The 121,896-nt window shown below is 47.5% G+C and overlaps 1 protein-coding gene across 1 annotated transcript; it reads right to left on the reverse strand.

Annotated features, from left to right (window-relative positions):
* Positions 1-44,909: 44,909 nt before the first annotated feature.
* LOC140065282 (V-set and immunoglobulin domain-containing protein 10-like) lies at positions 44,910-120,805 on the reverse strand. Its single transcript, XM_072112879.1, has 9 exons — positions 120,685-120,805; positions 120,287-120,607; positions 55,766-56,071; positions 54,801-55,034; positions 53,596-53,928; positions 52,736-52,846; positions 51,242-51,321; positions 47,236-47,277; positions 44,910-45,046 (listed from the first exon to the last, which is right to left on the reverse strand). Exons 1-9 carry the CDS (start codon positions 120,725-120,727, stop codon positions 44,918-44,920), a joined length of 1,599 nt encoding a protein of 532 aa, XP_071968980.1. The 5' UTR covers positions 120,728-120,805; the 3' UTR covers positions 44,910-44,917.
* Positions 120,806-121,896: the final 1,091 nt, after the last annotated feature.

The raw sequence follows: 121,896 nt of genomic DNA on the forward strand, positions 1-121,896 counted from the left end.
AAATGTGTTGCAGTCAGTAATAAATGTGGAGCAGTCAGTAATAAATGTGGAGCAGTCAGGAATAAATGTGGAGCAGTCAGTAATAATTGTAATACAGTCAGTAATAAATGTGGAGCAGTCAGTAATAAATGTGAAGCAGTCAGTAATAATTGTGGAGCAGTCAGTGTTAAATGTAATACAGTCAGTAATAAATGTGGAGCAGTCAGTAATAAATGTGGAGTAGTCAGTAATAAATGTGGAGCAGTCAGTAATAAATGTGAAGCAGTCAGTAATAAATGTGATACAGTCAGTAATAAATGTGAAGCAGTCAGTAATAAATGTGGAGTAGTCAGTAATAAATGTGAAGCAGTCAGTAATAAATGTGATACAGTCAGTAATAAATGTGATACAGTCAGTAATAAATGTGGAGCAGTCAGCAATAAATGTGTTGCAGTCAGTAATAAATGTGGAGCAGTCAGTAATAAATGTGAAGCAGTCAGTAATAAATGTGGAGCAGTCAGTAATAAATGTGATACAGTCAGTAATAAATGTGATACAGTCAGTAATAAATGTGAAGCAGTCAGTAATAAATGTGATACAGTCAGTAATAAATGTGGAGCAGTCAGTAATAAATGTGAAGCAGTCAGTAATAAATGTGATACAGTCAGTAATAAATGTGGAGCAGTCAGTAATAAAAGTGATGAAGTCAGTAATAAATGTGGAGCAATCAGTAATAAATGTGATACAGTCAGTAATAAATGTGGAGCAGTCAGTAATAAATGTGATACAGTGAGTAATAAATGTGATACAGTCAGTAATAAATGTGGAGCAATCAGTAATAAATGTGATACAGTCAGTAATAAATGTGATACAGTCAGTAATAAATGTGGAGCAGTCAGTAATAAATGTGAAGCAGTCAGTAATAAATGTGATACAGTCAGTAATAAATGTGGAGCAGTCAGTAATAAATGTGGAGCAGTCAGTAATAAATGTAATACAGTCAGTAATAAATGTGGAGCAGTCAGTAATAAATGTGAAGCAGTCAGTAATAAATGTGGAGCAGTCAGTAATAAATGTGAAGCAGTCAGTAATAAATGTGGAGCAGTCAGTAATAAATGTGGAGCAGTCAGTAATAAATGTGGAGCAGTCAAAAATAAATGTGAAGCAGTCAGTAATAAATGTGGAGCAGTCAGTAATAAATGTGGAGCAGTCAGTAATAAATGTGGAGCAGTCAGTAATAAATGTGATGTAGTCAGTAATAAATGTGATACAGTCAGTGATAAATGTGGAGCAGTCAGTAATAAATGTGAAGCAGTCAGTAATAAATGTGGAGCAGTCAGTAATAAATGTGATACAGTCGTAATAAATGTGAAGCAGTCAGTAATAAATGTGGAGCAGTCAGTAATAAATGTGATACAGTCAGTAATAAATGTGAAGCAGTCAGTAATAAATGATATACAGTCAGTAATAAATGTGAAGCAGTCAGTAATAAATGTGATACAGTCAGTAATAAATGTGGAGCTGTCAGTAATAAATGTGGAGCAGTCAGGAATAAATGTGGAGCAGTCAGTAATAAATGTGATACAGTCAGTAATAAATGTGGAGCAGTCAGTAATAAATGTGATACAGTCAGTAATAAATGTGGAGCTGTCAGTAATAAATGTGGAGCAGTCAGGAATAAATGTGGAGCAGTCAGTAATAAATGTGATACAGTCAGTAATAAATGTGGAGCAGTCAGTAATAAATGTGATACAGTCAGTAATAAATGTGGAGCAGTCAGTAATAAATGTGGAGCAGTCAGGAATAAATGTGGAGCAGTCAGTAATAAATGTAATACAGTCAGTAATAAATGTGGAGCAGTCAGTAAAAAATGTGAAGCAGTCAGTAATAAATGTGGAGCAGTCCGTAATAATTGTGATGCAGTCAGTAATAAATGTAATACAGTCAGTAATAAATGTGGAGCAGTCAGTAATAAATGTGAAGCAGTCAGTAATAAATGTGATGCAGTCAGTAATAAATGTGTTGCAGTCAGTAATAAATGTGATGCAGTCAGTAATAAATGTGAAGCAGTCAGTAATAAATGTGATACAGTCAGTAATAAATGTGGAGCAGTCAGTAATAAATGTGAAGCAGTCAGTAATAAATGTGGAGCAGTCAGTAATAAATGTGGAGCAGTCAGCAATAAATGTGGAGCAGTCAGTAATAAATGTGATACAGTCAGTAATAAATGTGGAGCAGTCAGTAATAAATGTGGAGCAGTCAGTAATAAATGTAATACAGTCAGTAATAAATGTATTGCAGTCAGTAATAAATGTGATGCAGTCAGTAATAAATGTGATACAGTCAGTAATAAATGTGAAGCAGTCAGTAATAAATGTGATGCAGTCAGTAATAAATGTGTTGCAGTCAGTAATAAATGTGATGCAGTCAGTAATAAATGTGGAGCAGTCAGTAATAAATGTGATGTAGTCAGTAATAAATGTGGAGCAGTCAGTAATAAATGTGGAGCAGTCAGTAATAAATGTGATGCAGTCAGTAATAAATGTGGAGCAGTCAGTAATAAATGGGGAGCAGTCAGTAATATAATTGATACAGTTAGTAATAAAGGTTGAGCAGTCAGTAATAAATGTAATGCAGTCAGTAATAAATATGATGCAGTCAGTAATAAATGTGGAGCAGTCAGTAATAAATGTGATGCAAAATAAATGTAATGCAGTCAGTAATAAATGTGGAGCAGTCAGTAATATAATTGATACAGTTAGTAATAAATGTGGAGCAGTCAGTAATAAAAGTGATGAAGTCAGTAATAAATGTGGAGCAATCAGTAATAAATGTGATACAGTCAGTAATAAATGTGGAGCAGTCAGTAATAAATGTGATACAGTGAGTAATAAATGTGATACAGTCAGTAATAAATGTGAAGCAGTCAGTAATAAATGTGATACAGTCAGTAATAAATGTGGAGCAGTCAGTAATAAATGTGAAGCAGTCAGTAATAAATGTGATACAGTCAGTAATAAATGTGGAGCAGTCAGTAATAAAAGTGATGAAGTCAGTAATAAATGTGGAGCAATCAGTAATAAATGTGATACAGTCAGTAATAAATGTGGAGCAGTCAGTAATAAATGTGATACAGTGAGTAATAAATGTGATACAGTCAGTAATAAATGTGGAGCAATCAGTAATAAATGTGATACAGTCAGTAATAAATGTGGAGCAGTCAGTAATAAATGTGATACAGTCAGTAATAAATGTGGAGCAGTCAGTAATAAATTTGAAGCAGTCAGTAATAAATGTGATACAGTCAGTAATAAATGTGGAGCAGTCAGTAATAAATGTGGAGCAGTCAGTAATAAATGTAATACAGTCAGTAATAAATGTGGAGCAGTCAGTAATAAATGTGAAGCAGTCAGTAATAAATGTGGAGCAGTCAGTAATAAATGTGAAGCAGTCAGTAATAAATGTGGAGCAGTCAGTAATAAATGTGGAGCAGTCAGTAATAAATGTGGAGCAGTCAAAAATAAATGTGAAGCAGTCAGTAATAAATGTGGAGCAGTCAGTAATAAATGTGATACAGTCAGTAATAAATGTGGAGCAGTCAGTAATAAATGTGAAGCAGTCAGTAATAAATGTGGAGCAGTCAGTAATAAATGTGATACAGTCGTAATAAATGTGAAGCAGTCAGTAATAAATGTGGAGCAGTCAGTAATAAATGTGATACAGTCAGTAATAAATGTGAAGCAGTCAGTAATAAATGTGATGCAGTCAGTAATAAATGTGAAGCAGTCAGTAATAAATGATATACAGTCAGTAATAAATGTGAAGCAGTCAGTAATAAATGTGATACAGTCAGTAATAAATGTGGAGCTGTCAGTAATAAATGTGGAGCAGTCAGGAATAAATGTGGAGCAGTCAGTAATAAATGTGATACAGTCAGTAATAAATGTGGAGCAGTCAGTAATAAATGTGATACAGTCAGTAATAAATGTGGAGCTGTCAGTAATAAATGTGGAGCAGTCAGGAATAAATGTGGAGCAGTCAGTAATAAATGTGATACAGTCAGTAATAAATGTGGAGCAGTCAGTAATAAATGTGATACAGTCAGTAATAAATGTGGAGCAGTCAGTAATAAATGTGGAGCAGTCAGGAATAAATGTGGAGCAGTCAGTAATAAATGTAATACAGTCAGTAATAAATGTAATGCAGTCAGTAATAAATGTGGAGCAGTCAGTAAAAAATGTGAAGCAGTCAGTAATAAATGTGGAGCAGTCCGTAATAATTGTGATGCAGTCAGTAATAAATGTAATACAGTCAGTAATAAATGTGGAGCAGTCAGTAATAAATGTGAAGCAGTCAGTAATAAATGTGATGCAGTCAGTAATAAATGTGTTGCAGTCAGTAATAAATGTGATGCAGTCAGTAATAAATGTGAAGCAGTCAGTAATAAATGTGATACAGTCAGTAATAAATGTGGAGCAGTCAGTAATAAATGTGGAGCAGTCAGTAATAAATGTGGAGCAGTCAGTAATAAATGTGGAGCAGTCAGCAATAAATGTGGAGCAGTCAGTAATAAATGTGATACAGTCAGTAATAAATGTGGAGCAGTCAGTAATAAATGTGGAGCAGTCAGTAATAAATGTAATACAGTCAGTAATAAATGTATTGCAGTCAGTAATAAATGTGATGCAGTCAGTAATAAATGTGATACAGTCAGTAATAAATGTGAAGCAGTCAGTAATAAATGTGATGCAGTCAGTAATAAATGTGTTGCAGTCAGTAATAAATGTGATGCAGTCAGTAATAAATGTGGAGCAGTCAGTAATAAATGTGATGTAGTCAGTAATAAATGTGGAGCAGTCAGTAATAAATGTGGAGCAGTCAGTAATAAATGTGATGCAGTCAGTAATAAATGTGGAGCAGTCAGTAATAAATGGGGAGCAGTCAGTAATATAATTGATACAGTTAGTAATAAAGGTTGAGCAGTCAGTAATAAATGTAATGCAGTCAGTAATAAATATGATGCAGTCAGTAATAAATGTGGAGCAGTCAGTAATATAATTGATACAGTCAGTAATAAATGTGATGCAAAATAAATGTAATGCAGTCAGTAATAAATGTGGAGCAGTCAGTAATATAATTGATACAGTTAGTAATAAATGTGGAGCAGTCAGTAATAAAAGTGATGAAGTCAGTAATAAATGTGGAGCAATCAGTAATAAATGTGATACAGTCAGTAATAAATGTGGAGCAGTCAGTAATAAATGTGATACAGTGAGTAATAAATGTGATACAGTCAGTAATAAATGTGGAGCAGTCAGTAATAAATGTGATACAGTCAGTAATAAATGTGGAGCAGTCAGTAATAAATGGGAAGCAGTCAGTAATAAATGTGGAGCAGTCAGTAATAAATGTGATACAGTCAGTAATAAATGTGGAGCAGTCAGTAATAAATGTGATACAGTCAGTAATAAATGTGGAGCAGTCAGTAATAAATGTGATACAGTCAGTAATAAATGTGATAGAGTCAGTAATAAATGTGGAGCAGTCAGTAATAAATGTGAAGCAGTCAGTAAAAAATGTGATACAGTCAGTAATAAATGTGGAGCAGTCAGTAATAAATGTGGAGCAGTCAGTAATAAATGTAATGCAGTCAGTAATAAATGTGGAGCAGTCAGTAATAAATGTGATACAGTCTGTAATAAATGTGGAGTAGTCAGTAATAAATGTGATACAGTCAGTAATAAATGTGAAGCAGTCAGTAATAAATATGGAGCAGTCAGTAATAAATGTGGAGCAGTCAGTAATAAATGTGAAGCAGTCAGTAATAAATGTGATGCAGTCAGTAATAAATGTGAAGCAGTCAGTAATAAATGTGATACAGTCAGTAATAAATGTGAAGCAGTCAGTAATAAATGTGGATCAGTCAGTAGTAAATGTGATACAGTCAGTAATAAATGTGGTGCAGTCAGTAATAAATGTGGAGCAGTCAGTAATAAATGTGGAGCAGTCAGGAATAAATGTGGAGCAGTCAGGAATAAATGTGGAGCAGTCAGTAATAAATGTAATACAGTCAGTAATAAATGTAATGCAGTCAGTAATAAATGTGGAGCAGTCAGTAATAAATGTGAAGCAGTCAGTAGTAAATGTGGAGCAGTCAGTAACAAATGTGAAGCAGTCAGTAATAAATGTGATACAGTCAGTAATAAATGTGGAGCAGTCAGTAATAAATGTGGAGCAGTCAGTAATAAATGTAATACAGTCAGTAATAAATGTAATGCAGTCAGTAATAAATGTGGAGCAGTCAGTAATAAATGTGAAGCAGTCAGTAATAAATGTGGAGCAGTCAGTAATAAATGTGATAGTCAGTAATAAATGTGGAGCAGTCAGTAATAAATGTGGAGCAGTCAGTAATAAATGTGATACAGTCAGTAATAAATGTGATGCAAAAAAAATGTAATGCAGTCAGTAATAAATGTGGAGAAGTCAGTAATATAATTGATACAGTTAGTAATAAATGTGGAGCAGTCAGTAATAAATGTGGAGCAGTCAGTAATAAATGTGGAGCAGTCAGTAATAAATGTGGAGCAGTCAGTAATAAATGTGATACAGTCAGTAATAAATGTGTTACGAAATAAATGTAATGCAGTCAGTAATAAATGTGATACAGCCAGTAATAAATGTGGAGCAGTCAGTAATAAATGTGAAGCAGTCAGTAATAAATGTGGAGCAGTCAGTAATAAATGTGATACAGTCAGTAATAAATGTGATACAGTCAGTAATAAATGTGAAGCAGTCAGTAATAAATGTGGAGCAGTCAGTAATAAATGTGATGCAGTCAGTAATAAATGTGAAGCAGTCAGTAATAAATGTGATGCAGTCAGTATTAAATGTGAAGCAGTCAGTAATAAATGTGGAGCAGTCAGTAATAAATGTGATGCAGTCAGTAATAAATGTGATGCAGTCAGTAATAAATGTGGAGCAGTCAGTAATAAATGTGGAGCAGTCAGTAATAAATGTGATGCGAAATAAATGTAATGCAGTCAGTAATAAATGTGGAGCAGTCAGTAATAAATGTGGAGCAGTCAGTAATAAATGTGATGTAGTCAGTAATAAATGTGATGCAGTCAGTAATAAATGTGGAGCAGTCAGTAATAAATGTGATGCAGTCAGAAAATAAATGTGATGCAGTCAGTAATAAATGTGGAGCAGTCAGTAATAAATGTGGAGCAGTCATTAATAAATGTGGAGCAGTCAGTAATAAATGTGATGTAGTCAGTAATAAATGTGGAGAAGTCAGTGATAAATGTGTTGCAATCAGTAATAAATGTGGAGAAGTCAGTAATAAATGTGTTGCAATCAGTAATAAATGTGGAGAAGTCAGTGATAAATGTGATGCAGTCAGTAATAAATGTGTTACAGTCAGTAATAAATGTGGAGCAGTCAGTAATAAATGTGTTGCAATCAGTAATAAATGTGGAGCAGTCAGTAATAAATGTGGAGCAGTCAGTAATAAATGTGTTGCAATCAGTAATAAATGTGGAGCAGTCAGTAATAAATGTGGGGCAGTCAGTAATAAATGTGGAGCAGTCAGTAATAAATGTGTTACAGTCAGTAATAAATGTGGAGCAGTCAGTAATAAATGTGTTGCGAAATAAATGTAATGCAGTCAGTAATAAATGTGATACAGCCAGAAATAAATGTGGAGCAGTCAGTAATAAATGTGAAGCAGTCAGTAATAAATGTGAAGCAGTCAGTAATAAATGTGATGCAGTCAGTAATAAATGTGGAGCAGTCAGTAATAAATGTGATGCAGTAAGTAATAAATGTGATGCAGTCAGTAATATATGTGGAGCAGTCAGTAATAAATGTGATGCAGTCAGTAATAAAGGTGGAGCAGTCAGTAATAAATGTGGAGCAGTCAGTAATAAATGTGGAGCAGTCAGTAATAAATGTGATGCGAAATAAATGTAATGCAGTCAGTAATAAATGTGGAGCAGTCAGTAATAAATGTGCAGCAGTCAGTAATAAATGTGATGCAGTCAGTAATAAATGTGGAGCAGTCAATAATAAATGTGGAGCAGTCAGTAATAAATGTGATGCGAAATAAATGTGATACAGTCAGTAATAAATGTGGAGCAGTCAGTAATAAATGTGGAGCAGTCATTAATAAATGTGGAGCAGTCAGTAATAAATGTAATGCAGTCAGTAATAAATGTGGAGCAGTCAGTAATAAATGTGGAGCAGTCATTAATAAATGTGGAGCAGTCAGTAATAAATGTGATGCAGTCAGTAATAAATGTGGAGCAGTCAGTAATAAATGTGATGTAGTCAGTTATAAATGTGGAGCAGTCAGTAATAAATGTGTTGCAATCAGTAATAAATGTGGAGAAGTCAGTTATAAATGTGGAGCAGTCAGTAATAAATGTGTTGCAATCAGTAATAAATGTGGAGCAGTCAGTAATAAATGTGGAGCAGTCATTAATAAATGTGGAGCAGTCAGTAATAAATGTGATACAGTCAGTAATAAATGTGGAGCAGTCAGTAATAAATGTGGAGCAGTCATTAATAAATGTGGAGCAGTCAGTAATAAATGTGATGCAGTCAGTAATAAATGTGGAGCAGTCAGTAATAAATGTGATGTAGTCAGTTATAAATGTGGAGCAGTCAGTAATAAATGTGTTGCAATCAGTAATAAATGTGGAGAAGTCAGTGATAAATGTGATGCAGTCAGTAATAAATGTGTTGCAATCAGTTATAAATGTGGAGCAGTCAGTAATAAATGTGATACAGTCAGAATAAATGTGGAGCAGTCAGTAATAAATGTGTTGCAATCAGTAATAAATGTGGAGCAATCAGTAATAAATGTGGAGCAGTCAGTAATAAATGTGGAGCAGTCAGTAATAAATGTGGTACAGTAAGTAATAAATGTAGAGCAGTCAGTAATAAATGTGGAGCAGTCAGTAATAAATGTGGAGCAGTCAGTAATAAATGTGGTACAGTAAGTAATCAATGTGGAGCAGTCAGTAATAAATGTGGAGCAGTCAGTAATAAATGTGGAGCAGTCAGTAATAAATGTGGTACAGTAAGTAATCAATGTGGAGCAGTCAGTAATAAATGTGGAGCAGTCAGTAATAAATGTGATACAGTCAGTAATAAATGTGATACAGTCAGTAATAAATGTGATGCAGTCAGTAAAAATGTAATAAATGTGGTTCAGTCAGTAATAAATGTGATGCAGTCAGTAATAAATGTGGAGCAGTCAGTAATAAATGTGATGCGAAATAAATGTAATGCAGTCAGTAATAAATGTGGAGCAGTCAGTAATAAATGTGGAGCAGTCAGTAATAAATGTGATGCAGTCAGTAATAAATGTGATGCGAAATAAATGTGATACAGTCAGTAATAAATGTGATGCGAAATAAATGTGATACAGTCAGTAATAAATGTGATGCGAAATAAATGTGATACAGTCAGTAATAAATGTGGAGCAGTCAGTAATAAATGTGGAGCAGTCAGTAATAAATGTGATGCAGTCAGTAATAAATGTGGAGCAGTCGGTAATAAATGTGATGTAGTCAGTAATAAATGTGGAGCAGTCAGTAATAAATGTGATGCAGTCAGTAATAAATGTGGTACAGTAAGTAATAAATGTAGAGCAGTCAGTAATAAATGTGGAGCAGTCAGTAATAAATGTGGAGCAGTCAGTAATAAATGTGGTACAGTAAGTAATCAATGTGGAGCAGTCAGTAATAAATGTGGAGCAGTCAGTAATAAATGTGGAGCAGTCAGTAATAAATGTGGTACAGTAAGTAATCAATGTGGAGCAGTCAGTAATAAATGTGATACAGTCAGTAATAAATGTGATACAGTCAGTAATAAATGTGATGCAGTCAGTAAAAATGTAATAAATGTGGTTCAGTCAGTAATAAATGTGGAGCAGTCAGTAATAAATGTGATGCGAAATAAATGTAATGCAGCCAGTAATAAATGTGGAGCAGTCAGTAATAAATGTGATGCAGTCAGTAATAAATGTGGAGCAGTCGGTAATAAATGTGATGTAGTCAGTAATAAATGTGGAGCAGTCAGTAATAAATGTGATGCAGTCAGTAATAAATGTGGAGCAGTCAGTAATAAATGTGATGCAGTCAGTAATAAATGTGGAGCAGTCAGTAATAAATGTGATGCAGTCAGTAATAAATGTGATGCAGTCAGTAATAAATGTGGAGCAGTCAGTAATAAATGTGATGCAGTCAGTAATAAATGTGAAGCAGTCAGTAATAAATGTGGAGCAGTCAGTAATAAATGTGGAGCAGTCAGTAATAAATGTGATGCAGTCAGTAATAAATGTGATGCAGTCAGTAATAAATGTGGAGCAGTCAGTAATAAATGTGAAGCAGTCAGTAATAAATGTGGAGCAGTCAGTAATAAATGTGATGCAGTCAGTAATAAATGTGATGTAGTCAGTAATAAATGTGGAGCAGTCAGTAATAAATGTGATGCAGTCAGTAATAAATGTGGAGCAGTCAGTAATAAATGTGATGCAGTCAGTAATAAATGTGGAGCAGTCAGTAATAAATGTGGAGCAGTCAGTAATAAATGTGATTCAGTCAGTAATAAATGTGATGCAGTCAGTAATAAATGTGGAGCAGTCAGTAATAAATGTGATACAGTGAGTAATAAATGTGATACAGTCAGTAATAAATGTGGAGCAATCAGTAATAAATGTGATACAGTCAGTAATAAATGTGGAGCAGTCAGTAATAAATGTGATACAGTCAGTAATAAATGTGGAGCAGTCAGTAATAAATTTGAAGCAGTCAGTAATAAATGTGATACAGTCAGTAATAAATGTGGAGCAGTCAGTAATAAATGTGGAGCAGTCAGTAATAAATGTAATACAGTCAGTAATAAATGTGGAGCAGTCAGTAATAAATGTGAAGCAGTCAGTAATAAATGTGGAGCAGTCAGTAATAAATGTGAAGCAGTCAGTAATAAATGTGGAGCAGTCAGTAATAAATGTGGAGCAGTCAGTAATAAATGTGGAGCAGTCAAAAATAAATGTGAAGCAGTCAGTAATAAATGTGGAGCAGTCAGTAATAAATGTGATACAGTCAGTAATAAATGTGGAGCAGTCAGTAATAAATGTGAAGCAGTCAGTAATAAATGTGGAGCAGTCAGTAATAAATGTGATACAGTCGTAATAAATGTGAAGCAGTCAGTAATAAATGTGGAGCAGTCAGTAATAAATGTGATACAGTCAGTAATAAATGTGAAGCAGTCAGTAATAAATGTGATGCAGTCAGTAATAAATGTGAAGCAGTCAGTAATAAATGATATACAGTCAGTAATAAATGTGAAGCAGTCAGTAATAAATGTGATACAGTCAGTAATAAATGTGGAGCTGTCAGTAATAAATGTGGAGCAGTCAGGAATAAATGTGGAGCAGTCAGTAATAAATGTGATACAGTCAGTAATAAATGTGGAGCAGTCAGTAATAAATGTGATACAGTCAGTAATAAATGTGGAGCTGTCAGTAATAAATGTGGAGCAGTCAGGAATAAATGTGGAGCAGTCAGTAATAAATGTGATACAGTCAGTAATAAATGTGGAGCAGTCAGTAATAAATGTGATACAGTCAGTAATAAATGTGGAGCAGTCAGTAATAAATGTGGAGCAGTCAGGAATAAATGTGGAGCAGTCAGTAATAAATGTAATACAGTCAGTAATAAATGTAATGCAGTCAGTAATAAATGTGGAGCAGTCAGTAAAAAATGTGAAGCAGTCAGTAATAAATGTGGAGCAGTCCGTAATAATTGTGATGCAGTCAGTAATAAATGTAATACAGTCAGTAATAAATGTGGAGCAGTCAGTAATAAATGTGAAGCAGTCAGTAATAAATGTGATGCAGTCAGTAATAAATGTGTTGCAGTCAGTAATAAATGTGATGCAGTCAGTAATAAATGTGAAGCAGTCAGTAATAAATGTGATACAGTCAGTAATAAATGTGGAGCAGTCAGTAATAAATGTGGAGCAGTCAGTAATAAATGTGGAGCAGTCAGTAATAAATGTGGAGCAGTCAGCAATAAATGTGGAGCAGTCAGTAATAAATGTGATACAGTCAGTAATAAATGTGGAGCAGTCAGTAATAAATGTGGAGCAGTCAGTAATAAATGTAATACAGTCAGTAATAAATGTATTGCAGTCAGTAATAAATGTGATGCAGTCAGTAATAAATGTGATACAGTCAGTAATAAATGTGAAGCAGTCAGTAATAAATGTGATGCAGTCAGTAATAAATGTGTTGCAGTCAGTAATAAATGTGATGCAGTCAGTAATAAATGTGGAGCAGTCAGTAATAAATGTGATGTAGTCAGTAATAAATGTGGAGCAGTCAGTAATAAATGTGGAGCAGTCAGTAATAAATGTGATGCAGTCAGTAATAAATGTGGAGCAGTCAGTAATAAATGGGGAGCAGTCAGTAATATAATTGATACAGTTAGTAATAAAGGTTGAGCAGTCAGTAATAAATGTAATGCAGTCAGTAATAAATATGATGCAGTCAGTAATAAATGTGGAGCAGTCAGTAATATAATTGATACAGTCAGTAATAAATGTGATGCAAAATAAATGTAATGCAGTCAGTAATAAATGTGGAGCAGTCAGTAATATAATTGATACAGTTAGTAATAAATGTGGAGCAGTCAGTAATAAAAGTGATGAAGTCAGTAATAAATGTGGAGCAATCAGTAATAAATGTGATACAGTCAGTAATAAATGTGGAGCAGTCAGTAATAAATGTGATACAGTGAGTAATAAATGTGATACAGTCAGTAATAAATGTGGAGCAGTCAGTAATAAATGTGATACAGTCAGTAATAAATGTGGAGCAGTCAGTAATAAATGGGAAGCAGTCAGTAATAAATGTGGAGCAGTCAGTAATAAATGTGATACAGTCAGTAATAAATGTGGAGCAGTCAGTAATAAATGTGATACAGTCAGTAATAAATGTGGAGCAGTCAGTAATAAATGTGATACAGTCAGTAATAAATGTGATAGAGTCAGTAATAAATGTGGAGCAGTCAGTAATAAATGTGAAGCAGTCAGTAAAAAATGTGATACAGTCAGTAATAAATGTGGAGCAGTCAGTAATAAATGTGGAGCAGTCAGTAATAAATGTAATGCAGTCAGTAATAAATGTGGAGCAGTCAGTAATAAATGTGATACAGTCTGTAATAAATGTGGAGTAGTCAGTAATAAATGTGATACAGTCAGTAATAAATGTGAAGCAGTCAGTAATAAATATGGAGCAGTCAGTAATAAATGTGGAGCAGTCAGTAATAAATGTGAAGCAGTCAGTAATAAATGTGATGCAGTCAGTAATAAATGTGAAGCAGTCAGTAATAAATGTGATACAGTCAGTAATAAATGTGAAGCAGTCAGTAATAAATGTGGATCAGTCAGTAGTAAATGTGATACAGTCAGTATTAAATGTGGTGCAGTCAGTAATAAATGTGGAGCAGTCAGTAATAAATGTGGAGCAGTCAGGAATAAATGTGGAGCAGTCAGGAATAAATGTGGAGCAGTCAGTAATAAATGTAATACAGTCAGTAATAAATGTAATGCAGTCAGTAATAAATGTGGAGCAGTCAGTAATAAATGTGAAGCAGTCAGTAGTAAATGTGGAGCAGTCAGTAATAAATGTGAAGCAGTCAGTAATAAATGTGATACAGTCAGTAATAAATGTGGAGCAGTCAGTAATAAATGTGGAGCAGTCAGTAATAAATGTAATACAGTCAGTAATAAATGTAATGCAGTCAGTAATAAATGTGGAGCAGTCAGTAATAAATGTGAAGCAGTCAGTAATAAATGTGGAGCAGTCAGTAATAAATGTGATAGTCAGTAATAAATGTGGAGCAGTCCGTAATAAATGTGGAGCAGTCAGTAATAAATGTGATACAGTCAGTAATAAATGTGATGCAAAAAAAATGTAATGCAGTCAGTAATAAATGTGGAGAAGTCAGTAATATAATTGATACAGTTAGTAATAAATGTGGAGCAGTCAGTAATAAATGTGGAGCAGTCAGTAATAAATGTGTTGCGAAATAAATGTAATGCAGTCAGTAATAAATGTGATACAGCCAGTAATAAATGTGGAGCAGTCAGTAATAAATGTGAAGCAGTCAGTAATAAATGTGGAGCAGTCAGTAATAAATGTGATACAGTCAGTAATAAATGTGATACAGTCAGTAATAAATGTGAAGCAGTCAGTAATAAATGTGGAGCAGTCAGTAATAAATGTGATGCAGTCAGTAATAAATGTGAAGCAGTCAGTAATAAATGTGATGCAGTCAGTATTAAATGTGAAGCAGTCAGTAATAAATGTGGAGCAGTCAGTAATAAATGTGATGCAGTCAGTAATAAATGTGATGCAGTCAGTAATAAATGTGGAGCAGTCAGTAATAAATGTGGAGCAGTCAGTAATAAATGTGATGCGAAATAAATGTAATGCAGTCAGTAATAAATGTGGAGCAGTCAGTAATAAATGTGATGTAGTCAGTAATAAATGTGATGCAGTCAGTAATAAATGTGGAGCAGTCAGTAATAAATGTGATGCAGTCAGAAAATAAATGTGATGCAGTCAGTAATAAATGTGGAGCAGTCAGTAATAAATGTGGAGCAGTCATTAATAAATGTGGAGCAGTCAGTAATAAATGTGATGTAGTCAGTAATAAATGTGGAGAAGTCAGTGATAAATGTGTTGCAATCAGTAATAAATGTGGAGAAGTCAGTAATAAATGTGTTGCAATCAGTAATAAATGTGGAGAAGTCAGTGATAAATGTGATGCAGTCAGTAATAAATGTGTTACAGTCAGTAATAAATGTGGAGCAGTCAGTAATAAATGTGTTGCAATCAGTAATAAATGTGGAGCAGTCAGTAATAAATGTGGAGCAGTCAGTAATAAATGTGTTGCAATCAGTAATAAATGTGGAGCAGTCAGTAATAAATGTGGGGCAGTCAGTAATAAATGTGGAGCAGTCAGTAATAAATGTGTTACAGTCAGTAATAAATGTGGAGCAGTCAGTAATAAATGTGTTGCGAAATAAATGTAATGCAGTCAGTAATAAATGTGATACAGCCAGAAATAAATGTGGAGCAGTCAGTAATAAATGTGAAGCAGTCAGTAATAAATGTGAAGCAGTCAGTAATAAATGTGATGCAGTCAGTAATAAATGTGGAGCAGTCAGTAATAAATGTGATGCAGTAAGTAATAAATGTGATGCAGTCAGTAATATATGTGGAGCAGTCAGTAATAAATGTGATGCAGTCAGTAATAAAGGTGGAGCAGTCAGTAATAAATGTGTTGCGAAATAAATGTAATGCAGTCAGTAATAAATGTGATACAGCCAGAAATAAATGTGGAGCAGTCAGTAATAAATGTGAAGCAGTCAGTAATAAATGTGAAGCAGTCAGTAATAAATGTGATGCAGTCAGTAATAAATGTGGAGCAGTCAGTAATAAATGTGATGCAGTAAGTAATAAATGTGATGCAGTCAGTAATATATGTGGAGCAGTCAGTAATAAATGTGATGCAGTCAGTAATAAAGGTGGAGCAGTCAGTAATAAATGTGGAGCAGTCAGTAATAAATGTGGAGCAGTCAGTAATAAATGTGATGCGAAATAAATGTAATGCAGTCAGTAATAAATGTGGAGCAGTCAGTAATAAATGTGCAGCAGTCAGTAATAAATGTGATGCAGTCAGTAATAAATGTGGAGCAGTCAGTAATAAATGTGATGCGAAATAAATGTGATACAGTCAGTAATAAATGTGGAGCAGTCAGTAATAAATGTGGAGCAGTCATTAATAAATGTGGAGCAGTCAGTAATAAATGTAATGCAGTCAGTAATAAATGTGGAGCAGTCAGTAATAAATGTGGAGCAGTCATTAATAAATGTGGAGCAGTCAGTAATAAATGTGATGCAGTCAGTAATAAATGTGGAGCAGTCAGTAATAAATGTGATGTAGTCAGTTATAAATGTGGAGCAGTCAGTAATAAATGTGTTGCAATCAGTAATAAATGTGGAGAAGTCAGTTATAAATGTGGAGCAGTCAGTAATAAATGTGTTGCAATCAGTAATAAATGTGGAGCAGTCAGTAATAAATGTGGAGCAGTCATTAATAAATGTGGAGCAGTCAGTAATAAATGTGATACAGTCAGTAATAAATGTGGAGCAGTCAGTAATAAATGTGGAGCAGTCAGTAATAAATGTGATGCGAAATAAATGTGATACAGTCAGTAATAAATGTGGAGCAGTCAGTAATAAATGTGGAGCAGTCAGTAATAAATGTGATACAGTCAGAATAAATGTGGAGCAGTCAGTAATAAATGTGTTGCAATCAGTAATAAATGTGGAGCAGTCAGTAATAAATGTGTTGCAATCAGTAATAAATGTGGAGAAGTCAGTGATAAATGTGATGCAGTCAGTAATAAATGTGTTGCAATCAGTTATAAATGTGGAGCAGTCAGTAATAAATGTGATACAGTCAGAATAAATGTGGAGCAGTCAGTAATAAATGTGTTGCAATCAGTAATAAATGTGGAGCAATCAGTAATAAATGTGGAGCAGTCAGTAATAAATGTGGAGCAGTCAGTAATAAATGTGGTACAGTAAGTAATAAATGTAGAGCAGTCAGTAATAAATGTGGAGCAGTCAGTAATAAATGTGGAGCAGTCAGTAATAAATGTGGTACAGTAAGTAATCAATGTGGAGCAGTCAGTAATAAATGTGGAGCAGTCAGTAATAAATGTGGAGCAGTCAGTAATAAATGTGGTACAGTAAGTAATCAATGTGGAGCAGTCAGTAATAAATGTGGAGCAGTCAGTAATAAATGTGATACAGTCAGTAATAAATGTGATACAGTCAGTAATAAATGTGATGCAGTCAGTAAAAATGTAATAAATGTGGTTCAGTCAGTAATAAATGTGATGCAGTCAGTAATAAATGTGGAGCAGTCAGTAATAAATGTGATGCGAAATAAATGTAATGCAGTCAGTAATAAATGTGGAGCAGTCAGTAATAAATGTGGAGCAGTCAGTAATAAATGTGATGCAGTCAGTAATAAATGTGATGCGAAATAAATGTGATACAGTCAGTAATAAATGTGATGCGAAATAAATGTGATACAGTCAGTAATAAATGTGATGCGAAATAAATGTGATACAGTCAGTAATAAATGTGGAGCAGTCAGTAATAAATGTGGAGCAGTCAGTAATAAATGTGATGCAGTCAGTAATAAATGTGGAGCAGTCGGTAATAAATGTGATGTAGTCAGTAATAAATGTGGAGCAGTCAGTAATAAATGTGATGCAGTCAGTAATAAATGTGGTACAGTAAGTAATAAATGTAGAGCAGTCAGTAATAAATGTGGAGCAGTCAGTAATAAATGTGGTACAGTAAGTAATCAATGTGGAGCAGTCAGTAATAAATGTGGAGCAGTCAGTAATAAATGTGGAGCAGTCAGTAATAAATGTGGTACAGTAAGTAATCAATGTGGAGCAGTCAGTAATAAATGTGGAGCAGTCAGTAATAAATGTGATACAGTCAGTAATAAATGTGATACAGTCAGTAATAAATGTGATGCAGTCAGTAAAAATGTAATAAATGTGGTTCAGTCAGTAATAAATGTGGAGCAGTCAGTAATAAATGTGATGCGAAATAAATGTAATGCAGCCAGTAATAAATGTGGAGCAGTCAGTAATAAATGTGATGCAGTCAGTAATAAATGTGGAGCAGTCGGTAATAAATGTGATGTAGTCAGTAATAAATGTGGAGCAGTCAGTAATAAATGTGATGCAGTCAGTAATAAATGTGGAGCAGTCAGTAATAAATGTGATGCAGTCAGTAATAAATGTGGAGCAGTCAGTAATAAATGTGATGCAGTCAGTAATAAATGTGATGCAGTCAGTAATAAATGTGGAGCAGTCAGTAATAAATGTGATGCAGTCAGTAATAAATGTGAAGCAGTCAGTAATAAATGTGGAGCAGTCAGTAATAAATGTGGAGCAGTCAGTAATAAATGTGATGCAGTCAGTAATAAATGTGATGCAGTCAGTAATAAATGTGGAGCAGTCAGTAATAAATGTGAAGCAGTCAGTAATAAATGTGGAGCAGTCAGTAATAAATGTGATGCAGTCAGTAATAAATGTGATGTAGTCAGTAATAAATGTGGAGCAGTCAGTAATAAATGTGATGCAGTCAGTAATAAATGTGGAGCAGTCAGTAATAAATGTGATGCAGTCAGTAATAAATGTGGAGCAGTCAGTAATAAATGTGGAGCAGTCAGTAATAAATGTGATTCAGTCAGTAATAAATGTGATGCAGTCAGTAATAAATGTGATGCAGTCAGTAATAAATGTTGAGCAGTCAGTAATAAATGTGGAGTAGTCAGTAATAAATGTGATGTAATCAGTAGTAAATGTGGAGCAGTCAGTAATAAATGTGGTGCAGTCAGTAATAAATGTGATCTAGTCAGTAATAAATGTGATGCAGTCAGTAATAAATGTGGTGCAGTCAGTAATAAATGTGGTGCAGTCAATAATAAATGTGATGCAGTCAGTAATAAATGTGGAGCAGTCAGTAATAAATGTGGTGCAGTCAGTAATAAATGTGATGCAGTCAGTAATAAATGTGGTGCAGTCAGTAATAAATGTGGAGCAGTCAGTAATAAATGTGGAGCAGTCAGTAATAAATGTAATGCAGTCAGTAATAAATGTGGAGCAGTCAGTAATAAATGTAATGCAGTCAGTAATTAATGTGGAGCAGTCAGTAATAAATGTAATGCAGTCAGTAATAAATGTGGAACAGTCAGTAATAATTGGGGAGCAGTCAGTAATAAATGTGATGCAGTCAGTAATAAATGTGAAGCAGTCAGTAATAAATGTGGAGTAGTCAGTAATAAATGTGATACAGTCAGTAATAAATGTGATACAGTCAGTAATAAATGTGGAGCAGTCAGTAATAAATGTAATGCAGTCAGTAATTAATGTGGAGCAGTCAGTAATAAATGTAAGCAGTCAGTAATAAATGTGGAGCAGTCAGTAATAAATGTGGAGCAGTCAGTAATAAATGTAATGCAGTCAGTAATAAATGTGGAGCTTTCAGTAATAATTGGGGAGCAGTCAGTAATAAATGTGGAGCAGTCAGTAATAAATGTGATGCAGTCAGTAATAAATGTGGAGCAGTCGGTAATAAATGTGATGTAGTCAGTAATAAATGTGGAGCAGTCAGTAATAAATGTGATGCAGTCAGTAATAAATGTGGAGCAGTCAGTAATAAATGTGATGCAGTCAGTAATAAATGTGGAGCAGTCAGTAATAAATGTGATGCAGTCAGTAATAAATGTGATGCAGTCAGTAATAAATGTGGAGCAGTCAGTAATAAATGTGATGCAGTCAGTAATAAATGTGAAGCAGTCAGTAATAAATGTGGAGCAGTCAGTAATAAATGTGGAGCAGTCAGTAATAAATGTGATGCAGTCAGTAATAAATGTGATGCAGTCAGTAATAAATGTGGAGCAGTCAGTAATAAATGTGAAGCAGTCAGTAATAAATGTGGAGCAGTCAGTAATAAATGTGGAGCAGTCAGTAATAAATGTGGTACAGTAAGTAATCAATGTGGAGCAGTCAGTAATAAATGTGGAGCAGTCAGTAATAAATGTGATACAGTCAGTAATAAATGTGATACAGTCAGTAATAAATGTGATGCAGTCAGTAAAAATGTAATAAATGTGGTTCAGTCAGTAATAAATGTGATGCAGTCAGTAAAAATGTAATAAATGTGGAGCAGTCAGTAATAAATGTGATACAGTCAGTAATAAATGTGGAGCAGTCAGTAATAAATGTGATGCAGTCAGTAATAAATGTGATGCAGTCAGTAATAAATGTGATACAGTCAGTAATAAATGTGATGCGAAATAAATGTAATGCAGTCAGTAATAAATGTGGAGCAGTCAGTAATAAATGTGATGCAGTCAGTAATAAATGTGGAGCAGTCGGTAATAAATGTGATGTAGTCAGTAATAAATGTGGAGCAGTCAGTAATAAATGTGATGCAGTCAGTAATAAATGTGGAGCAGTCAGTAATAAATGTGATGCAGTCAGTAATAAATGTGGAGCAGTCAGTAATAAATGTGATGCAGTCAGTAATAAATGTGATGCAGTCAGTAATAAATGTGGAGCAGTCAGTAATAAATGTGATGCAGTCAGTAATAAATGTGAAGCAGTCAGTAATAAATGTGGAGCAGTCAGTAATAAATGTGGAGCAGTCAGTAATAAATGTGATGCAGTCAGTAATAAATGTGATGCAGTCAGTAATAAATGTGGAGCAGTCAGTAATAAATGTGAAGCAGTCAGTAATAAATGTGGAGCAGTCAGTAATAAATGTGATGCAGTCAGTAATAAATGTGATGTAGTCAGTAATAAATGTGGAGCAGTCAGTAATAAATGTGATGCAGTCAGTAATAAATGTGGAGCAGTCAGTAATAAATGTGATGCAGTCAGTAATAAATGTGGAGCAGTCAGTAATAAATGTGGAGCAGTCAGTAATAAATGTGATTCAGTCAGTAATAAATGTGATGCAGTCAGTAATAAATGTGATGTAGTCAGTAATAAATGTGATTCAGTCAGTAATAAATGTGATGCAGTCAGTAATAAATGTTGAGCAGTCAGTAATAAATGTGGAGTAGTCAGTAATAAATGTGATGTAATCAGTAGTAAATGTGGAGCAGTCAGTAATAAATGTGGTGCAGTCAGTAATAAATGTGATGTAGTCAGTAATAAATGTGATGCAGTCAGTAATAAATGTGGTGCAGTCAGTAATAAATGTAATGCAGTCAATAATAAATGTGATGCAGTCAGTAATAAATGTGGAGCAGTCAGTAATAAATGTGGAGCAGTCAGTAATAAATGTGGAGCAGTCAGTAATAAATGTGATGCAGTCAGTAATAAATGTGATGCAGTCAGTAATAAATGTGGTGCAGTCAGTAATAAATGTGGAGCAGTCAGTAATAAATGTGGAGCAGTCAGTAATAAATGTAATGCAGTCAGTAATAAATGTGGAGCAGTCAGTAATAAATGTAATGCAGTCAGTAATAAATGTGGAGCAGTCAGTAATAAATGTGGAGCAGTCAGTAATAAATGTGGAGCAGTCAGTAATAAATGTAATGCAGTCAGTAATAAATGTGGAACAGTCAGTAATAATTGGGGAGCAGTCAGTAATAAATGTGATGCAGTCAGTAATAAATGTGAAGCAGTCAGTAATAAATGTGGAGTAGTCAGTAATAAATGTGATACAGTCAGTAATAAATGTGATACAGTCAGTAATAAAAGTGGAGCAGTAAGTAAAAAATGTGATGCAGTCAGTAATAAATGTGGAGCAGTAAGTAATAAATGTGATACAGTCAGTAATAAATGTGGAGCATTCAGTAATAAATGTGAAGCAGTCAGTAATAAATGTGATGCAGTCAGTAATAAATGTGGAGCAGTCAGTAATAAATTTGGAGCAGTCAGTAATAAATGTGATGCAGTCAGTAACAAAAGTAATGCCGTCAGTAATAAATATGATGCAGTCAGTAATAAATGTGGAGCAGTCCGTAATAAATGTGATACAGTCAGTAATAAATGTGAAGCAGTCAGTAATAAATGTGGAGCAGTCAGTAATAAATGTGGAGCAGTCAGTAATAAATGTGGAGCAGTCAGTAATAAATGTGGAGCAGTCAGTAATAAATGTGATGCAGTCAGTCATAAATGTGGAGCAGTCAGTAATAAATGTGGAGCAGTCAGTAATAAATGTGATGCAGTCAGTAATAAATGTGAAGCAGTCAGTAATAAATGTGAAACAGTCAGTAATAAATGTAATGCAGTCAGTTATAAATGTGGAGCAGTCAGTAATAAAAGTGGAGCAGTAAGTAAAAAATGTGATGCAGTCAGTAATAAATGTGAAGCAGTCAGTAATAAATGTGATGCAGTCAGTAATAAATGTGATACAGTCAGTAATAAATGTGGAGCATTCAGTAATAAATGTGAAGCAGTCAGTAATAAATGTGATGCAGTCAGTAATAAATGTGGAGCAGTCAGTAATAAATGTGGAGCAGTCAGTAATAAATGTGATGCAGTCAGTAACAAAAGTAATGCCGTCAGTAATAAATATGATGCAGTCAGTAATAAATGTGGAGCAGTCAGGAATAAATGTGGAGCAGTCAGGAATAAATGTGGAGCAGTCAGTAATAAATGTAATGTAGTAAGTAATAAATGTAATACAGTCAGTAATAAATGTGTTGCAGTCAGTAATAAATGTGGAGCAGTCAGTAATAAATGTGATGCAGTCAGTAATAAGTGTGATACAGTCAGTAATAAATGTGTTGCAGTCAGTAATAAATGTGGAGCAGTCAGTAATAAATGTGGAGCAGTCAGTAATAAATGTGGAGCAGTCAGTAATAAATGTGGAGCAGTCAGTAATAAATGTGATACAGTCAGTAATAAATGTGGAGCAGTCAGTAATAAATGTTATGCAGTCAGTAATAAATGTGAAGCAGTCAGTAATAAATGTGATACAGTCAGTAATAAATGTGGAGCAGTCAGTAATAAATGTGGAGCAGTCAGTAATAAATGTGGAGCAGTCAGTAATAAATGTGATGTAGTCAGTAATAAATGTGGTACTGTCAGAAATAAATGTGGAGCAGTCAGTAATAAATGTGGAGCAGTCAGTAATAAATGTGGAGCAGTCAGTAATAAATGTGGAGTAGTCAGTAATAAAAATGATACAGTCAGTAATAAATGTGATACAGTCAGTAATAAATGTGGAGCAGTCAGTAATTAAAATGATACAGTCAGTAATAAATGTGGAGCAGTCAGTAATAAATGTGATACAGTCAGTAATAAATGTGGAGCAGTCAGTAATTAAAATGATACAGTCAGTAATAAATGTGAAGCAGTCAGTAATAAATGTGGAGCAGTCAGGAATAAATGTGGAGCAGTCAGGAATAAATGTGGAGCAGTCAGTAATAAATGTAATGTAGTAAGTAATAAATGTAATACAGTCAGTAATAAATGTGTTGCAGTCAGTAATAAATGTGGAGCAGTCAGTAATAAATGTGATGCAGTCAGTAATAAGTGTGATACAGTCAGTAATAAATGTGTTGCAGTCAGTAATAAATGTGGAGCAGTCAGTAATAAATGTGGAGCAGTCAGTAATAAATGTGGAGCAGTCAGTAATAAATGTGATACAGTCAGTAATAAATGTGGAGCAGTCAGTAATAAATGTTATGCAGTCAGTAATAAATGTGAAGCAGTCAGTAATAAATGTGATACAGTCAGTAATAAATGTGGAGCAGTCAGTAATAAATGTGGAGCAGTCAGTAATAAATGTGGAGCAGTCAGTAATAAATGTGATGTAGTCAGTAATAAATGTGGTACTGTCAGAAATAAATGTGGAGCAGTCAGTAATAAATGTGGAGCAGTCAGTAATAAATGTGGAGCAGTCAGTAATAAATGTGGAGTAGTCAGTAATAAAAATGATACAGTCAGTAATAAATGTGATACAGTCAGTAATAAATGTGGAGCAGTCAGTAATTAAAATGATACAGTCAGTAATAAATGTGGAGCAGTCAGTAATAAATGTGATACAGTCAGTAATAAATGTGGAGCAGTCAGTAATTAAAATGATACAGTCAGTAATAAATGTGAAGCAGTCAGTAATAAATGTGGAGCAGTCAGTAATAAATGTGATACAGTCAGTAATAAATGTGAAGCAGTCAGTAATAAATGTGATACAGTCAGTAATAAATGTGAAGCAGTCAGTAATAAATGTGATACAGTCAGTAATAAATGTGGAGCAGTCAGTAATAAATGTGGAGCAGTCAGTAATAAATGTGATACAGTCAGTAATAAATGTGATGCAGTCAGTAATAAATGTGATGCAGTCAGTAATAAATGTGGAGCAGTCAGTAATAAATGTGATGCCGTCAGTAGTAAATGTGAAGCAGTCAGTAATAAATGTGGAGCAGTCAGTAATAAATGTGGAGCAGTCAGTAATAAATGTGATACAGTCAGTAATAAATGTGGAGCAGTCAGTAATAAATGTTATGCAGTCAGTAATAAATGTGAAGCAGTCAGTAATAAATGTGATACAGTCAGTAATAAATGTGGAGCAGTCAGTAATAAATGTGGAGCAGTCAGTAATAAATGTGGAGCAGTCAGTAATAAATGTGATGTAGTCAGTAATAAATGTGGTACTGTCAGAAATAAATGTGGAGCAGTCAGTAATAAATGTGGAGCAGTCAGTAATAAATGTGGAGCAGTCAGTAATAAATGTGGAGTAGTCAGTAATAAAAATGATACAGTCAGTAATAAATGTGATACAGTCAGTAATAAATGTGGAGCAGTCAGTAATTAAAATGATACAGTCAGTAATAAATGTGGAGCAGTCAGTAATAAATGTGATACAGTCAGTAATAAATGTGGAGCAGTCAGTAATTAAAATGATACAGTCAGTAATAAATGTGAAGCAGTCAGTAATAAATGTGGAGCAGTCAGTAATAAATGTGATACAGTCAGTAATAAATGTGAAGCAGTCAGTAATAAATGTGATACAGTCAGTAATAAATGTGAAGCAGTCAGTAATAAATGTGATACAGTCAGTAATAAATGTGGAGCAGTCAGTAATAAATGTGGAGCAGTCAGTAATAAATGTGATACAGTCAGTAATAAATGTGATGCAGTCAGTAATAAATGTGATGCAGTCAGTAATAAATGTGGAGCAGTCAGTAATAAATGTGATGCCGTCAGTAGTAAATGTGAAGCAGTCAGTAATAAATGTGGAGCAGTCAGTAATAAATGTGGAGCAGTCAGTAATAAATGTGATACAGTCAGTAATAAATGTGGAGCAGTCAGTAATAAATGTGTTGCAGTCAGTAATAAATGTGGAGCAGTCAGTAATAAATGTGGAGCAGTCAGGAATAAATGTGGAGCAGTCAGTAATAAATGTAATACAGTCAGTAATAAATGTGGAGCAGTCAGTAATAAATGTGAAGCAGTCAGTAATAATTGTGGAGCAGTCAGTGTTAAATGTAATACAGTCAGTAATAAATGTGGAGCAGTCAGTAATAAATGTGGAGTAGTCAGTAATAAATGTGGAGCAGTCAGTAATAAATGTGAAGCAGTCAGTAATAAATGTGGAGCAGTCAGTAATAAATGTGATACAGTCAGTAATAAATGTGAAGCAGTCAGTAATAAATGTGGAGTAGTCAGTAATAAATGTGAAGCAGTCAGTAATAAATGTGATACAGTCAGTAATAAATGTGATACAGTCAGTAATAAATGTGGAGCAGTCAGCAATAAATGTGTTGCAGTCAGTAATAAATGTGGAGCAGTCAGTAATAAATGTGAAGCAGTCAGTAATAAATGTGGAGCAGTCAGTAATAAATGTGATACAGTCAGTAATAAATGTGATACAGTCAGTAATAAATGTGAAGCAGTCAGTAATAAATGTGATACAGTCAGTAATAAATGTGGAGCAGTCAGTAATAAATGTGAAGCAGTCAGTAATAAATGTGATACAGACAGTAATAAATGTGGAGCAGTCAGTAATAAAAGTGATGAAGTCAGTAATAAATGTGGAGCAATCAGTAATAAATGTGATACAGTCCGTAATAAATGTGGAGCAGTCAGTAATAAATGTGATACAGTGAGTAATAAATGTGATACAGTCAGTAATAAATGTGGAGCAATCAGTAATAAATGTGATACAGTCAGTAATAAATGTGGAGCAGTCAGTAATAAATGTGATACAGTCAGTAATAAATGTGGAGCAGTCAGTAATAAATGTGAAGCAGTCAGTAATAAATGTGATACAGTCAGTAATAAATGTGATACAGTCAGTAATAAATGTGGAGCAGTCAGTAATAAATGTGGAGCAGTCAGTAATAAATGTAATACAGTCAGTAATAAATGTGGAGCAGTCAGTAATAAATGTAATACAGTCAGTAATAAATGTGGAGTAGTCAGTAATAAATGTGATGCAGTCAGTAATAAATGTGAAGCAGTCAGTAATAAATGTGAAGCAGTCAGTAATAAATGTGGAGCAGTCAGTAATAAATGTGAAGCAGTCAGTAATAAATGTGGAGCAGTCAGTAATAAATGTGGAGCAGTCAGTAATAAATGTGGAGCAGTCAAAAATAAATGTGAAGCAGTCAGTAATAAATGTGGAGCAGTCAGTAATAAATGTGATACAGTCAGTAATAAATGTGGAGCAGTCAGTAATAAATGTGAAGCAGTCAGTAATAAATGTGGAGCAGTCAGTAATAAATGTGATACAGTCGTAATAAATGTGAAGCAGTCAGTAATAAATGTGGAGCAGTCAGTAATAAATGTGATACAGTCAGTAATAAATGTGAAGCAGTCAGTAATAAATGTGATGCAGTCAGTAATAAATGTGAAGCAGTCAGTAATAAATGATATACAGTCAGTAATAAATGTGAAGCAGTCAGTAATAAATGTGATACAGTCAGTAATAAATGTGGAGCAGTCAGTAATAAATGTGATACAGTCAGTAATAAATGTGGAGCTGTCAGTAATAAATGTGGAGCAGTCAGGAATAAATGTGGAGCAGTCAGTAATAAATGTGATACAGTCAGTAATAAATGTGGAGCAGTCAGTAATAAATGTGATACAGTCAGTAATAAATGTGGAGCAGTCAGTAATAAATGTGGAGCAGTCAGGAATAAATGTGGAGCAGTCAGTAATAAATGTAATACAGTCAGTAATAAATGTAATGCAGTCAGTAATAAATGTGGAGCAGTCAGTTAAAAATGTGAAGCAGTCAGTAATAAATGTGGAGCAGTCCGTAATAATTGTGATGCAGTCAGTAATAAATGTAATACAGTCAGTTATAAATGTGGAGCAGTCAGTAATAAATGTGAAGCAGTCAGTAATAAATGTGATGCAGTCAGTAATAAATGTGTTGCAGTCAGTAATAAATGTGATGCAGTCAGTAATAAATGTGAAGCAGTCAGTAATAAATGTGATACAGTCAGTAATAAATGTGGAGCAGTCAGTAATAAATGTGGAGCAGTCAGTAATAAATGTGGAGCAGTCAGTAATAAATGTGGAGCAGTCAGCAATAAATGTGGAGCAGTCAGTAATAAATGTGATACAGTCAGTAATAAATGTGGAGCAGTCAGTAATAAATGTGGAGCAGTCAGTAATAAATGTAATACAGTCAGTAATAAATGTATTGCAGTCAGTAATAAATGTGATGCAGTCAGTAATAAATGTGATACAGTCAGTAATAAATGTGAAGCAGTCAGTAATAAATGTGATGCAGTCAGTAATAAATGTGTTGCAGTCAGTAATAAATGTGATGCAGTCAGTAATAAATGTGGAGCAGTCAGTAATAAATGTGATGTAGTCAGTAATAAATGTGGAGCAGTCAGTAATAAATGTGGAGCAGTCAGTAATAAATGTGATGCAGTCAGTAATAAATGTGGAGCAGTCAGTAATAAATGGGGAGCAGTCAGTAATATAATTGATACAGTTAGTAATAAAGGTTGAGCAGTCAGTAATAAATGTAATGCAGTCAGTAATAAATATGATGCAGTCAGTAATAAATGTGGAGCAGTCAGTAATAAATGTGATGCAAAATAAATGTAATGCAGTCAGTAATAAATGTGGAGCAGTCAGTAATATAATTGATACAGTTAGTAATAAATGTGGAGCAGTCAGTAATAAAAGTGATGAAGTCAGTAATAAATGTGGAGCAATCAGTAATAAATGTGATACAGTCAGTAATAAATGTGGAGCAGTCAGTAATAAATGTGATACAGTGAGTAATAAATGTGATACAGTCAGTAATAAATGTGGAGCAGTCAGTAATAAATGTGATACAGTCAGTAATAAATGTGGAGCAGTCAGTAATAAATGGGAAGCAGTCAGTAATAAATGTGGAGCAGTCAGTAATAAATGTGATACAGTCAGTAATAAATGTGAAACAGTCAGTAATAAATGTGATACAGTCAGTAATAAATGTGGAGCAGTCAGTAATAAATGTGATACAGTCAGTAATAAATGTGATAGAGTCAGTAATAAATGTGGAGCAGTCAGTAATAAATGTGAAGCAGTCAGTAAAAAATGTGATACAGTCAGTAATAAATGTGGAGCAGTCAGTAATAAATGTGGAGCAGTCAGTAATAAATGTGGAGCAGTCAGTAATAAATGTAATGCAGTCAGTAATAAATGTGGAGCAGTCAGTAATAAATGTGATACAGTCTGTAATAAATGTGGAGTAGTCAGTAATAAATGTGATACAGTCAGTAATAAATGTGAAGCAGTCAGTAATAAATATGGAGCAGTCAGTAATAAATGTGGAGCAGTCAGTAATAAATGTGGAGCAGTCAGTAATAAATGTGATGCAGTCAGTAATAAATGTGAAGCAGTCAGTAATAAATGTGATACAGTCAGTAATAAATGTGAAGCAGTCAGTAATAAATGTGATACAGTCAGTAATAAATGTGGTGCAGTCAGTAATAAATGTGAAGCAGTCAGTAATAAATGTGGAGCAGTCAGTAATAAATGTGATACAGTCAGTAATAAATGTGATACAGTCAGTAATAAATGTGGAGCAGTCAGTAATAAATGTGTTGCGAAATAAATGTAATGCAGTCAGTAATAAATGTGATACAGCCAGTAATAAATGTGGAGCAGTCAGTAATAAATGTGAAGCAGTCAGTAATAAATGTGGAGCAGTCAGTAATAAATGTGATACAGTCAGTAATAAATGTGATACAGTCAGTAATAAATGTGAAGCAGTCAGTAATAAATGTGGAGCAGTCAGTAATAAATGTGATGCAGTCAGTAATAAATGTGAAGCAGTCAGTAATAAATGTGATGCAGTCAGTATTAAATGTGAAGCAGTCAGTAATAAATGTGGAGCAGTCAGTAATAAATGTGATGCAGTCAGTAATAAATGTGATGCAGTCAGTAATAAATGTGGAGCAGTCAGTAATAAATGTGGAGCAGTCAGTAATAAATGTGATGCGAAATAAATGTAATGCAGTCAGTAATAAATGTGGAGCAGTCAGTAATAAATGTGGAGCAGTCAGTAATAAATGTGATGTAGTCAGTAATAAATGTGATGCAGTCAGTAATAAATGTGGAGCAGTCAGTAATAAATGTGATGCAGTCAGAAAATAAATGTGATGCAGTCAGTAATAAATGTGGAGCAGTCAGTAATAAATGTGATGCGAAATAAATGTGATACAGTCAGTAATAAATGTGGAGCAGTCAGTAATAAATGTGGAGCAGTCATTAATAAATGTGGAGCAGTCAGTAATAAATGTGATGTAGTCAGTAATAAATGTGGAGAAGTCAGTGATAAATGTGTTGCAATCAGTAATAAATGTGGAGAAGTCAGTAATAAATGTGTTGCAATCAGTAATAAATGTGGAGAAGTCAGTGATAAATGTGATGCAGTCAGTAATAAATGTGTTACAGTCAGTAATAAATGTGGAGCAGTCAGTAATAAATGTGTTACAGTCAGTAATAAATGTGATACAGTCAGTAATAAATGTGGAGCAGTCAGTAATAAATGTGTTGCAATCAGTAATAAATGTGGAGCAGTCAGTAATAAATGTGGAGCAGTCAGTAATAAATGTGTTGCAATCAGTAATAAATGTGGAGCAGTCAGTAATAAATGTGGGGCAGTCAGTAATAAATGTGGAGCAGTCAGTAATAAATGTGTTACAGTCAGTAATAAATGTGGAGCAGTCAGTAATAAATGTGTTGCGAAATAAATGTAATGCAGTCAGTAATAAATGTGATACAGCCAGAAATAAATGTGGAGCAGTCAGTAATAAATGTGAAGCAGTCAGTAATAAATGTGAAGCAGTCAGTAATAAATGTGATGCAGTCAGTAATAAATGTGAAGCAGTCAGTAATAAATGTGGAGCAGTCAGTAATAAATGTGATGCAGTCAGTAATAAATGTGATGCAGTCAGTAATATATGTGGAGAAGTCAGTAATAAATGTGATGCAGTCAGTAATAAAGGTGGAGCAGTCAGTAATAAATGTGGAGCAGTCAGTAATAAATGTGGAGCAGTCAGTAATAAATGTGATGCGAAATAAATGTAATGCAGTCAGTAATAAATGTGGAGCAGTCAGTAATAAATGTGCAGCAGTCAGTAATAAATGTGATGCAGTCAGTAATAAATGTGGAGCAGTCAATAATAAATGTGGAGCAGTCAGTAATAAATGTGATGCGAAATAAATGTGATACAGTCAGTAATAAATGTGGAGCAGTCAGTAATAAATGTGGAGCAGTCATTAATAAATGTGGAGCAGTCAGTAATAAATGTAATGCAGTCAGTAATAAATGTGGAGCAGTCAGTAATAAATGTGGAGCAGTCATTAATAAATGTGGAGCAGTCAGTAATAAATGTGATGCAGTCAGTAATAAATGTGGAGCAGTCAGTAATAAATGTGATGTAGTCAGTTATAAATGTGGAGCAGTCAGTAATAAATGTGTTGCAATCAGTAATAAATGTGGAGAAGTCAGTTATAAATGTGGAGCAGTCAGTAATAAATGTGTTGCAATCAGTAATAAATGTGGAGCAGTCAGTAATAAATGTGGAGCAGTCATTAATAAATGTGGAGCAGTCAGTAATAAATGTGATACAGTCAGTAATAAATGTGGAGCAGTCAGTAATAAATGTGGAGCAGTCATTAATAAATGTGGAGCAGTCAGTAATGTGATGTAGTCAGTAATAAATGTGTTGCAATCAGTTATAAATGTGGAGCAGTCAGTAATAAATGTCATACAGTCAGAATAAATGTGGAGCAGTCAGTAATAAATGTGTTGCAATCAGTAATAAATGTGGAGCAATCAGTAATAAATGTGGAGCAGTCAGTAATAAATGTGGAGCAGTCAGTAATAAATGTGGTACAGTAAGTAATAAATGTAGAGCAGTCAGTAATAAATGTGGAGCAGTCAGTAATAAATGTGGAGCAGTCAGTAATAAATGTGGTACAGTAAGTAATCAATGTGGAGCAGTCAGTAATAAATGTGGAGCAGTCAGTAATAAATGTGGAGCAGTCAGTAATAAATGTGGTACAGTAAGTAATCAATGTGGAGCAGTCAGTAATAAATGTGGAGCAGTCAGTAATAAATGTGGATTAGTCAGTAATAAATGTGGTACAGTAAGTAATCAATGTGGAGCAGTCAGTAATAAATGTGGAGCAGTCAGTAATAAATGTGATACAGTCAGTAATAAATGTGATACAGTCAGTAATAAATGTGGAGCAGTCAGTAATAAATGTGGAGCAGTCAGTAATAAATGTGATGCGAAATAAATGTAATGCAGTCAGTAATAAATGTGGAGCAGTCAGTAATAAATGTGATGCAGTCAGTAATAAATGTGGAGCAGTCGGTAATAAATGTGATGTAGTCAGTAATAAATGTGGAGCAGTCAGTAATAAATGTGATGCAGTCAGTAATAAATGTGGAGCAGTCAGTAATAAATGTGATGCAGTCAGTAATAAATGTGGAGCAGTCAGTAATAAATGTGATGCAGTCAGTAATAAATGTGATGCAGTCAGTAATAAATGTGGAGCAGTCAGTAATAAATGTGATGCAGTCAGTAATAAATGTGAAGCAGTCAGTAATAAATGTGGAGCAGTCAGTAATAAATGTGGAGCAGTCAGTAATAAATGTGATGCAGTCAGTAATAAATGTGATGCAGTCAGTAATAAATGTGATGTAGTCAGTAATAAATGTGAAGCAGTCAGTAATAAATGTGGAGCAGTCAGTAATAAATGTGATGCAGTCAGTAATAAATGTGATGTAGTCAGTAATAAATGTGGAGCAGTCAGTAATAAATGTGATGCAGTCAGTAATAAATGTGGAGCAGTCAGTAATAAATGTGATGCAGTCAGTAATAAATGTGGAGCAGTCAGTAATAAATGTGGAGCAGTCAGTAATAAATGTGATTCAGTCAGTAATAAATGTGATGCAGTCAGTAATAAATGTGATGTAGTCAGTAATAAATGTGATTCAGTCAGTAATAAATGTGATGCAGTCAGTAATAAATGTTGAGCAGTCAGTAATAAATGTGGAGTAGTCAGTAATAAATGTGATGTAATCAGTAGTAAATGTGGAGCAGTCAGTAATAAATGTGGTGCAGTCAGTAATAAATGTGATGTAGTCAGTAATAAATGTGATGCAGTCAGTAATAAATGTGGTGCAGTCAGTAATAAATGTGGTGCAGTCAATAATAAATGTGATGCAGTCAGTAATAAATGTGGAGCAGTCAGTAATAAATGTGGTGCAGTCAGTAATAAATGTGATGCAGTCAGTAATAAATGTGGTGCAGTCAGTAATAAATGTGGAGCAGTCAGTAATAAATGTGGAGCAGTCAGTAATAAATGTAATGCAGTCAGTAATAAATGTGGAGCAGTCAGTAATAAATGTAATGCAGTCAGTAATTAATGTGGAGCAGTCAGTAATAAATGTAATGCAGTCAGTAATAAATGTGGAACAGTCAGTAATAATTGGGGAGCAGTCAGTAATAAATGTGATGCAGTCAGTAATAAATGTGAAGCAGTCAGTAATAAATGTGGAGTAGTCAGTAATAAATGTGATACAGTCAGTAATAAATGTGGAGCAGTCAGTAATAAATGTAATGCAGTCAGTAATTAATGTGGAGCAGTCAGTAATAAATGTAAGCAGTCAGTAATAAATGTGGAGCAGTCAGTAATAAATGTGGAGCAGTCAGTAATAAATGTAATGCAGTCAGTAATAAATGTGGAGCTTTCAGTAATAATTGGGGAGCAGTCAGTAATAAATGTGGAGCAGTCAGTAATAAATGTGATGCAGTCAGTAATAAATGTGGAGCAGTCGGTAATAAATGTGATGTAGTCAGTAATAAATGTGGAGCAGTCAGTAATAAATGTGATGCAGTCAGTAATAAATGTGGAGCAGTCAGTAATAAATGTGATGCAGTCAGTAATAAATGTGGAGCAGTCAGTAATAAATGTGATGCAGTCAGTAATAAATGTGATGCAGTCAGTAATAAATGTGGAGCAGTCAGTAATAAATGTGATGCAGTCAGTAATAAATGTGAAGCAGTCAGTAATAAATGTGGAGCAGTCAGTAATAAATGTGGAGCAGTCAGTAATAAATGTGATGCAGTCAGTAATAAATGTGGAGCAGTCAGTAATAAATGTGAAGCAGTCAGTAATAAATGTGGAGCAGTCAGTAATAAATGTGGAGCAGTCAGTAATAAATGTGGTACAGTAAGTAATCAATGTGGAGCAGTCAGTAATAAATGTGGAGCAGTCAGTAATAAATGTGATACAGTCAGTAATAAATGTGATACAGTCAGTAATAAATGTGATGCAGTCAGTAAAAATGTAATAAATGTGGTTCAGTCAGTAATAAATGTGATGCAGTCAGTAATAAATGTGGAGCAGTCAGTAATAAATGTGATGCGAAATAAATGTAATGCAGTCAGTAATAAATGTGGAGCAGTCAGTAATAAATGTGATGCAGTCAGTAATAAATGTGGAGCAGTCGGTAATAAATGTGATGTAGTCAGTAATAAATGTGGAGCAGTCAGTAATAAATGTGATGCAGTCAGTAATAAATGTGGAGCAGTCAGTAATAAATGTGATGCAGTCAGTAATAAATGTGGAGCAGTCAGTAATAAATGTGATGCAGTCAGTAATAAATGTGATGCAGTCAGTAATAAATGTGGAGCAGTCAGTAATAAATGTGATGCAGTCAGTAATAAATGTGAAGCAGTCAGTAATAAATGTGGAGCAGTCAGTAATAAATGTGGAGCAGTCAGTAATAAATGTGATGCAGTCAGTAATAAATGTGGAGCAGTCAGTAATAAATGTGAAGCAGTCAGTAATAAATGTGGAGCAGTCAGTAATAAATGTGATGCAGTCAGTAATAAATGTGATGTAGTCAGTAATAAATGTGGAGCAGTCAGTAATAAATGTGATGTAGTCAGTAATAAATGTGGAGCAGTCAGTAATAAATGTGAAGCAGTCAGTAATAAATGTGGAGCAGTCAGTAATAAATGTGATGCAGTCAGTAATAAATGTGATGTAGTCAGTAATAAATGTGATGCAGTCAGTAATAAATGTGGAGCAGTCAGTAATAAATGTGATGCAGTCAGTAATAAATGTGGAGCAGTCAGTAATAAATGTGATGCAGTCAGTAATAAATGTGGAGCAGTCAGTAATAAATGTGGAGCAGTCAGTAATAAATGTGATTCAGTCAGTAATAAATGTGATGCAGTCAGTAATAAATGTGATGTAGTCAGTAATAAATGTGATTCAGTCAGTAATAAATGTGATGCAGTCAGTAATAAATGTTGAGCAGTCAGTAATAAATGTGGAGTAGTCAGTAATAAATGTGATGTAATCAGTAGTAAATGTGGAGCAGTCAGTAATAAATGTGGTGCAGTCAGTAATAAATGTGATACAGTCAGTAATAAATGTGATGCAGTCAGTAATAAATGTGGAGCAGTCAGTAATAAATGTGGTGCAGTCAGTAATAAATGTGGTGCAGTCAGTAATAAATGTGGAGCAGTCAGTAATAAATGTGGAGCAGTCAGTAATAAATGTAATGCAGTCAGTAATAAATGTGGAGCAGTCAGTAATAAATGTAATGCAGTCAGTAATTAATGTGGAGCAGTCAGTAATAAATGTAATGCAGTCAGTAATAAATGTGGAACAGTCAGTAATAATTGGGGAGCAGTCAGTAATAAATGTGATGCAGTCAGTAATAAATGTGAAGCAGTCAGTAATAAATGTGGAGTAGTCAGTAATAAATGTGATACAGTCAGTAATAAATGTGATACAGTCAGTAATAAATGTGGAGCAGTCAGTAATAAATGTAATGCAGTCAGTAATTAATGTGGAGCAGTCAGTAATAAATGTAAGCAGTCAGTAATAAATGTGGAGCAGTCAGTAATAAATGTAATGCAGTCAGTAATAAATGTGGAGCAGTCAGTAATAATTGGGGAGCAGTCAGTAATAAATGTGATGCAGTCAGTAATAAATGTGGTACAGTCAGTAATAAATGTGAAGTATTCAGTAATAAATTCTGCCTTCACCATAGACAGGGAGCATCCTCTACACCTAGAGGAGAGGAGGTTCTACCATCACCACAGACAGGGGGCATCCTCTACACCTAGAGGAGAGGAGGTTCTACCATCACCATAGACAGGGGGTATCCTCTACACCTAGAGTAGAGGAGGTTCTACCATCACCATAGACAGGGGCATCCTCTACACGTAGAGGAGAGGAGGTTCTACCATCACCATAGACAGGGGGCATCCACTACACCTAGAGGAGAGGAGGTTCTACCATCACCATAGACAGGGGCATCCTCTACACCTAGAGGAGAGGAGGTTCTACCATCACCATAGACAGCGGGCATCCCCTACACCTAGAGAAGAGGAGGTTCTACCTTCACCATAGACAGGGGGCATCCTCTACACCTAGAGGAGAGGAGGTTCTACCATCACCATAGACAGGGGACATCCTCTACACCTAGAGGAAAGGAGGTTCTACCATCACCATAGACAGGGTACATCCTCTACACCTATAGGAGAGGAGGTTCTACCATCACCATAGACAGGGGGCATCCTCTACACCTAGAGGAGAGGAGGTTCTACCATCACCATAGACAGGAGGCATCCTCTACATCTAGAGGAGAGGAGGTTCTACCATCACCATAGACAGGAGGCATCCTCTACACCTAGAGGAGAGGAGGTTCTACCATCACCATAGACAGGAGGCATCCTCTACATCTAGAGGAGAGGAGGTTCTACCATCACCATAGACAGGAGGCATCCTCTACACCTAGAGGAGAGGTGGTTCTACCATCACCATAGATATGGGACATCCTCTACATCTAGAGAAGAGGTGGTTCCACCATCACCATATACAGGGTGAATACCATACACCTAGAGGAGGGGAGGTTCTTCTATTCCCTTAAAATTCCCTGCATTGATGTTTGGGCCAAGTCTGACCTGGTGGAGTTTTCTGCTCAAGTCTCCGCCAGTTATAGACTGATGTATCACTACATCCTTGTCATACATTTGTGTGGCATTACATGTGGCATAGGACTCACAAGGCCTTGCTTTTTTGTCCTCCAGCCTAGCGCTGGGTATGATATATAAAACATTATTACTGTTGGTGAATTTCCCTTTACGAAGGTGTTAAGGAGGCAGCTGCAGTATTTTTAGACTCTAGAGGATCAGCTCTGTGATATTTACTCTTTAGTATAAATCTTGATCCTGGAACTGAAGACGTCTTATCTCTGAAGCCAGAAATGTCACAGAAATTGAGCTTCCACATTCCAGTACGCTTTGTGTACTCCTCTCTGTGTCGCCAGAGGATGCAATCAGTAAAGACTGACACTGGGACAGGAGGAGACAGGAATAGGATGAACTTACCTTATTTCTTCTGTATGGTAAAGAAGACAAGACGCGCAATGAGGATGACCCTGACCACCAAGGTCACTGCTCCAGTCACAAGGCCAGTGCGACCCTGAGGCCAGTGCGACCCTGAGGCCAGTGCGACCCTGAGGCCAGCAAGACCCCAAGGCCAGCAAGACCCCAAGGCCAGCACGACACCGAGGCTAGCACGACCCCGAGGCCAGCAAGACCCCGAGGCCAGCAAGACCCCGAGGCCAGCAAGACCCCGAGGCCAGCAAGACCCCGAGGCCAGCACGACCCCGAGGCTAGCACGACCCCGAGGCCAGCAAGACTCCGAGGCCAGCAAGACTCCGAGGCCAGCAAGACCCCAAGGCCCGCGAGATCCCGAGGCCCGCAAGACTCTGAGGCCAGCGAGCCCCTGAGGCCAGCCATACACAGAGGCCAGCAAGACCCCAAGGCCAGCGAGATCCCAAGGCGAGCTAGACGATGAGGCCAGCATGCCCCCGAGGCCAGCAAGAACCTGAGGCCTGCAAGTCCAAACTGAAGAGAATCTGGATCTTATCCACAAAAAGTAAAAGCATTAGATATATCACAGAAAAGAGAGACATTAATTATACACATGATCTGACAGATTTATCAGAAATTTTACATGAAAAAACTGTCACACAATAGTCACAATTCTTCTTCTTCGGCCAGGAACTGAAACTATTTATCTGCATAAACCAAGAGGTTTTGGATGCCACTTGTTCACCATTTCTAAAGTTGTAGGATATAACGGTGCCCTCTAGTAATAGCTGCAGGCAGTGAGCTCCCCTTAGTAATAGCTGTAGGCAGTGAGCTCCCCCTAGTTATGGCTGCAGGCAGTTAGCTCCCCCTAGATATAGCTGTAGGCAGTGAGCTCCCCCTAGCTATAGTTGTAGGCAGTGACCTCCCCCTAATTATAGCTGCAGGCAGTGAGCTCCCCCTAGTTATAGCTGTAGGCAGTGAGCTCCCCCTAGTTATAGCTGCAGGCAGTGAGCTCCCCCTAGTAATGGCTGCAGGCAGTGACCTCCACCTAGTAATAGCTGCAGGCAGTGAGATCCCCCTAGTTATGGCTGCAGGCAGTGCCCTTCCCCCAGTTATAGCTGTAGGCAGTGAGCTCCCCCTAGTTATGACTGCAGGCAGTGAGCTCCCCCTAGTTATAGCTGCAGGCAGTAAACTTCCCCCTAGTAATAGCTGTAGGCAGTGAGCTCCCCCTAGTTATAGCTGCAGGCAGTGAGCTCCACCTAGTTATAGCAGTAAGGAGTGAGCTCCCCCTAGTTATAGTTGTAGGCAGTGATCTCCCCCTAGTTATAGGTGCAGGCAGTGAGCTCCCCCTAGATATAGCTGTAGGCATTGAGCTCCCCCTAGTTATGGCAGCAGGCAGTGAGCTCCCCCTAGAAATACCTGTAGACAGTGAGCTCCCCCTAGATATAGCTGTAGGCAGTGAGCTCCCCCTAGTTATAGCTGAAGGCAGTGATCTCCCCATAGTTATAGCCATAGGCAGTGACCTCCCCCTAGTTATAGCTGCAGGTGGTGAGCTACCCCTAGTTATATCTGCAGGCAGTGAGCTACTCCTAGTTATAGCTGTAGGCAGTGAACACCCTCTAATTATAGCTGCAGGCAGTGATCTTCCCATATTTATAGCTGCAGGCGGTGAGCCACCACTATTTATAGCTGTAGGCAGGGAGCTCCCCATAGTTATAGCTGCAGGCAGTGATCATCAAATATCTATAGCTGCAGGCGGTGAGCTACCACTATTTATAGCTGTAGGCAGTGAGCCCCCCATAGTTATAGCTGTAGGCAGTGAGCCCCCCATAGTTATAGCTGCAGGCAGTGATCTTCAAATATCTATAGCTGCAGGCGGTGAGCTACCACTATTTATAGCTGTAGGCAGTGAGCCCCCCATAGTTATAGCTGCAGGCAGTGATCTTCCCCTAGTTATAGCTGCAGGCAGTGACCTCCCCCTAGTTATAGCTGAAGGCAGTTACCACCTTCTAGTTATAGCTGCAGGCGGTGAGCTACCCCTAGTTATAGCTGTAGGCAGTGAGCACCCCCTAGTTATAGCTGCAGGCGGTGAGCTATCACTAGTTATAGCTGCAGGCGGTAAGCTACCCCTAGTTATAGCTGCAGGCAGTGAGCTCCCCCTAGTTATAGCTGTAGGCAGTGAGCACCCCCTAGTTATAGCTGCAGGCAGTGATCTTCCCATATTTATAGCTGCAGGCAGTGAGCTACCACTATTTATTGCTGTAGGCAGTGAGCTTCCCCTAGTTATAGCTGCAGGCAGTGATCTTCCCATATTTATAGCTGTAGGCAGTGACCATCCCCATGTTATAGTCCTATACTGTGACCATCTCCTAGTTAGAACTACAGGCAGTGACCTCTCCTTAGTTATAGCTGAAGGCAGTGACCACCCCGTAGTTATAGCTGCAGGCAGTGAGCTCCCCCTAATTATAGCTGCAGGCAGTGACCTCCCCATAGTTAGAGCTACTTGCAATGACCTCTCCTTAGTTATAGCTGAAGGCAGTGACCACCCCTTAGTTATAGCTGCAAGCAGCGAGCACCCCCTAGTTATAGCTGCAGGCGGTGAGCTACCACTATTTATAGCTGTAGGCAGTGAGCTCCCCCTAGATATAGCTGCAGGTAGTGATTTTCCCATATTTATAGCTTTAGGCAGTGACCTCCCCCTTGTTATAGTCGTATACTGTGACCATCCCCTAGTTATAGATGCAGGCAGTGAGCTTCCCCTAGTTATAGCTGCAGGCAGTGAGCTTCCCCTAGTTATAGCTGCAGGCAGTGACATCCCCATAGCTGCAGGCAGTGAGCTCCCCCTTGTTATAGCTGTAGGCAGTGAGCTCCCTCTAGATATAGCTGCAGGTAGTGATTTTCCCATATTTATAGCTGCAGGCAGTGACCTCCCCCTTGTTATAGTCGTATACTGTGACCATCCCCTAGTTAAAGCTGCAGGTAGAGAGCTCCCCCTAGTTATAGCTGCAGGTAGTGCGCTCCCCCTAGTTATAGCTGTAGACAGAGAGCTCCCCCTAGTTATAGCTGCAGGCAATGAGCTCCCCCTAGTTATAGCCATAGGCAGTGACCTCCCCCTAGTTATAGCTGCAGGCGGTGAGCTATCACTAGCTATAGCTGCAGGCAGTTAGCTCCCCCTTGTTATAGCTGCAGGCGGTGAGCTACCCCTAGTTATAGCTGCAGGCAGTGAGCTCCCTCTAGTTATAGCCGTAGGCAGTGACCTCCCCCTAGTTATAGCTGCAGACAGTGAGCTCCCCCTTGTTATAGCTGCAGGCAGTGAGCTCCCCCTAGTTATAGCCGTAGGCAGTGACCTCCCCCTAGTTATAGCTGCAGGCGGTGAGCTATCACTAGTTATAGCTGCAGGCGGTAAGCTACCCCTAGTTATAGCTGCAGGCAGTGACCTCCCCCTAGTTATAGCTGTAGGCAGTGAGCACCCCCTAGTTATAGCTGCAGGCAGTGATCTTCCCATATTTATAGCTGCAGGCGGTGAGCTACCACTATTTATTGCTGTAGGCAGTGAGCTTCCCCTAGTTATAGCTGCAGGCAGTGATCTTCCCATATTTATAGCTGTAGGCAGTGACCATCCCCATGTTATAGTCCTATACTGTGACCATCCCCTAGTTAGAACTACAGGCAGTGACCTCTCCTTAGTTATAGCTGAAGGCAGTGACCACCCCGTAGTTATAGCTGCAGGCAGTGAGCTCCCCCTAATTATAGCTGCAGGCAGTGACCACCCCGTAGTTATAGCTGCAGGCAGTGAGCTCCCCCTAATTATAGCTGCAGGCAGTGACCACCCCATACATATAGCTGCAGGCAGTGAGCTCCCCCTAATTATAGCTGCAGGCAGTGACCTCCCCATAGTTGGAGTTACTGGCAATGACCTCTCCTTAGTTATAGCTGAAGGCAGTGACCACCCCTTAGTTATAGCTGCAAGCAGCGAGCACCCCCTAGTTATAGCTGCAGGCGCTGAGCTTCCACTATTTATAGCTGTAGGCAGTGAGCTCCCCCTAGATATAGCTGCAGGTAGTGATTTTCCCATATTTATAGCTGTAGGCAGTGACCTCCCCCTTGTTATAGTCGTATACTGTGACCATCCCCTAGTTATAGCTGCAGGCAGCGAGCTTCCCCTAGTTATAGCTGCAGGCAGTGACATCCCCATAGTTATACCTGCAGACAGTGGGGGTCATTTACTAAGGGCCCGATTCGCGTTTTCCCGACGTGTTACCCGAATATTTCTGATTTGCGCCGATTGTACCTGAATTGGCCGGGGTTTTTGGCGCACGCGATCGAATTGTGGCGCATCGGCGCCGGCATGCGCGCGACAGAAATGGGGGTGGGCGTGGCCGAACGAAAACCCGACGTATTCGGAAAAACCGCCGCATTTAAAAAAAAAATTGTGTCGCGAAAATTTCACTCACCTTCATCCTGGATAGGCCGGTGTATTTCGAGGCATTCCAGCTGACTTCAGCGCAGCAGCGCCACCTGGTGGACGGCGGAGGAACTGCTTTGATGAATCCCGGCCGGACCCGAATCCAGTGCAGAGAACGCGCCGCTGGATCGCGAACGGACCGGGTAAGTAAATCTGCCCCAGTGTGCTCCCCCTAGTTATAGCTGCAGGCAGTGAGCTCCCCCTAGTTATAGCTGCAGGTAGAGAGCTCCCCCTAGTTATAGCTGCAGGTAGTGAGCTCCCCCTAGTTATAGCTGCAGGTAGTGAGCTCCCCCTAGTTATAGCTGTAGGCAGTGAGCTCCCCCTAGTTATGGCTGCAGGCAGTGATTTCCCCCTATTTATAGCTGCAGGCAGGGACCTTTCCGTAGTCATAGCTGCAGGCAGTGAGCTCCCCCTAGTTATAGCTGCAGGTAGTGAGCTCCCCCTAGTTATAGCTTTAGGCAGTGAGCTCCCCCTAGTTATAGCTGCAGGCAGTGATTTCCCCCTAGTTATAGCTAGAGAAAGTGAGCTCCCCCTAGTTAGAGCTGCAGGCAGTGAGCTCCCCCTAGTTATAGCTTTAGGCAGTGAGCTCCACCTAGTTATAGCTTTAGGCAGTGAGCTCCCCCTAGTTATAGCTGCAGGCAGTGATTTCCCCCTAGTTATAGCTAGAGAAAGTGAGCTCCCCCTAGTTAGAGCTGCAGGCAGTGAGCTCCCCCTAGTTATAGCTAGAGAAAGTGAGCTCCCCCTAGTTATAGCTAGAGAAAGTGAGCTCCCCCTAGTTAGAGCTGCAGGCAGTGAGCTCCCCCTAGTTATAGCTGCAGGCAGTGAGCTCCCCCTAGTTATAGCTAGAGAAAGTGAGCTCCCCCTAGTTAGAGCTGCAGGCAGTGAGCTCCCCCTAGTTATAGCTGCAGGCAGTGAGCTCCCCCTAGTTATGGCTGCAGGCAGTGATTTCCCCCTATTTATAGCTGCAGGCAGTGACCTCTCCGTAGTCATAGCTGCAGGCAGTGAGCTCCCCCTAGTTATAGCTAGAGAAAGTGAGCTCCCCCTAGTTAGAGCTGCAGGCAGTGAGCTCCCCCTAGTTATAGCTGTAGGAAGTGATCTCCCCCTAGTTTTATCTGTAGGCAGTCACCTCCCCCTAGTAATACCTCTAGGCAGTGAGCTCCCCCTAGTAATACCTGTAAGCAGTGAGCTCCCCCTACTTATAGCTGCAGGCAGTGCTCTCCCCTTAGTTATAGTTGTAGGCAGTGACCTCCCTCTAGTTATAGCTGTAGGCAGTGACCTCTCCCTAGTTATAGATAGAGGCAGTAGTCTCCCCTTAGTTATAGTTGTAGGCAGTGACCTTCCCATTGTTATAGCTGCAGGCATTGAGCTCCACCTAGTTGTAGCTGCAGACAGTGACCTCCCCTTCGTTATAGCTGCAAAGGGATCACTATGGAGAGAAAACGGGAATCCAAATACCTGAAGCCACCACTAGAGGGAATCACTGCATACAGACAACATCTGTGTATATACTGTGTACTGCAGGGGGATCACTATGCAGAGAGTGTGGGGATCCAGATACCTGCAACCACCACTAGGGGGAGTCACTGCATACAGACAACTATATATATATATATATATATATATATATATATATATACATATATATATATATATATATATATATATATGTATACATATATATATATATATATATATATATATATATATATGTATACATATATATATATATATATACTAAATGCTGCAGAGTGAACACTATATAGCAAGGGTGGGAATCCAGATACCTCCAGCCACCACTAGGGGGAGTCACTGCATACAGACAACATTTGTATACATGCTATTTACTCCAGAGAATGTGGGAATCCAGATACCTGCAGCCTCCACTAGGGGGAGTCACTGCATACAGACAACATCTCTATATACTATATACTGCAGGATTATCACTATACAGAGAGTGTGAAGTAAAAGGTCTCCTACGTTCCAGTGTTCCTGTGCTCCTGAGTGTTCCCGTGTTCCGTTCCTGTGTTCCTGTGGTCCAGTTCCTGCCCCTGTGTTCCAGTGTTTAGTGTTCCAGTCTGTTCCTGCGTTTCTGTTCCGTGTTCCAGCTCCTGTGTTCCTGCTGTGTGTTCCTTGCAGCGCTCTTCTCCTGGTGTCATCCTGGGCTCAGACTGTGTCCTGCATTACAACCTTGGCTACCACCTCTTGTCACACCTGTGGAAAGACCTGGTGGCACCCCGCTGCAACAAGACCATCTTGCTTTGCACCGGGCTCTGGTGAAGAACAGTTGCCACTGTCTAGTACCATCTCCCGCGGTGGTCCAGAGGGTCCACAGACCCAGAACCCTGACAGTCCGGCCATGGACCCCACTAAGGAGCCACGTCGATTACTGGCTGAACTTTCTGACGTTGTCTCCCGGCAGTCTCAATAGATTGCTTCTCAAGGAGAACCACTGGGCCAAGTCACCTCTGTGCTTCAACAACTGCTTGACTCCCAACATCAGGCTCCTGTGACTACTCCTGCGGCAGTTCCAGAGACACCCCTGTGACTCCTCCAGTCATCCCGGGTTGTCCACCGACTGCAGAACCTAGACTCATACTTTCTATGCCTGATAAATATGATGGCAACACCAAACTTCATCACACAGTGCTTGCTGCATATAGAGCTGATACCATTTAAGTTTGTCACCAAACGTTCCAAGGTGGCATTCATCCTCAGCCTCCTCTCCGGGAAGGCCCTGGCCTGGGCTACTCCTCTATGGGACAGAAGTGATCCAGTCACGGCCACCCATACTACCTTTCTGGCTGAACCCGCACAAGCCTCCTCAGCGAAAACGGCACTGCTAAACCTGCGCCAAGGAGACTCATCTGTGGGCGAGTATGCTGTCAAGTTCTGCACCCTGGCTTCGGAACTCTCCTGGAATGACACGACCTTATCTGAAACCTTCAAAAATGGACTATCTTCACAGGTCAAAGACGCTCTGGCCGTACATGAGCACCCGGCTCATCACCCTGGCCACTCGGATAGACGTGCGGTTCATGGAGCGTGCTGAAGAATTGTGTCACGAGCAACCTCAAGTCCGGCTTCTAAGTCTACCTCACCTAGCTTTGGTTTTCCAAAAGCCACTCCAGCCTTCAGTCGCACAGTCTGCAGTGGAGCCAATGCAGGTGGAGTCAGACTCACGGCTAAGGAACGTTCCAGAAGTTTTCAAGAAGACCTCTTCCTGTACTGTGCCAGTTCCAAGCACCTCGTCGGGAATTGCCCAGTCTGTCCCCAATTTCTGGGAAACGCCAGCACCTAGGGCTTCTGGGAGAAGTGTCCCTAGGTGTGAATTCAGCTTCTCCAAGCTTGAATGTTCCAGTACTCCTCAGGGTCGGTAGAAGTGCTCCAGTGCAAGTCTCTCCATTCTTGGAATTTGGTTCTGCCGGGAACTTTGTGGATGCCGCTCTTGCATCCCTCTCAAGAAACCGCTTATAATCTCCACTGGTAGCGAACAGCTTCTCTCCGACCTGATCCGCTACTGCACTGAGCCTAGCCACCTTCAAATCAGAGCCCTACACAAGGAAAGACTGGTCTTCTATGTCCTGCCTATCTCCACATCATTTCTTCTCCTGGGTCTTCCATGGCTGCAGCTCCATGCTCCGGTCCGCAACTGGAAGACTAATGAGATCCTGCGTTGGGGCCCTGAGTACCACAGCGTACGCGCAGTACGGAGCAGGGGCGTGCGGGGCCTATGCCGGACGGGAGCATGGAGAGGTAAGTCCAGAGCCGAGGCAGTGCCACGGACTGTGTCACACCACTGGGGGGGGGGTCACTGCATACAGACAACATCTGCATAGATATTTTAGGCTACATATACCATGAAGACCTTATTAAATATTACAAGAAGCCAAAACACATTCAACATAAATCTAGAGAAATGTTTATAATCTCAAAATAAGAAACTGCACAAATATGTTCTAATTATTGATCAGGATATGTTCCTGCAGCCGGGCGAGACGTTACAGTCCAGCGATGAGACATTGCAGTCTAGTGATGAGCCTCTACAGTCCAGCGATGAGACGTTACAGTACAGTGACTGCTCGTGATGTTCTATCTGCTGTAGATAAAAAAACATGAGAAACAATTAGAGAAGATTCCAGATAAAGTTACAAGAATGGAAAAATTGTAGATTTAACATTGTTAGAGAACAGACAAGGGTGGAAATTTAGCTGTATACTAGTCTTCTGCTCAAGAAACACTCATAGAGAGCCTGTGAGTCCTGCTCTCCTCCCACTCATATAGAAAGCCTGTGAGTCCTGCTCCCACTCCCACTCATAGAGAACCTGTGAGTCCTGCTCCCCATCCACTCAAAGAGAAAGCCTGTGAGTCTTGCTCATCCTCTACTCATAGAGAAAGCCTGTGATTCCTGCTTCCCCTCCCACTCATACAGAAAGCCTGTGAGACCTGCTCCCCCTCTACTCACAGAGAAAGCCTGTGAGTCCTGCTCCCCCCTCCCACTCATAGAGAAAGCCTGTGAGTCCTGCTCCTCCTCCCATTCATAGAGAAAGCCTGTGAGTCCTGCTCCCCCTCCACTCATAGAGAAAGCCTGTGAGTCCTGCCCCCCCTCCACTCATAGAGAAAGCCTGTGAGTCCTGCTTCTCCTCCACTCATAGAGAAAGCCTGTGAGTCCTGCTCCTCCTCCCATTCATAGAGAAATCCTGTGAGTCCTGCTCCCCCTCCACTCATAGAGAAAGCCTGTGAGTCCTGCTCCTCCTCCCATTCATAGAGAAATCCTGTGAATCCTGCTCCTCCTCCCATTCATAGAGAAAGCCTGTGAGTCCTGCTTCCCCTCCACTCATAGAGAAAGCCTGTGAGTCCTGCTCCTCCTCCCATTCATAAAGAAAGCCTGTGAGTCCTGCTCCCCCTCCACTCATAGAGAAAGCCTGTGAGTCCTGCTCCCCCTCCACTCATAGAGAAAGCCTGTGAGTCCTGCTCCTCCTCCTATTCATAGAGAAAGCCTGTGAGTCCTGCTCCTCCTCCCATTCATAGAGAAAGCCTGTGAATCCTGCTTCCCCTCCACTCATAGAGAAAGCCTGTGAGTCTTGCTCCTCCTCCCATTCATAGAGAAAGCCTGTGAGTCCTGCTCCTCCTCCCATTCATAGAGAAAGCCTGTGAGTCCTGCTCCCCCTCCACTCATAGAGAAAGCCTGTGAGTCCTGCTTCTCCTCCACTCATAGAGAAAGCCTGTGAGTCCTGCTCCTGCTCCCATTCATAGAGAAAGCCTGTGAGTCTTGCTCCTCCTCCCATTCATAGAGAAAGCCTGTGAGTCCTGCTCCTCCTCCCATTCATAGAGAAAGCCTGTGAGTCCTGCTCCCCCTCCACTCATAGAGAAAGCCTGTGAGTCCTGCTTCTCCTCCACTCATAGAGAAAGCCTGTGAGTCCTGCTCCTGCTCCCATTCATAGAGAAAGCCTGTGAGTCCTGCTCCCCCTCCACTCATAGAGAAAGCCTGTGAGTCCTGCTTCTCCTCCACTCATAGAGAAAGCCTGTGAGTCCTGCTCCTCCTCCCATTCATAGAGAAAGCCTGTGAGTTCTGCTCCTCCTCCCATTCATAGAGAAAGCCTGTGAGTCCTGCTCCTCCTCCCATTCATAGAGAAAGCCTGTGAGTCCTGCTTCCCCTCCACTTATAGAGAATGTTACGGGTAGGATTATGTATCTTTACTAAAGTGCCTTAATGTGTAGTTACATGGGTAATGTTTCCTACCTCCCAGTCTTTGAGTGATGACATTGGGTGTTTGATGGTCTTGTGATCTGATGTATTCTATGGGGGTCATTTACTAAGGGCCCGAATCGCGTTTTTCCGACGGGTTATCCGAAAATTTCTGATTTGCGTAGATTTTCCCTGAATTGCCCCGGGATTTTGGAGCACACGACTGGATTGTGGCGCATCGGCGCTGGCATGCACGCAACGGAAATCGGAGGCATGGGCATACGAAAACTGGACGGATTCGGAAAAAACGCTGCATTTTTATAAAAAAGTGTCGCTTGACACGCACTTACCTGCACCCAGCGGAGGACGGTGAACTCCAGTGCATTCCAATGAACTTCAGTGCAGCAGCAACACCTGGTGGACGGCGGAGGAGCTACCTTAGTGAATCCCGGCAGAACCCGAATCCTCCGCAGAGAACGCGCCGCTGGATTGCGAATGGGCCGGGTAAGTAAATCTGCCCCTTTGTGTTCTGTATATAGATCGGTGCAGATGTGACATCACTAGCAGCAGACAATATATTATTTGACCTCACGTCTCACCTCATATATCGGCTCTAGTTTTGACACCGTTGTTATCCCGTCCTGTCAGTTAAAGACAATTAATTAGGTTCTGTGTATAGTAATGAATCTTCCTTCCATATTCATGAGGCCCGCCCATCCACAGTGCATGGAGGACCTACAGAGGAGCCTTATGTCCTCCAGAGAAGTGTCATAAAGGACCTACAGAAGTCTTCACCATCAACACATTCTTATTATGAAGTTGATTACGTATTTTATGTCCATTAATTAAATTAAAATTCCCTTATGAGAGATATCAGTGGTGATCGTCCCCAGGAATAATATTCGGTCCCAGAAATGTGGTCAATGTCCCACAGGTATTATCAGGGTACCAGATATAAGATCAGGATCCCAAAGGTAAGGTAACTGTCTCAGAGGTAAGGTCATGGTCTCAGAGGTAAGGTCGTGGTCTCAAAGGTAAGGTAAGGGTCTCAGGGGTAGGTTTAGGGACTCAGAGATAAAGTTAGGGTGCCAGAGGTAAGGTCAGTCACCCAGAGGTAGGGTGAGGCGCCCAGAGGTAAAGTCAGGGTCTCAGAGGTAAAGTCAGGGTCTCAGAGGTAAAGTCAGGCACCCAGAGGTATGGTCAGGTGCCTACAGGTAAGGCCAGGTCAGTATTTCAGAGGTATGGTCAGAGTCCCAGAGGTAAGGTCAGGATCTCAGAGGTAAGGTCAGGTGCCCAGAGGTAAGGTCAGGGACAGTATCTCAGAGGTAAGGTCGGGGTCTTAGAGGTAAGGTCTGGATCTCAGAAGTAAAGTCTGGGTCTTACTTGAAAGGTCAGTATATCAGATGTAAGGTCAGGCACCCAAAGGTAAGGTCAGGTGCCTACAGGTAAGGTCAGGGACAGTATCTCAGAGGTAAGGTCAGGGTGTTAGAAGTAAGGTCGGGTTCTCAGAAGTAAAGACAGGGTCTAAGTGGTAAGGTCAAGATCTCAGAGGTAAGGTCAGGCACCTAGAGGTAAGGTCAGGGTCTCAGAGGTAAGGTCAGAGTCTCAGAGGTAAGGTCAGGGTGTTAGAGGTAAGGTCTGGATCTCAGAAGTAAAGTCAGGGTCTAAGTGGTAAGGTCAAGATCTCAGAGGTAAGGTCAGGCACCTAGAGATAAGGTCAGGGTCAGTATCTCAGAAGTAAAGTCATGGTTTCAAAGGTAAGGTCAGGATCTCAGAGGTAAGGTCAGGGTCTCAGAGGTAAGACCAGGATCTCAGAGGTAAGACCAGAATCTCAGAGGAAAGGTCAGGATCTCAGAAGTAAATGCAGGGTCTTTCTTGTAAGGTCAAGATATCAGATATAAGGTTAGGCACCCAGAGGTAAGGTCAGATGCCTAAAGGTAAGGCCAGGTCAGTATCTCAGAGGTAAGCCCAGGATCTGAGAGGTAAGGTCAGGGTCTCAGAGGTAAGGTCAGCATCTCAGAGGTAAAGTCAGGGTCTCAGAGGTAAAGTCAGGGTTTCAGAGGTAAGGTCAGGGTGTTAGAGGTAAGGTCAGGGTCTCAGAAGTAAAGTCAGGGTCTTAGTGGTAAGGTCAGGATCTCAGAGGTAAGGTCAGGCTCCCAGAGGTAAGGTCAGGGACCTAGAGATAAGGTCAGGGTCAGTATCTTAGAGGTAAAGTCAGGGTCTCAGAGGAAAGGTCAGGATCTCAGAAGTAAATTCTGGGTTTTACTTGTAAGGTCAAGATATCAGATGTAAGGTCAGGCACCCAGAGGTAGGGTCAGGTGCCTACAGGTAAGGCCAGGTCAGTATCTCAGAGGTAAGGTCAGGGTCTCAGAGGTAAGGTCAGGATCTCAGAGGTAAGGTCAGGGTCTGAGATGTAAGGTCAGGATCTCAGAGGTAAGGTCAGGGTCTGAGATGTAAGGTCAGGGTCTCAGAGGTAAGGTCAGGATCTCAGAGGAAAGGTCAGGATCTCAGAGGTAAGGTCAGGGGCTCAGATGTAAGGTCAGGGTCTCAGAGGTAAGGTCAGGGTCTCAGAGGTAAGGTCAGGATCTCAGAGGTAAGGTCAGGGTCTGAGATGTAAGGTCAGGATCTCAGAGGTAAGGTCAGGGTCTGAGATGTAAGGTCAGGGTCTCAGAGGTAAGGTCAGGATCTCAGAGGAAAGGTCAGGGTCTCAGAGGTAAAATCAGGATCTCAGAGGTAAGGTCAGGATCTTAGAGGTAAGGTCAGGATCTTAGAGGTAAGGTCAGGGTCTCAGAGGTAAGGTCAGGATCTCAGAGGTAAGGTCAGGGTCTGAGATGTAAGGTCAGGGTCTCAGAGGTAAGGTCAGGATCTCAGAGGAAAGGTCAGGGTCTCAGAGGTAAAATCAGGATCTCAGAGGTAAGGTCAGGATCTTAGAGGTAAGGTCAGGATCTCAGAGGTAAGATCAGGATCTTAGAGGTAAGGTCAGGATCTCAGAGGTAAAGGCAGGGTTTCAGAAGTAAAGATAGGGTAAAGAAGTAAAGACAGCATCTAAGTGGTAAGGTCAGGCTCCCAGATGTAAGGTCAGGGACCTAGAGGAAAGGTGACGGTCAGTATCTCAGAGGTAAAGTCAGGGTCTCAGAGGAAAGGCGAGGATCACAGAAGTAAATTCAGGGTCTTACTTGTAAGGTCAAGATATCAGATGTAAGGTCAGGCACCCAGAGGTAGGGTAAGGTGCCTACAGGTAAGGCCAGGTCAGTATCTCAGAGGTAAGGTCAGGGTCTCAGAGGTAAGGTCAGGATCTCAGAGGTAAGGTCAGGGTCTCAGAGGTAAGGTCAGGCACCTAGAGATAAGGTCAGGGTCAGAGGTAAGGTCAAGGTCTCAAACGTAAGGTCAGGTTCTCAGAAGTAAATTCAGGGTCTTAGTGGTAAGGTAAGGTCAGGCTTCCAGAGGTAAGGTGAGGGTCAATATCTCAGAGGTAAGGTAAGGGTCTCAGAAGTAAATTCAGGGTCTCAGTGGTAAGGTCAGGATCTCAGAGGTAAGGTCAGGATCTCAGAGGTAAGGTCAGGTTCCTAGAGGTAAGGTCAGAGTCTCAGAGGTAAGGTAAGGGTCTCAAAGGTAAGGTCAGGATCTCAGAAGTAAAGTCAGGGTCTTAGTGGTAAGGTCAGGCTTCCAGAGGTCTGGCACCTAAAGCTAAGGTCAGGCGCCTAGCGATAAGGTCAGGGTCAGTATCTCAGAGGTAAGGTCAGGTTCTCAGAAGTAAAGTCAGGATCTCAGAGTTAAGGTCAGGCATCCAGAGGTAAGGTCAGGGTCAGGGTCAGAGGTAATGTTGGGGTCTCAAAGATAAGGTCAGGATCCCAGAGATAAGGTCATGGTCTCAGAAGTAAGGTCAGGATCTCAGTGGTAAAGTCAGGGTCTCAGATGTAAAGTCAGGGTCTCAGAGGTAAGGTCAGGATCTCAGAGTTAAGGTCAGACGTCCAGAGGTAAGGTCAGGCACCTAGAGGTAAGGTCAGTATCTCAGAGGTAAGGTCAGTATCTCAGAGGTAAGGTCAGGGTCTCAGAGGTAAGGTCAGGATCTCAGAGTTAAGGTCAGACGTCCAGAGGTAAGGTCAGGCACCTAGAGGTAAGGTCAGTATCTCAGAGGTAAGGTCAGTATCTCAGAGGTAAGGTCAGGGTCTCAGAGGTTAGGTAACAATCTCGAAGGTAAGGTCAGGATTTCAGAGGTAAGGTCAGGGTCAGTATATCAGAGGTAAGGTCAGGATCTCAAAGGTAAGGTCAGGCACCCAGAGGTAAGATTAATGTCCCAGGTGTAAGATCAAGATCTCAGAGGTAAGGTCTGGGTCTATGGATTAGGTTAAGTTCCCAATGGTAAGGTTTCGGTCTGAGAGGTAAGGTCAGGCTCCCAGGAGTGAGCTCATCTTCATTATAATGGCCATGACCTTGCCAGTATTGGAGATCTATAGGGTCTATAGGCAGTTCACCTATGTTCCTCAATAGTCCTCGTTGCCATCTGTACCTGATACAAGAGGTTAGATTGTTGTGTGGTGGCCCTTAGATGACAGAGGCCCCGGGACATGTGACTCTTGGGTCCTTCATCTCCTGATATCTTACCCTTGCTCCGGGCAGAGTATTTTCATAGATGTGGGGAGTAGACAAATCTTTGTTTTTAGGAGCCAACACTTTCGGCTTCACTAGGAAAGGTAAAAACACAAAGATTAAGAAAACATAAAGCATGCTACACAATTCTGTTGAGTTGCAGTAATGAATGTGGTGCACGGTCCGGCTAAGCAGTAACAGCCCCTTTATGTGCAGATTTCTCTGTCTTGTCGGACACAGAGCCGCAACACATTGGGGCAGATTTACTTCCCCGGTCCAGTCCAGGTCGAGCCGTGCGTTCTCCGACGTTGATTTGGTTCTGCCGGGATTCACTAAGGTCGTGTGCCCGATGTCCACCAGGTGTCGCTGATGCGCTGAAGTCCTCTGGAATTCACCTCCTTCGTTCCGGTGTATGTGAGTGATATTTTTGCGACACAATTTTTAAAAAAAATGCTGCGGTTTTTCCAAATCTGTTGGGTTTTCCGACGGCCATGCCCTCGATTTCTGTCGCGTGAAAGCCGGCGCCGGTGCGCCACAATCCGATCGCGTGCGCCAAATTCCCGGGGTTATTCGGCGCAAATCGGAAAAATTTGGGAAACCCGCCAGAAAAACGCGATTTGGACCCTTAGAAAATGTGCCCCGATATGATGAATACATAAAATGATTTATTCGTCAGGTTTCTGTGCAGCGTTTTATATCCACGTCACGGCTTGCTTGCCTTATTAATTAGTAGTTTAATAGTAGGTGGTGGCAGTGAGGAATAGATTAAGTTCCAGGGCTTAAAGCGTAAAGTTTAGAGTAAGGCGGCATCTTGCATAGGTAGGCAGGACAATGGGGCACAGTTACTTACCCGGTCCATTTGCGTTCCAGCGGCGGCTTCTCCAACGGGCGTTCGGGTCTTCCGGCGACTCATGAAGGTGCTGCGCCGATCTCTTCCTGGTGCATGTAAGTATGGCGCGTGCAACCAATTATTTTTTTTTTAAATGTTTTTTCTGAATCAGTCGGGTTTTCGTTCGGCACGCCCCCCGATTTCCGTCGCGTGCATGCCAGAATCCGATTGTGTGCGCCAAAAACCCGGGGCAATACAGGGAAAATCGTTGCAAAACGGAAATATTCGGGTAACACGTTGGGAAAACGCGAATCGGGCTCTTAGTAAAAGACCCCCATTATGTGCTAAATTTTAGGCTCTAAAGTGTAGGTGCACCCTGTGACATGAGAGTGCCCTCCGATATGTCCACTCATCCCTTGTGCGAGTGGATGTGCCAGGTGATCGTCAGCTGTTGGGACAAGGAGTCCTGTTCTTGTCAGCAAACAGGAGCGCAACACTGATGGACTGTGGCATGGGACACTGTGATCAGTGCAGGAGGTAAGTACACATTTATATTTTTGTGCAGACCCCCCCCCCCCCCCTTCGACAATTTGTAATTTTTGCTTAATCTCAGAAAACCCCTTTAAGAAGAGCCTAGTGGGTCTTTTGGACTCTTTAGTGAATTCTTGAAGTGTTTTTACCTTGTTTCCTCTTTAAGATTAAACACACAACGATAAAAATGATGACGAGTCCGACCAATATTCCGATCACCGCCCTCCCTATGACATCACCGCTGAGCAAGGGATGAGAAACTACGGTGCAAAAACACAGAAAAACTTCTGCAATGGATGTGAGTTACTAGAGAACACAGAACCTGCTGCACTGTGCAGACTGGGGCAGAGTCTGCAGAGGAGGGAGGGGGCTTCTCCATTGTTCTGCTGGAGGTGGTGGAGACTCTAGTATCTCCCATACCCTCATTATGGGTAAAATATAAATGACCTCTAATTCTCTGATTAGTAGAAGTAATCCACCCAGGACCCTCACAGATCGTAGAGGGAGCAGACAGTGCCATTCTTTCTGTAGTGGCTGAACCGAGTCACTGCAGCTCAGCGCCCAGTAAACTAAACGGCAGCTGATCTGCAGTAACAATGTCTGACCACTACACAGAGAAGGGCGCTGTCTGCTGCGTGTTCCCTTCTCTGAGCTGAGAGCTGTGGCTTGCTGGGTGTTGGACTCCGACCAATTTGATATCGGAGGCCTCCTTAAAAATAACCTTTAACTCTTACATCGTCTGTAAAGCGCAGCCACGCTGTGGCACAGTCTACACAGACAACCAGAGAAGGAAATCTCTCCAATATGGCCGCCCCCAAAGAAGGTTTAAGAGATCACAAAGCGAATTGTTACAACAAAGACATTAAAATGAGAATTTCAGTAAATTTCTTTCATTATCCTGAAGAACAATGGGAGACGACGCCTTCACGACCAATAGACCGAGGCTATAGCATTTTAGTGGAATTGTGGAGGAGAATTGACCCTTGACCATTGCGTGGAGGTCACTTACCCCGAGATTTCACTTTGACTGTGAAGTTGAAGTCCCGGCTGCCAACCAGATTTATCGCTCTGCAGACATAATGTCCAGAATCCATCACAGAGACCTCAGGGATCTGGAGACTGGAAGAGTCATGACTGGAGGTCACCAGCAATCTATCACCATTCTCGATAGGTTCAAAGTCTCCATCGAGGAACCAGGAGAAATCAGCAGGAAGGATGTGGAGTGAGGAGGAGCTGAGACGTGACTGGGAATCAGATCTCAAAATCAGCTTCAAGGTGAAGGCTTCTCCTTCCATGGCAACAATTTCTGAGGCGTCATCGTGTTCTGGAGACTGGGGAGGCTCTGGTGGAACAGACACTAGATATAGGTCTTATGGACTCAAAAAATCCAAAATATTCAGGTATTGATTCTGTGGGTCTTTGTTTTCTATGATGGAGGTGTCGTCTGTTGCTCTGGAGCCCCCAGACATGGGTAGTTACCCTCCCTGTTGGACTGGAGTTCAATGAGACAACTAGATACATTTATTCTGGAGGCCAATTCTCTATCCTTAGCTTATTCTCCATGAATAAACTCCATAGCCCTTTAATGTGATTGTCTTGGCCTCCCCTCTGGGGTATAAGACTGGATTCAAGCTCTGAGAAGAAGTCCTCTCCAGGAAACCCCACCATCTGCTGAGGGCTGTTTGCTGACATATCCATATCTAAAGATGCCGGCAAATAACATTATTTTGCTATTTTTTTTTTTTTACTTTGTCCAAATTTTAGTGGACTTTATCTCTGTCCGGTACGGCTGAAAATACATTGACAAAAGTGGATGGTGCCAAGAGGCCTATCTTTGCCTCTATATTAACTTTGTCCAAATTTTCATATAAAGACACATCCCATAACACAGAGTCCAGAAATAGTCCATGTAAGGTCCTCAATGAATAAAAGTTCACTCCTGAGCACAGATGAATCAGAGACCAGGCCACATGGAGGAGGGCGGATTATGTATGGACATTACACAGACTATTGATGGACTCTATGGGGCTCATTTACTGGTCCAGTGAGTCCTGAAAGTGCACAGCACATGGGAAAACCCAACATCAGTTCTTAATTGAGACGGTGAAGAGCCTCACTACCTTCTCCACATCTATAGAAGTAGATTTCTGGAATAATACTCTCTGACCTCATGCGTAGTGTAATCCATGTAATATACATATATCAATGTCTTACCGAATAACATGACACATGAGGAGGTCCTTCCCAGCTGTTCACCACCACACATGAGACTGGAGTCCTGAAGAACCTGAGACACATTACTGTAGACCTGATCTCTTCCAGTCTCTGTCAGGTTCTGGTAGAGCATGGTGACATTAGCTGCAGGTTGTCCTCCAGGCCAGGAGCAGCCGAGTCGTACAATGTGGTCAATCTGTTCAGCAGTGCAGAGAATGTTGCCTTCTGGAGACCCTTGAAGACAAAAGAACGTAAGTTTAGTATAAATCCAGATGTGCCTTTCCTTGCTCTAGACGTTCCATGTCCCTCCTAAGTGCGTCCACCCTACGATGTCCTCACGGATTTATCACACAGTTTTACACATTGACCATCTCATGGATTGGAGGGTCCCCTGGAGGCAGCAATCTTCTCTAAGGGCTTTATCTGGTATCTGAGTTTCTTTCACTTAAATTGTCTCCTTCAGAGAAAATTAGATGATTCATTGCTGTCCGGTCTGTCACCAATGCAAGATATCGGGCGCAGCGAAATAAACACGGACAATGCACTTTCTGTGACCTCAAAGGAACGGGTAAGTAATTGTGCCCCATTGTGTGCATGTGTTGTCTGTGATTGTTGTAGCCTCGTGTTGTCCTCTGGGGATGGATCTTTATGGTCCTTGTTGATGAATGAATGAGGTTCTACCCCTTGATGTCTTCCTAGTCTTCAGTCAGGATTGTTGAGGTCTCTGCCGTCCTATGACGTGCTGGTGGTCGCCCCGGACATATATTCATGCAGCTTCTCATCTTATCTTATCGGCTGCTCTGGTCTTTGAAAAAGAAAAATGCAACCGGCTGTTTTGTGTTTTGGAGGAAAATCTTTAAGAATCTGCAAACTAAGAGGTTAATAACAATCTCATCGCTACGTGGCCTCAGGCTGGATCAGGTTATTATAGGAGAAATTATTACAGATAATGAGCACTAACTTACATGTTACGGTCACCCGCAGGGAGTTGCTGGTGTTGGAGCTGACCTGGTTCTGGATGGAGCAGGTGTAGGATCCACTGTCCTTCTCAGTTATTGGGGTGAAGTCCAGGTATCGCCCCCTGCAGGTCACATGGGGCTCGGAGCAGATCGTCTTCTCATCACGGTAGAAAGTGTAAGAAGTCACATTCTGACCCCCGGCATCACAGTCCAGGGTCACATCGGAGCCACTGATAAGGGGAGCGCTGGTGACATGGGAGCCATTCATAGGCCACGGGTCGCCAGTCCTGAGTAGTGGGGCCCAGAGAGAAGCTAAAAGAGAACAGAGGAATATGGAAGTGCCCGTCAACAAGGGTGGAATAATATGTATCATCAGAGAGACCGCGCACACGTCCAGCACAAATATCAGAGAGACCGCGCACACATCCAGCACAAATATCAGAGAGACCGCGCACACGTCCAGCACAAATATCAGAGAGACCACGCACTCGTCCCCCACAAATATCAGAGAGACCGCGCACACGTCCCCCACAAATATCAGAGAGACCGCGCACACGTCCCCCACAAATATCAGAGAGACCATGCACACGTCCACCACAACTATCAGAGAGACCGCGCACACGTCCCCCACAAATATCAGAGAGACCGCGCACACGTCCACCACAAATATCAGAGAGACCGCGCACACGTCCACCACCACAAATATCAGAGAGACCGCGCACACGTCCACCACAAATATCAGAGAGACCGCGCACACGTCCCCCACAAATATCAGAGAGACCGCGCACACGTCCACCACAAATATCAGAGAGACCCTGCACACGTCCACCACAAATATCAGAGAGACCCTGCACACGTCCACCACAAATATCAGAGAGACCGCGCACACGTCCCCCACAAATATCAGAGACCGCGCACACGTCCCCCACAAATATCAGAGAGACCGCGCACAAGTCCACCACAAATATCAGAGAGATCCTGCACACGTCCAGCACAAATATCAGAGAGACCGCGCACACGTCCACCACAAATATCAGAGAGACCGCGCACACGTCCACCACAAATATCAGAGAGACCGCGCACACGTCCACCACAAATATCAGAGAGACTGCGCACACGTCCACCACAAATATCAGAGAGACCGCGCACAAGTCCACCACAAATATCAGAGAGACCGCGCACACGTCCACCACAAATATCAGAGAGACTGCGCACACGTCCACCACAAATATCAGAGAGACCGCGCACAAGTCCACCACAAATATCAGAGAGACCGCGCACACGTCCACCACAAATATCAGAGAGACTGCGCACACGTCCACCACAAATATCAGAGAGACCGCGCACACGTCCAGCACAAATATCAGAGAGACCGCGCACACGTCCCCCACAAATATCAGAGAGACCGCGCACACGTCCAGCACAAATATCAGAGAGACCGCACACACGTCCACCACAAATATCAGAGAGACCGCGCACACGTCCACCACAAATATCAGAGAGACCGCGCACACGTCCACCACAAATATCAGAGAGACCGCGCACACGTCCACCACAAATATCAGAGAGACTGCGCACACGTCCACCACAAATATCAGAGAGACCACGCACAAGTCCACCACAAATATCAGAGAGACCGCGCACACGTCCACCACAAATATCAGAGAGACTGCGCACACGTCCACCACAAATATCAGAGAGACCGCGCACACGTCCAGCACAAATATCAGAGAGACCGCGCACACGTCCACCACAAATATCAGAGAGACCGCGCACACGTCCACCACAAATATCAGAGAGACCGCGCACACGTCCAGCACAAATATCAGAGAGACCGCACACACGTCCACCACAAATATCAGAGAGACCGCGCACACGTCCACCACAAATATCAGAGAGACCGCGCACACGTCCAGCACAAATATCAGAGAGACCGCGCACACGTCCACCACAAATATCAGAGAGACCGCGCACACGTCCACCACAAATATCAGAGAGACCGCGCACATGTCCCCAACAAATATCAGAGAGACCGCGCACACGTCCCCCACAAATATCAGAGAGACCGCGCACCCGTCCACCACAAATATCAGAGAGACCGCGCACACGTCCACCACAAATATCAGAGAGACCGCGCACACGTCCCCCATAACAAGCCCCAAAGCAAATAGCGAAGGGGCTGAGGACTGTAGGGGGTGGTTTCAAGCCTTCTGGTAGGCTGGTGGGGCTTGCCCCTTTACTCCTCCTGTGTGAGGTCACAGGAGGTGGTGTTTGGGGGCGGGTAAGGACCCGCCCGGTGGTTTTAAAAAGTCCGAGAGCACGTGGGGGGGCCCTCTTTCCTTCTGCCCCCTGGACCGAAGAGGCGAGAAGTCACCCTCCCACCCTGCCCTCAGAATTTCTTTCTTTTCAGCTTTTCTTCCTTGGTTCTGGCTGTTTCCTTCTGTTTTCCTACAGACGTCACAGCGAAGGCGGAAGTTACACAGGCCCTAAGGCGCTGGAAGATGCCCACATGCCGGCTGCAGGGCCGCAGCCGCCATTTCGGGCGAAGTTGGTTCTCAAGATTTTGAAGATGCCAAGCGGGCCTAGCAAGTTGGGAAATGTTTTAATTTATAACATTATTTAATAATTTATCTTAGTTGTTAATAAACGCTGTGGCCTTCCCACATTACCCAAACATTTAGTTTCCCGGTCTGTTGATGGGTGGTTAGTCTAGGTACACGGTCAAGTACCAGACGGTTGGGTGGTTAGTCTAGGTACACGGTCAAGTACCAGACGGTTGGGTGGTTAGTCTAGGTACACGGTCAAGTACCAGACGGTTGGGTGGTTAGTCTAGGTACACGGTCAAGTACCAGACGGTTGGGTGGTTAGTCTAGGTACACGGTCAAGTACCAGACGGTTGGGTGGTTAGTCTAGGTACACGGTCAAGTACCAGACGGTTGGGTGGTTAGTCTAGGTACACGGTCAAGTACCAGACGGTTGGGTGGTTAGTCTAGGTACACGGTCAAGTACCAGACGGATGGAAGGTTTATCAAGGTACAAGGTCAAGTACCGGATGGTTGGATGGTTGATCAAGGCACAAGGTGAAGTACCAAACGGTTGGATGGTTGATCAAGGTACAAGGTCAAGTGCCAATCGGTTGGATGGTTTATCAAGGTACAAGGTCAAGTACCAGACGGTTGGTTGGTTTATTAAGGTACAGGGGCAAGTACCAAATTTAAGGTTTGGGTTTGTTAATCCCTACAGTCCAAATATCAGAGAGACCGCGCACCCGTCCACCACAAATATCAGAGAGACCGCGCACACGTCCCCCACAAATATCAGAGAGACCGCGCACACGTCCCCCACAAATATCAGAGAGACCGCGCACACGTCCCCCACAAATATCAGAGAGACCGCGCACCCGTCCACCACAAATATCAGAGAGACCGCGCACACGTCCACCACAAATATCAGAGAGACCGCGCACACGTCCCCCACAAATATCAGAGAGACCCTGCACACGTCCACCACAAATATCAGAGAGACCGCGCACACGTCCACCACAAATATCAGAGAGACCGCGCACTCGTCCCCCACAAATATCAGAGAGACCGCGCACCCGTCCACCACAAATATCAGAGAGACCGCGCACACGTCCCCCACAAATATCAGAGAGACCCTGCACACGTCCACCACAAATATCAGAGAGACCGCGCACCCGTCCACCACAAATATCAGAGAGACCGCGCACTCGTCCCCCACAAATATCAGAGAGACCGCGCACCCGTCCACCACAAATATCAGAGAGACCCTGCACACGTCCCCCACAAATATCAGAGAGACCGCGCACCCGTCCACCACAAATATCAGAGAGACCGCGCACTCGTCCCCCACAAATATCAGAGAGACCGCGCACCCGTCCACCACAAATATCAGAGAGACCACGCACACGTCCACCACAAATATCAGAGAGACCCTGCACACGTCCAGCACAAATATCAGAGAGACCGCGCACACGTCCACCAGAAATATCAGAGAGACCGCGCACACGTCCACCACAAATATCAGAGAGACCGCGCACACGTCCAGCACAAATATCAGAGAGACCGCGCACACGTCCCCCACAAATATCAGAGAGACCGCGCACACGTCCAGCACAAATATCAGAGAGACCGCGCACTCGTCCAGCACAAATATCAGAGACCGCGCATACGTCCCCCACAAATATCAGAGAGACCGCGCACACGTCCACCACAAATATCAGAGAGACCGCGCACACGTCCACCACAAATACAGAGAGACCGCGCACACGTCCACCACAAATATCAGAGAGACCCTGCACACGTCCACCACAAATATCAGAGAGACCCTGCACACGTCCAGCACAAATATCAGAGAGACCGCGCACACGTCCAGCACAAATATCAGAGAGACCGCGCACACGTCCCCCACAAATATCAGAGAGACCGCGCACACGTCCACCACAAGTATCAGAGAGACCGCGCACACGTCCAGCACAAATATCAGAGAGACCGCGCACACGTCCACCACAAATATCAGAGAGACCGCGCACACGTCCACCACAAATATCAGAGAGACCGCGCACACGTCCACCACAAGTATCAGAGAGACCGCGCACACGTCCAGCACAAATATCAGAGAGACCGCGCACACGTCCACCACAAATATCAGAGAGACCGCGCACACGTCCAGCACAAATATCAGAGAGACCCTGCACACGTCCAGCACAAATATCAGAGAGACCGCGCACACGTCCAGCACAAATATCAGAGAGACCGCGCACACGTCCCCCACAAATATCAGAGAGACCCTGCACACGTCCCCCACAAATATCAGAGAGACCCTGCACACGTCCAGCACAAATATCAGAGAGACCGCGCACACGTCCAGCACAAATATCAGAGAGACCGCGCACACGTCCCCCACAAATATCAGAGAGACCGCGCACACGTCCCCCACAAATATCAGAGAGACCCTGCACACGTCCACCACAAATATCAGAGAGACCATGCACACGTCCAGCACAAATATCAGAGAGACCGCGCACACGTCCACTACAAATATCAGAGAGACCGCACACACGTCCACCACAAATATCAGAGAGACCGCCCACATGTCCACCACAAATACAGAGAGACCCTGCACACGTCCACCACAAATATCAGAGAGACCGAGCACACGTACACCACAAATATCAGAGAGACCGCGCACACGTCCACTACAAATATCAGAGAGACCGCGCACACGTCCCCCACAAATATCAGAGAGACCCTGCACACGTCCACCACAAATATCAGAGAGACCCTGCACACGTCCAGCACAAATATCAGAGAGACCGCGTACACATCCACCACAAATATCAGAGAGAACGCGCACACGTCCACCACAAATATCAGAGAGACCGCGCACACGTCCACCACAAATATCAGAGAGAACGCGCACACGTCCACCACAAATATCATAGAGACCGCGCACACGTCCACCACAAATATCAGAGAGATCGCGCATACGTCCACTACAAATATCAGAGAGATCCTGCACACGTCCACCACAAATATCAGAGAGACCGCGTACACATCCACCACAAATATCAGAGAGAACGCGCACACGTCCACCACAAATATCAGAGAGATCCTGCACACGTCCCCCACAAATATCAGAGAGACCGCGCACACGTCCACCACAAATATCAGAGAGACCGCGCACACGTCCACCACAAATATCAGAGAGATCCTGCACACGTCCACCACAAATATCAGAGAGACCGCGCACACGTCCCCCACAAATATCAGAGAGACCGCGCACACGTCCACTACAAATATCAGAGAGACCGCACACACGTCCACCACAAATATCAGAGAGACCGCGCACACGTCCACCACAAATATCAGAGAGACCGCGCACACGTCCAGCACAAATATCAGAGAGACCGCGCACACGACCCCCACAAATATCAGAGAGACCGCGCACACGTCCAGCACAAATATCAGAGAGACCGCGCACACGTCCACCACAAATATCAGAGAGACTGCGCACACGTCCACCACAAATATCAGAGAGACCGCGCACACGTCCCCCACAAATATCAGAGAGACCGCGCACACGTCCCCCACAAATATCAGAGAGACCGCGCACCCGTCCACCACAAATATCAGAGAGACCGCGCACACGTCCCCCACAAATATCAGAGAGACCGCGCACACGTCCACCACAAATATCAGAGAGACCGCGCACACGTACACCACAAATATCAGAGAGACCGCGCACACGTCCACCACAAATATCAGAGAGACCGCGCACACGTCCACCACAAATATCAGAGACTGCGCACACGTCCCCCACAAATATCAGATAGACCGCGCACACGTCCACCACAAATATCAGAGAGACCGCGCACACGTCCCCCACAAATATCAGAGAGACCGCGCACACGTCCACCTCAAATATCAGAGAGACTGCACACACGTCCACCACAAATATCAGAGAGACTGCGCACACGTCCCCCACAAATATCAGAGAGACCGCGCACACGTCCACCACAAATATCAGAGAGACCGCGCACACGTCCACCACAAATATCAGAGAGACCGCGCACACGACCCCCACAAATATCAGAGAGACCGCGCACACGTCCCCCGCAAATATCAGAGAGACCGCGCACACGTCCACCACAAATATCAGAGAGACCCTGCACACGTCCACCACAAATATCAGAGAGACCGCGCACACGTACACCACAAATATCAGAGAGACCGCGCACACGTCCAGCACAAATATCAGAGAGACCGCGCACACGTCCCCCACAAATATCAGAGAGACCGCGCACACGTCCCCCACAAATATCAGAGAGACCGCGCACACGTCCCCCACAAATATCAGAGAGACCGCGCACACGTCCACCACAAATATCAGAGAGACCGCGCACACGTCCAGCACAAGTATCAGAGAGACCGCGCACACGTCCAGCACAAATATCAGAGAGACCGCGCACACGTCCCCCACAAATATCAGAGAGACCGCACACACGTCCACCACAAATATCAGAGAGACCGCGCACACGTCCCCCACAAATATCAGAGAGACCGCGCACACGTCCACCACAAATATCAGAGAGACTGCGCACACGCCCACCACAAATATCAGAGAGACCGCGCACACGTCCACCACAAATATCAGAGAGACTGCGCACACGTCCAGCACAAATATCAGAGAGACCGCGCACACGTCCACCACAAAAATCAGAGAGACCCTGCACACGTCCACCACAAATATCAGAGAGACCCTGCACACGTCCACCACAAATATCAGAGAGACCCTGCACACGTCCACCACAAATATCAGAGAGACCGCGCACACGTCCACCACAAATATCAGAGAGACCGCACACACGTCCACCACAAATATCAGAGAGACCGCGCACACGTCCACCACAAATATCAGAGAGACCGCGCACACGTCCCCCACAAATATCAGAGAGACCGCACACACGTCCACCACAAATATCAGAGAGACCGCGCACACGTCCACCACAAATATCAGAGAGACCGCGCACACGTCCAGCACAAATATCAGAGAGACCGCGCACACGTCCACCACAAATATCAGAGAGACCGCGCACACGTCCCCAACAAATATCAGAGAGACCGCGCACACGTCCACCACAAATATCAGAGAGACCGCGCACACGTCCACCACAAATATCAGAGAGACCGCGCACACGACCCCCACAAATATCAGAGAGACCGCGCACACGTCCCCCACAAATATCAGAGAGACCGCACACACGTCCACCACAAATATCAGAGAGACCGCGCACACGTCCACCACAAATATCAGAGAGACCGCGCACACGTCCACCACAAATATCAGAGAGACCGCGCACACGTCCCCCACAAATATCAGAGAGACCGCGCACCCGTCCCCCACAAATATCAGAGAGACCGCGCACCCGTCCACCACAAATATCAGATAGACCGCGCACACGTCCACCACAAATATCAGAGAGACCGCGCACACGTCCACCACAAATACAGAGAGACCGCGCACACGTCCCCCACAAATATCAGAGAGACCGCGCACACGTCCACCACAAATACAGAGAGACCGCGCACACGTCCACCACAAATATCAGAGAGACCGCGCACACGTCCACCACAAATATCAGAGAGACCGCGCACACGTCCACCACAAATATCAGAGAGACCGCGCACACGTCCACCACAAATATCAGAGAGACCGCGCACACGTCCACCACAAATACAGAGAGACCGCGCACACGTCCACCACAAATATCAGAGAGACCGCGCACACGTCCACCACAAATATCAGAGAGACCGCGCACACGTCCAGCACAAATATCAGAGAGACCGCGCACACGTCCAGCACAAATATCAGAGAGACCGCGCACACGTCCCCCACAAATATCAGAGAGACCGCGCACACGTCCCCCACAAATATCAGAGAGACCGCGCACACGTCCCCCACAAATATCAGAGAGACCGCGCACACGTCCACCACAAATATCAGAGAGACCGCGCACACGTCCCCCACAAATATCAGAGAGACCGCGCACCCGTCCAGCACAAATATCAGAGAGACCGCGCACACGTCCCCCGCAAATATCAGAGAGACCGCGCACACGTCCACCATAAATATCAGAGAGACCGCGCACACGTCCACCACAAATATCAGAGAGACCGCGCACACGTCCAGCACAAATATCAGAGAGACCCTGCACACGTCCCCCACAAATATCAGAGAGACCGCGCACACGTCCCCCGCAAATATCAGAGAGACCCTGCACACGTCCCCCACAAATATCAGAGAGACCGCGCACACGTCCACCACAAATATCAGAGAGACCGTGCACACGTCCAGCACAAATATCAGAGAGACCGCGCACACGTCCACCACAAATATCAGAGAGACCGCGCACACGTCCCCCACAAATATCAGAGAGACCGCGCACACGTCCACCACAAATATCAGAGAGACCGCGCACACGTCCACCACAAATATCAGAGAGACTGCGCACACGTCCACCACAAATATCAGAGAGACTGCGCACACGTCCACCACAAATATCAGAGAGACCGCGCACACGTCCACCACAAATATCAGAGAGACCGCGCACACGTCCACCACAAATATCAGAGAGACCGCGCACACGTCCACCACAAATATCAGAGAGACCGCGCACACGTCCACCACAAATATCAGAGAGACCGCGCACACGTCCACTACAAATATCAGAGAGACCGCGCACACGTCCACCACAAATATCAGAGCCACAAATATCAGAGAGACCGCGCACACGTCCACCACAAATATCAGAGAGACCGCGCACACGTCCCCCACAAATATCAGAGAGACCGCGCACACGTCCCCCACAAATATCAGAGAGACCGCGCACACGTCCAGCACAAATATCAGAGAGACCGCGCACACGTCCCCCACAAATATCAGAGAGACCGTGCACACGTCCAGCACAAATATCAGAGAGACCCTGCACACGTCCCCCACAAATATCAGAGAGACCGCGCACACGTCCCCCACAAATATCAGAGAGACCGCGCACACGTCCCCCACAAATATCAGAGAGACCGCGCACACGTCCAGCACAAATATCAGAGAGACCGCGCACACGTCCCCCACAAATATCAGAGAGACCGCGCACACGTCCAGCACAAATATCAGAGAGACCGCGCACACGTCCCCCACAAATATCAGAGAGACCGCGCACACGTCCCCCACAAATATCAGAGAGACCGTGCACACGTCCACCACAAATATCAGAGAGACCGCGCACACGTCCCCCACAAATATCAGAGACCGCGCACACGTCCAGCACAAATATCAGAGAGACCGCGCACACGTCCACCACAAATATCAGAGAGACCGCGCACACGTCCAGCACAAATATCAGAGAGACCGCGCACACGTCCCCCACAAATATCAGAGACTGCGCACACGTCCAGCACAAATATCAGAGAGACCGCGCACACGTCCCCCACAAATATCAGAGAGACCGCGCACACGTCCAGCACAAATATCAGAGACCGCGCATACGTCCCCCACAAATATCAGAGAGACCCTGCACACGTCCACCACAAATATCAGAGAGACCGCGCACACGTCCACCACAAATATCAGAGAGACCGCGCACACGTCCAGCACAAATATCAGAGAGACCGCGCACACGTCCCCCACAAATATCAGAGAGACCGCGCACACGTCCACCACAAATATCAGAGAGACCGCGCACACGTCCCCCACAAATATCAGAGAGACCGCGCACACGACCCCCACAAATATCAGAGAGACCGCGCATACGTCCCCCACAAATATCAGAGAGATCGCGCACACGACCCCCACAAATATCAGAGAGATCGCGCACACGACCCCCACAAATATCAGAGAGACCGCGCATACGTCCCCCACAAATATCAGAGAGATCTCGCACACGACCCCCACAAATATCAGAGAGACCGCGCACACGTCCCCCACAAATATCAGAGAGACCGCGCACACGTCCACCACAAATATCAGAGAGACCGCGCACATGTCCCCCACAAATATCAGAGAGACCCTGCACACGTCCACCACAAATATCAGAGAGACCGCGCACACGTCCACCACAAATATCAGAGAGACCGCGCACACGTCCACCACAAATATCAGAGAGACCGCGCACATGTCCCCCACAAATATCAGAGAGACCCTGCACACGTCCACCACAAATATCAGAGAGACCGCGCACACGTCCCCCACAAATATCAGAGAGACCGCGCACACGTCCACCACAAATATCAGAGAGACCGCGCACACGTCCACCACAAATATCAGAGAGACCGCGCACACGTCCAGCACAAATATCAGAGAGACCGCGCACACGTCCACCACAAATATCAGAGAGACCGCGCACACGTCCCCCACAAATATCAGAGAGACCGCGCACACGTCCCCCACAAATATCAGAGAGACCGCGCACACGTCCAGCACAAATATCAGAGAGACCGCGCACACGTCCACCACAAATATCAGAGAGACCGCGCACACGTCCACCACAAATATCAGAGAGACCGCGCACACGTCCCCCACAAATATCAGAGAGACCGCGCACCCGTCAACCACAAATATCAGAGAGACCGCGCACACGTCCCCCACAAATATCAGAGAGACCGCGCACCCGTCCACCACAAATATCAGAGAGACCGCGCACACGACCCCCACAAATATCAGAGAGACCGCGCACACGACCCCCACAAATATCAGAGAGACCGCGCACACGTCCAGCACAAATATCAGAGAGACCGCGCACACGTCCACCACAAATATCAGAGAGACCACGCACACGTCCAGCACAAATATCAGAGAGACCGCGCACACGTCTACCACAAATATCAGAGAGACCGCGCACACGTCCACCACAAATATCAGAGAGACCGCGCACTCGTCCCCCACAAATATCAGAGAGACCGCGCACACGTCCACCACAAATATCAGAGAGACCGCGCACTCGTCCCCCACAAATATCAGAGAGACCGCGCACACGTCCACCACAAATATCAGAGAGACCGCGCACACGTCCCCCACAAATATCAGAGAGACCGCGCATACGTCCCCCACAAATATCAGAGAGACCGCGCACACGTCCACCACAAATATCAGAGAGACCGCGCACACGTCCACCACAAATATCAGAGAGACCGCGCACACGTCCAGCACAAATATCAGAGAGACCGCGCACACGTCCACCACAAATATCAGAGAGACCGCGCACACGTCCACCACAAATATCAGAGAGACCGCGCACACGTCCCCCACAAATATCAGAGAGACCGCGCACACGTCCCCCACAAATATCAGAGAGACCCTGCACACGTCCACTACAAATATCAGAGAGACCGCGCACACGTCCACCACAAATATCAGAGAGACCCTGCACACGTCCACCACAAATATCAGAGAGACCCTGCACACGTCCACCACAAATATCAGAGAGACTGCGCACACGTCCACCACAAATATCAGAGAGACCGCGCACACGTCCCCCACAAATATCAGAGAGACCGCGCACCCGTCCACCACAAATATCAGAGAGACCGCGCACACGTCCACCAGAAATATCAGAGAGACCGCGCACACGTCCCCCACAAATATCAGAGAGACCGCGCACACGTCCACCACAAATACAGAGAGACCGCGCACACGTCCACCACAAATATCAGAGAGACCCTGCACACGTCCACCACAAATATCAGAGAGACCCTGCACACGTCCAGCACAAATATCAGAGAGACCGCGCACACGTCCACCACAAATATCAGAGAGACCGCGCACACGTCCACCACAAATATCAGAGAGACCGCGCACACGTCCCCCACAAATATCAGAGAGACCGCGCACACGTCCCCTACAAATATCAGAGAGACCGCGCACACGTCCACCACAAATATCAGAGAGACCGCGCACACGTCCCCCACAAATATCAGAGAGACCGCGCACACGTCCAGCACAAATATCAGAGAGACCGCGCACACGTCCAGCACAAATATCAGAGAGACCGCGCACACGTCCAGCACAAATATCAGAGAGACTGCGCACACGTCCAGCACAAATATCAGAGAGACCGCGCACACGTCCAGCACAAATATCAGAGAGACCGCGCACACGTCCCCCACAAATATCAGAGAGACCGCGCACACGTCCACCACAAATATCAGAGAGACCGCGCACACGTCCACCACAAATATCAGAGAGACCGCGCACACGTCCAGCACAAATATCAGAGAGACCGCGCACACGTCCCCCACAAATATCAGAGAGACCACGCACACGTCCACCACAAATATCAGAGAGACCGCGCACACGTCCCCCACAAATATCAGAGACTGCGCACACGTCCACCACAAATATCAGAGAGACCGCGCACACGTCCAGCACAAATATCAGAGAGACCGCGCACACGTCCACCACAAATATCAGAGAGACCGCGCACACGTCCCCCACAAATATCAGAGAGACCGCGCACACGTCCCCCACAAATATCAGAGAGACCGCGCACACGTCCAGCACAAATATCAGAGAGACCGCGCACACGTCCACCACAAATATCAGAGAGACCGCGCACACGTCCACCACAAATATCAGAGAGACCGCGCACACGTCCCCCACAAATATCAGAGAGACCGCGCACACGTCCAGCACAAATATCAGAGAGAGCGCGCACACGTCCAGCACAAATATCAGAGAGACCGCGCACACGTCCAGCACAAATATCAGAGAGACCGCGCACACGTCCAGCACAAATATCAGAGAGACCGCGCACACGTCCACCACAAATATCAGAGAGACCGCGCACACGTCCAGCACAAATATCAGAGAGACCGCGCACACGTCCCCCACAAATATCAGAGAGACCGCGCACACGTCCACCACAAATACAGAGAGACCGCGCACACGTCCCCCACAAATATCAGAGAGACCGCGCACACGTCCCCCGCAAATATCAGAGAGACCGCGCACATGTCCACCACAAATATCAGAGAGACCGCGCACACGTCCACCACAAATATCAGAGAGACCCTGCACACGTCCACCACAAATATCAGAGAGACCGCGCACACGTCCCCCACAAATATCAGAGAGACCGCGCACACGTCCCCCACAAATATCAGAGAGACCGCGCACCCGTCCAGCACAAATATCAGAGAGAGCGCGCACACGTCCAGCACAAATATCAGAGAGACCGCGCACACGTCCAGCACAAATATCAGAGAGACCGCGCACACGTCCCCCACAAATATCAGAGAGACCGCGCACCCGTCCACCACAAATATCAGAGAGACCGCGCACACGTCCACCACAAATATCAGAGAGACCCTGCACACGTCCACCACAAATATCAGAGAGACTGCGCACACGTCCACCACAAATATCAGAGAGACCCTGCACACGTCCCCCACAAATATCAGAGAGACCGCGCACACGTCCACCACAAATATCAGAGAGACCGTGCACACGTCCCCCACAAATATCAGAGAGACCGCGCACACATCCTCCACAAATATCAGAGAGACCGCGCACACGTCCACCACAAATATCAGAGAGACCGCGCACACGTCCACCACAAATATCAGAGAGACCGCGCACACGTCCACCACAAATATCAGAGAGACCGTGCACCCGTCCACCACAAATATCAGAGAGACCGCGCACACGTCCAGCACAAATATCAGAGAGACCGCGCACACGTCCCCCACAAATATCAGAGAGACCGCGCACACGTCCACCATAAATATCAGAGAGACCGCGCACACGTCCAGCACAAATATCAGAGAGACCGCGCACACGTCCCCCACAAATATCAGAGAGACCGCGCACACGTCCAGCACAAATATCAGAGAGACCGCGCACACGTCCACCACAAATATCAGAGAGACCGCGCACACGTCCAGCACAAATATCAGAGAGACCGCGCACACGTCCACCACAAGTATCAGAGAGACCGCGCACACGTCCACCACAAATATCAGAGAGACCGCGCACACGTCCACCACAAATATCAGAGAGACCGCGCACACGTCCACCACAAATATCAGAGAGACCGCGCACACGTCCCCCACAAATATCAGAGACTGCGCACACGTCCACCACAAATATCAGAGACCGCGCACACGTCCACCACAAATATCAGAGAGACCGCGCACACGTCCACCACAAATATCAGAGAGACCGCGCACACGTCCACCACAAATATCAGAGAGACCGCGCACATGTCCACCACAAATATCAGAGAGACCGCGCACACGTCCAGCACAAATATCAGAGAGACTGCGCACACGTCCACCCCAAATATCAGAGAGACCGCGCACACGTCCACCACAAATATCAGAGAGACCCTGCACACGTCCACCACAAATATCAGAGAGACTGCGCACACGTCCCCCACAAATATCAGAGAGACCGCGCACACGTCCCCTACAAATATCAGAGAGACCGCGCACACGTCCAGCACAAATATCAGAGAGACCGCGCACACGTCCCCCACAAATATCAGAGAGACCGCGCACACGTCCATCACAACTATCAGAGAGACCGCGCACACGTCCAGCACAAATATCAGAGAGACCGCGCACACGTCCAGCACAAATATCAGAGAGACCGCGCACACGTCCACCACAAATATCAGAGAGACCGCGCACACGTCCACCACAAATATCAGAGAGACCGCGCACATGTCCACCACAAATATCAGAGAGACCGCGCACACGTCCACCACAAATATCAGAGAGACCGCGCACACGTCCACCACAAATATCAGAGAGACCCTGCACACGTCCACTACAAATATCAGAGAGACCGCGCACACGTCCACCACAAATATCAGAGAGACCGCGCACACGTCCACCACAAATATCAGAGAGACCCTGCACACGTCCACCACAAATATCAGAGAGACCGCGCACACGTCCACCACAAATATCAGAGAGACCCTGCACACGTCCAGCACAAATATCAGAGAGACCGCGCACACGTCCCCCACAAATATCAGAGAGACCGCGCACACGTCCACCACAAATATCAGAGAGACCGCGCACACGTCCACCACAAATATCAGAGAGACCGCGCACACGTCCAGCACAAATATCAGAGAGACCGCGCACACGTCCCCCACAAATATCAGAGAGACCGCGCACACGTCCCCCACAAATATCAGAGAGACCGCACACACGTCCACCACAAATATCAGAGAGACCGCACACCCGTCCCCCACAAATATCAGAGAGACCGCGCACACGTCCAGCACAAATATCAGAGAGACCGCGCACACGTCCCCCACAAATATCAGAGACTGCGCACACGTCCACCACAAATATCAGAGAGACCGCGCACACGTCCAGCACAAATATCAGAGAGACCGCGCACACGTCCCCCACAAATATCAGAGACTGCGCACACGTCCAGCACAAATATCAGAGAGACCGCGCACACGTCCAGCACAAATATCAGAGAGACCCTGCACACGTCCCCCACAAATATCAGAGAGACCGCGCACACGTCCCCCACAAATATCAGAGAGACCGCGCACACGTCCCCCACAAATATCAGAGAGACCGCGCACACGTCCAGCACAAATATCAGAGACCGCGCACACGTCCACCATAAATATCAGAGAGACCGCGCACACGTCCAGCACAAATATCAGAGAGACCGCGCACACGTCCCCCACAAATATCAGAGAGACCGCGCACACGTCCCCCACAAATATCAGAGAGACCGCGCACACGTCCAGCACAAATATCAGAGAGACCGCGCACACGTCCAGCACAAATATCAGAGAGACCGCGCACACGTCCACCACAAATATCAGAGAGACCGCGCACACGTCCACCACAAATATCAGAGAGACCGCGCACATGTCCACCACAAATATCAGAGAGACCGCGCACACGTCCAGCACAAATATCAGAGAGACCGCGCACACGTCCACCACAAATATCAGAGAGACCGCGCACACGTCCAGCACAAATATCAGAGAGACCGCGCACACGTCCACTACAAATATCAGAGAGACCGCGCACACGTCCACCACAAATACAGAGAGACCGCGCACACGTCCACCACAAAAATCAGAGAGACCCTGCACACGTCCACCACAAATATCAGAGAGACCCTGCACACGTCCACCACAAATACAGAGAGACCGCGCACACGTCCACCACAAATATCAGAGAGACCGCGCACACGTCCACCACAAATATCAGAGAGACCGCGCACACGTCCCCCACAAATATCAGAGAGACCGCCCACACGTCCACCACAAATATCAGAGAGACCGCGCACACGTCCACCACAAATATCAGAGAGACCGCGCACACGTCCCCCACAAATATCAGAGAGACCGCCCACACGTCCACCACAAATATCAGAGAGACCGCGCACACGTCCACCACAAATATCAGAGAGACCGCGCACACGTCCCCCACAAATATCAGAGAGACCCTGCACACGTCCACCACAAATATCAGAGAGACCGCGCACACGTCCCCCACAAATATCAGAGAGATCGCGCACACGTCCACCACAAATATCAGAGAGACCATGCACACGTCCACCACAAATATCAGAGAGACCGCGCACACGTCCACCACAAATATCAGAGAGACCGCGCACACGTCCCCCACAAATATCAGAGAGACCGCGCACACGTCCACCAAAAATATCATAGAGACCGCGCACACGTCCAGCACAAATATCAGAGAGACCGCACACACGTCCACCACAAATATCAGAGAGACCGCGCACACGTCCCCCACAAATATCAGAGAGACCGCGCACACGTCCACCACAAATATCAGAGAGACCGCGCACACGTCCCCCACAAATATCAGAGAGACCGCGCACACGTCCACCACAAATATCAGAGAGACCGCGCACACGTCCCCCACAAATATCAGAGAGACCGCGCACACGTCCACCAAAAATATCATAGAGACCGCGCACACGTCCAGCACAAATATCAGAGAGACCGCGCACACGTCCAGCACAAATATCAGAGAGACCGCGCACACGTCCAGCACAAATTTCAGAGAGACCGCGCACACGTCCCCCACAAATATCAGAGAGACCGCGCACACGTCCCCTACAAATATCAGAGAGACCGCGCACACGTCCACCACAAATATCAGAGAGACCGCGCACACGTCCAGCACAAATATCAGAGAGACCGCGCACACGTCCCCCACAAATATCAGAGAGACCGCGCACACGTCCAGCACAAATATCAGAGAGACCGCGCACACGTCCCCCACAAATATCAGAGAGACCGCGCACACGACCCCCACAAATATCAGAGAGACCGCGCACACGTCCCCCACAAATATCAGAGAGACCGCGCACACGTCCCCCACAAATATCAGAGAGACCCTGCACACGTCCACCACAAATATCAGAGAGACCGCGCACACGTCCCCCACAAATATCAGAGAGACCGCGCACACGTCCACCACAAATATCAGAGAGACCGCGCACACGTCCCCCACAAATATCAGAGAGACCGCGCACACGTCCACCACAAATATCAGAGAGACCGCGCACCCGTCCACCACAAATATCAGAGAGACCGCGCACACGTCCAGCACAAATATCAGAGAGATCGCGCACACGTCCACCACAAATATCAGAGAGACCGCGCACACGTCCAGCACAAATATCAGAGAGACCGCGCACACGTCCCCCACAAATATCAGAGAGACCGCGCACACGTCCAGCACAAATATCAGAGAGACCGCGCACACGTCCCCCACAAATATCAGAGAGACCGCGCACACGACCCCCACAAATATCAGAGAGACCGCGCACACGTCCCCCACAAATATCAGAGAGACCGCGCACACGTCCCCCACAAATATCAGAGAGACCCTGCACACGTCCACCACAAATATCAGAGAGACCGCGCACACGTCCCCCACAAATATCAGAGAGATCGCGCACACGTCCACCACAAATATCAGAGAGACCGCGCACCCGTCCACCACAAATATCAGAGAGACCGCGCACACGTCCACCACAAATATCAGAGAGACCCTGCACACGTCCAAAACAAATATCAGAGAGACCGCGCACACGTCCACCACAAATATCAGAGAGACCGCGCACACGTCCACCACAAATATCAGAGAGACCGCGCACACGTCCACCACAAATATCAGAGAGACCGCGCACTCGTCCCCCACAAATATCAGAGAGACCGCGCACCCGTCCACCACAAATATCAGAGAGACCGCGCACACGTCCACCACAAATATCAGAGAGACCACGCACACGTCCACCACAAATATCAGAGAGACCCTGCACACGTCCAGCACAAATATCAGAGAGACCGCGCACACGTCCACCAGAAATATCAGAGAGACCGCGCACACGTCCACCACAAATATCAGAGAGACCGCGCACACGTCCAGCACAAATATCAGAGAGACCGCGCACACGTCCACCACAAATATCAGAGAGACCGCGCACACGTCCAGCACAAATATCAGAGAGACCGCGCACACGTCCAGCACAAATATCAGAGAGACCGCGCACACGTCCACCACAAATATCAGAGAGACCGCGCACACGTCCCCCACAAATATCAGAGAGACCGCGCACACGTCCAGCACAAATATCAGAGAGACCGCGCACTCGTCCAGCACAAATATCAGAGACCGCGCATACGTCCCCCACAAATATCAGAGAGACCGCGCACACGTCCACCACAAATACAGAGAGACCGCGCACACGTCCACCACAAATATCAGAGAGACCACGCACACGTCCACCACAAATATCAGAGAGACCGCGCACACGTCCAGCACAAATATCAGAGAGACCGCGCACACGTCCAGCACAAATATCAGAGAGACCGCGCACACGTCCACCACAAATATCAGAGACCGCGCACACGTCCACCACAAATATCAGAGAGACCGCGCACACGTCCCCCACAAATATCAGAGAGACCGCGCACACGTCCACCACAAATATCAGAGAGACCGCGCACACGTCCACCACAAATATCAGAGAGACCCTGCACACGTCCACTACAAATATCAGAGAGACCGCGCACACGTCCACCACAAATATCAGAGAGACCGCGCACACGTCCAGCACAAATATCAGAGAGACCGCGCACACGTCCAGCACAAATATCAGAGAGACCGCGCACACGTCCACCACAAATATCAGAGACCGCGCACACGTCCAGCACAAATATCAGAGAGACCGCGCACACGTCCACCACAAATATCAGAGAGACCTCGCACACGTCCACCACAAATATCAGAGAGACCGCGCACACGTCCAGCACAAATATCAGAGAGACCGCGCACACGTCCACCACAAATATCAGAGAGACCGCGCACACGTCCACCACAAATATCAGAGAGACCCTGCACACGTCCAGCACAAATATCAGAGAGACCGCGCACACGTCCACCACAAATATCAGAGAGACCCTGCACACGTCCAGCACAAATATCAGAGAGACCGCGCACACGTCCAGCACAAATATCAGAGAGACCGCGCACACGTCCACCACAAATATCAGAGAGACCGCGCACACGTCCCCCACAAATATCAGAGAGACCACGCACACGTCCCCCACAAATATCAGAGAGACCGCGCACACGTCCACCACAAATATCAGAGAGACCGCGCACACGTCCAGCACAAATATCAGAGAGACCGCGCACACGTCCACCACAAATATCAGAGAGACCGCGCACACGTCCAGCACAAATATCAGAGAGACCGCGCACACGTCCACCACAAATATCAGAGAGACTGCGCACACGTCCCCCACAAATATCAGAGAGACCGCGCACACGTCCACCACAAATATCAGAGAGACCGCGCAGACGTCCAGCACAAATATCAGAGAGACCGCGCACACGTCCACCACAAATATCAGAGAGACCACGCACACGTCCACCACAAATATCAGAGAGACCCTGCACACGTCCACCACAAATATCAGAGAGACCGCGCACACGTCCACCACAAATATCAGAGAGACCACGCACACGTCCACCACAAATATCAGAGAGACCGCGCACACGTCCACCACAAATATCAGAGAGACCGCGCACACGTCCACCACAAATATCAGAGAGACCGCGCACACGTCCACCACAAATACAGAGAGACCGCGCACACGTCCACCACAAATATCAGAGAGACCCTGCACACGTCCACCACAAATATCAGAGAGACCCTGCACACGTCCAGCACAAATATCAGAGAGACCGCGCACACGTCCACTACAAATATCAGAGAGACCGCGCACACGTCCACCACAAATATCAGAGAGACCGCGCACACGTCCAGCACAAATATCAGAGAGACCGCGCACACGTCCACCACAAATATCAGAGAGACCGCACACACGTCCACCACAAATATCAGAGAGACCGCGCACACGTCCACCACAAATATCAGAGAGACCGTGCACACGTCCCCCACAAATATCAGAGAGACCGCGCACACGTCCCCCACAAATATCAGAGAGACCGCGCACACGTCCAGCACAAATATCAGAGAGACCGCGTACACATCCACCACAAATATCAGAGAGACCGCGTACACATCCACCACAAATATCAGAGAGACCGCGCACACGTCCACCACAAATACAGAGAGACCGCGCACACGTCCAGCACAAATATCAGAGAGACCGCGTACACATCCACCACAAATATCAGAGAGAACGCGCACACGTCCACCACAAATATCAGAGAGACCGCGCACACGTCCACCACAAATATCAGAGAGACCGCGCACACGTCCACCACAAATATCAGAGAGATCCTGCACACGTCCACCACAAATATCAGAGAGACCGCGCACACGTCCCCCACAAATATCAGAGAGACCGCGCACACGTCCACTACAAATATCAGAGAGACCGCACACACGTCCACCACAAATATCAGAGAGACCGCGCACACGTCCACCACAAATATCAGAGAGACCGCGCACACGTCCAGCACAAATATCAGAGAGACCGCGCACACGACCCCCACAAATATCAGAGAGACCGCGCACACGTCCCCCACAAATATCAGAGAGACCGCGCACACGTCCCCCACAAATATCAGAGAGACCGCGCACACGTCCACCACAAATATCAGAGAGACCGCGCACACGTCCACCACAAATATCAGAGAGACCGCGCACACGTCCACCACAAATATCAGAGAGACCGCGCACACGTCCACCACAAATATCAGAGACTGCGCACCCGTCCACCACAAATATCAGAGAGACCGCGCACACGTCCCCCACAAATATCAGAGAGACCGCGCACACGTCCACCACAAATATCAGAGAGACCGCGCACACGTACACCACAAATATCAGAGAGACCGCGCACACGTCCACCACAAATATCAGAGAGACCGCGCACACGTCCACCACAAATATCAGAGACTGCGCACACGTCCTCCACAAATATCAGAGAGACCGCGCACACGTCCACCTCAAATATCAGAGAGACTGCGCACACGTCCACCACAAATATCAGAGACTGCGCACACGTCCACCACAAATATCAGAGAGACCGCGCACACGTCCCCCACAAATATCAGAGAGACTGCGCACACGTCCCCCACAAATATCAGAGAGACCGCGCACACGTCCACCACAAATATCAGAGAGACTGCGCACACGTCCCCCACAAATATCAGAGAGACCGCGCACACGTCCACCACAAATATCAGAGAGACCGCGCACACGTCCCCCACAAATATCAGAGAGACCGCGCACATGTCCACCACAAATACAGAGAGACCGCGCACACGTCCAGCACAAATATCAGAGAGACCGCGCACACGTCCACCACAAATATCAGAGAGACCGCGCACACGTCCACTACAAATATCAGAGAGACCGCGCACACGTCCACCACAAATACAGAGAGACCGCGCACACGTCCACCACAAAAATCAGAGAGACCCTGCACACGTCCACCACAAATATCAGAGAGACCCTGCACACGTCCACCACAAATATCAGAGAGACCGCGCACACGTCCAGCACAAATATCAGAGAGACCGCGCACACGTCCACCACAAATATCAGAGAGACCGCGCACACGTCCACCACAAATATCAGAGAGACCGCGCACACGTCCCCCACAAATATCAGAGAGACCGCGCACACGTCCAGCACAAATATCAGAGAGACCGCGCACACGTCCCCCACAAATATCAGAGAGACCCTGCACACGTCCCCCACAAATATCAGAGAGACCGCACACACGTCCACCACAAATATCAGAGAGACCGCGCACACGTCCCCCACAAATATCAGAGAGACCGCGCACGCGTCCACCACAAATATCAGAGAGACCGCGCACACGTCCACCACAAATATCAGAGAGACCGCGCACACGACCCCCACAAATATCAGAGAGACCGCGCACACGTCCCCCACAAATATCAGAGAGACCGCTCACACGTCCACCACAAATATCAGAGAGACCGCGCACACGTCCACCACAAATATCAGAGAGACCGCGCACACGTCCACCACAAATATCAGAGAGACCGCGCACACGTCCCCCACAAATATCAGAGAGACCGCGCACACGTCCCCCACAAATATCAGAGAGACCGCGCACCCGTCCACCACAAATATCAGAGAGACCGCGCACACGTCCACCACAAATATCAGAGAGACCGCGCACACGTCCACCACAAATACAGAGAGACCGCGCACACGTCCACCACAAATATCAGAGAGACCGCGCACACGTCCACCACAAAAACAGAGAGACCGCGCACACGTCCACCACAAATATCAGAGAGACCGCGCACACGTCCACCACAAATATCAGAGAGACCGCGCACACGTCCCCCACAAATATCAGAGAGACCCTGCACACGTCCACCACAAATATCAGAGAGACCATGCACACGTCCACCACAAGTATCAGAGAGACCGCGCACACGTCCACCACAAATATCAGAGAGACCGCGCACACGTCCCCCACAAATATCAGAGAGACCGCGCACACGTCCACCACAAATATCAGAGAGACCGCGCACACGTCCACCACAAATACAGAGAGACCGCGCACACGTCCACCACAAATATCAGAGAGACCGCGCACACGTCCACCACAAATATCAGAGAGACCGCGCACACGTACACCACAAATATCAGAGAGACCGCGCACACGTCCAGCACAAATATCAGAGAGACCGCGCACACGTCCCCCACAAATATCAGAGAGACCGCGCACACGTCCCCCACAAATATCAGAGAGACCGCGCACACGTCCCCCACAAATATCAGAGAGACCGCGCACACGTCCCCCACAAATATCAGAGAGACCGCGCACACGTCCCCCACAAATATCAGAGAGACCGCGCACCCGTCCAGCACAAATATCAGAGAGACCGCGCACACGTCCACCACAAATATCAGAGAGACCGCGCACACGTCCACCACAAATATCAGAGAGACCGCGCACACGTCCACCACAAATATCAGAGAGACCGCGCACACGTCCAGCACAAATATCAGAGAGACTGCGCACACGTCCACCACAAATATCAGAGAGACCGCGCACACGTCCACTACAAATATCAGAGAGACCGCGCACACGTCCCCCGCAAATATCAGAGAGACCCTGCACACGTCCCCCACAAATATCAGAGAGACCGCGCACACGTCCACCACAAATATCAGAGAGACCGCGCACACGTCCAGCACAAATATCAGAGAGACCGCGCACACGTCCAGCACAAATATCAGAGAGACTGCGCACACGTCCCCCACAAATATCAGAGAGACCGCGCACACGTCCACCACAAATATCAGAGAGACCGCGCACACGTCCACCACAAATATCAGAGAGACCGCGCACACGTCCACCACAAATATCAGAGAGACTGCGCACACGTCCACCACAAATATCAGAGAGACCGCGCACACGTCCCCCACAAATATCAGAGAGACCGCGCACACGTCCAGCACAAATATCAGAGAGACCGCGCACACGTCCCCCACAAATATCAGAGAGACCACGCACACGTCCCCCACAAATATCAGAGACTGCGCACACGTCCAGCACAAATATCAGAGAGACCGCGCACACGTCCCCCACAAATATCAGAGAGACCGCGCACACGTCCAGCACAAATATCAGAGACCGCGCATACGTCCCCCACAAATATCAGAGAGACCCTGCACACGTCCACCACAAATATCAGAGAGACCGCGCACACGTCCACCACAAATATCAGAGAGACCGCGCACACGTCAAGCACAAATATCAGAGAGACCGCGCACACGTCCAGCACAAATATCAGAGAGACCGCGCACACGTCCCCCACAAATATCAGAGAGACCGCGCACACGTCCCCCACAAATATCAGAGAGACCGCGCACACGTCCACCACAAATATCAGAGAGACCGCGCACACGTCCACCACAAATATCAGAGAGACCGCGCACACGTCCACCACAAATATCAGAGAGACCGCGCACACGTCCACCACAAATATCAGAGAGACCGCGCACACGTCCACCACAAATATCAGAGAGACCGCGCACACGTCCACCACAAATATCAGAGAGACCGCGCACACGTCCACCACAAATATCAGAGAGACCGCGCACACGTCCCCCACAAATATCAGAGAGACCGCGCACACGTCCAGCACAAATATCAGAGAGACCGCGCACACGTCCACCACAAATATCAGAGAGACCGCGCACACGTCCACCACAAATATAAGAGAGACCGCGCACACGTCCACCACAAATATCAGAGAGACCATGCACACGTCCCCCACAAATATCAGAGAGACCGCGCACACGTCCACCACAAATATCAGAGAGACCGCGCACACGTCCACCACAAATATCAGAGAGACCATGCACACGTCCCCCACAAATATCAGAGAGACCGCGCACACGTCCACCACAAATATCAGAGAGACCGCGCACACGTCCACCACAAATATCAGAGAGACCGCGCACACGTCCAGCACAAATATCAGAGAGACCGCGCACACGTCCCCCACAAATATCAGAGAGACCCTGCACACGTCCCCCACAAATATCAGAGAGACCGCGCACACGTCCCCCACAAATATCAGAGAGACCGCGCACACGTCCCCCACAAATATCAGAGAGACCGCGCACACGTCCCCCACAAATATCAGAGAGACCGCGCACACGTCCACCACAAATATCAGAGAGACCATGCACACGTCCACCACAAGTATCAGAGAGACCGCGCACACGTCCACCACAAATATCAGAGAGACCGCGCACACGTCCACCACAAATACAGAGAGACCGCGCACACGTCCACCACAAATATCAGAGAGACCGCGCACACGTCCACCACAAATACAGAGAGACCGCGCACACGTCCACCACAAATACAGAGAGACCGCGCACACGTCCACCACAAATACAGAGAGACCGCGCACACGTCCACCACAAATATCAGAGAGACCGCGCACACGTCCACCACAAATATCAGAGAGACCGCGCACACGTCCAGCACAAATATCAGAGAGACCGCGCACACGTCCACCACAAATATCAGAGACTGCGCACACGTCCCCCACAAATATCAGAGAGACCGCGCACACGTCCACCACAAATATAAGAGAGACCGCGCACACGTCCACCACAAGTATCAGAGAGACCGCGCACACGTCCACCACAAGTATCAGAGAGACCGCGCACACGCCCACCACAAATATCAGAGAGACCCCGCACACGTCCACCACAAATATCAGAGAGACTGCGCACACGTCCCCCACAAATATCAGAGAGATCGCGCACACGACCCCCACAAATATCAGAGAGACCGCGCATACGTCCCCCACAAATATCAGAGAGATCGCGCACACGACCCCCACAAATATCAGAGAGACCGCGCACACGTCCCCCACAAATATCAGAGAGACCGCGCACACGTCCAGCACAAATATCAGAGAGACCGCGCACACGTCCCCCACAAATATCAGAGAGACCGCGCACACGTCCACCACAAATATCAGAGAGACCGCGCACACGTCCACTACAAATATCAGAGAGACCGCGCACACGTCCACCACAAATATCAGAGAGACCCTGCACACGTCCCCCACAAATATCAGAGAGACCGCGCACACGTCCAGCACAAATATCAGAGAGACCGCGCACCCGTCCACCACAACTATCAGAGAGACCGCGCACACGTCCACCACAAATATCAAGAGACCGCGCACACGTCCAGCACAAATATCAGAGAGACCGCGCACACGTCCAGCACAAATATCAGAGAGACCGCGCACACGTCCAGCACAAATATCAGAGAGACCGCGCACACGTCCACCACAAATATCAGAGAGACCGCGCACACGTCCACCACAAATATCAGAGAGACCGCGCACATGTCCCCCACAAATATCAGAGAGACCGCGCACACGTCCACCACAAATATCAGAGAGACCGCGCACATGTCCACCACAAATATCAGAGAGACCGCGCACACGTCCAGCACAAATATCAGAGACCGCGCACACGTCCAGCACAAATATCAGAGAGACCGCGCACACGTCCCCCACAAATATCAGAGAGACCGCGCACACGTCCACCACAAATATCAGAGAGACCATGCACACGTCAGCCACAAATATCAGAGAGACCGCGCACACGTCCAGCACAAATATCAGAGACCGCGCACACGTCCCCCACAAATATCAGAGAGACCGCGCACACGTCCAGCACAAATATCAGAGAGACCGCGCACACGACCCCCACAAATATCAGAGAGACCGCGCACACGACCCCCACAAATATCAGAGAGACCGCGCACACGTCCACCACAAATATCAGAGAGACCGCGCACACGTCCCCCACAAATATCAGAGAGACCGCGCACCCGTCCCCCACAAATATCAGAGAGACCCTGCACCCGTCCACCACAAATATCAGAGAGACCGCGCACACGTCCCCCACAAATATCAGAGAGACCGCGCACACGACCCCCACAAATATCAGAGAGACCGCGCACACGTCCACCACAAATATCAGAGAGACCGCGCACACGTCCAGCACAAATATCAGAGAGACCGCGCACACGTCCAGCACAAATATCAGAGAGACCGCGCACACGTCCACCACAAATATCAGAGAGACCGCGCACACGTCCACCACAAATATCAGAGAGACCGCGCATACGTCCCCCACAAATATCAGAGAGACCGCGCACACGTCCCCCACAAATATCAGAGAGACCGCGCATACGTCCCCCACAAATATCAGAGAGACCGCGCACACGTCCACCACAAATATCAGAGAGACCGGGCACTCGTCCCCCACAAATATCAGAGAGACCGCGCACACGTCCACCACAAATATCAGAGAGATCGCGCACACGTCCACCACAAATATCAGAGAGACCGCGCACACGCCCACCACAAATATCAGAGACACCGCGCACACGTCCACCACAAATATCAGAGAGACCCTGCACACGTCCACCACAAATATCAGAGAGACCGCGCACACGTCCACCACAAATATCAGAGAGACCGCGCACACGTCCAGCACAAATATCAGAGAGACCGCGCACACGTCCCCCACAAATATCAGAGAGACCGCGCACACGTCCACCACAAATATCAGAGAGACCGCGCACACGTCCCCCACAAATATCAGAGAGACCGCGCACACGTCCACCACAAATATCAGAGAGACCCTGCACACGTCCACCACAAATATCAGAGAGACCGCGCACACGTCCACCACAAATATCAGAGAGACCGCGCACACGTCCCCTACAAATATCAGAGAGACCGCGCACACGTCCACCACAAATACAGAGACTGCGCACACGTCCACCACAAATATCAGAGACTGCGCACACGTCCAGCACAAATATCAGAGAGACCGCGCACACGTCCAGCACAAATATCAGAGAGACCGCGCACACGTCCCCCACAAATATCAGAGAGACCGCGCACACGTCCCCCACAAATATCAGAGAGACCGCGCACACGACCTCCACAAATATCAGAGAGACCGCGCACACGTCCACCACAAATATCAGAGAGACCGCGCACATGTCCACCACAAATATCAGAGAGACCGCGCACACGTCCACCACAAATATCAGAGAGACCGCGCACACGTCCACCACAAATATCAGAGAGACCACGCACACGTCCACCACAAATATCAGAGAGACCGCGCACACGTCCCCCACAAATATCAGAGAGACCGCGCACACGACCCCCACAAATATCAGAGAGACCCTGCACACGTCCAGCACAAATATCAGAGAGACCGCGCACACGTCCACTACAAATATCAGAGAGACCGCGCACACGTCCACCACAAATATCAGAGAGACCGCGCACACGTCCAGCACAAATATCAGAGAGAGCGCGCACACGTCCACCACAAATATCAGAGAGACCGCGCACACGTCCAGCACAAATATCAGAGAGACCGCGCACACGTCCCCCACAAATATCAGAGAGACCGCGCACACGTCCAGCACAAATATCAGAGAGACCGCGCACACGTCCACCACAAATATCAGAGAGACCGCGCACACGTCCACCACAAATATCAGAGAGACCGCGCACACGTCCACCAGAAATATCAGAGAGACCGCGCACACGTCCCCCGCAAATATCAGAGAGACCGCGCACACGTCCACCACAAATATCAGAGAGACCGCGCACACGTCCCCCACAAATATCAGAGAGACCGCGCACACGTCCAGCACAAATATCAGAGAGACCGCGCACACGTCCCCCACAAATATCAGAGAGACCGCGCACACGTCCCCCACAAATATCAGAGAGACCGCGCACACGTCCAGCACAAATATCAGAGAGACCGCGCACACGTCCACCACAAATATCAGAGAGACCGCGCACACGTCCACCACAAATATCAGAGAGACCGCGCACACGTCCACCACAAATATCAGAGAGACCGCGCACACGTCCCCCACAAATATCAGAGAGACCGCGCACACGTCCACCACAAATATCAGAGAGACCGCGCACACGTCCAGCACAAATGTCAGAGAGACCGCGCACACGCCCCCCACAAATATCAGAGAGACCCTGCACACGTCCACCACAAATATCAGAGAGACCATGCACACGTCCACCACAAATATCAGAGAGACCGCGCACACGTCCACCACAAATATCAGAGATACCGCGCACACGTCCACCACAAATATCAGAGAGACCGCGCACACGTCCACCACAAATATCAGAGAGACCGCGCACACGTCCACCACAAATATCAGAGAGACCCTGCACACGTCCACCACAAATATCAGAGAGACCGCGCACTCGTCCCCCACAAATATCAGAGAGACCGCACACACGTCCACCACAAATATCAGAGAGACCGCGCACACGTCCCCCACAAATATCAGAGAGACCGCGCACACGTCCCCCACAAATATCAGAGAGACCGCGCACACGTCCCCCACAAATATCAGAGAGACCGCGCACACGTCCACCAAAAATATCATAGAGACCGCGCACACGTCCAGCACAAATATCAGAGAGACCGCGCACACGTCCAGCACAAATATCAGAGAGACCGCGCACACGTCCACCACAAATATCAGAGAGACCGCGCACACGTCCAGCACAAATTTCAGAGAGACCGCGCACACGTCCCCCACAAATATCAGAGAGACCGCGCACACGTCCAGCACAAATATCAGAGAGACCGCGCACACGTCCCCCACAAATATCAGAGAGACCGCGCACACGTCCAGCACAAATATCAGAGAGACCGCGCACACGTCCCCCACAAATATCAGAGAGACCGCGCACACGACCCCCACAAATATCAGAAAGACCGCGCACACGTCCAGGACAAATATCAGAGAGACCGCGCACACGTCCAGCACAAATATCAGAGAGACCGCGCACACGTCCACCACAAATATCAGAGAGACCGCGCACACGTCCAGCACAAATATCAGAGAGACCGCGCACACGTCCCCCACAAATATCAGAGAGACCGCGCACACGTCCCCCACAAATATCAGAGAGACCGCGCACCCGTCCAGCACAAATATCAGAGAGACCGCGCACACGTCCACCACAAATATCAGAGAGACCGCGCACACGTCCACCACAAATATCAGAGAGACCGCGCACACGTCCACCACAAATATCAGAGAGACCGCGCACACGTCCCCCACAAATATCAGAGAGACCGCGCACACGTCCCCCACAAATATCAGAGAGACCGCGCACCCGTCCAGCACAAATATCAGAGAGACCGCGCACACGTCCACCACAAATATCAGAGAGACCGCGCACACGTCCACCACAAATATCAGAGAGACCGCGCACACGTCCACCACAAATATCAGAGAGACCGCGCACACGTCCCCCACAAATATCAGAGAGACCGCGCACACGTCCACCACAAATATCAGAGAGACCGCGCACACGTCCACCACAAATATCAGAGAGACCGCGCACACGTCCAGCACAAATATCAGAGAGACCGCGCACACGTCCCCCACAAATATCAGAGAGACCGCGCACACGTCCCCCACAAATATCAGAGAGACCCTGCACACGTCCAGCACAAATATCAGAGAGACCGCGCACACGTCCCCCACAAATATCAGAGAGACCGCGCACACGACCCCCACAAATATCAGAGAGACCGCGCACACGTCCCCCACAAATATCAGAGAGACCGCGCACACGTCCAGCACAAATATCAGAGAGACCGCGCACACGTCCCCCACAAATATCAGAGAGACCGCGCACACGTCCCCCACAAATATCAGAGAGACCGCGCACACGTCCCCCACAAATATCAGAGAGACCGCGCACACGTCCACCACAAATATCAGAGAGACCCTGCACACGTCCACCACAAATATCAGAGAGACCGCGCACACGTCCACCACAAATATCAGAGAGACCGCGCACACGTCCAGCACAAATTTCAGAGAGACCGCGCACACGTCCACCACAAATATCAGAGAGACCGCGCACACGTCCAGCACAAATATCAGAGAGACCGCGCACACGTCCACCACAAATATCAGAGAGACCGCGCACACGTCCCCCACAAATATCAGAGAGACCGCGCACACGTCCAGGACAAATATCAGAGAGACCGCGCACACGTCCCCCACAAATATCAGAGAGACCGCGCACACGTCCCCCACAAATATCAGAGAGACCGCGCACACGTCCAGGACAAATATCAGAGAGACCGCGCACACGTCCAGCACAAATATCAGAGAGACCGCGCACTCGTCCCCCACAAATATCAGAGAGACCGCACACACGTCCACCACAAATATCAGAGAGACCGCGCACACGTCCCCCACAAATATCAGAGAGACCGCGCATACGTCCCCCACAAATATCAGAGAGACCGCGCACACGTCCAGCACAAATATCAGAGAGACCGCGCACACGTCCACCACAAATATCAGAGAGACCGCGCACACGTCCACCACAAATATCAGAGAGACCGCGCACACGTCCACCACAAATATCAGAGAGACCGCGCACACGTCCACCACAAATATCAGAGAGACCGCGCACACGTCCACCACAAATATCAGAGAGACCGCGCACACGTCCCCCACAAATATCAGAGAGACCGCGCACACGTCCACCACAAATATCAGAGAGACCGCGCACACGTCCACCACAAATATCAGAGAGACCGCGCACACGTCCCCCACAAATATCAGAGAGACCCTGCACACGTCCAGCACAAATATCAGAGAGACCGCGCACACGTCCCCCACAAATATCAGAGAGACCGCGCACACGTCCCCCACAAATATCAGAGAGACCGCGCACACGTCCAGCACAAATATCAGAGAGACCGCGCACACGTCCACCACAAATATCAGAGAGACCACGCACTCGTCCCCCACAAATATCAGAGAGACCGCGCACACGTCCACCACAAATATCAGAGAGACCGCGCACACGTCCACCACAAATATCAGAGAGACCGCGCATACGTCCCCCACAAATATCAGAGAGACCGCGCACACGTCCACCACAAATATCAGAGAGACCGCGCACACGTCCACCACAAATATCAGAGAGACCGCGCACACGTCCACCACAAATATCAGAGAGACTGCGCACACGTCCCCCACAAATATCAGAGAGACCGCGCACACGTCCACCACAAATATCAGAGAGACCCTGCACACGTCCACCACAAATATCAGAGAGACCGCGCACACGTCCACTACAAATATCAGAGAGACCGCGCACACGTCCACTACAAATATCAGAGAGACCGCGCACACGTCCACCACAAATATCAGAGAGACCGCGCACACGTCCACCACAAATATCAGAGAGACCGCGCACACGTCCACCACAAATATCAGAGAGACCGCGCACACGTCCCCCACAAATATCAGAGAGACCGCGCACACGTCCCCCACAAATATCAGAGAGACCGCGCACACGTCCCCCACAAATATCAGAGAGACCGCGCACACGTCCCCCACAAATATCAGAGAGACCGCGCACACGTCCAGCACAAATATCAGAGAGACCGCGCACACGTCCCCCACAAATATCAGAGAGACCGCGCATACGTCCCCCACAAATATCAGAGAGACCGCGCACACGTCCCCCACAAATATCAGAGAGACCGCGCACATGTCCACCAAAAATATCATAGAGACCGCGCACATGTCCACCAAAAATATCATAGAGACCGCGCACACGTCCAGCACAAATATCAGAGAGACCGCGCACACGTCCACCACAAATATCAGAGAGACCGCGCACACGTCCAGCACAAATTTCAGAGAGACCGCGCACACGTCCACCACAAATATCAGAGAGACCGCGCACACGTCCCCCACAAATATCAGAGAGACCGCGCACACGTCCAGCACAAATATCAGAGAGACCGCGCACACGTCCCCCACAAATATCAGAGAGACCGCGCATACGTCCCCCACAAATATCAGAGAGACCGCGCACACGTCCCCCACAAATATCAGAGAGACCGCGCACATGTCCACCAAAAATATCATAGAGACCGCGCACACGTCCAGCACAAATATCAGAGAGACCGCGTACACGTCCCCCACAAATATCAGAGAGACCCTGCACACGTCCCCCACAAATATCAGAGAGACCGCGCACACGTCCCCCACAAATATCAGAGAGACCGCGCACACGTCCCCCACAAATATCAGAGAGACCGCGCACACGTCCAGCACAAATATCAGAGAGACCGCGCACACGTCCAGCACAAATATCAGAGAGACCGCGCACACGTCCAGCACAAATATCAGAGAGACCGCGCACACGTCCACCACAAATATCAGAGAGACCGCGCACACGTCCAGCACAAATTTCAGAGAGACCGCGCACACGTCCACCACAAATATCAGAGAGACCGCGCACATGTCCACCACAAATATCAGAGAGACCGCGCACACGTCCAGCACAAATATCAGAGAGACCGCGCACACGTCCCCCACAAATATCAGAGAGACCGCGCACACGTCCAGCACAAATATCAGAGAGACCGCGCACACGTCCACCACAAATATCAGAGAGACCGCGCACACGTCCACCACAAATATCAGAGAGACCGCGCACACGTCCACCACAAATATCAGAGAGACCGCGCACACGTCCCCCACAAATATCAGAGAGACCCTGCACACGTCCCCCACAAATATCAGAGAGACCGCGCACACGTCCCCCACAAATATCAGAGAGACCGCGCACACGTCCACCACAAATATCAGAGAGACCCTGCACACGTCCCCCACAAATATCAGAGAGACCGCGCACACGTCCCCCACAAATATCAGAGAGACCGCGCACATGTCCACCACAAATATCAGAGAGACCGCGCACACGTCCCCCACAAATATCAGAGAGACCGCGCACCCGTCCACCACAAATATCAGAGAGACCGCGCACACGTCCACCACAAATATCAGAGAGACCGCGCACACGTCCAGCACAAATATCAGAGAGACCGCGCACACGTCCACCACAAATATCAGAGAGACCGCGCACACGTCCAGCACAAATATCAGAGAGACCGCGCACACGTCCCCCACAAATATCAGAGAGACCGCGCACACGTCCACCACAAATATCAGAGAGACCGCGCACACGTCCCCCACAAATATCAGAGAGACCGCGCATACGTCCCCCACAAATATCAGAGAGACCGCGCACACGTCCCCCACAAATATCAGAGAGACCGCGCATACGTCCCCCACAAATATCAGAGAGACCGCGCACACGTCCAGCACAAATATCAGAGAGACCGCGTACACGTCCACCACAAATATCAGAGAGACCGCGCACACGTCCCCCACAAATATCAGAGAGACCGCACACACGTCCACCACAAATATCAGAGAGACCGCGCACACGTCCACCACAAATATCAGAGAGACCGCGCACACGTCCCCCACAAATATCAGAGAGACCGCGCACACGTCCAGCACAAATATCAGAGAGACCGCGCACACGTCCCCCACAAATATCAGAGAGACCGCGCACACGTCCACCACAAATATCAGAGAGACCGCGCACACGTCCACCACAAATATCAGAGAGACCGCGCACACGTCCCCCACAAATATCAGAGAGACCGCGCACACGTCCCCCACAAATATCAGAGAGACCGCGCACACGTCCCCCACAAATATCAGAGAGACCGCGCACACGTCCCCCACAAATATCAGAGAGACCGCGCACACGTCCCCCACAAATATCAGAGAGACCGCGCACACGTCCCCCACAAATATCAGAGAGACCGCGCACACGTCCCCCACAAATATCAGAGAGACCGCGCACACGTCCCCCACAAATATCAGAGAGACCGCGCACACGTCCCCCACAAATATCAGAGAGACCGCGCATACGTCCCCCACAAATATCAGAGAGACCGCGCACACGTCCCCCACAAATATCAGAGAGACCGCGCACATGTCCACCACAAATATCAGAGAGACCGCGCACACGTCCACCACAAATATCAGAGAGACCGCGCACACGTCCACCACAAATATCAGAGAGACCGCGCACCCGTCCACCACAAATATCAGAGAGACCGCGCACACGTCCAGCACAAATATCAGAGAGACCGCGCACACGTCCACCACAAATATCAGAGAGACCGCGCACACGTCCACCACAAATATCAGAGAGACTGCGCACACGTCCCCCACAAATATCAGAGAGACCGCGCACACGTCCCCCACAAATATCAGAGAGACCGCGCACACGTCCACCACAAATATCAGAGAGACCGCGCACACGTCCAACACAAATATCAGAGAGACCGCGCACACGTCCACCACAAATATCAGAGAGACCCTGCACACGTCCAGCACAAATATCAGAGAGACCGCGCACACGTCCACCACAAATATCAGAGAGACCGCGCACACGTCCACCACAAATATCAGAGAGACCGTGCACACGTCCACCACAAATATCAGAGAGACCGCGCACACGTCCACCACAAATATCAGAGAGACCCTGCACACGTCCACCACAAATATCAGAGAGACCGCGCACACGTCCACTACAAATATCAGAGAGACCGCGCACACGTCCACTACAAATATCAGAGAGACCGCGCACACGTCCACCACAAATATCAGAGAGACCGCGCACACGTCCACCACAAATATCAGAGAGAGCGCGCACCCGTCCAGCACAAATATCAGAGAGACCGCGCACACGTCCACCACAAATATCAGAGAGACCGCGCACACGTCCCCCACAAATATCAGAGAGACCGCGCACATGTCCACCAAAAATATCATAGAGACCGCGCACACGTCCAGCACAAATATCAGAGAGACCGCGCACACGTCCACCACAAATATCAGAGAGACCGCGCACACGTCCAGCACAAATTTCAGAGAGACCGCGCACACGTCCACCACAAATATCAGAGAGACCGCGCACACGTCCAGCACAAATATCAGAGAGACCGCGCACACGTCCACTACAAATATCAGAGAGACCGCGCACACGTCCCCCACAAATATCAGAGAGACCGCGCACACGTCCCCCACAAATATCAGAGAGACCGCGCACACGTCCAGCACAAATATCAGAGAGACCGCGCACACGTCCCCCACAAATATCAGAGAGACCGCGCACACGTCCCCCACAAATATCAGAGAGACCGCGCACACGTCCCCCACAAATATCAGAGAGACCGCGCACACGTCCCCCACAAATATCAGAGAGACCGCGCACACGTCCCCCACAAATATCAGAGAGACTGCGCACACGTCCCCCACAAATATCAGAGAGACCGCGCACACGTCCAGCACAAATATCAGAGAGACCGCGCACACGTCCCCCACAAATATCAGAGAGACCGCGCACACGTCCACCACAAATATCAGAGAGACCGCGCACACGTCCACCACAAATATCAGAGAGACCGTGCACACGTCCACCACAAATATCAGAGAGACCGCGCACACGTCCACCACAAATATCAGAGAGACCGCGCACACGTCCCCCACAAATATCAGAGAGACCGCGCACACGTCCCCCACAAATATCAGAGAGACCGCGCACACGTCCCCCACAAATATCAGAGAGACCGCGCACACGTCCCCCACAAATATCAGAGAGACCGCGCACACGTCCAGCACAAATATCAGAGAGACCGCGCACACGTCCCCCACAAATATCAGAGAGACCGCGCATACGTCCCCCACAAATATCAGAGAGACCGCGCACACGTCCCCCACAAATATCAGAGAGACCGCGCACATGTCCACCACAAATATCAGAGAGACCGCGCACACGTCCCCCACAAATATCAGAGAGACCGCGCACCCGTCCACCACAAATATCAGAGAGACCGCGCACACGTCCACCACAAATATCAGAGAGACCGCGCACACGTCCAGCACAAATATCAGAGAGACCGCGCACACGTCCACCACAAATATCAGAGAGACCGCGCACACGTCCAGCACAAATATCAGAGAGACCGCGCACACGTCCACCACAAATATCAGAGAGACCCTGCACACGTCCACCACAAATATCAGAGAGACCGCGCACACGTCCACCACAAATATCAGAGAGACCGCGCATACGTCCCCCACAAATATCAGAGAGACCGCGCACACGTCCCCCACAAATATCAGAGAGACCGCGCATACGTCCCCCACAAATATCAGAGAGACCGCGCACACGTCCCCCACAAATATCAGAGAGACCGCGCACACGTCCACCACAAATATCAGAGAGACCGGGCACACGTCCACCACAAATATCAGAGAGACCGCGCACACGTCCACCACAAATATCAGAGAGACCGCGCACACGTCCCCCACAAATATCAGAGAGACCGCGCACACGTCCCCCACAAATATCAGAGAGACCGCGCACACGTCCAGCACAAATATCAGAGAGACCGTGCACACGTCCACCACAAATATCAGAGAGACCGCGCACACGTCCACCACAAATATCAGAGAGACCGCGCACACGTCCCCCACAAATATCAGAGAGACCGCGCACACGTCCCCCACAAATATCAGAGAGACCGCGCACACGTCCCCCACAAATATCAGAGAGACCGCGCACACGTCCCCCACAAATATCAGAGAGACCGCGCACACGTCCCCCACAAATATCAGAGAGACCGCGCACACGTCCCCCACAAATATCAGAGAGACCGCGCACACGTCCCCCACAAATATCAGAGAGACCGCGCACACGTCCCCCACAAATATCAGAGAGACCGCGCACACGTCCCCCACAAATATCAGAGAGACCGCGCACACGTCCCCCACAAATATCAGAGAGACCGCGCATACGTCCCCCACAAATATCAGAGAGACCGCGCACACGTCCCCCACAAATATCAGAGAGACCGCGCACATGTCCACCACAAATATCAGAGAGACCGCGCACACGTCCACCACAAATATCAGAGAGACCGCGCACACGTCCACCACAAATATCAGAGAGACCGCGCACCCGTCCACCACAAATATCAGAGAGACCGCGCACACGTCCACCACAAATATCAGAGAGACCGCGCACACGTCCAGCACAAATATCAGAGAGACCGCGCACACGTCCACCACAAATATCAGAGAGACCGCGCACACGTCCCCCACAAATATCAGAGAGACCGCGCATACGTCCCCCACAAATATCAGAGAGACCGCGCACACGTCCCCCACAAATATCAGAGAGACCGCGCATACGTCCCCCACAAATATCAGAGAGACCGCGCACACGTCCCCCACAAATATCAGAGAGACCGCGCACACGTCCCCCACAAATATCAGAGAGACCGCGCACACGTCCCCCACAAATATCAGAGAGACCGCGCATACGTCCCCCACAAATATCAGAGAGACCGCACACACGTCCAGCACAAATATCAGAGAGACCGCGCACACGTCCACCACAAATATCAGAGAGACCGCGCACACGTCCCCCACAAATATCAGAGAGACCGCGCACACGTCCAGCACAAATATCAGAGAGACCGCGCACACGTCCACCACAACTATCAGAGAGACCGCGCACACGTCCAGCACAAATATCAGAGAGACCGCGCACACGTCCACCACAAATATCAGAGAGACCGCGCACACGTCCACCACAAATATCAGAGAGACCGCGCACACGTCCACCACAAATATCAGAGACTGCGCACACGTCCACCACAAATATCAGAGAGACCGCGCACACGTCCACCAAAAATATCAGAGAGACCGCGCACATGTCCACCACAAATATCAGAGAGACCCTGCACACGTCCAGCACAAATATCAGAGAGACCGCACACACGTCCAGCACAAATATCAGAGAGACCGCGCACACGTCCACCACAAATATCAGAGAGACCCTGCACACGTCCAGCACAAATATCAGAGAGACCGAGCACACGTCCAGCACAAATATCAGAGAGACCGCGCACACGTCCAGCACAAATATCAGAGAGACCGCGCACACGTCCAGCACAAATATCAGAGAGACCGCGCACACGTCCACCACAAATATCAGAGAGACCGCGCACACGTCCACCACAAATATCAGAGAGACCGCGCACACGTCCACCACAAATATCAGAGAGACCGCGCACACGTCCACCACAACTATCAGAGAGACCGCGCACACGTCCAGCACAAATATCAGAGAGACCGCGCACACGTCCACCACAAATATCAGAGAGACCGCGCACACGTCCACCACAACTATCAGAGAGACCGCGCACACGTCCAGCACAAATATCAGAGAGACCGCGCACACGTCCACCACAAATATCAGAGAGACCGCGCACACGTCCAGCACAAATATCAGAGAGACCCTGCACACGTCCACCACAAATATCAGAGAGACCGCGCACACGTCCAGCACAAATATCAGAGAGACCGCGCACACGTCCCCCACAAATATCAGAGAGACCGCGCACACGTCCAGCACAAATATCAGAGAGACCGCGCACACGTCCACCACAAATATCAGAGAGACCGCGCACACGTCCAGCACAAATATCAGAGAGACCGCGCACACGTCCAGCACAAATATCAGAGACCGCGCATACGTCCACCACAAATATCAGAGAGACCGCGCACACGTCCACCACCACAAATATCAGAGAGACCGCGCACACGTCCAGCACAAATATCAGAGAGACCGCGCACACGTCCCCCACAAATATCAGAGAGACCCTGCACACGTCCCCCACAAATATCATAGAGACCGCGCACACGTCCAGCACAAATATCAGAGAGACCGCGCACACGTCCACCACAAATATCAGAGAGACCGCGCACACGTCCAGCACAAATATCAGAGAGACCGCGCACACGTCCAGCACAAATATCAGAGAGACCGCGCACACGTCCACCACAAATATCAGAGAGACCGCGCACACGTCCCCCACAAATATCAGAGAGACCGCGCACACGTCCACCACAAATATCAGAGAGACCGCGCACACGTCCCCCGCAAATATCAGAGAGACCCTGCACACGTCCACCACAAATATCAGAGAGACCGCGCACACGTCCAGCACAAATATCAGAGAGACCGCGCACACGTCCACCACAAATATCAGAGAGACCGCGCACACGTCCACCACAAATATCAGAGACCGCGCACACGTCCAGCACAAATATCAGAGAGACCGCGCACACGTCCAGCACAAATATCAGAGAGACCGCGCACACGTCCAGCACAAATATCAGAGACCGCGCACACGTCCAGCACAAATATCAGAGAGACCGCGCACACGTCCAGCACAAATATCAGAGAGACCCTGCACACGTCCCCCACAAATATCAGAGAGACCGCGCACACGTCCACCACAAATATCAGAGAGACCGCGCACACGTCCCCCACAAATATCAGAGAGACCCTGCACACGTCCCCCACAAATATCAGAGAGACCGCGCACACGTCCCCCACAAATATCAGAGAGACCGCGCACACGTCCAGCACAAATATCAGAGAGACCGCGCACACGTCCCCCACAAATATCAGAGAGACCGCGCACACGTCCCCCACAAATATCAGAGAGAGCGCGCACACGTCCAGCACAAATATCAGAGAGACCGCGCACACGTCCACCACAAATATCAGAGAGACCGCGCACACGTCCAGCACAAATATCAGAGAGACCGCGCACACGTCCACCACAAATATCAGAGAGACCGCGCACACGTCCCCCACAAATATCAGAGAGACCGCGCACACGTCCCCCACAAATATCAGAGAGACCGCGCACACGTCCAGCACAAATATCAGAGAGACCGCGCACACGTCCAGCACAAATATCAGAGAGACCGCGCACACGTCCCCCACAAATATCAGAGAGACCGCGCACACGTCCCCCACAAATATCAGAGAGACTGCGCACACGTCCACCACAAATATCAGAGAGACCGCGCACACGTCCACCACAAATATCAGAGAGACCGCGCACACGTCCACCACAAATATCAGAGAGACCGCGCACACGTCCACCACAAATATCAGAGAGACCGCGCACACGTCCCCCACAAATATCAGAGAGACCGCGCACACGTCCACCACAAATATCAGAGAGACCGCGCACACGTCCCCCACAAATATCAGAGAGACCGCGCACACGTCCCCCACAAATATCAGAGAGACCGCGCACACGTCCACCACAAATATCAGAGAGACCGCGCACACGTCCACCACAAATATCAGAGAGACCGCGCACACGTCCACCACAAATATCAGAGAGACCGCGCACACGTCCTCCACAAATATCAGAGAGACCGCGCACACGTCCCCCACAAATATCAGAGAGACCCTGCACACGTCCACCACAAATATCAGAGAGACCGCGCACACGTCCACCACAAATATCAGAGAGACCCTGCACACGTCCACTACAAATATCAGAGAGACCGCGCACACGTCCACCACAAATATCAGAGAGACCCTGCACACGTCCACCACAAATATCAGAGAGACCCTGCACACGTCCACCACAAATATCAGAGAGACTGCGCACACGTCCCCCACAAATATCAGAGAGACCGCGCACACGTCCCCCACAAATATCAGAGAGACCGCGCACACGTCCACCACAAATATCAGAGAGACCGCGCACACGTCCACCACAAATATCAGAGAGACTGCGCACACGTCCAGCACAAATATCAGAGACCGCGCACACGTCCACCACAAATATCAGAGAGACCGCGCACACGTCCCCCACAAATATCAGAGAGACCGCGCACATGTCCACCACAAATATCAGAGACTGCGCACACGTCCCCCACAAATATCAGAGACTGCGCACACGTCCAGCACAAATATCAGAGAGACCGCGCACACGTCCAGCACAAATATCAGAGACCGCGCACACGTCCACCACAAATATCAGAGAGACCGCGCACACGTCCCCCACAAATATCAGAGAGACCCTGCACACGTCCCCCACAAATATCAGAGAGACCGCGCACACGTCCAGCACAAATATCAGAGAGACCGCGCACACGTCCACCACAAATATCAGAGAGACCGCGCACACGTCCACCACAAATATCAGAGAGACCGCGCACACGTCCACCACAAATATCAGAGAGACCGCGCACACGTCCACCACAAATATCAGAGAGACCGCGCACACGTCCCCCACAAATATCAGAGAGACCGCGCACACGTCCCCCACAAATATCAGAGAGACCATGCACACGTCCACCACAAGTATCAGAGAGACCGCGCACACGTCCAGCACAAATATCAGAGAGAGCGCGCACACGTCCACCACAAATATCAGAGAGACCCTGCACACATCCTCCACAAATATCAGAGAGACCGCGCACACGTCCACCACAAATATCAGAGAGACCGCGCACACGTCCAGCACAAATATCAGAGAGAGCGCGCACACGTCCAGCACAAATATCAGAGAGACCGCGCACACGTCCAGCACAAATATCAGAGAGACCGCGCACACGTCCAGCACAAATATCAGAGAGACCGCGCACACGTCCACCACAAATATCAGAGAGACCGCGCACACGTCCAGCACAAATATCAGAGAGACCGCGCACACGTCCCCCACAAATATCAGAGAGACCGCGCACCCGTCCACCACAAATATCAGAGAGACCGCGCACACGTCCAGCACAAATATCAGAGACCGCGCACACGTCCAGCACAAATATCAGAGAGACCGCGCACACGTCCAGCACAAATATCAGAGACCGCGCATACGTCCACCACAAATATCAGAGAGACCCTGCACACGTCCACCACAAATATCAGAGAGACCGCGCACACGTCCCCCACAAATATCAGAGAGACCGCGCACCCGTCCAGCACAAATATCAGAGAGAGCGCGCACACGTCCCCCACAAATATCAGAGAGACCGCGCACACGTCCAGCACAAATATCAGAGAGACCGCGCACACGTCCAGCACAAATATCAGAGAGACCGCGCACACGTCCAGCACAAATATCAGAGAGACCGCGCACACGTCCACCACAAATATCAGAGAGACCGCGCACACGTCCAGCACAAATATCAGAGAGACCGCGCACACGTCCCCCACAAATATCAGAGAGACCGCGCACCCGTCCACCACAAATATCAGAGAGACCGCGCATACGTCCCCCACAAATATCAGAGAGACCCTGCACACGTCCACCACAAATATCAGAGAGACCGCGCACACGTCCACCACAAGTATCAGAGAGACCGCGCACACGTCCACCACAAATATCAGAGAGACCGCGCACACGTCCACCACAAGTATCAGAGAGACCGCGCACACGTCCACCACAAATATCAGAGAGACCCTGCACACGTCCACCACAAATATCAGAGAGACTGCGCACACGTCCACCACAAATATCAGAGAGACCCTGCACACGTCCCCCACAAATATCAGAGAGACCGCGCACACGTCCACCACAAATATCAGAGAGACCGCGCACACGTCCACCACAAGTATCAGAGAGACCGCGCACACGTCCACCACAAATATCAGAGAGACCGCGCACACGTCCACCACAAATATCAGAGAGACCGCGCACACGTCCACCACAAATATCAGAGAGACCGCGCACACGTCCCCCACAAATATCAGAGACTGCGCACACGTCCACCACAAATATCAGAGACCGCGCACACGTCCACCACAAATATCAGAGAGACCGCGCACACGTCCACCACAAATATCAGAGAGACCGCGCACACGTCCACCACAAATATCAGAGAGACCGCGCACATGTCCACCACAAATATCAGAGAGACCGCGCACACGTCCAGCACAAATATCAGAGAGACTGCGCACACGTCCACCACAAATATCAGAGAGACCGCGCACACGTCCAGCACAAATATCAGAGAGACCGCGCACACGTCCCCCACAAATATCAGAGAGACCGCGCACACGTCCCCCACAAATATCAGAGAGACCGCGCACACGTCCAGCACAAATATCAGAGAGACCGCGCACACGTCCAGCACAAATATCAGAGAGACCGCGCACACGTCCACCACAAATATCAGAGAGACCGCGCACACGTCCACCACAAATATCAGAGAGACCGCGCACATGTCCACCACAAATATCAGAGAGACCGCGCACACGTCCACCACAAATATCAGAGAGACCGCGCACACGTCCACCACAAATATCAGAGAGACCCTGCACACGTCCACTACAAATATCAGAGAGACCGCGCACACGTCCACCACAAATATCAGAGAGACCCTGCACACGTCCACCACAAATATCAGAGAGACCCTGCACACGTCCACCACAAATATCAGAGAGACCGCGCACACGTCCACCACAAATATGAGAGAGACCGCGCACACGTCCCCCACAAATATCAGAGAGACTGCGCACACGTCCACTACAAATATCAGAGAGACCGCGCACACGTCCACCACAAATATCAGAGAGACCCTGCACACGTCCACCACAAATATCAGAGAGACCGCGCACACGTCCACCACAAATATGAGAGAGACCGCGCACACGTCCCCCACAAATATCAGAGAGACTGCGCACACGTCCACTACAAATATCAGAGAGACCGCGCACACGTCCACCACAAATATCAGAGAGACTGCGCACACGTCCCCCACAAATATCAGAGAGACCGCGCACACGTCCCCTACAAATATCAGAGAGACCGCGCACACGTCCACCACAAATATCAGAGAGACCCTGCACACATCCTCCACAAATATCAGAGAGACCGCGCACACGTCCACCACAAATATCAGAGAGACCGCGCACACGTCCACCACAAATATCAGAGAGACCGCGCACACGTCCACCACAAGTATCAGAGAGACCGCGCACACGTCCATCACAACTATCAGAGAGACCGCGCACACGTCCCCCACAAATATCAGAGACTGCGCACACGTCCAGCACAAATATCAGAGACCGCGCACACGTCCACCACAAATATCAGAGAGACCCTGCACACGTCCACCACAAATATCAGAGAGACCGTGCACACGTCCAGCACAAATATCAGAGAGACCGCGCACACGTCCAGCACAAATATCAGAGAGACCGCGCACACGTCCCCCACAAATATCAGAGAGACCGCGCACACGTCCACCACAAATATCAGAGAGACCGCGCACACGTCCCCCACAAATATCAGAGACTGCGCACACGTCCACCACAAATATCAGAGAGACCGCGCACACGTCCCCCACAAATATCAGAGAGACCGCGCACACGTCCACCACAAATATCAGAGAGACCGCGCACACGTCCCCCACAAATATCAGAGACCGCGCACACGTCCAGCACAAATATCAGAGAGACCGCGCACACGTCCACCACAAATATCAGAGAGACCCTGCACACGTCCCCCACAAATATCAGAGAGACCGCGCACACGTCCCCCACAAATATCAGAGAGACCGCGCACACGTCCCCCACAAATATCAGAGAGACCGCGCACACGTCCAGCACAAATATCAGAGACCGCGCACACGTCTAGCACAAATATCAGAGAGACCGCGCACACGTCCCCCACAAATATCAGAGACTGCGCACACGTCCACCACAAATATCAGAGACCGCGCACACGTCCACCACAAATATCAGAGAGACCGCGCACACGTCCACCACAAATATCAGAGAGACCGCGCACACGTCCACCACAAATATCAGAGAGACCGCGCACATGTCCACCACAAATATCAGAGAGACCGCGCACACGTCCAGCACAAATATCAGAGAGACTGCGCACACGTCCACCACAAATATCAGAGAGACCGCGCACACGTCCAGCACAAATATCAGAGAGACCGCGCACACGTCCCCCACAAATATCAGAGAGACCGCGCACACGTCCCCCACAAATATCAGAGAGACCGCGCACACGTCCAGCACAAATATCAGAGAGACCGCGCACACGTCCAGCACAAATATCAGAGAGACCGCGCACACGTCCACCACAAATATCAGAGAGACCGCGCACACGTCCACCACAAATATCAGAGAGACCGCGCACATGTCCACCACAAATATCAGAGAGACCGCGCACACGTCCACCACAAATATCAGAGAGACCGCGCACACGTCCACCACAAATATCAGAGAGACCCTGCACACGTCCACCACAAATATCAGAGAGACCGCGCACATGTCCACCACAAATATCAGAGAGACCGCGCACACGTCCCCCACAAATATCAGAGAGACCGCGCACACGTCCACCACAAATATCAGAGAGACCCTGCACACGTCCACCACAAATATCAGAGAGACCGCGCACACGTCCAGCACAAATATCAGAGAGACCGCGCACACGTCCACCACAAATATCAGAGAGACCGCGCACCCGTCCACCACAAATATCAGAGAGACCGCGCACACGTCCACCACAAATATCAGAGAGACCCTGCACACGTCCCCCACAAATATCAGAGAGACCGCGCACACGTCCACCACAAATATCAGAGAGACCGCGCACACGTCCACCACAAATATCAGAGAGACCGCGCACACGTCCCCCACAAATATCAGAGAGACTGCGCACACGTCCACTACAAATATCAGAGAGACCGCGCACACGTCCACCACAAATATCAGAGAGACCCTGCACACGTCCACCACAAATATCAGAGAGACTGCGCACACGTCCCCCACAAATATCAGAGAGACCGCGCACACGTCCCCTACAAATATCAGAGAGACCGCGCACACGTCCACCACAAATATCAGAGAGACCCTGCACACATCCTCCACAAATATCAGAGAGACCGCGCACACGTCCACCACAAATATCAGAGAGACCGCGCACACGTCCACCACAAATATCAGAGAGACCGCGCACACGTCCACCACAAGTATCAGAGAGACCGCGCACACGTCCATCACAACTATCAGAGAGACCGCGCACACGTCCACCACAAATATCAGAGAGACCCTGCACACGTCCACCACAAATATCAGAGAGACCGTGCACACGTCCAGCACAAATATCAGAGAGACCGCGCACACGTCCAGCACAAATATCAGAGAGACCGCGCACACGTCCCCCACAAATATCAGAGAGACCGCGCACACGTCCACCACAAATATCAGAGAGACCGCGCACACGTCCAGCACAAATATCAGAGAGACCGCGCACACGTCCACCACAAATATCAGAGAGACCGCGCACCCGTCCACCACAAATATCAGAGAGACCGCGCACACGTCCACCACAAATATCAGAGAGACCCTGCACACGTCCCCCACAAATATCAGAGAGACCGCGCACACGTCCACCACAAATATCAGAGAGACCGCGCACACGTCCACCACAAATATCAGAGAGACCGCGCACACGTCCCCCACAAATATCAGAGAGACTGCGCACACGTCCACTACAAATATCAGAGAGACCGCGCACACGTCCACCACAAATATCAGAGAGACCCTGCACACGTCCACCACAAATATCAGAGAGACTGCGCACACGTCCCCCACAAATATCAGAGAGACCGCGCACACGTCCCCTACAAATATCAGAGAGACCGCGCACACGTCCACCACAAATATCAGAGAGACCCTGCACACATCCTCCACAAATATCAGAGAGACCGCGCACACGTCCACCACAAATATCAGAGAGACCGCGCACACGTCCACCACAAATATCAGAGAGACCGCGCACACGTCCACCACAAGTATCAGAGAGACCGCGCACACGTCCATCACAACTATCAGAGAGACCGCGCACACGTCCACCACAAATATCAGAGAGACCCTGCACACGTCCACCACAAATATCAGAGAGACCGTGCACACGTCCAGCACAAATATCAGAGAGACCGCGCACACGTCCAGCACAAATATCAGAGAGACCGCGCACACGTCCCCCACAAATATCAGAGAGACCGCGCACACGTCCACCACAAATATCAGAGAGACCGCGCACACGTCCCCCACAAATATCAGAGACTGCGCACACGTCCACCACAAATATCAGAGAGACCGCGCACACGTCCAGCACAAATATCAGAGAGACCGCGCACACGTCCACCACAAATATCAGAGAGACCCTGCACACGTCCCCCACAAATATCAGAGAGACCGCGCACACGTCCCCCACAAATATCAGAGAGACCGCGCACACGTCCCCCACAAATATCAGAGAGACCGCGCACACGTCCAGCACAAATATCAGAGACCGCGCACACGTCTAGCACAAATATCAGAGAGACCGCGCACACGTCCACCACAAATATCAGAGGGACCGCGCACACGTCCAGCACAAATATCAGAGAGACCGCGCACACGTCCAGCACAAATATCAGAGACCGCGCACACGTCTAGCACAAATATCAGAGAGACCGCGCACACGTCCCCCACAAATATCAGAGAGACCGCGCACACGTCCACCACAAATATCAGAGAGACCGCGCACACGTCCAGCACAAATATCAGAGAGACCGCGCACACGTCCCCCACAAATATCAGAGAGACCGCGCACACGTCCCCCACAAATATCAGAGAGACCGCGCACACGTCCCCCACAAATATCAGAGAGACCGCGCACACGTCCCCCACAAATATCAGAGAGACCGCGCACACGTCCCCCACAAATATCAGAGAGACCGCGCACACGTCCCCCACAAATATCAGAGAGACCGCGCACATGTCCACCAAAAATATCAGAGAGACCGCGCACACGTCCCCCACAAATATCAGAGAGACCGCGCACCCGTCCAGCACAAATATCAGAGAGACCGCGCACACGTCCACCACAAATATCAGAGAGACCCTGCACACGTCCACCACAAATATCAGAGAGACCCTGCACACGTCCACCACAAATATCAGAGAGACCGCGCACCCGTCCAGCACAAATATCAGAGAGACCGCGCACACGTCCACCACAAATATCAGAGAGACCCTGCACACGTCCACCACAAATATCAGAGAGACCGAGCACACGTCCAGCACAAATATCAGAGAGACCGCGCACACGTCCAGCACAAATATCAGAGAGACCGCGCACACGTCCAGCACAAATATCAGAGAGACCGCGCACACGTCCAGCACAAATATCAGAGAGACCGCGCACACGTCCAGCACAAATATCAGAGAGACCGCGCACACGTCCCCCACAAATATCAGAGAGACCGCGCACCCGTCCACCACAAATATCAGAGAGACCGCGCACACGTCCACCACAAATATCAGAGAGACCCTGCACACGTCCACCACAAATATCAGAGAGACCGCGCACACGTCCCCCACAAATATCAGAGAGACCGCGCACACGTCCCCCACAAATATCAGAGAGACCCTGCACACGTCCACCACAAATATCAGAGAGACCATGCACACGTCCACCACAAGTATCAGAGAGACCGCGCACACGTCCACCACAAATATCAGAGAGACCGCGCACACGTCCCCCACAAATATCAGAGAGACCGCGCACACGTCCACCACAAATATCAGAGAGACCGCGCACACGTCCACCACAAATATCAGAGAGACCGCGCACACGTCCACCACAAATATCAGAGAGACCGCGCACACGTCCACCACAAATATCAGAGAGACCGCGCACACGTCCACCACAAATATCAGAGAGACCGCGCACACGTCCCCCACAAATATCAGAGACTGCGCACACGTCCAGCACAAATATCAGAGACCGCGCACACGTCCCCCACAAATATCAGAGAGACCGCGCACACGTCCAGCACAAATATCAGAGACACCGCGCACACGTCCACCACAAATATCAGAGAGACCGCGCACACGTCCACCACAAATATCAGAGAGACCGCGCACACGTCCCCCACAAATATCAGAGAGACCGCGCACACGTCCCCCACAAATATCAGAGAGACCCTGCACACGTCCACCACAAATATCAGAGAGACCATGCACACGTCCACCACAAGTATCAGAGAGACCGCGCACACGTCTCCCACAAATATCAGAGAGACCGCGCACACGTCCCCCGCAAATATCAGAGAGACCGCGCACACGTCCACCACAAATATCAGAGAGACCGCGCACACGTCCACCACAAATATCAGAGAGACCGCGCACACGTCCCCCACAAATATCAGAGACTGCGCACACGTCCACCACAAATATCAGAGACCGCGCACACGTCCACCACAAATATCAGAGAGACCGCGCACAAGTCCACCACAAATATCAGAGAGACCGCGCACACGACCCCCACAAATATCAGAGAGACCGCGCACACGTCCCCCACAAATATCAGAGAGACCGCGCACACGTCCCCCACAAATATCAGAGAGACCGCGCACACGTCCAGCACAAATATCAGAGAGACCGCGCACACGTCCACCACAAATATCAGAGAGACCGCGCACACGTCCACCACAAATATCAGAGAGACCGCGCACACGTCCCCCACAAATATCAGAGAGACCGCGCACACGTCCAGCACAAATATCAGAGAGACCGCGCACACGTCCAGCACAAATATCAGCTGACGCCTCCAGAATCCACTCGTAAAGTTCACCTGAACCCTTTAAATATACAGGTTTGACCATTTTATGTACGTTACAATTTCATCTTAAAGGGGTTTGCCATGAAAGAAATTTTAATCTAGTGATGTTTACACAATGAATATTTTAACCCCTTACATCAAGCAGTGGCCGACATGTATCAATGGCTTGGCCTTTCCTGTAGATGCCCAGGACCTCTGCAAACAAGTGCCAGGAGCAATCTATCCATAATTATTCAGGATCCCAAACCATAGACTTTAAGTGGTGGATTAACCCCTTTATTAGTCAATGCATGTAAAATGGGCGTGACTAGATTGGAGGCCGCAACATCTTTTGGCTAACGACACTGGTCCATCATGTTTTCTCTCGTCTATGGAGTTGAAGGTTCTGCTGGGGAAGCTGTGGTGAGCTGACGTGTTACATACATAGAGCATGCGCTCCAGTCCTGGACACTGGGGGGACCTGATCTGCATATTTGGGAGGCAGTGGTGAGCTCATGTGTTACATAGAGCATGCGCTCCAGTCCTGGACACTGGGGGGACCTGATCTGGATATTTGGGGGATAGTGGTGAGTTGACGTGTTACATACATAGAGCATATAAAGCAATGGAAAGAGTGACGCCTGTACAGCCTACACGCCCAACTGCGCTCCAATCCAGAGGCCAGAGGGTTAACCTTGTCTGCCCAGATATAGATCTGGTGTAGCCGATACCGGTGTAATCGCTTCATCTGATGCAGATGTAAGTGCCAAGAATCCACGTAGGTTATTCCTCTGTAGATAAAGTCCTTACAATTCCAGCTCTCGGGATGTGCACAAAAGCGCTGGGACGTTCCTGCACCTGGAGGGATGCCCGGCCGGCGGCTCTCACTCCCTACACAAGCGCTGGGACGTTCCTGCACCTGGAGGGATCCCCGGCCGGCGGATCTCACTCCCTACACAAGCGCTGGGACCTCCCTGCACCTGGAGGGATCCCTGGCCGGCGGCTCTCACTCCCTACACAAGCGCTGGGACCTCCCTGCACCTGGAGGGATCCCCGGCCGGCGGATCTCACTCCCTACACAAGCGCTGGGACCTCCCTGCACCTGGAGGGATCCCTGGCCGGCGGCTCTCACTCCCTACACAAGTGCTGGGACGTCCCTGCACCTGGAGGGATCCCCGGCCGGCGGCTCTTACTCCCTACACAAGCGCTGGGACGTTCCTGCACCTGGAGGGATCCCCGGCCGGCGGCTCTCACTCCCTACACAAGCGCTGGGACGTCCCTGCACCTGGAGGGATCCCCGGCCGGCGGCTCTCACTCCCTACACAAGCGCTGGGACGTCCCTGCATGTGGAGGGATCCCCGGCCGGCGGCTCTCACTCCCTACACAAGCGCTGGGACGTTCCTGCACCTGGAGGGATCCCCGGCCGGCGGCTCTCACTCCCTACACAAGCGCTGGGACGTTCCTGCACCTGGAGGGATCCCCGGCCGGCGGATCTCACTCCCTACACAAGCGCTGGGACCTCCCTGCACCTGGAGGGATCCCTGGCCGGCGGCTCTCACTCCATACACAAGCGCTGGGACGTTCCTGCACCTGCAGGGATCCCCGGCCGGCGGCTCTCACTCCCTACACAAGCGCTGGGACGTCCCTGCATGTGGAGGGATCCCCGGCCGGCGGCTCTCACTCCCTACACAAGCGCTGGGACGTTCCTGCACCTGGAGGGATCCCCGGCCGGCGGCTCTCACTCCCTACACAAGCGCTGGGACGTTCCTGCACCTGGAGGGATCCCCGGCCGGCGGATCTCACTCCCTACACAAGCGCTGGGACCTCCCTGCACCTGGAGGGATCCCTGGCCGGCGGCTCTCACTCCCTACACAAGCGCTGGGACGTTCCTGCACCTGGAGGGATCCCCGGCCGGCGGCTCTCACTCCCTACACAAGCGCTGGGACGTCCCTGCACATGGAGGGATCCCCGGCCGGCGGCTCTCACTCCCTACACAAGCGCTGGGACGTCCCTGCACCTGGAGGGATCCCCGGCCGGCGGCTCTCACTCCCTACACAAGCGCTGGGACGTTCCTGCACCTGGAGGGATCCCCGGCCGGCGGCTCTCACTCCCTACACAAGCGCTGGGACGTCCCTGCACATGGAGGGATCCCCGGCCGGCGGCTCTCACTCCCTACACAAGCGCTGGGACGTCCCTGCACCTGGAGGGATCCCCGGCCGGCGGCTCTCACTCCCTACACAAGCGCTGGGACGTTCCTGCACCTGGAGGGATCCCCGGCCAGCGGCTCTCACTCCCTACACAAGCGCTGGGACGTCCCTGCATGTGGAGGGATCCCCGGCCTGCGGCTCTCACTCTCTACACAAGCGCTGGGACCTCCCTGCACCTGGAGGGATCCCTGGCCGGCGGCTCTCACTCCCTACACAAGTGCTGGGAAGTTCCTGCATGTGGAGGGATCCCCGGCCTGTGGCTCTCACTCCCTACACAAGCGCTGGGACGTCCCTGCACGTGGAGGGATCCCAGGCCGGCGGCTCTTACTCCCTACACAAGCGCTGGGACGTCCCTGCATGTAGAGGGATCCCCGGCCGGCGGCTCTCACTCCCTACACAAGCGCTGGGACGTTCCTGCACGTGGAGGGATCCCCGGCTGGCGGCTCTCACTCCCTACACAAGCGCTGGGAAGTTGACGTCACCAAACTCCGATAAGTCCAGAGGGAAAAACTTCCAATGCGTTTCGTAGACCATCGCTGTCTTCTTGGTCGGGGAGTCATCGCCTCTGAGAATGTGATGTAACCAGAGGGAGCTGGTGGGACGTCCCTGCACCTGCAGAGATCCCTGGCCGGCGGCTCTCACCCCCTACACAAGCGCTGGGACGTCCCTGAATGTGGAGGGATCCCCGGCCGGCGGCTCTCACTCCCTAAACAAGCGCTGGGACGTCCCTGCACCTGGAGGGATCCCCGGCCGGCGGCTCTCACTCCCTACACAAGCGCTGGGACGTTCCTGCACCTGGAGGGATCCCCGGCCGGCGGCTCTCACTCCCTACACAAGCGCTGGGACCTCCCTGCACCTGGAGGGATCCGAGGGCGGCGGCTCTTACTCCCTACACAAGCGCTGGGACGTCCCTGCACGTGGAGGGATCCGAGGCCGGCGGCTCTCACTCCCTACACAAGCGCTGGGACGTCCCTGCACCTGGAGGGATCCCTGGCCGGCGGCTCTCACTCCCTACACAAGCGCTGGGACGTCCCTGCACATGGAGGGATCCCCGGCCGGCGGCTCTCACTCCCTACACAAGCGCTGGGACGTCCCTGCACATGGAGGGATCCCCGGCCGGCGGCTCTCACTCCCTACACAAGCGCTGGGACGTCCCTGCACCTGGAGGGATCCCCGGCCGGCGGCTCTCACTCCCTACACAAGCGCTGGGACGTTCCTGCACGTGGAGGGATCCGCGGCCGGCGGCTCTCACTCCCTACACAAGCGCTGGGACGTCCCTGCACGTGGAGGGATCCCAGGCCGGCGGCTCTTACTCCCTACACAAGCGCTGGGACGTCCCTGCATGTAGAGGGATCCCCGGCCGGCGGCTCTCACTCCCTACACAAGCTCTGGGACGTTCCTGCACGTGGAGGGATCCCCGGCTGGCGGCTCTCACTCCCTACACAAGCGCTGGGAAGTTGACGTCACCAAACTCCGATAAGTCCAGAGGGAAAAACTTCCAATGCGTTTCGTAGACCATCGCTGTCTTCTTGGTCGGGGAGTCATCGCCTCTGAGAATGTGATGTAACCAGAGGGAGCTGGTGGGACGTCCCTGCACCTGCAGAGATCCCCGGCCGGCGGCTCTCACTCCCTACACAAGCGCTGGGACGTCCCTGAATGTGGAGGGATCCCCGGCCGGCGGCTCTCACTCCCTACACAAGTGCTGGGAAGTTCCTGCACGTGGAGGGATCCGAGGCCGGCGGCTCTCACTCCCTACACAAGCGCTGGGACGTCCCTGCACCTGGAGGGATCCGAGGGCGGCGGCTCTTACTCCCTACACAAGCGCTGGGACGTCCCTGCATGTGGAGGGATCCCTGGCCGGCGGCTCTCACTCCCTACACAAGCGCTGGGACGTCCCTGCACCTGGAGGGATCCCTGGCCGGCGGCTCTCACTCCCTACACAAGCGCTGAGACGTCCCTGCACGTGGAGGGATCCGAGGCCGGCGGCTCTCACTCCCTACACAAGCGCTGGGACGTTCCTGCACGTGGAGGGATCCCCGGCTGGCGGCTCTCACTCCCTACACAAGCGCTGGGACGTTCCTGCACGTGGAGGGATCCCCGGCTGGCGGCTCTCACTCCCTACACAAGCGCTGGGAAGTTGACGTCACCAAGCTCCGATAAGTCCAGAGGGAAAAACTTCCAATGCAATTCGTAGACCATCGCTGTCTTCTTGGTCGGGGAGTCATCGCTTCTGAGAATGTGATGTAACCAGAGGGAGCTGGTGGCGGCCCTTGTATCAGCTGCACTCAGTCATTACCCAAATCCCTCAGTATTATATGTATGAAAATGTTTCTGTTATTTAAAATCAAATAAATTATTTTTACCATTAAAATATGAGCATAAATATCATCTACAGTATAGAAAAAGGAACAAACAATACATTTAAGAAAAAGACTCAAATTTCATCATAAATAAATTAGCAGAGGGGTGGAGCCAAGCCGAGTTGATAAATGGATGATTGAATCGAGAGCTCCCGGCAGATGGAACCCCAACACCCAGGACCCGAAAGGGCACATCAAAACTAGGAAGCAGCAATAGGAAATAGATGCATTCCTGAAAGGAAAATGAAGACGCAGCTGAACAAGCATTCCAAGATGGCGGCTGCACCTCCCGAACTAGATGAGGCAGAGGACTCGGAGCAGGAGAGTTTGTCAGGCCAAGTCTCTAGAAATGTTATTAAAAAGCCTCTGTTCCAGGCCCTTAAACCCATAGCTAGGGTACTGGCTAATATAAAAGCCGATATTAGACAAATTGATGCGTGGGTGGAAGAGCTGGAAGGAGCCCAGACAATGTTGCTGCAATTTGGAGAGGCGATCCGTAGCTCCATGGCTAAGCAGGAAGCTCCATGGCTAAGCAGGAAGCTCCATGGCTAAGCAAAAAGCTCCATGGCTAAGCAAAAAGCTCCATGGCTAAGCAGGAAGCTCCATGGCTAAGAAGGAAGCTCCATGGCTAAGAAGGAAGCTCCATGGCTAAGCAGGAAGCTCCATGGCTAAGGAGAAAGCTCCATGGCTAAGGAGAAAGCTCCATGGCTAAGCAGGAAGCTCCATGGCTAAGCAGGAAGCTCCATGGCTAAGGAGAAAGCTCCATGGCTAAGCAGGAAGCTCCATGGCCAAGGAGAAAGCTCCATGGACAAGCAAAAAGCTCCATGGCTAAGCAGGAAGCTCCATGGCTAAGCAGGAAGCTCCATGGATAAGCAAAAAGCTCCATGGCTAAGCAAAAAGCTCCATGGCTAAGGAGAAAGCTCCATGGCTAAGCAGAAAGCTCCATGGCTAAGCAGGCAGCTCCATGGCTAAGGAGAAAGCTCCATGGCTAAGCAGGAAGCTCCATGGCTAAGGAGAAAGCTCCATGGCTAAGCAGGAAGCTTCATTGCTAAGGAGAAAGCTCCATGGCTAAGGAGAAAGCACCATGGCTAAGCAGGAAGCTTCATTGCTAAGGAGAAAGCTCCATGGTTAAGGAGAAAGCACCATGGCTAAGGAGAAAGCTCCATGGCTAAGGAGAAAGCTCCATGGCTAAGCCGGAAGCTCCATGGCTAAGGAGAAAGCTCCATGGCTAAGAAGGAAGCTCCATGGCTAAGCAGGAAGCTCCATGGCTAAGGAGAAAGCTCCATGGCTAAGGAGAAAGCTCCATGGCTAAGCAGGAAGCTCCATGGCTAAGCAGGAAGCTCCATGGCTAAGAAGGAAGCTCCATGGCTAAGCAGGAAGCTCCATGGCTAAGGAGAAAGCTCCATGGCTAAGCAGGAAGCTCCATAGCCAAGGAGAAAGCTCCATGGATAAGCAAAAAGCTCCATGGCTAAGCAGGAAGCTCCATGGCTAAGCAGGAAGCTCCATGCATAAGCAAAAAGCTCCATGGCTAAGCAGGAAGCTCCATGGCTAAGGAGAAAGCTCCATGGCTAAGCAGGAAGCTCCATGGCTAAGGAGAAAGCTCCATGGCTAAGCAGAAAGCTCCATGGCTAAGGAGAAAGCTCCATGGCTAAGCAGAAAGCTCCATGGCTAAGCAGGCAGCTCCATGGCTAAGGAGAAAGCTCCATGGCTAAGCAGGAAGCTCCATGGCTAAGGAAAAAGCTCCATGGCTAAGCAGGAAGCTTCATTGCTAAGGAGAAAGCTCCATGGCTAAGGAGAAAGCACCATGGCTAAGGAGAAAGCTCCATGGCTAAGGAGAAAGCTCCATGGCTAAGCCGGAAGCTCCATGGCTAAGCCAGAAGCACAGTTGAACACAGGTCTACTATGTATCGAAGACCAGGAAAACCGCAGTAGACGTAAAATGGCCGGTTAAGTGGACTGCCAGAAGACATACTACATGACAACCTCTCATATATTGGCAGGCAATATATTTACAAGTACAGTGGGACATGAAAGGGCTGACCTTATTGAAAGAATTCACAGAGCTCTGCACCCTAAGCCAAGCGCGTCTGAACCTCCTAGAGATGTAATACGTGGCCTTCTGAAGTAAACAGACGCTGCAGTATTCTGAGAGGTGCTAGAGACTGCAAAGTGCTCCAATACCTGTCACACAAAGTATCAGTATTTCAGGACATTGCACCCACCACGCTTACCAAGTGAAGAATGCTCAAGCCACCACTAGATGACCTGAGGAAGAAGAACCTGCCTTTCCGCTGGCTATACCCTTTTTGACTGGTATTCAGTATAAATGACAAAGCACATCCCAACACCTAAGAACGTAAAAGCAGTGTGTAGTGCATTGGAGTTGCCACCTCGATAATTTCCATCATGGTGGCCAATCGGGAAAGATGACTTGCCAAAATTACCAGATGCTGCAATGTGGCAAACTGTGCGGAGCCTGCGGGGAAATAATAATAATAATAAGGCTCCTACCTGAATGGGGCAGTTGGTACCCTTCGGTATTCGAGAGTACAGATAACGTAAATCGTACATATGTGGTGGTGCGGGTTCATACCTGCATTAGAGTTGATGTGTTGGCAGAGATACCTTATTGGGGTTCCATGACCCATGACCCCTGGTTATAGACTGTCTGCCTAATTGTCAAGCGCACGTTGATGCACAACACATGTGGCTGTAAATCGGGCGAGACAGACTGGGACGCAGTAATGTAGTGAAGATTTTTTTAGTATTTGTAATAAAAGAATCCGGGTGGTGGTGTCGCTTTATGTGGTGTCACCATATCTGTTGCCACACATTCATGCTAATCTCCCTGCAATGTTGCTGGTGTCCACCTGTCTGTTAGTAGCCCCCGTTACTATGGGGGGCAGCGTGCGAGGTGTGGGCGCAGTGCAGACCTGGCCACAGGAGAGACACCGAGGAAACTGCATTAGTTCATGGTCGCACACACTGGCATATACTGTATGTTTTTCTATCTTTCTCTTCCCTTCCCCCTCTTTCCTGATTCCTAACCCTATCCCCTGTGTAGCCCAGAAGATGCAAAACCTGACATAATTGTAGCCCCACTTCTCACATTAGATTTGATAAATGGGGATATTAAAGTTATCACTTTAAATGTTAAAGGTATGAAGGAGCCACGTAAGAGACACCAGATACTGAGGCCAATGAAAAAAGAAAAAGAGCTGATGTTATCTCGATCAAATCCAGTAAAACACCTTGGCTGCCTAGAAGGGATTACTTTCGATATCTGCAGAGAGAGGGGTCACATTCTCCCGGTATATTCCTAGCCCCGAGCTGTGTGACCCAGAAGGTCGCTATTTGTTCCTAAAGGGCCCCGTCAATGGTCAACTTATTACACTACGTAACATATGTGACCAAATTCTGGACAGATCTTGTGGCTCGTTGATACCTTAAGATTATTATTGTTGTGTTGGGAGATGATTTCAGATGTGACAGGTTCCAGACATCACTTGTAGAGACTTAGCGGTGGCCTCGGAGAATACTTATGGAGGATGTGACTATTACACCCGAGTACAAGAGATCCAACCTTCTTCTCAGGAGCCCACCAGAGCTACCACAGGTTAGACTATATATTGATCTGAGCACATGTTACATTGATAGGGAGCCTGCTACTGTCTGATCATGCCCCCGGCTCTCTAACTGTTACACTGCCTGCACACTGCGAACCAGGACTGAACGCAGCATGTCAGTTCAGTCCCGGTTCGCAGTGTTCGGGCCGTGTGATCCGGGCAGCATGTGTCGCAAGTGTGATGCGATAATAAAAAAGAGTTTAATAACAAACAAATAAGTAAAAATGTAAAATTATTATTATTATTATATTCCTGTGTTTATTATGCTAAATGCTCAAAGCAAAACTTTTTACAACAAAATGTTTTTTTTTCCCTTGTAGACGTTGCAACATGTAATAAGAATGACTAAGAATAAAAGGGCAACCAAAACTTTTGGACCCAACTCCCACGTGGATAAATATAAGATGAAAAGTCTCAGGAATTGTCGAAGGGATTTATTATATTTATTATGAAATGTCCCTGCAACAAATTCTACACCGGACGTAATAAAAGAACATCAGGAGATCGGATCCATGAACGTCCTAACAATAGATAAGAGGGTCGTCCCTTATCAAGACAACACAGAGGGTCATTTACTAAGGGTCCGAATCGCTTTTTTCCGCCGGGTTTCCCGAATTTTTCTCGAATTGCCCTGGGATTTTGGCGCATGTGATCGGATTGTGGCGCATCGGCTTTTATGTGACAGAAATAAGGGGGTGTGGTTGCCGGAAAACCCGACGGATTTGGAAAAACCGCAGAATTTAAAAAACGAATTGTGTGACATCTCCCAGATGTGAGGAGCAGAGGATTTATTACATTTTATCACCTCTGGAGAATAATAATAATGATAAGAATTATTTGCATTTGTGTGAAATACTCAGAGATGTAACTAAAATATAAAAAGATGAAAAATCATAAGTTTACGTCCTGCAGCCGAAATAGTGAAATATTTAGCTTCCAGGACTTAGCATAATATATGCAGGTCTATAATAATAATAATAATAATAATGATTTTTTGTTTTTACTTATTTATGATGAAATCTTCTTCTTAATTGTTTGCTCCCTTTTCTATACTGTAGATGATATTTATGCTCATATTTTAATGGTAAAAAAACTTTATTAGATTGTTGATAACAGAAACATTTTGCTACATATAATACTGAGGGATTTGGGTAATGACTGAGTGCAGCTGATACAAGGGCCGCCACCAGCTCCCTCTGGTTACATCACATTCTCAGAGGCGATGACTCCCCGACCAGGAAGACAGCGATGGTCTACGAAACGCCTTGGAAGTGTAGGGAGTGGGAGCCGCAGGCCGGGGATCCCTCCATGTGCAGGAACGTCCCAGCGCTTGTGTAGGGAGTAAGAGCCGCCGGCCGGGGATCCCTCCATGTGCAGGAACGTCCCAGCGCTTGTGTAGGGAGTGAGAGCCGCAGGCCGGGGATCCCTCCATGTGCAGGAACGTCCTAGCGCTTGTGTAGGGAGTAAGAGCCGCCGGCCGGGGATCCCTCCATGTGCAGGAACGTCCCAGCGCTTGTGTAGGGAGTGAGAGCCGCCGGCCAGGGATCCCTCCACGTGCAGGAACGTCCCAGCGCTTGTGTAGGGAGTGAGAGCCGCCGGCCGGGGATCCCTCCAGGTGCAGGAACGTCCCAGCGCTTGTGTAGGGAGTGAGGGCCGCCGGCCGGGGATCTCTCCAGGTGCAGGAACGTCCCAGCGCTTGTGTAGGGAGTGAGAGCCGCCGGCCGGGGATCTCTCCAGGTGCAGGAACATCCCAGCGCTTGTGTAGGGAGTGAGAGCCGCCGGCCGGGGATCCCTCCATTTGCAGGAACGTCCCAGCGCTTGTGTAGGGAGTGAGAGCCACCAGCCGGGGATCCCTCCATGTGCAGGGATGTCCCAGCGCTTGTGTAGGGAGTGAGAGACGCCGGCCGGGGATCCCTCCAGGTGCAGGAAGGTCCCAGCGCTTGTGTAGGGAGTGAGAGCCGCCGGCCAGGGATCCCTCCACGTGCAGGAACGTCCCAGCACTTGTGTAGGGAGTGAGAGCCGCCGGCCGGGATCCCTCCACGTGCAGGAACGTCCCAGCACTTGTGTAGGGACTGAGAGCCGCCGGCTGGGGATCCCTCCACGTTCAGGGACGTCCGAGCACTTGTGTGCACATCCCAAGAGCTGGAAATGTAAGGACTTTATCTACAGAGGAATAACCTACATGGATTCTGGGCACTTACATCTGCATCGGATGAATAACAGATCTACATCCGGGCACACAAGGTAGATGTTAACCTTCTAGCCTCTGCATTGGAGCGCAGTTGGGCCTGTAGACTGTACAGGCGTCGCCTTTTCCATTGCTGTACATGTCATTGTTTATAACTATATACCGGTTGGCGCATAATTTTATTTTATTAGTTAATTATTCTTCCCATAGAAATCCTCAGATGAAAGATGGACCCCACGTCCTGAAGACAGAAGATCTCCTCACATCCAGTCTTGTGGATTTACTGTGTTCGGCTCATTAGATCTTCACGATCCACAGATGAGATTCTTTACAGTCCTAACTCTGAGGCAGAAGCTTCTCCTCTGTGTGAGATGGTTCCATCTTCTCTGGATCTGTAGTTGGGGAATGATCGGCCTCCATAACCTGATACAGGGGGTCGGGGAGCCACCTCCTCCTATTAGAGCTTGATGAACTTCCATGAAGATCTCCCAGCATCCTCTCTCCGAAATCTTCACTTTATTCCCAGCCAACATTTTCTTTGAATTTCTTTCATATTCGGTTTCTACTGTTCCCTTTCTCAGTAGTTCAGCCTCCAGATATTCTAGCAGAGAATCCATGTATTCCTCTATAATACTGGGCCAGTGGTCTCCTAGCCCCTCACCAGCTCTCCCCACGTGACCCAAAGATGTCAGGAGTCGTCATTTTTATCTGGATTTTCATCTGGTCCTGTAAATGTATTGGCTCGGCCTACAACTGCTACAAGGTCCAAGCATTGTCACACCCCACCATGCCGGACTGTGGCTGCAACTACTCATCTCACTGTCCATCAACATCTCATCTCTCAGCTCCCAGGGGGTGTGTGGTCTTCCTCTCCCAGACAAATGAGTTTCAGCATAACCTGATGAAGGAGGTAACTGGAGGCAAATTGTGATGTCCAGAAAGCCTGGGTGGGGGCAGTATATTAGCCTGGGTGGGGGCAGAATATTAGCCCTGCCTGGGACCAACCGCATCTACATTAATCCAGTGGGCAGTTAAGGAGATGTAACTTCCTTTTCCATGCTTACTGGTCCACGTGCTAGTGCATACATCCCAACATTTGTGAAAGGGAAAGAGGGACAAAATGGCAGCACGCCACACCCCCAATCACTCCCTGGCCACGCCCTAAATTTTAACCATATTATAATAATAAAAATCATCTCCTCAATAATAAAAAATGTTTTAACCTGCTTGGGATTTGAACCTAGAACCTGCAGAGTCCATGTGGAATAATGACACAGCACCTCTATCCACTGAGTGATTATCTAGCTGAGGATTTCTGGTAACTAAGAACTGGTAACTGCTACTGTTACACTGTGACACAGACTTAATGCACTGATACGGTATATAGAGAGGGATCTTCTCAGAGATTATTATTGTAATTATTATTATTATTATTATTATTATTATTATTATTATTGAGATGATTATTTTTATTTTTACTATTATTAATAATCGTCTCCAAAAATCCTCAGCTACTCAATCACTGGGCTCATAGCTCAGTTGGTAAAGGCTCCTATCTCTAATGCAGAGGGTTTGGGCAAAAATGTATTCAATTTAATTAACTAAAGAGTTTGTGTCTGGGAATCCCTAGGTATATCCATATATGGACAGATGGTGATCTGAACCTGATGACGTGGTCCCTGCTCACTGCTAACCCGACACTTCTCTGAAAAGGATTCCCTGCCCGATGTCTGCTCTGGGGAACTCTAGGAGATGCAGTGACCATATATGGACAGATGCTGATCTGACCTGATGACGTGGTCCCTGCTCTCCGCCAAGCCCGACACTTCTCTGAAAAGGATTCCCTGCCCGATGTCTGCTCTGGGGAACCCTAGGAGATGCAGTGACCATATATGGATAGAGATCTGACCTGATGACGTGGTCCCTGCTCTCCGCTAACCCGACACTTCTCTGAAAAGGATACCCTGCCCGATGTCTGCTCTGGGGAACTCTAGGAGATGTGGAGACCATATATGGATAGAGATCTGAGCCTGATGACGTGGTCCCTGCTCTCCGCTAACCCGACACTTCTCTGAAAAGCATTCCCTGCCCGATGTCTGCTCTGGGGAAGCCTAGGAGATGCAGTGACCATATATGGACAGATGCTGATCTGACCTGATGATGTGGTCCCTGCTCTCCGCTAAGCCCGACACTTCTCTGAAAAGGATTCCCTCCCGATGTCTGCTCTGGGGAACCCTAGGAGATGCAGTGACCATATATGGATAGAGATCTGAAGCTGATGACGTGGTCCCTGCTCTCCGCTAAGCCGACACTTCTCTGAAAAGGATTCCCTGCCCGATGTCTGCTCTGGGGAACCCTAGGAGATGCAGAGACCATATATGGAGAGATGCTGATCTGAGCCTGATGACGTGGTCCCTGCTCTCAGCTAAGCCCGACATTTCTCTGAAAAGGATTCCCTGCCCGATGTCTGTACAAGCCATTCAGTACCGCAGGTTCTTTTTATGTAAGTATTTACTATGCAGGACACAGAGCAGGGACAACCCCAGTCAGTGCGGGACCTGGAAGGAATATCAGTGACAATCTACCAGCTGTCCCGGCAAAATCGGGACGGTTGGGAGCTATGGCTAGTGGTGTGACATGCGCCACAGGAATAACAATAGCATTGAGCAGGGCACTACCACTTTCTCTCCATGATTTGGGTGATGGAGAGTGAAATGGATGGTGTTGGCTTAGTCTTGGTGATACTGCTGGTGGTGACGTCACATCCACCCTTAGTGGGGACCCAGGTGGCCATGCTACGAGGGGGGCAGTGGGGCAGGAAGAGCCAGGACTGAACTCTCTGGAACTTCAGCCACTCGGAGGATTATTAAACTTCCATCCCGGGAAGAGTTCTGGGCATCAAATCAATAGGGAACCTTAGTGCATATCAGGATTAACATTGTATTACATTATAAAGTCAACATCAATAACTTTATTCCTTCCCTTCAGGCAGAGGAGGGTGCAAGACCTGAAGTGAGCAGTAAATGACAGAAAATACTAAGAAATAAAACACCTTTCAGTCATAATCCCTAGCGGCGGCCCGAGGCCCCGGGTGGTGTTTGAGTTGTACTTACAGTATATTTGTAGGTGGTAGACCTCTATCTGAGTTTTGTACTCGGTTTCTGCATTTGCCATGTAGATTCCTTCGTCGGTTTCCATGATGGACTTCAGTTCCAGGGACCCATTATCCAGCAGATTACACTTCCCCTCATAGTCCCCAGAACATGAGGTCTGTAACCGAGAATACTGTTTTCCCATGATGATTCCACTTAAGACTCCAGTTATCCGTGTCCATATCATCACAGTATTAGAAGAGATATTAAAGGACGGAATGAAGAGCTGAGACCCTCCCTTGGTCCCATTGATGAGGACTGGAGGTGGAGGATTTCCAGAACCTGGAAGGAGAAAGCAGATAATAGTAAAATAATGGAGATATTATTATTCTGTTCCCACTTGTGGCCCCAGCACTTACCTGAGTGCAGGACAAGTAGAAAGAAGATCTGGAAGGAATCCATCTGGAGCTCCAGGGAGTCGCCTTGCAGGACTCTGCCGGTTACCAGCCAGGATCTGCTCGTTGTGTCTTCTGGATTTACATCCTCCAGTTACTCATTAACTTCTCTTTTCCTCTTCATATTCTCCACTTCTCGTCATGCAGGAAAATCTGACAATTTCCAGTGTTTACTATAATGCCAAAAAATATCTGCCCCCATCCTGAGAATACTCCTGCCCATTAGACACAATGGGGGGTATTTACCAGGGCTCCAGCGCCAGGACACTCATAGAGCCCTGAAATAATGATTAATGCCAGGGGTTTCCTGCGACCTCCCAAGCGTCTCTGGCTGCGGTTTTGTTTCTCGGCAAGTCCTGAGCCTCTTGTGATATCCGGCTGCTTCGGAGGCTCAGTGGAGATATCATATGCCAGCGCTGGTGTAAGAAGAATACCCCCCATTAAATTTAGACCCTCTGTCAGATTCCTGTCCGGCAAACAGCGCAACCACAAACAGACTTGGCGCAATCTGTAAGACTGGGTAAGAGGTGGAAAACAAACCCTGAAATGACCCCCCAAACTACGGCCCAAACTACGGCCCCGCGTGCAGAAGATAAACCACCCTGATAAGGGCTAATTCACCATCAGGACCTCGAGAGACCCTACAAGGTGAGAGCAGAACTTACTTCATCGGGAGCGGGTACGATAAAGTCAGAGACAGAGCAGGACGCAGAGGGACAAATCTAGTGTCATAAACTCCACTTTTCGGCCCCTCCACATGAGTGAAAGGTTTAACGTACATTAATGGGAGGTTTTGCACTGAATTGCGCGTTTCCCTACAGGTCCAGAATGAGTTTTCACTCTTCCGTTTTTCCTGGTGTAAATTGGTTGTACCACTTTCAGGCTCAGGCCCTGCTAGCGTGAGAGGTAGAACCTGTGTACCTAGAAGGGACCAACCCAAGACATGGGCTCAGTTAGTGGTTAGTGGCCAGTTACTGGCACTCAGAGAGTGAGGAGAAGGTCAGCCCGTCACCTGCAGCTCACAGGAGGAAAAAGACCACCACATCCCGAGGTGAGAGACTACGGACCCCCAAGTCACACTGTCTCCATAAACCGATGGATGAATGTCCCAGTATAGAGGCCACGGCCTACAGTAAGAAGACCTTAGAGAAGCCAGAGGGGCTTACACCCAGACAT

The sequence above is a fragment of the Engystomops pustulosus genome, chromosome 6 (genome assembly GCF_040894005.1).
Source record: "Engystomops pustulosus chromosome 6, aEngPut4.maternal, whole genome shotgun sequence".
NCBI classification, from domain to species: Eukaryota; Metazoa; Chordata; class Amphibia; order Anura; family Leptodactylidae; genus Engystomops; species Engystomops pustulosus.

Coding starts and splice junctions, on each gene's coding strand:
- LOC140065282 (XM_072112879.1), bottom strand. CDS start 120,727: ATGGATTCCTTCCAGATCTTCTTTCTACTTGTCCTGCACTCAG. Junction 56,072..120,286: donor CTACCACCTACAAATATACT/GTAAGTACAACT, acceptor GTTCTCTTTTAG/CTTCTCTCTGGGCCCCACTA. Junction 51,322..52,735: donor AATCTTAAAGAGGAAACAAG/GTAAAAACACTT, acceptor TACCTTTCCTAG/TGAAGCCGAAAGTGTTGGCT.